Raw genomic sequence first — 144,179 nt, forward strand, 5'->3', positions numbered from 1 at the left:
AACCTCTTCTACTTTTGCCCTTTCTCAGCTGGTAACTCTGCCGCTTTTTGTACAGAGAAAACGAGAGCAATCTGAAGGTAATTTCCACATTCGCCGACCACTTGGATGCCTCTTCTTCCAGATATCCGTGTGGGTTTACGTGTCTGCTCAGCTGTCACCTTTCCAGAAGGGCCTTCCCTAGTTACTATAAAAAATGGCATTCCTGATTCCCTTATCCAGCTTTATTTTTCTTTGTAGCAGTCATTACGCCTGACATATATTGTCTTTTCCACAGCCCTCCACCCCATTACTCAAAACTGTAAGCTCTATGAAAGCGGGGATTTCAGGTTTTGTGCCTAGAACAAAGTCTGACAAGTATTAAGTGCCTACAAATATTTATTGAGTGAAAAACAAAATATCCAGACAAAAGATTTTTGTCTTTCTTAAGATAGAAACATGATACTTTTTGTTATAAAAATTACAGTATTTAGTTGTCCTTAAGAGTACTGTAGTTCTTCCTAGTGTTCAGTAAGATCCGCTCTTGCTGGAGGCAGCGTGGTGCAGAGACAAGTACAGTCCTGGGGGTGAGGGTGGGACGGGAGGAGGTGGTGGGTGGGGAGAACATCTGGCTTTTACTATTAGCTCTGTCATTCATTAGTAATGTCGTTTAGGGTGAGTCATTTCACCTCTCATTTCCATCAGGGAATGTGAGAGAGTACTTTCATTTTTATCTAAAGAAAAGAGAGCCACCAAACACAAAACCAGGAAAAAAATCACTCACTACACACACCAAGAACCTTTTTCCTTTCAAAGTTAATTGATGGGACTTTCATAGCTATAAAACAGAATTCCATTCCACAGTCTAACAGATCATTAATAGTTTTTATAGTAAATATGCTGTTAGCAAATAAGAGATTTTTTCATTAGAATAAAATCACTCTCAAAATTCAAGATGGTAATCTTAACAGTCAATTAAATAGAATAGTCACATATGTCATGAAAATTTTCTTGCTATGAATGTACAGAAAAAAAGGCCTAATTTTAACTGAGAAAGACAAATTAAGATTATACCTAGTCAACACTCATATGTATTTTAAAAGTGACACTGGTTTTTTAGAATACAAACAGAATGAGGACTTGGTAATGTCCACAAACTAATAAAAACGAATGGATTCAAATGCTACTAAATTCAAGTAGTAAACTCAATATGTGAAAGTAACACCAACCCTCCCCACACAGAAAAAAACACCAAATATTGTCAAGCAAAATATTTTTAATTAGTAGGCTGATCATAAATAAATCCACATAAAAGATTTAACAGAATTACAAAGAGTTTTGTATTTCTTTTGTGGACTCAATTCATAATACGCATTAGTCAACCTCATTCTCTAACTGTGACAAAAAGAGTTGTCATCCAACAATGCAGCACAGTTTAAGCAATTCATATTTTGTAGTTACATTTTTACATTTTCTTTACAAATGTAACATTTATGTACATTATACATATATTTTTCTATAGTTCATGTACTGAAATGCTACTGTTTTTACAGGGAAAATATTGAATTCATGAATACAAATCATTCCTTGTTAAAAAGTAATTCATATAAACAAGTAACACGGTACCACTGCCTTTTGGCATCTCTTGTCAGAGTTCAAGTCCAGAAATGTTATATTAATTATCAGAAGAAGGGATTGATCTAATTTGACATTATGACGTATCATTCCACAGAGCTACATAAATGTGCTGGCTTGCAATGGACAGAGCACTGTACTGCTGCGCTACTGGAAATGTGTAGAAACCAACTCAAAACAGACTCGGTGAAACAGCATCATCATTACCATTAATTCAGGCTGAAGAAAATCTGTTAAGTTCTTTCTTCCCCTTTACCTTCTGCCAAAGCCTCAGGGTGCTATGCTATGCATTGTGTCTTGTAACAGCAAATGCCTTCATTTCAAATATCCTATGTGCTTCTCTGACAGATTATGCTTTACCTAGGCTATGGGTCTTTTTCTTCTTATTCAATTTTATTCTACTTCACTTACAAATTTGCTGCTGAATGTGAAGCAAAAATTCATAGTAAGAGAATGCGGCTTCTGTTCGGTCTTCAATCAAATGTTGAAAAAATTCCGTTTTGGCAGGACTCTCATCTCTGAAATAGAAAAAAAGAGAATTTATTTAAAAATGCATGTTATTATAAAGAGTAATTATACATTAAAAAAATCACTAATACATGGGGGCTTTAGGAAAATGGAACACAAGGGATATTAATCAATTAACAGCATTCTCCTATTAGAATACATTTTTATAATATTATTTAAAGTTTGCTCTGAAGACAAGCAACTTCACACAGACTGTGCAGGATAAAACAATTTCATAATTAAGTTACAGAAGTACTTACTTTACCACGTGAAGAATTGGGCTTAATGGTCTGTTGTCTCTAAGCCAAGATATAAAGGATCTCGCCCTTTCTGATGAAAGTGTATCTAGCTCTGGAAGATGTGTCTGGTAAAAGTAATATAATCCGGAAATTACTTCCTTACTCACAGACTGTAGCAATATTAGAACTAAATCATGATGCATTCCCGCTCAACCAACTGCCAGCACTCTATTCCCAGTCCTAAAGCAGCAACCAAATGGGTAAAATTTAAAGTGTTCACAAATCTGTTTATATTTTTCTGGATAAGTTAATAAAACATGTTTTAGTCATTCATTCATTCATTTTTAGAGAAAGAGTGTGTGTACTTGTGGAAGCAGGGGGATGGGGAGCAAAGTGGGGCAGAGGGAGAGGGAGAGAAAAAAATCTTTTTTTTAGAAGATTTTATTTATTTGACAGAGAGAGAGAGAGAGAGAGATCACAAGCAGTGGGGGAGGGACAGAGCTAGAGGGAGAAGCAGGCTTCCCGGCTGAGCAGGGAGCTCGATGCGGGGCTCAATCCCAGGACCCTGGGATCATGACCTGAGCCAAAGGCAGATGCTTAACCGACTGAGCCACCCAGGTGAATCTTAAGCAGGCTCCACACCTGGTGCGGAGCCCAAGGCAGGGTTTAATTTAAGATTTACTTATTATTATTATTATATTATATTAATTTGTTTGACAGGGAGAGACACAGCGAGAGAGGGAACACAAGCAGGGGGAGTGGGAGAGGGAGAAGCAGGCTTCCTGCCGAGCAGGGAGCCCGATGCGGGGCTTGATCCCAGGACCCTGAGATCATGACCCGAGCCAAAGGCAGACACTTGATGACTGAGCCACCCAGGCGCCCCCCAAGGTGGGTTCAATGTCACAACTCTGAGATCATGACCTGAGCCGAGATCAAGAGTCAGGTGCTTAACTGGCTGAGCCACCCAGGTGCCCCAACACGTTTAATGATAAGTATGTCACTGATACTATACCCGCATATTATATTTTTTCTGAGTAAATCAATAAAACATCCACAGTGAATAGTATATCACTGGTATTGTACTGTCCTTTTAATTTCATCTAAAGGAAACATGCAAATGAAGGGGGCTATCACTAACTTCTAAATTTACTCAACAGTTATAGATTCCATCCTCTTCTAATAACAGCCATTCTCACAGAATTGTGTGTTTCCTTTAGTCCCTAAAATTTAAGGGCAAGGGACATCCAGATGGCCAACAAGATGCATGAAAAGATGTTTAACATCACTTACTATCAGGGAAATGCAAATCAAAACTACAATGAGATATACAACAACAACAACAACAAACCCCTACAATGAGATGTCACCTCACACCTGTCAGAATGGCTGCAATCAACAACACAAGAAAAAACAGGTGTTGGCCAGGATGTGGAGAAAGGGGAGCCCTACTGCACTGCTGGAGGGAATGCAAACTGGTGCAGCCACTGCGGAAGGTTCCTCAAAAACTTAAAAACAGAACTACCCTACAACCCAGCAACTGCACTACTAGGTATTTACCCGAAGGACACAAAAACACTAATTCAAAGGGATGCAAGCATCCCTGTTTATAGCAGCGTTATCTACAACAGCCAAATTACAGAAACAGCCCAAGGGTCCTTTGACTGATGAATGGATAAAGACAATGTAGTACACGTACACACACATACACACACACACACACACACACACACACACACACACACACTCGAATATTACTCAGCCATCAAAAAGAATGAAATCTTGCCATTTCCAACAACATGGATGGAGCTAGAGAGTATAATGCTAAGCAAAATAATCAGAGAAAGACAAATACCACATGATTTCACTCTTCTGTGGAATTTAAGAAACAAAACAAGCAAAAGAGAGAAAGAGAGAGGGAAACCCAGAAACAGACTTTTAACTATAGAGAACTGATGATTACCAGCGGGGAGGGTGGAGGGAGGTTAAATAGGTGATGGGGGTTAAGGAGTGCACTTGTGATGAGCAGAGGGTGATATATGGAAGTGCTGAATCACTATACCGTACATCTGAAACTAATATAACACTGTACGTTAACTAACCGGAACCAAAATAAAAAATTAAAAATTTAAGGGCAAGGAATTTTAAAGAACAGTGTGGATGTATAAATAAATTTAAAAACTATATGAAAGATTATTTTTGAAAGAGTTAAAGAGTCTATTCTTGTATGTTTTTATAAATATAGTTTATAAATTTAATAAATAAATGTATATTACAAAATATAAATATATATTTTTGTATATGAATTTATATGAGGCTGTTTCCAAAGCCAAATTAATAGTAAACTAACTCAAGGTATAGTGTATGTAAAAAAAAAAAAAAAAATTAAATAGTAAAGCTTTATTTACTGTTATTTTGTTTTCATAACTATGAGTGAGGCTGAACATTGTTTCATATGGCTACTACTGTATTTCCTCCCTGGCTTGGAAATTGCCTATTCAAATCCTTTGCCCATTTTTCTTTTCCTTTTTTTTCTGAGGGGACCAGGGTGTCTTTCCTAAAGATTTGTAAGACAACTTTTTATACTAGAAAAATTAGCCTTTTTTCAGTCCTCAGCTACAGATAAACTTCTGATTTTGTTGTCTGTCTTTTGGTTTATTTATTTTACCACATAGAAATGTTTTATTTTTTAAGATTTATTAATCTTTTCCATCACTAACTTACAAAGGCCTTACCCATTTTAATATAATAAAAATTATTTTTCTAGTATTTTTTCTTTAACTACAATGTTTACCACATCCTATTTTTCATGAATTAGATCCATTTCTGACCTCCATTTTGTTCTGCTGATATGTTCATTATGCCAGTATCACAGTGTTTAAATAACTACAGCTTTAAAATAAAGTTTACTATTTTATTTAGAACTTCTTTTTCATAGCCTTTTCCCCTTTGCTGACTTTATTCCCTCTTTTCAAATTTTTCCTTATTAACTTCATTTGCTGAGTCTTAGAATTGAACTCTGGAATTAATGTGTCAAATAAAAAAAAACAAATCAAACAATAGCAGAATGTGATAAAAAGTACACTGACTTTAAATTAATTTCAGGAGAAAGGACATATTTACAATATCCAATGATAAAGTAGGTCTTTCCTATTATTTAAATATAGAGAACTGTTTTCAGAATCATATTTCTTTGGTATTGGTTAATATACATACAGTAAAGGCCCACTGCAAAAATTATGTTTATTATCACCAAAATAATTTAAATCAGAAGTTAAAGTTGTTGGAAAACAGTCTGGCAGTTCCTCAAAAAGTTAAACACAGAGCTTAACATATGACCCAGAAATTCTACTCCTAGGTATATACCCAAGAGAACTGAAAACAGTTCACACAAACACTTGCACATAAATTGTTCATACTAAACTACTCACAATAGCCCCAAAGTGAAAACAACCCAATGTCCATGAATGAATGACTCGATTTAAAAATGTAGCCTAACCATATAATTATTATTTAGTCATAAAAAAGAATAAAGTATTCATACATGCTACAATATGGTTGAACTTTGAAAACATTGTGAGAAGTGAAAAAACAAACACAAAAGGCCACATATTATGTGATTCCATATATACGAAATGGCAAATCCAGAGAGACAGAAGGTAAATTAGTGGTTGCTAGGGGAAAGCAGGAGGGGAGAATTTAGAATACAGGTTCTTTTTGGGGTGATAGAAATGCTTGAAATTAAGATACTGGTGATTGTTGTACCACATTAGATACTTTATGATAATTAAAATGGTGAACTATGTGTGAATTTTATCTTACTAAAAATTTTAAACAAACAAGCATACAAAACTTAAAACTGTAAAAGCCACTGACCATTTTCTGTGGTATTGATGCAAAATTAGGATACCCAAGTACATCCTCTATGAAGTTATTGTCACAGCTTTTTCCAATCCAAATGTAAAAAACCTAAAATGAAAAAAACAACAAAATATTAAAACTTCCTAATCTGAAACCTATTATAGATAATTTTCTCAAAATATCAAGCATAAAAGAGGTAAAGTATATGGTCTCAATTAAATAGGAACAAACATAAAAGTAAAAAGGAAACCTGTAATTGGTACATTTGGGATCTATATCCAGGAATTTAGAGTGGTTCACATCTTCTTAGCTTAAATTTCAAGAATTCCCATAAAATACATTTTACCATCTTCCTTACTTTTTTTCCCGTAAGAAGGTAGTGCTTTAGCCAGGATAACTGACTCATTGTATTTCTTACCCACTTTTTCAATTACTCTCTGAGTATTTTAACTAATGGGCTCTCCCTCATCCACCCTTTTCCTACTCAAAAGGTATCATTTATGAAGTCACCTCGACCATTCTGATACACTTCACCACCATCCTGCCCAGTGACTTCTCTTAAACTTCTAATCGTTAATGGCATTTCAGACAAAGGATAGAAGCTGAAACTGATAAGACTCCTGAGGTCCCTTTGAATTTTATGATTCTAGATGGTAAAATCCTTGAAGACAGAACTTATCTCTTTACATTTCTATCAAGTATACATAATCCATGACAATAAATAATCCATGATAATAAAATGATATCCAACTAGGAGAGTCTAAAGTAAATTGACCTCTTGTGCCAGGTACAAATTTATTTTATTGCCTCTCCATTCCTAATTTCACCTTTCACTGTCTGATCTATGGTCACAAAGCTGGACCCTGTACGTGTTTCTCCTTTTGCCAGCTGGAACAGTGTTACACTTTTATCAGTAGAGGGTGCTTACAGAGCCACAGTCCATAAGGAAAGCACCTTCTCTTGTCAGTTTTTCTGCAGACAATTTTTGAAGAGGTGGCTGAGGTACGACCCTGTCATTAACATGTACTGCACCCTGGAAAAAAAAAAAAAAAGAGATGGATTGAGCTTATATAGCTATCATCACAGTCTGGAGCATAATGGCTACTAGCTCTTTATGAAATACTGAAAAATGACACAAGAATTTTGTAAGTTGCAAAAAATTACTGATAATACATTACCACCTTGACTGTAGAATCAAGACACTCAAATGTATTCAAATTACAAAGATATAAACATGATGGAGCACCTGGGTGGCTCAGTCGGTTAAGCATCTGACTCTTGGTTTCAGCTTAAGTGGTGATCTCAGAGTCACGAGATCGGCCCTGTGTTGGGCTCTGCATCCGGCACAAGCTAAGCGCTGAGCCTGTTTGAGTTCTCTCCCTCTCCCTATCCCTCTGCCCCTCCCCCTGCTTGTGCACGCTCTCTCTCTCTCTCTCTCTAAAATAAATAAATAAAATCTTTAAAAAAGATAAAAACATGAATATGTAAAATGATCTGTCCATTTCCTTCCCTTCTGGGATCTGGATATGTCCACTTCCTTCCCTGCTGGGATCTGGATATGTTAAAAGTATCATTATTAAATCTGCTGCAAAGCAAGCTACTTTTTTACATTTCTCGAATAACAAAACACAGAAGATTCCAAAGAGTAGTTTTAACTCAAGGAAGAAAAGGCACTACATATTTGCATATTAAAAATAACTGTTGGGACACCAGATTTGGTTTATAATATAATCAAAATTGCACTTGGATCAGAGAGAACATACCTCAACATAATAAGGGCCATACATGAAAAACCCACAGCTAACATCATACTTAAGAGTGAAAAACTGAGACCTTTTCCCCTAAGATTAGGAACAGGACAAGCATGTCCACTCCTACCACTTTTACTCAACATAGTACTGGAAGTTCTACCCACAGCAATCAGATGGCAACAACAGAAATAAAAGGCACCCAAATCGGTAAGGAAGAAGTAAAACTTTCGCTACTTGCAGATGACACGATACTCTATACAGAAAACCCTGAAGACTCCACCAAAACATTCTAGAACTGATAAATGAATCCACTAAGGTCGCAGGACATAAAATCAATATAGAGAAATCCGTTGCATTTCTATACACTAATAATGAAGTAGCAGAAAGATAAATTAAGAAAACAATCCCATTTACAATTGCACCCAAAATAATAAAATACCTAGGAATAAATTAACCAAGGATGTGAAAGACCTGTACTCCGAAAACTCTTGAACACACTAGTGAAAGAAATTGAAGACGACACAAACAAATGGAAAGATAGTCCATGTTCATGGACTGGGAGAACAAATACTGTTAAAATGTCCATACTACCCAAAGCAATCTGCAGATTTAATATAATCCCTATCAAAACAGCAACAGTATTTTTCAGAGAAATAAAACAAATAATCCCAAAATGTGTATGGAACCACAGACAACCCCAAATAGCTAAAGCAATCTTGAAAAAACAATCCCAGATTTCAAGATATACTACAAAGCTACAGTAATCAAAACAGTATGGTACTGGCACAAAAACAGACACAAAGATCAATGGAATGGAACAGAGAGCCCAGAAATAAACTCATGATTATTTGGTCAATTAATCTTTGACAAAGGAGACAAGAATATGAAATGGGAAAGGACAGGCTCCTCAACAAATGGTGTTGAGAAAACTGGATAGCAACATTCAAAAGAATGAAATTTGATCACTTTCATACAATGTACACAAAAATAAACTCAGAATGGACTAAGAACCTAAATATGTGATCTGAAGCTGTAAAACTCCTAGAAGAGAGCACAGGCAATAATTTCTCTGACATTGTCCATAGCAACATCTTTCCAGAAGGTTTCCTAAGGTGAGGGAAATGAAAACAAAAATAAATCATTGGGACTACATCAAAATAAAAAGCTTCTGCATAGCAAAGGAAACAATCAACAAAACAAAAAGACAACCTACTGAATGGGAGAAGACATTTACAAATGATATATCCAATAAGGTTTAATACCCAAAATATATAAAGAACTTACACAATTCAACAACAAAAATACCCAAATAATCCAATTAAAAAATGGGCAGAAGACATGAACAGACATTTCTCTAAAGACATCCAGATGGCCAACTGACACATGAAAAGATGCTCAACATCACTCATCATCAGGGAAATGCAATTCGAAATCACAATGAGATATACCACCTCACACCTGTCAGAATGGCTAAAATAAACACAAGAAACAACAAATGTTGACAAGAATGTGGAGAAAAAAGGAACCCTCATGCACTACTGGTGGGAATGCAAACTAGTGCAGCCATTGTGGAAAACTATACGGAGGTTCCTCAAAAAATTAAAAACAGAATTACCATATGATCCATTAATTCCACTACTATGTATTTACTCAAAGAATACAAAAACACTAATTCAAAAAGATATATGCACCCCTGTGTTTACTGGAGCATTATTTACAATAGCCAAAGTATGGAGGTAATCCAAGTATCCCCAACAGATGAATGGATAAAGAAAAAGTGGTGTGTGCACACACACACATACAATGGAATGTTACTCAGTCATAAAAAGGAATGAAATCTTGCCACACCATGGATGGATGTAGATGGTATAATGCTAAGTGAAGTAAGTCAGAGAAAGACAAATACTGTATGATTTTACTCATATGTGGAATATAAGAAACAAAACAAACACACACACACACAGAGAAAAACCAAAAAAACCAGACTCCTAACTCCAGAGAACAAACTGGTGGTTACCAGAGGTGGGTGAGGGGTGGGTAAAAGGGATCAAGAATACATTGGTCATGATGAGCACTGAGTAATGTATAGAATTACTGAAGCACTATATTGTACACCTGAAACTAATATATAACACTATCCATTAACTATACTGGAGTTAAAAACAAAAATAGGACATCTGGATGGCTCAATCTTGTAAAGCCTTTGCCTTTGGCTCAGGTCATGATCCAGGAGTCCCAGGATGGAGCCCGGCATCAGGTTCCCTGCTTTTCCCTCTGCCCCTCCCCCCACTTGTGCACACTCCCTCTCTCTCTAATAAATAAATAAAATATTAAAAAAAAAACCCAACAAAAATAAAAATTGTACTCTGATCACAACAGGAACAGTCAGTATCTACAAAATATAAATGGAGATGTCCACTCTACAACTTAGCTTTGTAATAAATATTATAACCAAGCCTCAAGGTGAATAACTTTCCATATTTTTGAAAACTCCATAACCACAGATAGTATCTGATAGTCCTATTATTCAACCAAATTCATAGCTAGTGTCCTTATTTAATGTATTATTACTATCACAGGGAAAAAGCAGATGTAAAATATTGTTACGAATACATTAGCACCTTAGCTGTAGAATCAAGATACTCAAATATATTTAAATAAAAAAGTTTCAAATACACTAAAAAAATTATACCTCATCTGTCAATCTGTCTATCCTGTATAAGTTGGGATGAATCATTTTCATTAGATGAACAAGTGGCTGACACTTTATCTGACACATGGCATATACACGATCATCCAGGCGTGTGCTTGTACCGGTTCTAAATGCTTTCTACAAGAAAAAAAATTACATATTTTTCAAATAAAACATAAATACAGATACATATCAAAACAAATATATATACCATCACAGTCATGGAAAAAGCATGGCCTTCAAAACAGACTTGGATTAAATTCTCAGCTCTGACACTCAATAGGTAGATATGTGAGCTCGTTATTCAGCTTCTCAAAGTTATATTATCATGAGAAAAAAATAGCTCTCTAGCTGCTGAAAGGATTATATAATGATGCATATATAACAACTATTACAGTGCCTGAGACTTGGAAAGATGTTCAATGGACAGTAAATCCTTTCCTTAGAGTCTCTTTCCCGAAGCACATATATACTAAGAGTGCGCTATAAGCACACCATTATTCAAGCTGCTCCCACATATTAAAGAGAGCATATGGTTTCACTAGAGTCATCGTGTGTTTTTATATACTTTAATTTTCTACTGATCTATTGTTTTTCAAAACAGTGCTAAGCTGCAAAATTATCCAGTTAAATATTAACAACCCCAGAAAACCTGGATTTCATTTCTTCATCTATGTATTGAGAATGTATGAAAAGTATATGATACATATATGAAATGTAACAGTGTAGACAAGAGGGCTACCTGTTTGAGAAGGGCCAAAACATAGAGGGGAAAGAGCTTGAGGGAGCTGGGTGCTATCAGTGCAGAGTGCTGTAAATTGGAGACTGTTGAGCCATATGCAGACAACGAATCCACCACAGCATTCACTAAGGCATCTCTTGCATCCGATAGGCTTGATGAGATGGATCGATCAACAGCTATAAAGCAATCAAAATGAAAATGTATTTAACCACTAGATTCCAATGAATGCTGTAAGGGATAAAATTTAAACACGTTATTTAAGAAACCAACAAAAATTCTGTTTTTAGGATAGAAAATAACATTTCACTTGCCCCTTCATTTTGCAAGTGTCTGCTCATTACACAATTTTTGCAAAGTACATCTGCATAATTCTCACGAGCAGAACAGATCTAGATTGTTGTGGATCCTTTTGTCTTAGTCTCTTTACATCTAAAACCACTTAATTGCTAGTGATATTAGAGAATGTATATCAACCATTTACATCTGAGAAAGCTCTAGGGATGTTGCCATTCCTCCAGTAGAAGTCACAGGTAAAAAGTATCACTTTTTTTTCTGCAGAAACAATGTAAGTTCTACAATCTGAGTTATCCCGTGATCCTCTGAAATCCTGTCAAAGCATTCCCAAGTCAACAAAAAAAGGAGGGCAACTGAACATAGGTTCTCAGACACACTGAAGAGCCAGATAATCAGTGTGAAACTTATTTTCTTCTAAGTCCATATTTTATTAAGCTAGAGATAGCCTACAGATGTGCCCTAGTAAAAATAAAAGTATATTGAAGAACAATTATAACATACTGAATTTGAAATACTGATATAAAATAATTAAAAACTGGGATGCTTTAGTAAATGTTATTACGATTTTTTTCCCCAAAATGAGTACTAATGACTATTTTTCTCCAGGACTACATGAAAAATAAGGTTCATTTCATGCCCAAAAGGAAAATTCACTCAAAACAAAACTCAGTGTTATACTGATTCCCCAAAAGATTTTTTTTTTAACTTACACACAATAAAATGTACGTTTTTGGGTATAATTGTATGGTTATTATATGTCAAACACACAGCCATATAATCACTACCACAATCAAAATGCATAACAGTTCCATTACCCCAAAAATATCCACTGGTGTTGCTCCTTTGTGGTAAAATCTTCTATCTTTAACCCTGATAATCAATGATCTGTTTGTTCTTCATCCCTATAATTTTCCCTTTTCCAGAATGTCATATGAATGCATGTATGTAGTCTTTTTGAAGCTTAGCTCCTTTCATTTAGCATAATGACTGTGAGAATCATCCACGTCTGTTGGCATCAATAATTCATTTCTTTTTATTACTGAGTTGTCTTTCCGTTGTATGGATATACCATAGATTGTTCATACATTTACCAGTTGAAGGACATTTGGGTTGTTACCAGCTTCTAGTGATTATGAATCCCCCAGAAGATTTTTAAACTGAGGAATTAGTGAGAAATATAAGAACAGTCCAATTCATACTGCTGTAAATGAAAATGCAAAACATATATATATACTTTCTAAGTAAGGGATTTCTAGGGTAAAAAAAAATACCCAGGTTTCAGTTTTTAGGATAGAAAAATACACTTCACCTGTTCCTTCACATTTTTACTCACCCATGTTTGCCAGAAGGCAGATGGCAGCCTGTACATCCACTCCTGCATACACATCTGCTAGTGAGCTTACTACCGGCAAACAGAGCGTGTGTACTCTAATTCTCCGCTCACCTATATGAAATGATGAAGCAACGTCATTGCAAAAACACACTGGGCCAAGAGAGAAATAAAGCAAACAGGTCAAAACATTATTCAAATTACTATTTTGATTGGATTAAACTACCCACAGGATTCTGAAATGTAAAAACAAAAGTTTTACAAGTAACATGTTTTAAAGAAAATCAAAACGCTCTCCAAATCTGTAGACTATGAACATATACTATTTTGTATATAGCTGAAAATTAGGTTCTGGTTTTTATTTTAATATCAATCACTCTAAATTATATCCAACAGAGTAAAATGACAGAAAACGTGACTGTCAAATAACTAAAGTGGGCCTTATGCGCTATGTGGAATTTTTTATTTTATGGGGCAAAAAATAATGCTAAGGATGACGTAGCTGGATTTAGCATGAGTTTACCAGACACATACGATCCTGAGAATACATGACTTCCACGAGTCAAAAAAGATATTAAAGATTCAAATGAGTTAAAAAAAACAAAAAAACCCAAAAACGTATATTTGATTAACTAACGCAAATTCCATTTATCTCCCACTGTATGTTCGTTCATTCTTTCTCCCCATTTCCCCTAGCATGTAAAAGGAGGGGAAAACTACTGCTGATTGTATTTCATATCTGTTAACATTACCTTTGCTTGATGTATATAATAGGGCTGTCTGAAAGCACACTAAGGAAGTATCTGTCAAATTTTCTTCGATTGACAGTTGTACTGCAAATCCAGCATCAGGATTGATGTTGGCAAGGGATAACAGATCAGTGGAACGGACAAAGAAGTTTCCGTGAAAAGTGTGCATTGAAAGACCTAGGGGAGAGAAAACCTGTTATAAAAGATGAAGTAAAAGAAGTATCTTTACCTCAGGCTAAAGCTACTTTGTGAAGTAATACCGGCCTCTGATACTGAATCAAAAGGATAACTCAGTAGGACTAGGGTGTCAGCAGAGGTTCTAAAACACCAGTTCAGAAAGAACAATGCAGCTTATATAAAAGGGAGAGTAGACATTTAACTTGTATTGATAACTGATCTTAAATTTTCCCATATGTGATCTGAAGTCAAACGAAGATCTAATACACAAAATGAAACAAATGATGATTACTGTACAACTCATTTAAGAATTAAAATTAGAGAGGAGATTCTCTCCAGCAAACACTCACGTAAAACTGAGGTAAACTGAAGACAAATTGAATGATTATGAAGGCAAAGATCATTCATCGTACAATTTTCATTTACAACCTTCCCTACTCCTCTACTTCTCCTTCTAAAATCACCTCCAATATGGCTTTCTATTAACGTTCTTCCTAATAAAGCAAACATTATTTTTGCTTATTTATTCAAATTACTTAAAAAACTGGGCAATGATTATTCAATAACTACATATATTTAAAACAGCTTACAGCTAACTGGATCAGGCAGGAAGTCCTTCATGATGAAGGATCATTACAGGTGGTCAGGGGTAATTAATTTTGACAAAAGTATGTAATATAAAGCCTAATTTTTATAATTTCATACCTTTTGTACATCTTATTCTCATAACCGCTTCAAATCCAATTTTTCTTGTGAGATACCGTTTTAAGTCTTTTTGTAACTTTTCTGCTTGTGAAGGATTGTGAGTATAATGGAAAGATGGGTAATAATAGATGCACCCTGCAGAGTACTTGGACATGCAAGCTTCAGAGAGAAACAGAAAAGGTATTAGCTACAGAAACAAGAATATCCTCTAATAATATCCAGTAATATCTTACTTGTCCAACAATAGAAGAGATTCTATGTCATGAACAAAATCTGTCATAATGAGAAAACCTAAGCGGTCAAAATAAGTATAATATATAAATCTGAGAAAACACAAATATTTGTAAAGTATGTGATAAGGTTTATTATTAAGCAAAATGGTAAAGGAACTGGATTTTAAAAACAAATAGTAATGGCATTTTAGATATGTATAGTGCTTTACAGTTTACTGGTAATTTTCATAGATGGTATCTATCCAATTCACATGCTTTTTACCCCCAAATGTTGAGAACTCTTAATAAAGAGTTTAGATTTGACTATATGCTAAAAATGTTTATATAAACAGATGAACATGATGATATCTCCTTACCTAGAGAAGCAAGATCAGAATACTGTGAACTTAAAAGGAACAGATCCACTGCAGTCTGCTGCCCTGAGCAATCTAAAGCCAGTTTCTTATAAAAATCAGTTGCAGGGCCAAGATGTTGTACAACCTAAGTCAACAGGTCATAAAGTAAGAGCTAGAAACCTTGCACTATGCACATATTTCTATGTCTCTCCTGCAATAATGAAGAGGATATAGGGATTTCTAGGGTATTTTGTCCTTCTATCAAACTAAGGAAGTTTTTTAAATGTCTAGGTAGTTGTCACAGATTCTTTAAGAATAATAATTGCTAACATTTATAAAGCACTTAAAAAGCACTGTTCAAGATGTTTTATATAAATTAAAGTGACCTACATTTTACAGACGAGGAAACTGAGGCAAAAAATAGATTAAGTAATGACCAATTACATAGTTATTGAGTGGCGGATGCTGGAATATAAACCCGCCAAATCTGGCTCCAGAGTGAGTGCTGTTAACCCTTACTGTATACTGTTCGTAACAACGTGAAAGAGTCCTAGATTAAAGAAGGCTTTTCCTAACTGGTATAAGGACACCTGAGCTGAGAAGGTGGCACCAGAGAGGAGTTAAAAATGCAAGAGCCAGGCTCCAAGTTCTTAATCACTATGCTGTATTACAAAACAAAATGTTTCAATCTTCTTAATTATAGTATATGGTTACTATATAAGACTTTACTCAGATATGAAGAAACATGTGAACTAGCACAGGCATTTAAGCTTTTGAGTCCCAGGCAGATAAAGAAAGAATACTTCTAAAAGTCAAATGAGAAAAACAAAACAAAACTGCACTGAAGACTTCAGTAACACATAACTACCTTCCTATGTTCAAAACCCCTCAATATTCTATAACGGACTGCTTTGGATCAGTGAACTGCATGCTAGCTCTACTTGATGAGTTTAAAAAATATATTTGCCCCAATTTATTTTAAAATTAGATTTTCTTCCTGAAAAGTAACTTAAAAATGCAGTTTCTATTAAAAGTGAAATATGGCACTTTCTCTAGCAAACTGGTGAAGAAAAAAGCAAAAATACTTAATGATGGCTAGAAGATTTGAGAGTCCTTAAGAGTACAGTTGGTAAAAAAAAAAAAAAAATCCAAGTAAAACACATTAATAACTTAAATAAAGCTTATATACTCTTTGACTGAATAATTTCACTTTTAGGAATTTTTCCTAAGGAAAAACCAAATTGTGGCTAAATATTTATGGCACTATTAAAACAGTTTAATTCATACTCATAATTAGTTGTAATATTTCCTTGAGGTCAGACAAAACTTATACACAGCACAAAAATGATTCTAGTTCATTTATTATTTGAAATAAGGGATTCAAACACTCTGACAAAATCTTCATATAAAACCCAAGTAGTATTCAGCCTCATCGTCTTTTTTTTCTTTTATAGTGAAACTACTGGAGACAACTATTTAGTAGCTAGGAGGGAACTAATTAAATCAAATACATTCATATTTACTAAAAAATATTTATTTTTTTTATTTTTGCAAGTTTATTATTTTTTTAGTAATCTTTATCCTCAAAGAGGGGCTTGCGCTCACAACCCTGAGATTGAGTTGCATGCTCTTCCAACTCAGCCAGCCAGGTACCTCTAAAAGTATTTTTTAAAGATAATTTTCAGGGTCCTCAGAAAATGCTCACAATATACTCTTTCAATGAAAAAAAAGCCAGTTAAAAAATATCCTGTATACGTATGATGCCCAATTATGCTTATCTGTATGTGTTTATATAACTACACGCTACTGTCTTTTTTTTTTTTTTTAAAGATTTTATTTTTAAGTAATCTCTATACCCAATGTGGGGCTCAAATTCACGACATTGAGATCAAGAGCCTCACGCTCTGGGGCGCCTGGGTGGCTCAGTCGTTAAGTGTCTGCCTTCGGCTCAGGTCATGATCCTAGGGTTCTGGGATCGAGCCCCGCATCGGGCTCCCTGCTCCACGGGAAGCCTGCTTCTCCCTCTCCCACTCCACCTGCTTGTGCTCCCTCTCTCGCTGTGTCTGTCTGTCAAATAAACAAAATCTTTAAAAAAAATAAAAATAAAAAAAGAGTCTCAAGCTCTACCAACGGAGCCAGCCAGGCGCCCATAAACGCTATTATCTTGATAGTAAAGATTACTGATGGCTTAATTTGTTAGGCAATGATTTGTATTACCTTTGTAATTAAAATGTTTATTAGTACGAGCATGTTAAATTATAATATCTCAGATTTAGTAAGTATTATTCCTTGTATAACAGAAAAGAGCACTGCAGCCAGAAAATCAAGTCACACCTTTACCATTAGTTATTTAACCTTTGGCAAGTTTAATCTGTTTTCCTCATCTGTAAAATGAAAGGATTAGAGTAAGTGATTCCTAAATTTCTATGACTTGCAAACCAAGAAATAAAACAACACAAAACGATAATTTGATTAAACCTTCTCAGCAGAGTTTTTACTATTCATGAAGTAGAAAAGTAGAAGAATGAACACATAATCACAAAGTCTACGGAGGTACAAAACACCATCTTAAATATGACCAAGAAACCAAATATACAATACCTTTGTGCTTGATCTCTGATTAGGGTCTTCTCTGGACTGCAGAAGTCCTGCACCCAAGGAAGGTAACTGTGTCTGAAATACAGACACACGGCCACCTGTTGGAGACATTAATTTAAAGGCAGCCTGAAGCGCAGGACCAAGGGCACTGTGTGTTTCTCTTGTATTGGTGAACATATTTGGTAATGCATTCAAAAGGTCTTTTATAAGCTGGGAAAACAAAGATTAAAAGTTGAATTACTGAGAGGGCAAGGCAATTTTCTTCTTTAAAACATTCTGCAGTATAATATATACCACTCTATCATGGGGACCGTAACCTGAGGGGGGTCAATAGATACGCTACCTACATTGTCTATGTGGTATTCATATACCAAGTAAATAAATGTTAAAGATTTTAGTAAATAGTTGAAATAACAGAAATGTTTTCATACTTTAAGAAAAAAAAATCTATCTCACCTCTTTACTTTCATATAGATTCACAAGTAAGCTATCCGGTGTAGGTAGAAAAACATCTAAGGGGGAAAACATATATTTTAATCAACAGATAAATCAAGTCAAAAGAATATCATCAATTTAAAAATCTTAGTTTTTATCAGGCCATATATAATGGGTACCACAATACTGCTTTCTTATACACACACACACACACACCCTGTGTACATTTTACACATGTGTCTGCACACTTGTATTAAGTACGTACACAGGCATAGAAAACTTAGAATGAAGTATTTTTCAGGAAACAAAAAAATTTTTTTTTTCCAGGAAACTATTTTGAAACAAATATCAAAGTACACCAAATTATCCTTACAGCATTATGACAGGATGTACTGTCAAACAAAGTAGCCTCCATTTTAAAAGCTACAGTTAGAAAAGACTTATTCATTGCTTACCGTCTATGTCCGAGACAATCAACATTTGAGGCTGTGATAATCCTTCTTGTAAATTGTAGAAATGAATAGTGCTATCAAAGGTCATGAATCCTATTCTTGTTCGTGAATCTCCAGGAAGCCTAAGGATAAAAATGACAATTTTAAATTCAAAGTTTTCAGTTACATATTTTATTTTAAAAAGTAATAAAATAGTGAACTAAGTCCAAAAATAATTACATGTGCTTTTTCACAGAGGACAGAAAGTTATTCCTCCCTAAACCAACATACATCAGAGAAGACCAAGGATGAACCATCCCATTTTCAGATGAAACCAACATGTTTACAGTTACTATTTCAGAAAACTGAACCATGTTCAAATCTAAACCCAAACTAAAAATGATATGATTAAATAATCAAAGATTTCTGGTGTGCCTGAGTAGCTCAGTTAGGTGCCCGACTCTTGACTTTGGGTCAGGTGAATGATCTTAGGGTTGTGAGATCAAGCCCTGAGTTGGGCTCCATGCCGGGTATGTGGAGCCTGCTTGGGGTTCTCTCTCTCCCCCCGCCTCTCTACCCCCGCCCCCCCTCATGCACACACTCTCTCTCCAAACAAAAAATCCCCCAAAGATTTCTTGCTAACTTTCCTTTAAAACACACTCCTTTAAAAATTTACTCATATTTTCCAGTTCCAATACCACAAAAATAATGTATCTAGTTTAAATAGTTTAAGGGCAGAATGACAAATGAGTACTTTCCAAGAAAAGACAATGTAATGTAAAGATTTTAATGTAGAAATTTTAAATAAAAACCACATTTAAGAACATCAAAACATTTTATCTATCATCAACCTTTTAGTTTTCTGCTGGAACTCTGTATTCAAAAGTCAATGCCCTGGCACAAAAGAATAAATCACTTCATTATTCGTTGGGTTCTCCTTATTGATAAAGTGGATGCCTCATCTTACAAAAGTATGTTTCTATGTACCACCAACCATATTAACTGCTGTTATATAATTTTATATATAATAGTTATATTATTTACCAATGTTCTAAAAATATTTTTAAATATTATAGGATGCCAAAACAGTGTGCATCAAAAAAGAAACATTATTACTATTATGCATGACTGATCAGGCTAGTCAGATGGTCTGCAAACAAGGTCAAAAAGCACTTCAGAGAACAGAATGCACCAAGTTACGTGGTGTTTAGCTTACCAATATTGGTTAAGATTTATGATGTTTCTACAGACAAATTCTTTGCTCCTTTGAAATTTCTAAGGTCAATGAGTGTTAGGGTCGTTTGTTACCAGTTAAAAAGGAGACTACTTAGCCACAGTACTCCAAGCTCAAAATTCAGAGTTGAGCTACAATTGCTCCACATCAAATTCTTTTTTCTCAATGATCTATCAATAGCCCTTTCCAAAAACATGTTACCTTTTTATTTTCCTAATACTTCTACTTTCTGCTTAATTAAATATACATGTTTTAAATGATTTTCCATTCCCGATTTTATTTAACTCACAAATAGTTACTCATTGGTCTGGCTCCTATTTCTAGAGTTATATATGCTCATACTTTCTCAGCAAGCTGACTCTTCAGTTTTAAAACTCTCTCTTTGCAGAGTCTTCCATTGCCACTCACTGCTAAAGCTGAATCTGAATTAAGCACCTCTGACTAAAAACAGGGCAAATGCTTCAATAAGGATAAAAATATGAGAACTCTTAAGTTATTAACAGAAAATAAAAGCAAATCATTTAATATCTCTGGATATTTTTATCTCAATGTTATCCACTTATCATAGGCCCAGATCAGTGCCATGCAGACTACTGTGATAAAAGCTAACACTTATTAGAGGAAGGACTCTCAGGCTCAAATGGAAGATGGGAGAAACTTTTTGGAATCACCAAGAGTACTTCTGACAAAGTATTTATATGTGCAACCATCCCAACTCCTCTATACATGTCAAGAACCAATGCAGGTGTGAACCACTCTTACTAATAACCTTAAGTCAAATCTCTGTGGGTGTTGGGAGTAAAAAAAAGAAATGTACAAACTATTTTGTTTTCCAGAGATTTGGAAGGGTCATTTTTAAAGCTAGTTGAGGGTCTCCTTCATGACTAATACAAGGCAGGAATTAGAGCCAAGTATAAGCAATCTATCCTATACCCTCTTTCTACTTTCACAATACAGCTCGTTATCAATGTGCCAAAATGAAGAGTTCAGTTTCTGGCTTCCTGAAATATTCAGTACAAAATCAATTCCTCCCTTCCCTTTATCTGGCTCATTTTCTCATTAGGACATTTAAAACTAATACGAAAAACTCCTTGCTCAGGCATAAATTTCAGCTAGATTTCTCTCATCCAGGTCCTTGATACCCTGGCCAGTGCTCAGATCTGCTAAGTCAGAGGAACAGTTAGATGAAATCTAAATTCCTCGGCAAGTATTAAACATTTACAATTCTGTGATTCAGATACCAAGTCATAAATTGTAGTAATCGAAGTAGCAGGACCCTTAGTCTGAGGTGGACAAAGAAGTACTCTTGCAGTAAGAGATAAACAAAGTCAAACTGTAATTAAAAACCAACCCCATAAATTGCTAATAAACATTTCACATTTATATATATTTGTACACACACATTATGAGTAAAAAAAAATCTTACTTGTCTAGATTTTCTAACAATGACTGGCACAAAATTGTCAAATATCCAGCTTCCACTGCATTATGAGATACATCTAAAACAAATAAGTAAACTGCAGGTTGAGGAGGACGAAGCTGAAAGGAATGAAAATAATGTAATTTATTTCGTAGGCACAATTTATTCTTTTTATAACACTTTCACTACTGGGTATTTACTGAGTAAATGACACACAAAAAATATACAAATAGGAGGATCGACATTTTATAAGATTTTACGTACTAATGAAAATGACATTCCTTTAGCTTTTTTCCTTATAAAGTTGGTTATGGATTAAGCATAATAAGGCAGTTGTTAGGTGTGCCTGGGTGGCTCAGTCGGTTAGGCGTCCAACTCTTGATTTCAGCTCAGGTCATGATTTCGGGGTTGTGAGATCCAGCCCCGCATCAGGCTCCGTGCTGGGCATGGAGCCTGCTTAAGATTCTCTCTCTCCCTCTCCCTCTGACCTTCACATCCCCAACCCCCCTGGCTCTTGTGTTCTCTTAAAAAAAAAAAAAAAAAGGAGTTGTTACAGTAATGTTTAAGTAGATGGGCTAAATGTTTCCCTGATAAGAGTGTTGATTGAGGTATCTTTCAAAGAAAAAAATGAGCTTATTTTTTAATATGAACATCTATATCCCTTCCCTACTCCAGAAAAATACTGTTTTTTATATTTGTTTTTTAAAATCTGACAACTAATAGTACTAGCCATTAGTACTAGCTCTTAGGTTACCTGGTGGTGGCTAAATCCCAAGGGTCAAGTGCCGAGTATAAAGGAAGTCCTTGTGATGGTATTCTAAGTATGTTAAGTCATTATCTGCTAGAGATGTATACTGAAGTATTTATAGGTTAAATGATATGATGCTGGGATCACCATTTAATAAACTCCAGGGTGGGTGAGGGGAGGGGGCACTGGGGTGGACTGGGGATAGATGAAATACATTTAGAAAAATGCTGACAACTGTTGAAGCTCGGTGATGGGTAAGTAATAGTTCACTATATTATTATCTCTTTTTTGAAATATGCTTAAAAACTGCTGTTATAGAAAGTTGAAAGGATACGTAGAATCTTTTTTTTTCTTAATAGGCCAACCAAGGATCACATGGGTCATATGGCAAAAATTAAAGATTAACTTCTTGCTTCACCACTTCAATTAGATTAAGATCCTAAGGAGTCAGAACAGAGTTGGGAATGTAAGTTGTAAAGAAGGTAAGAAGCTGAGAGTAAAAGTTTACTATAGTTAATATGGAAACGGACAAGGAAACAGTAGTTAAGTGGGCATATGCTAAAGTGGACACAAAGGACCATAAAAATTACAAAAACAAAGAAAGAAATGGGTCAAACAGGAATTTAATACACATTAGCTCTCTCTGTTTACCTTTCCCCACTAGCAACATCTTCCATTTTTGCAGACAACAAAGATTAGTAATAAGGGTACTGAAGAAATGTAAGTTATTATAAATACATTTAAAATGAGTAGATACGGGGGCGCCTGGGCGGCTCAGATGGTTAAGCATCTGCCTTCGGCTCAGGTCATGATCCCAGGGTCCTGGAATTGAGCCCCACATCGGGCTCCTGGCTCAACGGGGAGCCTGCTTCTCCCTCTCCCTCTGCCTCTCTCCCTGCTCATGCTTTCTCTCTCTCTGTATCTCTGTGTCTCAAATGAATAAAATCTTTTAAAAAAAAATGAGTAGATACGATAAAGAAGATGAGAACTTAAGCCAAGGATTCATTTTTATAAATGGAAAAGAAGAATGAGATCTTATAGTATAATTAAAGAAAAGGTAGAATTTGATGATGAACTGGAAAGAGAAAAATTAAAGTCAAGTCACTATCCATTTATCTTGACAGCTGTACTGGGTGAACCAGTAAGATGATGGTATCTTTAAGAGCTTGAAAACTGAGTTTTTCTGTTTGAAGGTCTTAAATATTACATGGCAAAAGAATATTTATATTCATTTCATGTGAGCAATCAAATCAAAATGGCAACAAATTGTAAATAGTGCTTATCATAAAAAACTACTAATGTTTCTTAGTGACATAACTGCATCTTCTAGGACATCAAGTAACCTTTACAAAGAGTTTTCTATTTGTGAAGTATAAACTTTCAGCATTATTTAAAAAAAATTCATACTGGGGACAATTCAAAATTTTGCAAGAATTCACTTAACAGCAAATTATAAATGACCAATACAGTTATATCCCAGGACTAATTTTTACATTGAATAATTACCATGTAATCTGAAGAAGCAATGAACTCCACAGTTGAATTCTGAACTTCTGGTCGTTTATGAGGCTCTCCATAAGATCGAGTAAGGGGATTATACATAAATTCTTCAGGAACTAGGTAATAATTAGAAATCCAGTACAAATTTAGTAATACAATTTGCAACTAAATAAGACATATGCAGAACAAGAAATAAACACCTTTATCATTAATATTTATATAAGGTTTACAATGGTTTTGTGAATATCTAATGATAAAAATGCTCTTTAAAAAATATATGAAGATAAAAAAAAACTTATATTGTGAAATCAAGTGAGGAAACCAGGACAGGTAACCTTATGTCCTATTTATTATAGCATATGACATGGAAAAAAAATCAGACAGAAACACAAATTTGAAAGCAATTATACTAAGAGGACCTAAGAAATGACTAAAGGGGATGACAGACATGGCACAATTAGTCCACGTGAACTTCACTGCTTGTTTTGTGAATATTTTTTTTACTTTGCCTTTACTGTCACTCTCCTCATTACCCATCATCCCCTGGCCCGCCAAGACGAAGTGTCTCTAGCCTATATTCTCTCCATTAAAAGTGGCATGAAAGTTTTCAAAGCAATGAAGAGACCAGATGACAAAAATGTCGACATGTTTAAAATAATATTAAACACACTTATTTTAAGAATCCGAAACTCACCGTCATTAACTCTATAGCACAAATTGCATTTCCATCTACGCTGATCGATGAAGGATACAAAAGGGTTGATATATGTTCGACAAGATCGGCACCTCACAATGGTATTTGATGTTATCACTGGTAATTGCTAGGAAGTAAAATAAAGATGCTGTAGCAGAAAAAGCACCTCAGGGGAGAAAAATGGAACGCATACTGCTCTGCTCCACAGACAGAACAGAAACCATAACCGTGTTTTGAAACGGAAGCATTTTCATAAAATCCAGTGATGTGCTTAGCAACACAAGCAGCCATCACGTTTTTTCCCTCTTTGTCACAAACCGTAAGATAACACCAAAACAAAGGCAATAAAAGTTACTGGCTGATAAGAAAAGCCTGTTTGGCCAAGAAAATAATTTAACTCGAAGCTCATCAGCTAGACTCCAGAAACCCCAGTGAGAAAGAACCAGACACCACGTAGAAATGTCTTTATGTTTGCTGCCTGACAGCATCTGGTACCAGAGTATAAGGCTCTGCGCATTAGAGAGCCGCCACAGTCCTCGCAGGAACAGAGGCCACACAAACCAAGCATGAAGTGCCTTTTAAAGACCTACATGAAAAAAAAAATGTGTGCGTGTGATAGTTTCAGATGACGAAAGGCAGAAGTCCTACCTAATTTTGCATGGGTTATTTTTTAAAGAGGGTGAGAAAGGTTATGGTGCTAAACTTAACAAAAAAGAGATCACTGAAATGCTGGTAATTTTAGCGACCTTTTCAAAAGTGTTGAGGAGACAAAGATTACAAATTAATCTATAAATCTGTTTCTGACTGCTTCAGAAAAAGGAAAAGGAAAGAAAAGGTTTGGGAAAGGAACTTTATATTCAATTTAAGAAATTTAGAAAATATGAAAAAACACTAAGAAATCACATATTATTCTATCTCCCTGAATTAATCCCTGATAACATTTTAGTGTATTTTCTTCTGGCTTTTTTTTTCTAACTCTACATAAATATTTATATGTTTGTATTTAATTTCTTTCACATACACAGTTTTTATTACACAAGTAATGACAATACTTATGAAAAAATCAGGAAATACAATTAACTGAAAATGAGAAAATAAAGACTTGCCCAGAATTCCACAGCACAGAGGAAGCCACTGTTGCTAATTTAGTGTATATACTTCCAGAAGGTATCATATATGGCATCTGTGTTTAGACAAAAATTCTCATCTATGTACATGGGAAATTAACTATCTTGGTTTAGAGATAATGGCTGAAATAGTATTACAGGTGATCAAACAGTATCTACTGAGTGAATACATTCAAGGTATTTACTGCACATTTATTTTATTTTCTATTCACTCTGCTCCTTTCTATGTATCCTAACTAGTACAAAAGTTAGCTCCACAAGGAAGCTTATTAACCTTTGTATCCTCAGCATCTAGCATAATGGGTAGTTAATACACATTTTTTTCCAGGAGAGCAAAAGAAACTCGGTAGCAATAAGAGAGGTTGAAAACCACAGGAGTAAAAAAAAGTGAGGGAAAAATGCACCTTATAGAGTATAAATAAAATGTATCTGGAGAAACTTAATTTCTGAAGTTTAGAAATTTTAAAGACAACATATCTGCATAAAATACCAGAACTGTATGTAAAAATCCAAATCCAGCAAGCTTAGTATTAAACCAATAGACTGTGGAAACTTAAGTAATGTTTTCATTCAGTAGACCAGAAGCATTTGGATTTATTATTACAAGGATTATTTGTTTCATACAATTAGGAACCAGCATACAGCTCTTCCCATCCCCAACTGGACATCACTGTTGGTGCTACCTTTATGTTTAATAAAGATTCCCAAAGTTTATCTGTTATGGCCTTTTCAACTTCCAGAACTACTAATCTTTCGAAGTCTAGCTCAGACCTCATCACTCATAGCAAACCTCTGCTCCTGCACCCAGAGGGAATCACTTCCCATACTGTACTCAGGGCCTAAGTACCTTGAGAATTTGGTTAGGTACATATATTAGTTACCCTGCACCATGGTTACTTGTTTTTACATCTTTGTCCCCTGTTAAATATAAATTTCTTAGGGGCAAGGTCAATGACTTCGTTATCTCTGTATTTACCAGTGCTTAGTTAAGGCCTGTGACAAAGCAGAAAGTCAGAAAATGTTTGCTGAGATGAATCTGACAAAAATGATTATTTCTAACTTAAAAGATAAAAGATAAAAAAATTTCCAAGAAAATATACAATCAAAATACGCTGCACATAAACACACGTCAGTACCCGTAAGTATTTTAAAATGTGTTACTTTACCGTCAAGTCCCTGAAGGGATGTAACAACAATCCTAAAGGAAGCTTAGCTTTATTCAGTAAAGCCTGTGTCTGCGGAATATTTGTCAAAGTACACCGAAACGAACTGCAAAAAATATAGACAACATGGACTCTATTAGCTATCAAAAAATATTTGTACTATAGATAGTTGTAGATAATCAAGAGAATTTAAGGGCATAAATGAAAATTGTCTGGGAATGTTATATAACTATAACTAGAAAGATCTGTATTACACTAAGCAGGCATATATGCAATATAGGACAAAAAAAACCTAAATTAAGGACTCAACAGTTTCATGGTGGAAAAGTACAACACATTTGGGAAAAAAACATCACTAGCGTGTAGAACACGAATAGGAGGGAGTGAACAGGAAACCTCTGTATCTTTAATAATGCTGTTCCTGCTTTACTGCCCATTTTCACCTGTTGAAACGCCTTTCATGAGTCTTATTATGAGACACATCAAAATTATCACTTCTGAAATCTCCCTTCCCTCCAATCACAAGTCAGAAGAAACGATGTCTTCCTCTGTGCTCTGAGATCAGTTTATGCTTCTATGGTACCATTAGTCTGCTTTGCTTTAGTAGTCTGCTTTGCTTTAGTTGGTTGTGTACCCTGTCTTTTCCACTTGAGATCAGTGATCATTTTGTCCTGTCACCCTAGCACTATTCCTTTCTTAGAGAAAGTGTTTATAACTTACTAAGTACTCACTTATAACTTACTGTTTATAACGTACTAAGTTATAAGTTAAGGTCAGTAGACACAGAATCAATAAAGGAGCAATCAAAGGGGTAAGAAGCAGAAGTACGGGAAACCAGGAAAGGAATTTTAAGAGCAGCTCATAGTACGTACAGATACTCAGATTTATTTTGACTCCAGGCTGCTGTTGTTCCTTGAACACTAAGGTGATCCCTGCTTTAAGACTTCTGCATTTGCTGTTCATGTAGCTTGGCACACTTGCTTCCCAGATCACGTGGTTTGCTCTCACACTTCATTCAGATCTCCACTCAAGTGTTAACTCTCTGGGAAAACCTGTCCTGACTCCTCAGTTGAAAACAGCCAACCTCCACCCTCACTACCCCTACTTCATAGTAATATTCTGACATTACATTATACAGATGGTCCCCAACTTATGATGGTTAACCTATGACTTTTTGACTGTTCATAGTGTGTCTTCCTTAACAGGATAAAGGTTGCAAGAGACTGGGAACTCTATTCGTTTACTGCTTCATTTCCAGCATCTAGAAACAGTACCTGGCCCTTAACCTAGAAGGCATTCAGTAAATATTTATTGAATGAATGACTTACCTTTATATGTAGGAACAATTATTATTCCTGTTTTATAATTGACAATATTGAAAAATTTTAAAGAAATTTGCAGTCTTATGGCTACTTATTAGTGGAACTATGGTAAGAACCTGAGTCTATCCAACTGTGAAGTCTATACTCGTAAATACTCTGCATTGCTGTCTTGGTAAGAGAAAGATTTTCACAGAAAACACATAACTGAGTAGAAACATATACCATCCGCTACCTATGACATATATATACACTATATTCACCTACTTAGGGAATGCTTAATCTTTCAAAATAGAGGGCCAAAATCCACATACTCATAGACCTGATAGCAACTTATATTCACAGGAAAGGGCAGCTGTTTTCCTCTTTTTGTACATCAATGATTGTACATTTTCACAGCAATGATCTTGACACTGCCTTAGGCACTGATGGGGGTTGGTGGTAGTGTGTGGCAGAAGAGGGGGAATCCTTGGAGCAACTCCATTTTCTGTTTTCTGTATTGGAAATCTCCATAAGATTTTGACTGAAAAAAGAGAAGCTTACGTTTGTTTTTTTTTTTTAACAAGCCAGAAAACTACTACTTTAAAGGAAAATACTGGCTGTAAAGAGGAACACTAATTCTCCTAATGCAAGGAAGAAGACTCTGAAAGTGTAGTGAAGTGAAGTACTGAGAGCAAACAACAAAGGAGAACTCTTGGTTTTGAAGGTACTGTGAGGTGCATGACAGAGCTAGTTCACCCACCCAGAGGAAACACCAGGGTTTGGTGGCCACCGGATGCAAACTATCAGCTACACTTCTCCATGAGGTGAGGAAATATTCAATAAAGGAAATCCAAATTTAAATCCAGGCTGAATAAATAAGCCTGGGGGTACTGGTCTTCGCATTCTATGCTGCGTGGGAAAAGAAAACCCAGAGACAAACCATTTAAACCTGTTCTTGGGATTATGTAAGTGAAGTCAGTGTCCTTTTCAAGCAAAGACTGAAGAGTATACATTTTTAAAGATTCCACCTTATTTAAAAGACATCAGAAGTTATTACTGCTGAAAAGTAAGGAAAAAGAAATTTAAGAAAAATACAGTTAGATCTGGGTTCCTGAAATCCTTCACTCAAATAAAAAAAACATTTCCCTTGCATTCGATGATAGGGACTGACGGAGACAGAGATGGAGGCAGGAACAGGATCTAAAATGAATTTTACAGCTAGAATTTCTGTACAAAGTAAAATGGAAAAGTCCCCATTAACAAAACTTCCAATCAAGGAATTAATATCATAGCACTTGTACTAGTTTTAAAAGTCAAACATTTCAGGGGCGCCTGGGTGGCTCAGTTGTTAAGCGGCTGCCTTCGGCTCAGGTCATGACCCCAGGGTCCTGGGATCAAGCCCCGCATCGGACTCCCTGCTCAGCCGGAAGCCTGCTTCTCCCTCTCTCTGCCTGCTTCTCTGCCTACTTGTGCTCTCTCTCTATCTCTCTGTCAAATAAATAAATAAAATCTTAAAAAAAAAAAAAAAAAAAGAAAGTCAAACATTTCTAACAAAGTCTATTACCTACTAAAGATCATAAAATAAATACTTACTCTGGGCTACAGTTTAATTTTTTGAGGTCTAAGTTCAAGTTAGGTACAGGAGCCCAAACAGGAGTCATGGGTAAAATATTCCTCTCCTGGGTGAGGTTTACAGGTCTCAGACTTTCCGGTTGTGGAGAACTCTGAAGACTCAGTCCTCCCAGACTGGAGGACAGCTGGTTCATACCAGGATACTGCTGAAAAAGCAATTCAAAACAAAACAAACAAAAGGACAAGAAGCATGAATACAATGTACTATGCTATATATAGGATTTTAACATACAGAATAAATAAGATACAAAAATTTAAACCTGGCTTGGAAACAGAATGATTTTATTTTTTTTTAAATTTTTTTTACATTTTATTTTATCATGTTATGTTAGTCAACATACATCATTAGTTTCTGATGTCGTGTTCCATGATTCTTTACGTATAACACCCAGTCTCCATTCAGTACATGCCCTCCTTAATACCCATCACCAGGCTAACCCATTGCCCCCACCCCCTCCCCTCTAGAACCCTCAGTTTGTTTCTCAGAGTCCATGGTCTCTCATGGTTCGTCTCCCCCTCTGATTTCCCCCCCTTCATTTTTCCCTTCCTGCTTTTTTTTTTTTTAACATATAATGTATTATTTGTTTCAGAGGTAGAGGTTGTGATTCATCAGTCTTATACAATTCACAGTGCTCACCATAGCACATACCGTCCCCAATGTCTATCACCCAGCCACCCCATCCCTCCCACCCCACCACTCAGCAATCCTCAGTTTGTCTCCTGAGATTAAGAATTCCTATCAGTGAGAGCATATGATACTTGTCTTTCTCTGACTGACTTATTTCACTTAGCATAATACCCTCTAGGATTCCATCCACGTCATTGCACATGGCAAGATTTCGGTCTTTTTGATGGCTGCATAATATGCCATTGTGTATATATACCACTTCTTTATCCATTCATCTGTTGATGGACATCCTGGCTCTTTCCATAGTTTGGCTATTGTGGACGTTGCTACTATAAACATTGGGGTGCACGTACCCCTCTGGATCACTATTTTTGTATCTTTGGGGTAAATACCCAGTAGTGCAATTGCTGGGTCGTAGGGTAGCTCTATTCTCAACTTTCTAAGGAACCTCCATACTGTTTTCCGGAGTGGCTGCACCAGCTTGCATTCCCACCAACAGTACAGGAGGGTTCCCCTTTCTCCACATCCCCGCCAACATCTGTTGTTTCCTTTGTCAATTTTAGCCATTCTGACTGCTGTGAGGTGGTATCTCACTGAGGTTTTTGATCTGGATTTCCCTGATTGGATACTAGCCCTTTATCTGATATGTCATTTGCAAATATCTTCTCCCATTCTGTCGGTTGTCTTTTGGTTTTGTGGACTGTTTCCTTTGCTGTGCAAAGCTTTTTATCTTGATGAAGTCCCAATAGTTCATTTTTGCCCTTGCTTCCCTTGCCTTTGGCGATGTTCTAGGAAAAAGCTGCAGCTGAGGTCGAAGAGGTTGTTGCCTGTGTTCTCCTCTAGGATTTTGATGGATTCCTGTCTCACGTTTAGGTCTTTCATTCTTTTTGAGTCTCTTTTTGTGTGTGGTGTAAGGAAATGGTCCAGTTTCATTCTTCTGCATGTGGCTGACCAATTTTCCCAACACCCTTTGTTGAAGAGACTGTCTTCTTTCCATTGGACATTCTTTCCTGCTTTGTCGAAGATTAGTTGACCCTAGAGTTGAGGGTCCATTTCTGGGCTCTCTATTCTGTTCCACTGATCTATGTCTGTTTTTGTGCCAGTACCATACTGTCTTGATGATGACAGCTTTGTAACAGAGCTTGAAGTCTGGAATTGTGATGCCACCAGCTTTGCTTTTCTTTCTCAACATTCCTCTGGCTATTCGGGGTCTCTTCTGGTTCCATACAAATTTTAGGATTATTTGTTCCATTTCTTTGAAAAAAGTTGATGGTATTTTGATAGGGATTGCATTAAATGTGTATATTGCGCTAGGTAGCATTGACATTTTCACAATATTTGTTCTTCCAATCCATGACCATGGAACGTTTTTCCATTTCTTTGTGTCTTCCTCAATTTTGGAAATAGAATGATTTTTTTTAAATAACTTTTTATTGTTATGTTAATCACCATACATTACATCATTAGTGTTCCATGATTCATTGTTTGTGCATAACACCCAGTGCTCCATGCAGAATGTGCCCTCTTTAATACCCATCACCAGGCTAACCCACCCCCCCCACCCCTCTCCCCTCTAGAACCCTCAGTTTGTTTTTCAGAGTCCATCGTCTCTCATGGTTCGTCTCCCCGTCTGACTTACTCCCCTTCATTCTTCCCTCCTGCTATCTTCTTCTTTTGGAAATAGAATGATTTTAATAAGATAGTTCAATTTAAAGCATTCTTGGAAAAAACTCAAAGCAAAATAATGAATTTAAATCTTAGCACAGTTAAACCTCACAACAAATTTCAGCAGCAATGTTTTTCAGCATCAAGAATTTAGATTCTGTGAATACAGTTCATACTGGAAAAGCAGGATAAATGCTTTTGTTTCCAAGTTTTTTCAATGATCAATTTTCAGAATAATGAGTTGATGCCATAAAAATGTACAATGATGTTCAATGAGTTTTGCTTTGCTTATTTTTTCTGTGTTACATTTGTTATAATTTAGTATTATTATGAATTCACAGCTTTCTATGAACTCAAAGTGACTTAATGAATAACTGGCCAGTGAAAAAAACAGATTATTTCATAAATGATAATGAACTTAGAGCTAACTTTTTTGGGGAAAATGAGTTTATTTACATTATGAGCCAAAATAAAACCTTAAATAGATTAACAACGCAAAACTGAAATCACCTAAGAACTAAAAAAATTTATAGCTGGAAGGTTGAAAGGATCTTTTAAAGGATACAAACAAAAGTAACAACAAAAGAAATCATTATATGGGGGCGCCTAGGTGGCTCAGTTGGTTAAGCATTTGCCTTCAGCTAGGTCCTGAGACCTAGCCTTTTGTCAGGCTCTCTGCTCAGTGGGGAGCTTGCTTCTCCCTTTCCCTCTGCTGCCACTCCCTCTGCTTGTGCTCGCTCTCTCTGTCAAATAAATATATAAAATCTTTAAAAATAAAATAAAAATAATAATACAACTACATAAAATTTAGATATTCCTTCAATGTCAAAAAAATACCATTAAAATTAAAAACAAATGTCAAGGTGGAGGAAAAAAATTGCAATATATATTAGACAAAAGGTTAATATACTTATTATAGATGGCTTTTATAAACCAGAGGACCTGAATAATGATGGAAGAATATGAACTGGGACTTCAGTAAAGAAACATAAATGACTAATAATTATAAAAAGATGTTTGCTTATAAAAAATAATTCTTGGTGGACTTGGTAAGACAGATGAACAGGCATTCATATACACTTTTACGGCCTGCTAGATAGCTCCATGTAAATCTATTAGGCATTTTAACTTAACATGGCCAACTCAATTGCCACTCTTAGACCTATCTGTCTCCCTTCACCTTCAAAGTAAATGAACTACCCTCTACCCAATCGCTCTGCCAAAAACCTAACATTTATCTTTTCACCTTCCTTTCTCTCAACTACCATAACAAATCCATCAATAAGTCAAAAGATAGATATTATCCATCCACTTTTCATTACCTTCACCAATACCACCTTAGAACAAAGCACAATCATACATTTCTGGAATAATGGCAAAGGTTCCATTTGTCTCCCTGTTTCCATTTTTGTCTTTTCAAATACTTCCATTCCTAACCTGTTCTTCACACAGCAGCCAAAATGATTCTCTAAATAATGTAAATCAGATATATCACTCCATTACATAAAATCTCCCATGTTTCCCCTTTGCACTTGGGATAAAATCTAAGCTTTGGACTATGGTCCCTCACTACCTCTGATCTTATTCCTATTACTCTTTTATTTTTTTAATTCTCCCTCCCCAAATTTGTCAGAGTTCTCGGTCAGACTTGAAAACACTTCAAAACAAGTCCTTGGCAACCTCCAAATTATTCTTGGTGACCCTGATAGCCCTCTTGGCCATAATTGTGGGACCAGAAGGGCATAAAAAAAAGTCACCTTTAAATAGCTTCTTTTAAAATTAGCTTGCTAATATTAATCTTAGATTAAAATCTATCATCTTTTTTTAGTAGATAGGTAAGAATTTAAATGTACAGCCTAGCTATTATGTTTAAATCATTATTGTTCAATGACCCTGAAACTAATGTCCAAAAAACTATTTTAAATTCAGATTAAACAAAAACAAATTGCTGCTTTGTAATCTTCCTTAGATACATATATCAAATATGACTTTGGTTTTCTTCTGCACAAGTCCCTACCCGTTAAAGAGAGGAAAAAAAGTGCTTAATTCTGAACTGTAAAGACTTGTATTCTCAGAACTAAGCCTGGTCTTGGACAGATGATTTCACTTATCTGAGTCTCAATTTCTTCAATTAAATAATCAAAGGAAGGTAACTGCTATAAAAAAGTCAAAATTCCAAGTGTTGACAAGGATGTGCAGTAACTGGAACTCTCACACACTGCTAATGGAGGTATAAAATGGAACATCTGCTTTGGAAAACTGTCTGGCATTAACTGCTGAAAGTATGGATACTCCAGGACCCAGCAATTCCACTCCTTGATACATACATTCATTTAAAAGACATGAACAGAAATATTCACAATAGCACTATTCATAATAGCCCCACACTGGAAACTTACCCTAACACCCATCAACAATAGAACAAATAAATAAACTAGTATATTCACATAACGGAGTACATACAACCATGAAAATGAACGAACTACAAGCACACAGTAAGCATAACGTTGAGCCAAAGAGCCTAGGCAAGAATATACACAGCTATTATTAAAAACAGGCAAAATTAGTGTGTGGTATTAGAAGTCAAGACAGTTGCTAACTCTCGTTTGGGGATGACTGGAAAAGGCATGAGAAAGGGTTCTGGCTGTTGGTTACATGTGTTCAATTTGTAGAAAGGTATCGAACAGTATGATGTTAATTTATATAATTGTACATAAATATAATACAGATTATATTTCAATAAAAAGTTATAAAAAAGGAAAGGTGGAAGTGAATGATCTCTAACAGTATAAAGTCTAAAGCTTTTGCTTTATGATGTTTACTTCTCCCATGATTAAGAATCAGTTACTTTTCAGTCTGCCTCTGTCTCCTTCATTCAAATTCCTGTGATCTTTGCACCGGAGCTGGGGTATAAAAAGGACGGAGATTACAGAAGAACAGAATGAAATTATTTTTAAAATCTAGCATAATAAATATTAATTTTTATTTTTATTCCAAGGACAACCTCTTAACTTTTCTAAAATAACCTTCCAAATAAAATGGAACAAGAACAATACTTTTGGGGTGCCTGGGTGGCTCAGCTGGTTAGGCATCTGCCTTTGGTTCGGGTCATGATCTCAGGGTCCTGGGATCGAGGCCCACATAGGGCTGTCTGCCCAGTGGGGAGTCTGCTTCTCTCTTTCCCTCTGTACTCTCCCTCTCTCTCAAATAAATAAATAAAATCTTAACAACAACAACAACAAAAAAACAAAAACAAAAAACACCCCACAATACTTTCCATTCTACTATTTCAAGGGTCAGCAAACTTTCTCTGTAGAGGGTCAGGTAGTAAATATTTTAAAGCTTTAAGAGCCACACATCTCTTCTGCAGCTACTCAATTCTACCACCGTGGTGCAAAAGTTGTCACAGATAATATATAAAAGAATGCACGAGGCTCTATTCCAATAAAAGTTTATTTGCAGAAATGGGCAGCAGGCCAGATCTGGTCCAAGAACCTTTTCCTCTGTCCTTGTGGAATACCGTTACAATTTTTTCCTTGCCCAAAACTTCCTCCAAGAACCAGATCCTTTCTTTGAACTTGGTTTTCTTCTCATTAAAATGTAGGAATACGTTATATATTACAACCCCCAAAAACCATTTCCCTAAAGCACAAGAGTCAGAAAATAATGACTTACAAAATTGTTTCATCTGGATCCAATAAAGTCATAAAGAAACTAACAAAATGGAAGGCAGAAAAATCTGTTCTAACCAATCATATTTCTCCAGTGCCTCTCCCAGTTTCCTTCTTCCTTCTGTGCCTTAATTCTAAGATTAAATTCCAGACCCATGATTTTCCTATGTCCCTCTAATCTTCATTAGTGTCCTGTAAGATGAAATTTCTATAAGGTTAGTCTACTAAGAATGCTTTTTCATTTTAAGTAAAATGCTTTACCATTTCAATTGTTTCCTTATATTTTACATTCTTAATAAAAATAAATGTAAGATACTTACTATTCTGTATTATTAGGCATTTAAAAGGTGACTTCAAAAAAGGTCATATCAGAATGGGTCACAGCAGTAGTTACTAATAAACATAACTACTGATTAGCATTTATGTTTGTGGAGACTGTTACCAATTTCAGTTATACATCATATCCTGAAGACTTCTTCGATCTAAGAGTTGAAACCAAAATCCTAAACCACATTTATAACATGTTATTTTTTTTTTTTGAGGAAAAAGTCAGCTTAGTAATACAGACTTTTAAAAAAACTTAACATTTAATTTCCTGATTATAAAATTAATACCTGCAAGACTCTAAAAATAAAAGTACAACAAAGGACAGAAAAATCACAGCTAATATCTTGATCCAGATTTAACCTCTTTAAAGATTTGTTATTTATATTTCTTTTTATCTCTATCTATGTACACACACACACACACACACACACACACACACACACACACACACACACAACTGGAACCAAAATGTATGTATGTTTGATCTAGGCTTATCTGTATTTGCACCTATAATCCATTTGAATCACCAGGGATTTGTGAGAACTGATAATAGTTACAAATTTTGGAAATGCAATGTCTTTACACATACTTGAGCATACGGCTGGAACCCAGAATACCCTGGGCTACTGGGCGGTACTGCAGAGTTAAGTGGTGCTGTAGCATTCTGATAACCAGGCTGAAGAGCTGGATAACCATACCCAAATGGCTTAGCCATTTTTGAAGGCTGAGGAGCAGAAGGAGCTGGAGCCGGAGCAGGGTCAGGTTCAGGAGCGGGATCAGGAGCGGGACTGCTTGCTGATGAGGAAAGCATATCTAACAAAGGGAAAAACATGGTGTTACTGCTGAAAATCAAGACTCTATAAAGACTTGGCTCCTGGGCAAGCCATAATTGGCATTTTCCTTTTTTAAACTTTTTATTATGAGAAATTGCAAACATCCACAGAAGTAGTGAGAATAGAATCATGAGCCCTTTGCCCCCTTCAGTCAGCTAGAAGTCTGTATTATTTGCAGAGGCAAAATTGTGAGAATATAAAAGACAGTGTATAGTGTCCAGCTTCTAAAACAATGTCTGGTATGTAATAGATGCCAAATAAAATTTAATGAATAAATGTTTTTCCTTTATTTATATTTAAATTTAAAACAAAAAACTAGGGGCACCTGGGTGGCTCAGTCGGTTAAGCGTCTGCCTTCAGCTCAGGTCATGATCCCAGGGTCCTGGGATGGAGCCTCACAGTGGACTCCCTGCTCAGTGGGGAGTCTGCTTCTCCCTCTCCCTTTGCCTGCCACTCCCCCTGCTTGTGCAGTCTCTCTCAAATAAATAAATAAAATCTTAAAAAAACAAAACAAAACTAAAATTTGATTAAAACTGAGAAAAAAGTGTAGAAAAGTTAATCATCAAGCACAAATATCAGAAGAAACCCTAAAAATTACTCTACTACACATACCATTATTAACATGTTACAATGTTAGTCTTATTTTTAAAAATGTCAGGTCTATATAATATATATGAATTTCAATCTACTTTTCATATAAAAATTATATTCTTCACCAGCAACCAGATACTGCAAAAAATATGCTCTTAAAAGCATGTGACTTAATAAAATGTATTTTTTAAAGATTCTTCAACAATCATATCTTTCTACAGACAATATCTATTGGCTCTCATTTTGAAGATATGTTCCCAGACATTCTTCTATCATCTTGTGCTTATTAGGCAAGGGCTGGCTTACTGGCTTTCTGGTAACCTCCCAGATTTCTTAATAGGACAAGAGGTTCAATGTACTGTCATGCCCTGCTTATTCTTCCTCACAGTGATGGGAATGTAAGTAGAAAGGTCTCTTAACATGGTAATAGCCATCAGCACAAGATATAAATAGCTGGAGTCAAACGTGGAGGTCTAACACTTCTCCCCTTCCTTAGGAAAGGGATGATATACCATACATACATTTCTATAGTCCTGAATTCTGTCCTAGCACCTGACACAGTATTTTCAATTCATTTAATCTTACTGCTATAGATGTTCGTATCTTTAATTTTGGTGTAGTTATAAATAGCTAGAAAACTTGCCCAAGGTCACTCAATGTCAGCACAGTTCATAGTAAGATTACGATTTGTTGATGAAATGAATATGGACAGACAAAGCAAGGTTGAACTCCAAAGCCATGATCTTTTAACTACCACATTCAGCATTTCACTTCAGGTTAATTTTCTTTTTGTTTCTGTTAGGTTAATTTGAAGCTCACGAAATACTATACAGTTATAGTAAATTCATCTTTTTAAAAAAATTTAGTTAAAAAAATTTTTTTTAAATTCCAGTATAGTTAACATACAGTGTTATATTAGTTTCAGGTTCATAATATACTGATTCCACATGTAGTATTCACCTTTTAGTCCACGAATTCTAGAATATTTTGATAATGGTGACTGCTTTTGGAATGATCCACAATTTCTTACACAAACACACATCCCTAGGAAAAAAATCCTTAACCACAAAAGAGTGAGTAGCTTGTTGAAGTATTCTTGAAATATTAAAAGGGAACTCTACTAAGCTGAGAAGATGAAAGTTTTCTACCGATTCGTAGGATAGTGATAGCAAGATGGTATGTTAAGTCCAGCATATGCCAACTTCAATTAAGCTCCATCCTGGATTATTACCAAAGTGGTAAGAAATAAAGAGAAGGGCAAAATTACTTGTTCTGTTAGTCCTAAAGTTTCGAATCACTAGAAAAAGTGAGAAGAGAGCAGTCAGATGTGGTTGTCAGGTTATCTGTGATAAGAGACAGACTAAAAAGGAAGATCACAGTTTAAGATATTATAATGAAATGACTACTAATTCTAAAACTTAAGTTTGTATTTTTTTCTAATACTATCCACCACTCCTATTCCTATATAATGGCCAAAGTTATTTCCAGATAAGGTTAAAAGTAATGCCTCCAAGATCTACCCCCAAGTTGGTTAGTCTGTTTACCTGGTGAGGCAGCCAGGAGCCATAGGGGGAGTAAAGAGTCAAAGACTATTTATATTCAGAGGTTAGCTGGAAGGAATTCAAGGACCTAAGCATGAGAACAGAAATATAAAATTTACTTAAGGAGTTACCAGTATAAGAAAGGAGGGAAAGAGGAGAATTATTTAGTATTAAAAGTCTTTTAGAAAGAGGAAAAAGATAAAGAGCATGATAACAAAAATAAAATAATAGATTTCCTTAGGCCTCTCAGAAATAACATTTGTAGTTGTTATATGACAATTAAACTACTAATTTAAGGCTGAGAAATACCAGAAAATGTCCCTTTTTTCTGTTAAAAATACAGCCTGCTAATTATATATATGTTGATGTTTGGAAAAAACTGATGGTCAGTAATTTTTCAAGTAAGCATCAAAGAAGCACAAAACCAATTACCTGGGTAGCTGCCTCCTTCCAAGGCATCGTAACTGTTGGGCACTGGAGAAGCACTGCTTGTGGTAGAAGAGCTATCAACACCTAAAAGGAAAAATGGAAATATGCACTAAGTTTAAAAATGACAGTGTATCATAGAGCAGCCTCTGGCAATTTGGAAAAAGATGTTTTGCTGAACTAGGAAAATTCTTGACTCTAAACTCAAAGTGACTGATGTTTAACGACCTTTAAAAACCATATATAAATTTCTGTTAATAAGAGTGGGGAGAATATGGAGCTGGCAAGTGGAACACAATTTAATCAAATGCATGTGAAGGTGTGTCTTAGAGAAGAACAGGTATCAAACTTTTAAAATTAGTAGAACACACAAATATAAATGTTAGATTGACGGAAATGTTACCAGAATAACACCTCCAAGATCACATCTACCAAATCTCAAGCTATTAAATACATTTTATCAGTACTAGCATATTTTAAGATAATGAAATTTTAGTGACTTTTATAAGGCAGCACAGCCGTATGAAACCTTCTTAAAAGAGGAGTCTCCGGCTTGGGCTGCTACCTAGCCTGCTACTCCGCATTTCTATGCCTCAGTCAGAATGGCTAGCTAGTATCAAAAAGACAAGAAATAACAAGCTTTGGTCAGGATGTAAAGGAAAGGGAACCCTCATACACTGTTGGTGGGAATGTAAACTGCTGCAGCCACAATGGAAAACAGTATGGAGGTTCCTCAAAACAAACAAACAAACAAACAAAACCAAAAAACCATACAATCCAGTAATTCCACTACTGGGTATCTACCCCCCAAAACCAAAACACTAATTTGAAAAGATATATGTACCCCTCTGTTCACTGCAGCATAATTTATAATAGCCAAGGTATAGAAGCAACCCAAATGTCCACCGATAGATGAATGGGTAAAGATCACACACACACACACACACACACACACACACACAGAGAGAGAGAGAGAGAGAGAGAGAGAGAGAGAGAGAAATATTACTCAGCCATAAAAAAGAATGACATCTTGCCATGTGCTACAACAGATGGATCTAGAGGGTATTATGCTAGGCAAAATAAGTCAGAGAAAGATAAATACCATATGATTTCACTTATATGTAGAATCTAAAAAACAAAACAAATGAACAAATAAACAACAAAACAGACTCAACTATAGAGAACAAACTGGTGGTTGCCAGAGGGGAGGCGGGTAAGGGGATGGGTAAAACAGGTGATGGGGAATAAGAGGTACAAACTCCCAGTTATCAAATAAATCAGTCATGGAGATGAAAGTACGGCACAGGGAATAGAGTTGAAAATGTTCTAATGACACCAAATGGTAACCCATGGTGACTACACTTAGTGTGCTGAGCCCTGAGTAATGTATAGAATTATCAAATCACTACGCTGCATACCTGAATCTAACACTGTATATTAACTGTACTTCAATTATTAAAATAAAATCTTTGTTTAGTTAAGTCTCTCCCCAAAATATACCAAAACTTAAATATTCATCAATAGATGAATGGATAAACAAAATATGGCATATCTATATAATGGGATATTATTCAGCTATCCACAGGAATGGAGTACTGATACATGCTACAATGTGAATGATCCTTGAAAACATGCTAAACAAAAGAAGCCAGACACAAAAGGTCACAATTATGATTCTATTTATATGAAATACCCGGAATGGGGTAAGTCTACAGAGATAGAAAGTAGATTGGTGGTTGCTTGGGGCTGAGAGGAGGAGAAAATGGGAAGTTAATGAAAATGCGAGTTTCCTTTTGGATGATGAAAATGTTCAGTTCTACCTAGTTCAGTACTTTCTCAAAGTTAGAACTAGATAGAAGTGATGACTGTACAACAACCAAAATGATAGAACCAGACAGAGGTGGTGGTTGTACTATTAGATGACACTGAATTATACACTTTAAAATGGTTAATTTCATGTTATGAGAATTTCACCTCAAAACCATATGTTAAGACAACATGAATGGGGAAAGAATATTCTTTTCAACAAGACAGCCATGTGAAGTAGAATAAAGTTAGACCCCTTCCTTACACCCTACAATAAAATTAACTGAAAATGGGTCACAGACCTAAACGTAAGCACCAAAAATCTGAGAATATAGGAGTAAATCTTTGTGACCGTGGACTGGCAAAGGATTCTTAAATATGACATCAAAGGCACAAGCAACAAGAAGAGTAAATTGGATCTTAGGAAAATTCAAAACTTTTATGCTCCAAACAATACCATCAAGAAAGAAGAGACATGGGAAAATATATTTGCAAATTATACATCCGATAAGGGTCCAGTATGCAGAATAAAAAGAATTCTTACAACTCAACCATAAAAAGACAAATAACCAAATTAAAAATGGGTAAAGGACTTAAACAGACACTTCTCCAAAGAAGATAAACAAATAGCCAATAAGTACATGAAATGATGCTCAACATCATTAGCCACTAAGGAAATGAGAATTACAACCACAATGAGATGCGACTTCACATCCACCAGGGTGGTTATAACTGAAAAGACAGATAATACCAAGTTTTAGCAAGAATACAGAGCAGTTGGAAACTTCATGAGACTGTAAAAGGGTGCAGTCATGTTGGAAAACGTTCTAGTGGTTTCTCAAAAGGTTAAACACAGAGTTACCTAATGACCTGGCAATTTGCTCAAAAGAAATAAAAACACACACCTCCACAAAGCGCTGTACATGAATGTTAACAGCAGCAATACTCCTGTGGCCAAAGAGTGGAAACAACCCAAATGTCCATCAACTTATGAATGGATAAATAAAATGTGATATATCTACATAACTATTATTCAGCAACAAAAAGGAATGAAGTATTTTTTTTTTAGATTTTATTTATTTGAGAGAGAGAGCATGAAAAGGGGGGGGGACCAGGGTCAGAGGGAGAAGCAGACTCCCCGCCGCCTGCCAAACAGGGAGCCCAATGTGGGACTCGATCCTGGGACTCCAGGATCATGACATGAGCTGAAGGCAGTCACTTAACCAACTGAGCCACCCAGGCGCCCAAAAGAAATGAAGTATTGATATATGCCACAACATGGATGAACCTTGAAAACATTATGAGAAGAGAAAGAAGCCAGTCACAAAAAATCCACATATTATATGACCTATTTATATGAAATGCTCAGACAAATCTAGAGGCAAAAAGTAGATTAGTGGTTGTCTAGAGCTGTGTGTATGTATGTGTGGAGGAGGGTAAGAACAGGAAGTGACTGCTAAAAGGTATGAAGTTTCTACCTGGGGTGATAAAAGTTTTGGTATTACACAGTGATTGTTGCAGAACTTTGTTAATATGCTAAAAACTGCCAAACAGTACAATTTAAATGAGTAAATTTTACAGTATTTCAATAAAGCTATTATTTAAAAAAATACACAGCATTAACATAATAAAAAAAAGGAAAAAATAAAAAAATACATAGCATTCTCTCTGAATCTTGTGTTTCTGCTCTTGGCTCTCTCTGTCAAGTTAATAAATAAAATAACAAATAAAAAAATAATAAATAAAAAAAGATTTTATTTATTTATTTGATAGACACAGAGAAAGAGTGTACAAGCAGGGAGAGCAGCTGAGGGAGAGGGAGAAACAGGCTCTCCAATGAGCAGGGAGCCTGACGCGGGACTCGATCCCAGGAGATCATGCCCTGAGCTGAAGGCAGACTTTTAACTGACTGAGCCACCCAGGCATCCAAGAAAAACTTTTAAATGTAAATATCAAGAAATAATTATTCTTGAAAAAAAAATAAAGGTAAGACTGCTTACACATATCAAGTTATTTTAAAGATTTAAAGTATTAATTTTGTAGAAATATCCTGTTTTCAGGTGCCTGGGTGGCTCAGTAGGGTGAGCATTTAACTCTTGATTTTGGCTCAGATCATAATCTCAGGGTACTGGGATCGAACCCTACATCAGGCTCCACACTCAGTAGGGAGTCTGCTGGAAATTCTCTCTCTCTCCCTCTTCCTCTGCTGCTCCACCCCCCAACTCTCTCTTTCAAATGAATAAATTAAAAAAAATATTGTTTTATTAAATAATTTGAAACCTGCTAGCTTACTTTAAAATTCACTTTAGGAAGAAAAGCACCAATGCTAATCTCTATTTTCAACTTGTTAAAATAGCAAAACCATGATAAAAGTTTTAAATCCTGATGAACCACTGAACTAAACATCTCAAGCTTTGCTAAAACTTATTGTTTAATTCTAATCAGGTCACGACATCACTGCCAACACAAGTCAAAGTGGTATTTTCTTAAGAAGTGCATTATACAAGTTAATATTCTGAACAAGTCTAAAAAAACCTTCACGATTCCCCTACCATCTTACAGAATAAAGTCTAAATACCTTTGTGGTATCATAAGGAACTTCAAAATGTGGCATCCAATTGCCCTCTTCACCTCTATTTCTCTCCTATTCCCACACCATTTTCTCTCTTTTACCTTATGATGCAATCACACTGATCTTCTACTTCTGCACCCAACATACCATCTTTTCTTGCATTTATGCACTGCAGATATTGGTTCACGAGCCTAGATTCTCTTCTTCCACATGGCAAATTCCTACTTATCCTTCAAATTTCAAATCCTCCATTAAACCTTTCTGATATACCCATGGAAAATCATTTCCTTTCCTATGTCAGGACATTTTCTCACCCCTTAATTAATGTACTTATCAAGATATATTGTAATCATATATGCTTCCCTATCATATTATGAGTATATGGAGGAGGCTATGCTACTTTATTAATCTCTGGAAGCATGACACCAAGCAAAATACTTCTTTCTGTGTATAATCTGGCTTTAGTCAAATGAATAGCTTAGAGACTTGCCCTCATTCTTAAACCTTAGATAGGTCCAGTTTGCAGGTACTTATAAAACACATAAGCTGTATTACTGATTAAATACTATATACATTTGCCATGGCTGGAGAAAAAAAAAAAGAGAGCATTTTCAAATGTTTAGTATTTCAGTTAATTAGATTTGGGGCTAGCCTAGACATCTAATTACTACTTGAATACTATTTCTATTTGAAAGTACCTTTTGAATTCTAACTCTAGATGCTGGTACCAAATCTCCTTCCACTGTAGCCCTAATACTCTGCCCCTTCTCAGTATACAGAAAGTTGGGAGTTTCCGGCTATAGTAATCATATACACATATGTATGGCATGTGTTTATAAGCTAAATATCAGGTAACAGGTACCATATTTTCTTTATAATGTAGATAAACACTGAAAACCCTCAAATACTTTTCTTGTGGCATGAATATCCTTTTATATCCTTCAGAGACCCAGGTTATGCGTTCAACTTATAAAATTTTAAAAATATATTACATATGTATTGAATTCAGCTGAAAGACATTTACCTGTTAAAATAATAAAATATCACATCAATTAAAGGGAAAGACAGATTTGAATCCTTCTAAGGATTCTCTTTTGGGGGGTAGGGGAAAGGGGGAGATATTGGTCAAAGAGTACAATCTTCTTGTTGTAAAATGAATAAGTCTGAGAAATCTAATATATAGCATAGTATTATAGTTAATTATACTGTATTATATACTTGAATTAAAAAAAAAAAAGAATTCTCTTTGGAAGTTAGACCTAAGCAGGCCAATATTGTCTTGTTATCTACAGGAGTCGACCTAACTTGTTCTGTGTCAGAATACAACATTACCTTTTAAAATACCCAAGGCAAACCATAAACATCATTATCTCTGACGCGGTACCTGGAACTGATTAATTACTATTAGTTTGTGTGAAAGTCAAACAAAAACTGACTATGACCTTAAAACTCCTTATGAAAAATCAAAAGTTTTATTCCACTAGCACTTACAAAATACAGCACCAAGCTGTCACATTCCCAGAGCCATGTGAGAAAGCTACCCGTTGTCCTCTCACCTCTTCCCAACCTGAAAATTACCTAGAGGAAAGGTGCTTGAGAGTCTGTATAGCAAGTAACAGAACATTACCTGATAGTGTTTTCCGGGAACAGGGCTGATAAAGTCTGAAATCTGAATTAGTCTTTGTGTTCTTTCCCCACTTTCACATCATTTCACTTCTCAATTTTTATTTCACTGCTTATTTCCTTTCACTCCCACTTTCAAGTATTTGTCTAAAACTGATGGTCCACTCACTAACAACAACTGAAGGAGTGAATACCCATGACTGAATAAACTTAAAGAGAAGGATTTAAGATACAATCATATGGGAACCTGATAGCTTGCTACTTGCTCAAGCTTCCTTTAAGTTTGTTCTCCAACAATTATGAACTTTTAGTAGCTTCTAACAAAATATAAGACTGTCCCTAGTACAAAATCTATACCATAATTATAAAGAATATTAATGATTTCTGAACCTGCTCTTAATATCTCATTATTTTTTCAAAAATGGAGAACAATTCCATATAAACTAAACACACAAAAGTCCCATGAATACAGGGTAATGCTTAAAAAGTAGAGCACTCTAAATCTCTATATAAATACTTATATATAGTCCCTACAATAATTTGAGCAACTTTCTGTAAACGCTTTACACATGAAAAAATTATTGTAACTGAGCAGGGTTTAAAAAAATAAAATAAAATTCATGTAAAAGCTACATTTTTTCCCCATTCAGAACATGTCTTTAATTTGCAATCAATATATGATTTTTTTTTAACAAACCATGAATTGAGAACACAGGATTCTAGTAAAAATGTCCATGATACAGTCTTACTGTTTCGCTGCATAATAAAGGCAGGAGGAAGACAATATGTGAGTAATACAGTAGTGATTACTGCCACATGCCCTTTAGTTTCCTCCTACTCCAGTGCTTTGTGTTCTCACTAGAAGACAGAGACTCCTTTTTTCACACCTTTGTGCAGACAAGAGAGACGTCGGTTTTAATCTCCACTCTGCTACTTAGTGGTTGTGAGGCCAGAGACAAATGGTACTCAGCTTGTTCAGATCACAGCCAACTCTGTAAAATGGAGCCAATTATCTCTGGTTTACAGGATTGTTGAGAAGAATAAATTGCAGTTAAGAACATAATCTCAATGTTAATGACTGTTAATCTTTTTCATTTGCCAGACACTGTTCTAAGCTCTTTACAAAGAATACCTTCAATCCTCAAAATAACCATATGTAATTGTTACTATTATGACTCCCATTTTACAGATGAGTAAACTGAGACTCAATGAATTTAAGAAACTTGTCACAAAGCTAATAAGTGTCAAAGTCAGGATCTGAATCTAGAAAAACTGACATAAAAACCCATTAGCTCTTTAGTGCTACAACTGGCACACAGTAAGTGCTCAAATAATAATAATACAAGGCCTGAGAACAACGACCCATTAGTAGCAATAACCACACACTACAATCAGATCTTAGTTTCTAAAATACCCTTCTTCACTAAAGGAAAAAGGACGCCTTGGAGAAATGGCTCAGTCCATCGTTGGAGCAGTATAAGATGAGCTAGGAATATCTTACCAAGGCCCCAACGTGCTTAAAGATTCATGGCAACGTGTTCAAAAGACAGTTTGAAGAAGCTGTCACTGACCACATCTAGGACTAGCTGCTATCAAAATAACTAATGATTGTGATGGGTTATTACTGAGTGAATAAAATAAGAATCCATGAGTCAATATGAACCCAAAGAAGTGAACAAGGGAGAAGAAAAAGCTCTCCTTTACACTGAAACCTTGACTCATAAATACAGAAGGAATGTTCGAATTAGAAAATCATTAATAAATGCTAAAACTGAGTGACAGTTTAATTAAGAACAGGACATTTACATGCTATCAAAAAATCTCCCCACAAATTATTATTAATTTCAATGGGAAAAAGTGGTAACTTGACAGTGGAGAAACTTGGCAGAGACACCATTATAATCAAGTGCTCAAAGTAAACATCATCAATATGGGAACAAATCAACATCATGTGCCTTGGACAGGATGCACTAAGAACACAATATTACTTCAGTGGTTATCCTGCCAAAAACACATGATTTGAATCTAATTACAAGGATACATCAGATAAACCCAAACTGAGGTGCATTCTAAAAAACAACTTGCCTGTATTCTTTAAAAATGTCAAGTCAAGAAAAAGAAAGAAAGGTTAAAGGATCGTCTTAGATAGAAGGAGTCTAAATAGAAATGGCAACAAAATTCAATGGATGACCCTGAATTGGATCCTGGGCCATGGAAACAGCTATAAAAGATCTTACTGAGACAACCGTTGAGATCTAACTATGGACTATGTACCAGATATTATTACATCAGTGTTTAATATCCTGAATACTGTATTGCATTTGTGTTACGTAAGACATTGTTCTTATAAGGAGGAAATACATACTAAAGTACGGAGGGGTAAAAGTCCATGGTAACTCCAACCTACTTTCAAATGATGCAGGAAAAAAATGTATAATAATAAAGCAAGTGGGGCAAAAATGGTTTATATAAGTGTACATGGGAGTTTCTTTTACTCTTCTTACAAGTTTTCTGTAAGACTGAAATTATATAAAATTTAAAAATTACAAAAAATCCAAAAAGATAGATGGGTATCTACATACTTAAAAAAATTACTCCCCATCTATAAACCTCTATTTTTACTCCTCTAATTGTGCACAAGGATTTGAATATTTCAAAAATGCATAAGAAACAAACTTGTGTTTAAACTTATTGTTTATAGAGCAAATCCTTCTACTCAGTAATAAAGATGACCAAAGGAGAATCATGGTCATATATAACTTGAAAGGTCAGCACTTACTGTTGTCTTAAACTATTAAAATTAATGAAGGAACTGAACTGCTTAGTGTTCTACCCAGCAAAGCCAGAAAAAGATATTAAACAGGCTTCAACATTTAACCACATACACAACTTCTTCACTAGCAAGATGTGAACTACTATTTCAAGAAGCAGGATAATAACTACAAATTTGGGCCTTTTAAATATATGACAAGAAGGGCCAAAAAGGACCTAAAAGAAAGACTGTCAATTTCTCTTTCACTATTATAAAATCCATATGGTTTATTTTGATTAAAGTGGCATGCAAAGCAGAAAATAATTAACATTATTCCTAAAAGGGTGCTAAAGCAATCACAGACCAAAAGCTTCAATTAGGGCTCATTCTTTGATATGTGACATGAGAGGAAATGCATTTCTGAAAGAAGAAAGCACTCTATCATCATGAAAGATGTATTGTCACTTACAAAATGGTAAAAGATGTCCAAAGGAGGAAAAATAAAGCAAACAAGCAAAACACCTCATTTCAAGTGACCCAACCTTCTATAACCCAAACCAAGCAAGTTCATGGAGCTAAATCTGCAGACACTTTTTTTTTTTTTTTTTAAAGGCTAACAGACTGTGGACATAAAAAGAAAATTTGAGTAGGAAAGATCAAGAACTGGCGTAAAGCTAAAGCAGACCTGCTTCCTCATCCTCCTCCTCCTCTTCCTCATCATCGGAAGCTGATGACAAGGGAGTTGGTGCGGAGCTAGCTTGATTATTAACATAGTCACCATACTGCATGCCTGTAAAGTGGAAAGCACAAACACAAGAGTCAAACCAACAGGAAAGAGGAGAAATAAAATTTTGACATTGCATTAAAAGTGAGAAAGAACTCTGCCATTCTAAAGAACATCCCAGCATGCATTTTAATGTTAGCAAATTTATTATCAAAACTGGAACCGTTAGAATAATTTCTGCAAAGCAGTTTAGTAAAAGCAGCTTTTACATGAACTGGTTTAAGTGTGAAAAAAGTACCACGTATTACACTGGTAATATTCAGGAAACTGCAATGATACTGTGAAAATTTTACTGAGCTCTATACATGTTTACCTTCTTTGACCTTGGGGCCCTTGTGGTATACTTCCTTTGGGACTGTGCATTCTTGCTGAGCAGTGATCATTTCTAGTGAAATGAATTTATACCGCATTCAACACACATCAAATACTTGATACCTTCCTTCTGCTAATGCCACTTTGATGGTAACTCAGTTCTCATAACCGAAGAAGAATGACGGTTAAAGAAAAGAACTGTATTCAGAATAGTTCTCTGCTCACAGACACTCAAAAAAAAAAAAAAAAAAAAAAGAGCTTATTAACTGTGGTCCTACAAGTGTGACAATTACAAAACAGTGAATTTTCTGAGATGGCCAATCATCTCAGCCTATTGCGAACACATCAGTCTGAAGCAGATGAATGAGACTGGTGCTCTATGTAAGACACAACAAGAAGGAAGATTGTGTGGAAAAGGTACAGCTGTTAACTACGTAACACTTCTTCAAAAAAAATGTGATTGGGTATTTTTATTATTTAATAAAACTGGTAAAATTAGGCTAAAAATTAACATTCACAAAATTTTACGAGGGAAAATAATCCCAATTAAAAATAAGAATATAAAAATGAATAAATATCCTTATAAAGAAAATCTTATAATTCAACTTGAAAAAAAAGATAAAAGAAAAAAACACAGAAACACAGTGTGGATTTTTAAGGACATTTCACAATATCGGAAGCACAATAAAGCCCTGCCTCACCAAAATCACATGGTAGTCCTCTGATGCTTTCTTTTTTTCTTTCAGGTGACCTTTTAAAATTAGCATGTTATGTTAATAAACATACTCATGTCTATCATAGGAAAAACGCTATTAAAGAGAAAAATTTGAGCTCAGAAAAGAGCAAAGGTTAAACTGTTGATGAGTGAAGCTTTGATCTTCTCACTAGGACCAAATAAGTCACAGAAAAATCTGCTGGCTTTGCTGAGACATCTTTTAAATATAAAATAAAATGGTGCCTGGGTGGCTCAGTTGGTTAAGCATCTGACTTCAGCTCAGCTCATGATCTAGGGGTCCTAGGATCAAGCCCCCTGGTGGCTCTGTGCTCAGCAGGGGGCCTGTTTCTCCCCCTCCCTCTGACCTCCCCTACCCCCCTTGCTCATGCTCTCTCTCTCTCTCTCATAAACAAAATCTTTCAAAAGTATATATAGGTAAAATAGTAGTTATCACAAACTCATCTGAGAAAGTAAAAATCAATGTGAACTAAAATAAATTCAGGCAATACAAGAAATCAATTTGATACTCTGAAAGACCAAATTCAGAGTGGCATGTTCCTCTAACAAAAGCCTATTTAAAATGAAAATTTGACTAATAATAGACCTTGCGTTAAACATACTAAACAGTGTGCAATTAAACACAAGTTAACTGTAAAAAGATTTTATTTTTTTATTTGACAGAGAGAGAGCACAAGCAGGGGGAGTGGCAGAGAGAGAGAGAAGGAGGCTCCCCGCTGAGCAAGGAGCCCATGGTGGGGCTCGATCCCAGGACCCCGGAATCATGACCTGAGCCGAAGGCAGATGCTTAACCGACTGAGCCCTCCAAGCACCCCTGTAAAAAGATTTTAGAAGAAAACAAATTCTTCAATTTAAGAACCTCTTTAAAATTAAGTACTTTCTCAAAATGCAATTAGTATTGCACTTTAAAAAGTACGAGTGTTTGTACACAATAAGAAGAAATGAGAAAGAAGAAATTCCATTTACTGCGCTAAGAGGGGCCACTAAGCAGGAAAAAAATCAGAAGAGAATCCATTCTTTTCATGACTGAATCAATATTCAGACTGATGACTCTGTAACTAATCAAAGAAGCCAAAGTACAGCACAAACCTGTATGTATGATAAAACATTTTCCTCTCTTTCTCCACATTTACTGAATTAAAAACAGATTCACTTATTATTGGAAAAATATCCAATGCTTAATTGGAAACAAATGAGATGGCTACACAATGATTAAAAAAAATCTAAAGAGCAACTACTTAATGCACTGGAACAAACCTATGAATAAAATAGAGTAACATTATTATATCATTTTATGTTATACTATGGATGTCAATGTACTATATTAACAGAATGTTGCACAGCATACTCAAATTTTTACTTTCCTGAAAAAAGATGCAATCCTTTTTGAGAAGTGCTAAAGATAAAAGTGTCAAGATTTAAGCCCTTCCCCAACTGTGACTCTTACTATGCTCAGAATTTAGCCTTTCTTTACTTGTCCAAGTAAACTTTGTTTGAAGCTTGAGAATATTAATGGCACAAGAATATGACATTTTTATTGGTGACTCCAGAATAACAATCAATCCTTATTTAAATGCCCTGCTTTAGGCTGGGTACAGTACATACAAACTGCAACAAATAGGGAGCCAAAAAGGAGTTGACAGCCAAGTCATCTACTCTAGGATATGTAAATGGTTATGCAAACTTCCTGAGTGCCTTTATTTAGACCTTCTTTAGGAGCCAGAACCTGTGTATGAGATACTCAGATTGCATATATGAGGTGGCAGAATACGCATCTTCTAGAGCTTGGCCTAAAAGCCACTGTAGAAATGTACATGGAGTACCTCCCACCCCACCCACTACCACCAAGTGGGGTGGCAATGCTGAATCCTAACTTACTCTGTTTTAATCAGAGCTTTTCAGTGTGAATCTAGTAAATCAAGAAGCAAGACATACTTCGTAGATAGAACCCAACATGATGAAGAGCTTTGTTATCAACTGGGCCCCAGTATTTTAAAAAGGACATTCGGTTTAAACTACCTCTCATATTAAAGCACCTTCAGGCAAAACTCAAAAGGAGACCATATTCTTGGAGCTGCTTAATAAAAGGCAACTTCACTGTTCCCTGGATACAGCTATACTGGGAATAAATAAAATTTGAAGAGTCTAAAGAGAACAAATCCCTTGTGGAAGTTCGCTTTTTTTAAATTTAAGAGTTCAGACTTTTGAGTGTTATCTTTTCTAAGCTGGTATTCAAACTAGGTACACATATTGTAAGACTTTCCATGTCTTTGCAAAATAATGGTTTTAACGGAATCAATTTTCCATAGTATTCTCTTTCTAAAACTTACCCACCTAAGAAAATGCCTATGTTAACAACAGCCATTCTCTCACTTTACAAAGAAAACACACTCTTAACTTATCCTAAATCTTACAATACATAGCCCTGACATATAAAAATATCTCTGGCACTAAAGGGAAAACTTCCTTCTTCCTTAAACGATTAATCAAGGCACCCTATATCTATAAACTTTCTTTTACCTTGCCATTCATGTTTCAGTTAAGACCAAATATGTTAGAAATAGCGTTGGTGTCACTGGAATATTTTTTTTTTAAGATTTTTAAAAATTTATTTGAGAGAGAGAGAGAGAGAGAGACACAGCAAGAGAGGGAACACAAGCAGGGGGAGTAGGAGAGGGAGAAGCAGGCTTCCCGCTGAGCAGGGAGCCCGATGTGGGGCTCGATCCGAGGACACTGAGATCATGACCTGAGCTGAAGGCAGACGCTTAACGACTGAGCCACCCAGGCGCCCCTCACTGGAATATTATTAATTCAGAAACACTGAAAAGTAGACTGGTGGGAGTGATGATGAATTTATTTAATAATCCTGTATACACACAGCTCAAAACTATTACTGTCAGAGAACCCACTGCTTTTGAAAGAGTCCCGTGAGAACAAAGCAGAAACAGTTAAGAAAGACTGACTAGACAAGCAGCAGGACGCTGTGAATAAAGATGGGGACTCTGGGTTTAATTCTAAGCTCTATCACTTACCAGCTATGTTTCCCTGGGCAAGTTACTGACCTCTCTAGTTTTCATTTACATCATCTGTAAAAAGGGGTAGTAACCACCTCAAATGGTTGTTGTGAGGATTAAATGAATTAATATATTTCAAAGCTTAAAATGTTGCCTGCAGGTGCCTGGGTGGCTCAGTTGGTTGAGTGACTGCCTTTGGCTCAGGTCATGATCCTGGAGTCCTGGGATCGATCCCAGCATCGGGCTCCCTGCTCGGCAGGGAGTCTGCTTCTCCCTCTGACCCTCCCCACTCTCATGCTCTCTCTCTCTCTAGTAAATAAGTAAAATCTAAAAAAAAAAAAAAAAAAGTTGCCTGGAATATACTAAATACTATTAATTAGCTACATTATTGAACTTTAAAAATTTTGTGTATAATTAAAAACACTTATTTTCAGCTATTCTTAATTCTTAACCCTATAGGGGATAGGGCAAGTCATTAAAAAAAGAACCTTCCACCAATCTGAGTAGCATTGTGTATAATTAAAAACACTTATTTTCAGCTATTCTTAATTCTTAACCCTATAGGGGATAGGGCAAGTCATTAAAAAAAGAACCTTCCACCAATCTGAGTAGCATTCTTAGCAATGTAAATTCTTTTAAAAACAAGTAAAATGTTTTCTAGGATAACCAATTTTTTTCAAGATACACTGGATAAAACTCATAGATAAAAATTCTACATGATTTCTTTCAGAGTCAATATGAGATGTTCAAAAAAGTATTGTACAACCTGTTTTACCATAAAATACTTATAATGTTTATAATCATTTCTCACCTCCTTTTATTTTATACAATATTTAACTTTTTCTGCCTCCTTTTAACAACACAAAAATATTCACTAACAGGGGAACCTGCTGTCACTTAGTGGTATATGTTTTTCATTTTTCAATTAATTACATGGGAACATTTTAATCATGATGTCTGATGAAATAAACAGTTATTTCTGATTTTTATACTTGATTCCTATTTAAATATTTTAAAAAAGTCAAATATCAGAGTTTGATACACACAATGCATATATTTACCACCAGAATACAATACTTTTCAAGACAATCCTCACTTCATAAATAGCGTAATATTAGGTACATGTTGCACTGCTTTATTTCAAATTTGGTAATGAAAACCAGCATACCGACTCATTGTCTAGTTTTTATAACCTACTATAATAAAGGATAAATTAATCACATTAGATCTTTGACATTTAAATTTGACTGTTTTTAGTAATTTGGCTTAGAAAATATATGCTATAATTTGTTTCTCAGTGGAGCTTATGATACTTTTTTGAAACTCCAGGAACACATTTCCTTAGATTAAAAAAATAAAATTAGATTTTCTGACAAAGAATAAAATTTGTCTCAATGGTTTGAAAATGAAGACTGCCTTAGCCAATTAGGTTATATGAGATACCACACATAAAACAAATGACCTCCATCACAGCTTGGAATCTTTGATAAAAATACATTTAAAGGATATGATATTGTACTGGCAATGGTACAATGAAATTCACACTATTTTGAATAACCGGTGATTCAGTTAAACAAGTATTAGGTTTGGAGGCAGAAGATCTATATTGATCTTGGCAACCCACCTAGGGAGTTTGTGTTTTTGGGTGAGACACCTAACCCCTCTAAACTTCAATTTCTTCTTCTATAAAAGGAGGATGAAATATGATATGCTTGCTTCACCTGATGATCAAGTGATAAGATACAAGTTAAAGGTACTTTAAAATTGTAAACTGCTACATGAAAGTAATAATGCTACTATCTGGAAAATAAAATCGAACAAACAATAAAAATTTCTGGTATGTAACTCAGGTTAAACACATTAAAAAACTCCAAAGAACAATACTGCTTTAATAAAAGCCTTTTAATACCATTCCTATCTACTTTACTTGAACAAAGTTTCTTAACAATTGTATGTGTGAAAATAAAAATTATGAATGAAATTTACCTAAAGCTTATCTTATTCTAGTAATGAGTCATGTGCAACTCAGGTACACAAAGCTATGGGGGAGATGGGGGAGAGCCATTCATCTCATTGAAAGATATATTTCCAGTCAAAATGTACTTTCCATAAAAAATATGCAAATTCACAATTCTTACATGTTGTTCTGACCAACTATATGCTAACAATAATTGTATTGACAGTTTAATCCAGAAGAAAAAGTGCTAACGCTTAGACACTAATGGTCATAGACAATAAAGGAAAACGTGAAATTTCACTTTATATAATATTACTATGGCAGAGAAGTATGAAAGAATGATAAAAGAGTTTCTAGCTTAAGAATATATTATATTGGGGCGCCTGGGTGGCTCAGTCATTAAGTGTCTGCCTTCGGCTCAGGTCATGATCCCAGGGTCCTGGGATCGAGCCCCACATTGGGCTCTCTGCTCAGCAGGAAGCCTGCTTCTCTCTCTCCCACTCCCCCTGCTTGTGTTCCGTCTCTTGCTGTGTCTCTCTCTGTTAAATAAATAAAATCTTAAACAAAAAAAAAATATATATTATATTACTATATTCAGGGGAAAAAGTATGACATTAAGGAGAAAAATGTTAAAGGCTCGTTTGGGCCTTTTTTAAAAGGATGATGGTAGGTTCATTCCAGTGGATACAAAGGATAATATAACGTCTTTATTTTAAAGTCAACATACGCATTATGTTGAAAAGTTATATACCTTCATCTATTTAGACTCCTGGTGAAAAATTTTAGATGTCAATCTAAAAAACGTTCAAGTAGTTTACAGAGTTTACCCAAAAACTTCCTAGGAGATATGTAAGCAAAACTTTGCAGCCTCCTGTCTTAAAACCAGGATAAGAATGCTGGGTCCTTCTGAGAATAACTATGAAAGGATGTCTTTGAAGCTGGGAGAAAAATATTAATCTCTTTTAAGCATTAATATTTTTAGTAGTCATATCAGAACCACAGCATAGCTTATACAGCTCACACACCACCCAACTACTATAGGCACCATTCACACAAACCACAATTTACACAACATACATGGTAGCCCTACCTCACCCAATTAGGTTGTACATCCAAATCTATCCAAAGGTAAAAAGGTCACTAAGATAAACCAATCTCTTACTTAAGAAAAAGGAACAATAAAAGCTACAATTCAAATGTTTCTAGTATTCTCTTTTCTGTTACTTATTCAAGGAGCTTCTCTTAGGTACATCAAAATTTTTAACAGCCAACTAAACAATTCAGCCTCATTTTATAGAAAGATAAAAAGGTTTGAGTTAAAAATCTTTCACTCTGTTACTTGGGCAGAGTAATTTATAATCTTGGGGAAATTACCTAATCTTTGTGCATCTCACTTTTCTCATCTGTAAAACAGGGATAATATTATAGAATTGCAGTCGGGGTTAAATGAGATAATAAATAATAAAGTATCTGGCACATTGTAAATGCCCAATAAATGGTAGCTCCTCTTTTCAAATCTATCTTTTTAAATCTATCTTATTAGTAAGAAAAAAAAAAGGAAACATGATTATTTTGTGGGACTGTGGTTTGCAAAATGACAAAGTGAAATGGTAAAATGGTACTTAAAGTAAAATGGTAAAAAAAAGAAAATATAATGGAAAAAGATATTAGGAGGGGAAATGTGAAGGGTCAAACGAGCATAATATTTAAGAAATGGAAGGCAGTCATCAATGTAGAGGAAAGATATCATTCATTTAGTTAGGGGTTCAACCTACCCTTAAGTTTTTTCTACTCATGATAAGCAAAATTTTCCTACCAGTCCTTCATTTTAAAAGCAAATGCTTATAAAAAACTAGAGTTTATTCCTAATATACCCACTGGCTTGTTGGGAATCCATGGACACTCCATGGTGCTGCAGTTGGTTTTCCTATAAAGCCAAATAAGAAAATTTATAATGTATAATCTGATCAAATGGCAGAAAGTACTCCTGACTACATACTTAACAGATAATAAGTAGTGAGATCAACCTAAAATGCTTTTTCTGAGTTTCAGAACATAAGAGAGAGAGAAAGAGAATTCTTCATATTCAAGGTGAGAAGCTGTTGTTACATAGTAAGTATAGTCCCTAAGATATTACTAATGGTTGCTCTGGAAATACAAACTTCCTAATAACATTTATCTCTCATGAAATGAAAAATACAGTATTTCAACCGGAAACACCAATAGATTTGGAATTTTAGCCAGAAAAAAAAAACCCCAAAATACTGCCAAAATAAAAGGCAAAGTAGGGAAATAGGGTGAAAACACATTTTAGTTACCTGTCACTTATTTAACACATGAAGAATATTAAACAAGCAAATGAATAAACTGTGTTGTTTGTGCATGCTGCAAAGATATGGCTTACAGTTTCATTTTCACCCTTCTCATTCCCAAAACTGGGTCAAAAGTTACTTTCATTAATAATAACAAGTAGAGAAATCATCAAATAGGATATGGAGATTCATTAAATAAAAAAATCTTGGATGCTTTATCCTAAAACTACAATAACCTTTAAAAAATACGAAACAAATGTTCCATGGCAGAGGGATGGATTGGTCAATCATAATACACTGAAACAATAAAGTATTAGCCATGAAAATGACTATAACGACTATATGGATATATGAAGAACTGTGTATAACTGAATAAATTTAACCACAATATACAAAATGGTATGTAAGCTATGATTGCAATTATGTAAAAGATAATCATAAACAGACTGGAAGTTAATATATAAAAAGGAAATAGTGTTTGAATTGAGATTATAAATGACATTTCCTCTTATTTTCTAAAAATTACGATTATACAGTTTGACTTTTTAAAAAATCAGCTATTTGAGGGGCACCTGGGTGACTTAGTCAGAAGAACATATGACTCTTGATTTGACGGGCATGAGTTCAAGCCCCACACAGGGTACAGAGATTATAAATAAATAAACTTTAAAAAAATTTTTTTAAATACCTTTCTGTTTTAACAGCTCTGATGGCTGTGTAACTGAGGCTACCGGCTCAACTGGGCGGTTTGCAGCTGGAGGTGTTCGTGTCGATGAGGCTCCTGGTAAAACAGTGGGTACGACTGGGCTGGACTTGAGAGGCTGAACATTTTGCATAACAGGACAAGATAAAGAATCTGCAACTGAAGACAAAAAACTATTTCATCTACAGCAATCAACTTGAAAATATTAAAATACCAACAAAATACGGTTTATCTGAAGTTCTTGTAGCATCACATTTATCTAGTATTATATAGAGAAAATAAGAAGGTCCAAAGAAATGATTTCCAGATAAACTGAAAACTTATCAAATGTTTTAATAATCTTTAACAGCAACTTTCCTAAAACATGTCATAAGCCTCCTTACCTTTTTAAACAAAATGAACCCCAATTTTTCTCTACTAATGAGCACTACTATTAATTCATTATTGTACTACATAATGGTACCTAAGATGAATACAGGTTATTTGCTTCTGCAGTAATGTAGTCCATGAATTCTACTAGAAACAACTACATGTTTCTAGTATCAGCTCAGATCCCCTTTTGTATTATAAAGTGTCACATCTTATTTACTGCTACTAATCAGAGGCTGTATTTCAAATGTAACTAAGTAAGGACTCAATGGTAACACTAGGTTGGACCTCTGGAATAAAGTACAGGTGATTCATAGTGGGCCTTGGTGATAGCTCAAACTGCCCAACTATAATCTTCAGCCAACCAAGAGCTCATTGAAAAACCCATGGCAACAGCCTAAGTGTCCACTGATGGATGAATGGATAAAACACACACACACACACACACACACACACACACACACACACACACACGAATATTATTCAACCACAAAAAAGGAAATCCTGTCACTTGCAACAAAATGGAAGGACCTTGAAGATACTAAGTAAAACAAGTCAGAGAAAGACAAACAGTACACGATCTGACTTACACGTAGAAAAAGTTTAACTGATAGAAACAGAGTGGAATGTGGAATGGTAGTTTCCAGGGCCTGGCATGGAAAGGGTATAAACTATAATTTTTTTTATTGAAGTATACCCACTGGCATATAAGATTATATTAGTTTCAGTTGTACAACATAGTGATTTGATAATTACATAATGCTCACCACAATAAGCAGACTTACCATGTCAACATAAATTTTCAGGGTTTTTTTTTTTAATAGATTTTATTTATTTATTTGAGAGAGAGAAAGAGTGAGAGAGAGTGCACAAGAAGGGGAAAGGTCAGAGGAAGAAGCAGACTCCCCATTGAGCAGGGAGCTGGAGACATGGGGCTCGATCCTGGAAATCCTGGACCTCTGGGATCAAGACCCGAGCTGAAGGTAGTAGCTTAACTGACTGAGCCATGGAGGCATCCCTGTAAGTTTTCAGTTTTAAGATGAGTAAGTTCTGGGGATCTAATGTACAGCATGGTGACTACTGTTAACAATACTGTTTTATAAACTTGAAAGCTGCTAAGACAGTAAATCTTAAATGTTCTCACCACACACACACAGAAAAGGTAATTATGTGAGATGATGGATATATTAACTAACCCTACTGTGGTAATTTTCTAATACATATGTGTGTCATATATCAATCATCACACTGTATCTCTTAAACTTACACATCATAGTATGTCAATTATATCTCAAAGGGAAAAAAAAAACCTATGGTGGGGCGCCTGGGTGGCTCAGTTTTTAAGCGTCTGCCTTCGGCTCGGGTCATGATCCCGGGGTCCTGGAATCAAGCCCTGCATCAGGTTCTCTGCTGTGCGGGAAGCCTGCTTCTCCCTCTCCCCCTGCTGTGTTCCCTCTCTCGGTGTGTGTGTCTCTGTCAAATAAATTTTAAAAATCTTTAAAACAAAAAACCTATGGCAAAAAAACTAGTGAGCAGTGAAAATATACTGAACATATGCATATATGAATGTGCATACATGTATGCTTAAACATGCATGATGTGTGTGTGCATAGAGACAAACTTAGAAGTGCTAAGACTAAAACAAATGTAGGAATGTGGTGACAGAACAAAACATGTTATGTGTTGGGGCGCCGGGCTGGCTCAATAGGAAGAGCATGCTACTCTTCATCTCGGGGTTGTGAGTTCAAGCCCCACATTAGGGATAAGAGACTACTTAAAATAAATAAATAAAAACTAAGTAAAAAAAACATGTTATATGTCCCAGTTTACAAATGATATAAATATAGGTAACGGGAAAGAAGGTGGAAGGAGTCTAAACATGCTATTCATCGTTTTTAGGGAGGACAAACATCATTGTGGGAAACTGAAAACATGGTCACGGTAGTTTGCAATTCTTCTCATTAAGAAGTGGAGTCTATTTTCCCTCCCTCTGAATTAGGGCTAACCTTGTGACTGGCTTTAATTAACAGAATGTGGCAGAGGTAATGGTATGCATATCCCAGAACTCAAATCTCAGGACATCTTGTAGCTATGCCCTTCTGCTCTTGAAATGCTGTCCTGAGACTATCATGTAAAGGAAGTTAGTTAAGTGTCAAAAAACCTAGGTACCCCAGTAAACTATCTGCACCAACTGCTGGACACCTAAGTGAAGTTCTAGGATCTTCCAACCCAGCTAAATGAAGTCTCCGGCTAAATGAAGACACATGGGTGAGTCCAAGAAAAACCATCAGAGGAACTGTCCAACCAACCCACAGAACTATGAAAAATAATAAGTCATTTTTGTTTTAAACCAGAATTAGATAACTGACAGAATCATTAAAATGTAACAGAGTGATAAGTATATTTAACAGTACAAAGTGAAAACTAAGAAAGATAAAATCATCTAACATTGGGTGATGGAGAAAAGGGAAGGGTGGTAGAAGACACAGTAAAGATGGGTGAGGTAAAGACCAAACCTCCCATTAAAGGTAACTTTAAAAACTATTTTTTTAAAGATTTTACTTATTTATTTGAGAGAGCGAGCACGAGCGGGAGGAGGGGCAGAGAGAGAAGCAGACTCCCCACTGAGCAGGGAGCCTGATGCGGGACTGCATCCTGGGACTCCAGATCATGACCTGAGCCGAAGGCAGTCACTTAACCGACTGAGCCACCCAGGCTCCCTAAAAACTATTTTAAAAAATACTTTCCTAAAATCATCAAAGACCTAACACGCTATTAATGAATTTCTGGGCCAAAATCTGTACAAAATTGAAAACTCAGAGAAACAGCCAACACTCAAAGCTGCTTTCACTTTCTGCTGCAAAGCTGATCTGCTGTTTTCTCTGGCCCTGCAGGGCATGGGAAACAGAAGACACATGCCAGGGCACACTGGACTTCCACTTTGAAGAGAGTGCTCTGAAGGGTTATAACCTCAGGATAAGGACAAACCAGGAAACCAGACCTTTCAAACACCAACGGCTTTGGATGGGAACATTCAGAGTCCAGGAAGTCTAGAGTTCTGCACTCGAATTAGTGCAATGAGCAGGTAGTACCTAGAGGCACTTGGCAGAAGAAAACAAAAAGCCTCTATCAAGAACAACTCCATCGTCCTAGGCCTCAAACTATTCCCACAATTAATTTTTCAGAAGCAATTCCAAGCACAAAGTCAAAGATAAGTAGTTTAAACAGGGCCCCTCTCCGTTCCAGAACGCTACAGCCAGTCTCCAACATGCATACTATAATCCTTCAAAATTCTGCCAGAGCTTCAGGGTGGAGACAAAACATCTTATCCTCAAAACTTCCTAACATGGTTAATGAGGCCTGGAATGATCCTAAGTCCCTAGCCTCATCCTGGCCGGAGTTCTCCACCAGCTTCACTGGTCGTCTTCCAGTCGCTTGAACTTGTCATGCTCTCTCCCCATAAAGAGGAATTACACGGACTCCCCGCTGTGATGTCACAAACTTCTTTCATAAAATAATTGTTATAGCTGAGTTTATGTGATACATATATGCATATGTACACATATACACACATAAAACCCTAATAAAATACCCACAAACTCAGCAACCAGTTGTGAAAATAAAACATTTCCAAAACTGCTGATGCTGTCAGCATATTCCTCACAGAAGACCTCCCTCCCGAATTGTTTACTCCCTTGCTTTTGTGTTTAAATAGTTTACCACACAGACAAGTGTTCCTGAACATTATTTCTGCTTGGTTTTTTTTTTTTTTTTTTTACTTGGTAATGGTATCATACTACATGTATTCTTCCATGGCTTCCTATGTTACATTTCTGGGATTCACTCATGTTAATGAGCGCAGCCCTATATCCCATTTTCACTTCTGTTCAGCAGTCCATTGGAAGGATATAATTTATTTATCCGTTCCACTATAATGATTTTTGGGTTTCTACTTTTTTGTTTTCACAAACGGTGCTGCCATAAATATTCTTGAACATGTCCCTGGTGCAGATACGCATGTTGCTCTAGGGCAGAGCTTCTCAAGGTGTGTGCCACAGCTCCACGTGGGTGGAAGGTGTGCAGCCAAGGGCTCAGAACCCCCTCAGCCTGGGGGCAGCCTGTGGGAATGAGGTCTTTTGGCCCAGAGAGCAGACTGGTCCTTTTAGCCCGGGAGCCCTGACAAATGTCAGCATTTCCTGTAAGTGCTACACATCTACAACAGGACACAGTGCTCCAGAGCCTTCCTATTTCAAGTATGGTCACTAGGTAGCAACACCCCTTGCAGACACTTGATGGAAATGTAGAATCTCAGGCCAGGCCATACTCGACTTGGTGAGTAAGCACCAGCATTTTAACAAGAGCCTGGGTGACTCATGCACCAAATTTTAGAAGTGGAACAGCTGCATTTTAGGGTATGGCTATCTTCAATTCCACTAATGCCAAAATTTCCTAAAATATTGAACCCATAGATCTTCCTATCAACAACAGTCTGAGAGTTCTGTTATTCCACATCCTTGCCAATGGTATGGTCAGGTTCTCAAATTTTTTACCTTTCTGCTGCTAGGTATAAACAGATATCCCACTCTAGTTTTAACTTTCTTTTCCTGATTATTAATGAGGTTGAGTATGTTTTCATCTCATCTTCTGTTTTTTTCCCCTTGGGTTGTTGCTCTCTTCCTTATTAATTTCTATGTGTTATTTGTGTATTCTGGATAAATACTCGAAGTATTTTTTTCTCCCAGTTTATGGCTTGTCTTTTTGTTTTCTTCATGTCTTTCAGTGAAGAAAAGTTCTTAATTCGAAATTAGTCAAGTTGAGCATGCTTACTCTTTATACCTATAATTTATTATATTGTATTGTGAGTGTTCCCTACTCCAAGTTTCTAGAGGTAGTCTTCCATACTTTCTCTAAAAAGTTTCTACATTTTGCCTTTTACATTTAAATACTTATTTTGCCTGCAATTTACTTTACACATGAAGAATTCATTCTTCAGACTGCAGCTCAAGTATCAGGGAAAACTGAGAATTTATTTTGCTTTTCCTCAGGCACATCAGCACCCCAAGATGACAGATATATTAACTTATCAGTAACTAGATATTGATGTCATGTATATTGTGGATTTTTATACAGGATTATATAAATGTTTATTATTATTTTTATATAAGTAGTTTTTTTTTTTTTAAAGATTTTATTTATTTATTTGACAGAGAAAGAGAGAGACAGTGAGAGAGGGAACACAAGCAGGGGGAGTGAGAGAGGGGAAAGCAGGCTTCCCGCGGAGCAGGGAGCTCGATGCAAGGCTCGATCCCAGTACCCTGGGATCATGACCTGAGCTGAAGGCAGACACTTAGCGACTGAGCCACCCAGGCGCCCCAATATATAAGTAATTTTTTACATATGCTTTTTGTTTTATAAAATTGCACAGAGTAAAACACCATTAATTAGACAGTACTATTTCATAATATGCTATTAATATGATTCTCTTTAAGCAAAAAAAGTAAAAATAATTTTAATGAAAATATATCTTCTGGCAAAACTCTACTTCTTAGCCAAGATTTATCTTGCTAATTTTTAAAATTACTTTTCAAAACAAAGGGATAGGGCGCCTGGGTGGTTCAGTTGGTTAAGTGACTGCCTTCGGCTCAGGTCTCTCAAATAAATAAAGAAAATCTTTTAAAAAAAAAAAGGGATAGTAAAAAAACTTAAGAAAATGATTTTAGCTTTTTATTTTTTAAAGATTTTATTTATTTATTTAAGAGAGAGAATGAGAGAGAAAGAGAGAGATCATGAGAGGGGGGAAGGGTCAGAGGGAGAAGCAGACTCCCTGCTGAGCAGGGAGCCTGACTCAGGACTTGATCCCGGGACTCGATCATGACCTGAGCTGAAGGCAGTCATTTAACCAACTAAGCCACCCAGGTGCCCTAAGAAAATGATTTTATTTTATTTTATTTGTTTTAAATTTTTTTAACACTGGTATACAAATGTTTTTTTTTTTTAAAGATTTTATTTATTTATTTGAGAGAGAGAGAATGAGAGATAGAGAGCACGAGAGGGAAGAGGGTCAGAGGGAGAAGCAGACTCCCTGCTGAGCAGGGAGCCCGATGCGGGACTCGATCCCGGGACTCCAGGATCATGACCTGAGCTGAAGGCAGTCACTTAACCAACTGAGCCACCTAGGCGCCCCAGAAAATGATTTTAAATGATGTTTCAATACTCATCTTGCTATCAAAGATGGTTATCTTTATATCCCAAAGTCACACACTCAACTAACTTCATCTCAAACCAGAAAAAAACCTTCTAAAACTTCAGAGATTTATCTACAGTAACAGTCCTAATGAAATGACACTCTTTACACACCAGCCAAAATTTCACCCTAAGTTAACAATTAAACATAGCACCCCAGACATACATACTTGGGATAGACCTTTTAATTAAAAAAAAAAAAAAATCTGAAGTTCTAGTGCTGAATTATACTGACATGTTCTTATAAAATAAAGAGGCGAGATAACATTTGAAGTTCTCTTATTCCAATGTTTCTGAAAATGAACTCAATGACTGCTTAAAAATAACAGCATGTATGCAGCAACATGTTTTTGGTAATCACTGAACTCAGGTTCATGCTTTTGGATGCCAACACTTTATGAACTGTTTAAGAACTTTTGTGACACCTGAAAATGAAACTAGTATAATCAAGTAATAAAAAAGTGAAATCATTTTTGTTAATTACTCGATGGTTCAATTTCACCCAAAACCATGTTTAATACCTAAGATCATTATTCTAACATGACAATATTTAAGGGCATCCAAAGCAATTAAAAGTTGTCTTTCTAGAAAATTTAAATCAATATTCCCATGTTACCAAACCTTGTATCTAGGCACCCAAGTCACCCTGGCAAAAATTCACAGGGTTCCAAAGGATGTTTTATTTTTTTTTAATGAATTCAGTTTACTACATTCCAATATAATACATTTATGCACTAAGTTAATTTAGTAAAATTAACGTAAATTAACCAAAAAATTACAAATTTCAATAGTTTCATGTTATTTAGTGTTATCATACAAAATAGTTCCCCGCTATTTAATGATTAACTTAAGTGTGTATGTGTGTGCTTATGATACCTCTAATAGAGAACACTTGTATATGTGTAGAGAATTTTGGGAAGGATACACAAAAAATTGCTAACTGTGATTATCTCTGAAAATTAGTGGCCAAAATGTCTAGTGGTAGGAAACTTTTACTTTCCATTTTATCTATTTCTTTGAACTCTATGTAATATTTGTTATTTTTTATTATAAAAAACTACCAAGGGATGTTTTAAATTTCTAAGAAAAAACACTGATATCTGTCAAATACCTTACGAGCTATTACTACTAAGTAGCACGGGGCACCATGAAAAATAATATTGATACACATCAATTCAACTGAGAAAATTTGGGAACTTCTGTAATATTTCATTTTAAAGTAGGTTTTAAAAGTAACCTCTTTATTTCTTTTGAAATAGTGAAAAACAAGTGTCAGATTAACCTGAGATATATCTGTCAATCTCCGAACTATAATTAAAAAGTAACTTACCAATCTAAAGGCAAACCCTCCCCATTTAACATGAGTTAATTTCTAAAATTATACTTATTATGGCTTTCACAGTATAGTACTAGGATTAAAAGAATGGAAGTATACTCCATCTCTCTATATAAAGAACTAATTACTAGTTATTCAAAAAGAAGGTAATTTTGTAATTATTTGTATTCTTTATTCAATATTTTTTTTCAGGGATAGCACTTCCCAATTAGGTATTCTGTTCATTAGCCAAGTGGCCCCTTATTTCCCTGATCCTACATCTCAGTATAATTGGTTCCATCCAGGATCCCATTCCCATCTCAGAAATAAGATAGGAATTACCTGCATTTCTTTTTTTTTTTTTTTTGTCCTGAAAGTCACAAAATCCTTAAGTCAGAGGGACCTTAGGATAAGTTGATCTGTAAAAAGACTGCTTGAAAGAAGAAAGCAAGAAAACAGAATTTCTAGGGGACAGAAAGTCCTGATTCTGAGAAGGGAAGGCTGAGAGTCAAAGAAACTGAGCTCCAGGACAAACTTGGTTTGTAACATTAATGACCACAATCAGGCAACCCAACTTGGATAGCTTTCCTCATCTGTATAACAAAAAGAAACAGAATTTGAATTTTTACTAGGCATCATAAGATCAAGTCAGAAATACAGATTCCCAAGACTAGCCTGGAGATTTTATTCTAGCTCAGCAAGTAAAGTTGAAGATTACAATCTGTGCATGTGATTCTGGTGCACAGCCAGATTTGGGAACTGTGACAGATGCTTCAAGTTGATCCACCCAAGACCCAGGCAATGCCAACCCCTTTCGTTCTTGCCTGCCTCTGCCACGAAGGCTATAAAGCTAAGTATTCATTTTCTAACCTTCCCTAAAATAAGGGATTGTCCTTTAAAATAGCTATGGCAAATGATAGGTTATGGCAAAAATCTGTCAGTGCCACCACCCCATTTTTCCTTTCCCTTCTTCCCGTTTTTAACTCGGATTTGATGTCTACAGGCACAGAAGTTCTCCTGTTTCTAGAAACCAACACGCTAAGGATGGTATGCTAGGGAGAGAAAAGACACTGAGGACATCTGGATCCACTACATCTACCTAAACTTCTTGTTATGTGAAAAAAATACCACCTTTTTGGTTTAAACCACTATTAGTTGCTTGCAGCCAAAAGGGTTTCTAAATAACTGCAGTGAAAGAACAGATGATCTCAAATATACAGTTCAGATATAATTTTAAATAATTTTAATTTTAAATAATCTAACTGTCCAGGAAAGGATACTTTTCTATGGCATCCTTGACTTATGGCTATTTGGATTCTGATATATAATTTGAAGACATCACTCAGAAAACTACCACAGATTCACCAGTTCCCATTCTTTACATACGTTTTCATGCAGTTCAAGAGCGTGTTTGTTGAAGTTCAAGCTTACGAGCTGAATTAAAATGAGTATATGATATGGAAACCCCACACTAAAATGACTACGTAACTTACATAATTTTTAAACTAATAAATTTAACTACATCTTGGTTTAGGAAGGTCAGAAAGACTAACTACAAGACTATTCTTCATGCATCTTTCTTCATCTTCCCCAGCCTTCATCCTAATTTACCAATTTGGGAAGAGAAAACATAAGCTTTAGTATGTATTCCTACATATTATATACACATATATTATCTTCTGAGAGCATCACTAACAGGGGCTCACTTAGAGAAACCAGTGTGGCATTCTATAGTGAGTAGGGCTCTGGCTGGAACAGGAACTGTCCCAAGGTTGAAAAAGAAAGTATATGCTAACAAAGCATATACCCAAATGGACCCTCCTATTTTGCCCTTGAGATACTCATACTAAAGACAACTACTGCAGAGGCATAAAATATATCAATAAATATTGACTGAGATCCCCATCATGACAAGGAACACACTATGCAAGACAGATGGTTGGGTGGCTAACTGAATAGGTGAAGGGGAAGGGCTCAGGGAGATGTTGCAAAATACCACAATAAAAAAAGCAAATAAACTGCAAAGGTGAGCTAATTTCCAATTTTTCTATTAGGCAATATCATCTTAAACCTTCACGCAAATAAAAACCTGATTGGAAATGCACTGATTTTCAGCCATGCTCTGGTGAACTTTCCATTCAACCTACCAGTATTTGTTGGGTTGCTGCCAGCTGTAGCCAGGGTGCCAGTGTGGTTTCGGACGACATTATCTTGGGTTGACGGAAGGCCTGAAGTTGACCACGAGAGAGTGCTGCATCCTGAAAGACTCTGCTGCTGGTGGTACTGGTGTGACGGAGGAGGTGGAAGCGGTGACGGATGACCGATGGCGGTACTGTGACCAGAAAACGAATTATCTCTGACCGGCCTGACAGTCGGAGCATTCTGTGAGGTAAACATTTGTTGCCCATACGGATCACCAGCAGGCAGAGAGGGATACGAAACACTAGGGTACGCAGCATTAGAAACAGTTGACATAGCATAGTGTCCACAAGTCGACGGAAATCCCTGAGAAGCAACAGAAGAGTTGGCAGAGTACATGGTTGGACTACTATAGTGATTCACAAAAGGGGAGTACGGCTGGGAGGCACTCGTATGCAAATGGGATGTTGATGATGCGGCACCCTGGAAAGATCCTGGAGTGGATCCCACAATATGAGGGGCAGGAAGACCCCTGCCATACACATGCTGTGCTCCTGGTTGTTGGTTTGCTGTATTAGAAGTCACCACATTTTGTGTCGGTACCGTATAGAGACCAGAGTAGTAATCACCACATTGGCTATCCAATGGCAATGAGGTCATTTTCCCAGGTCCTTGAGGATAATGTCCTGAGGGAGGAATATAGTTTTGAGGATGCACTCCATACCCTGATGGAACCTGCATTTGACTCTGTGCTGGACCTGAAAAAGAAGAGCAAACACTTATCGAGATTGGCAAGGAGGTAACTAATTTTTAAGCAAAGTTCCCCATCAAATGTTGCCCTAATTAATTTACTTCTCCAAAATCCCAAATTGTCACAAAAGATATATACTGTTATAGACCCACTGTGGTAGCTAGCCTCCAAGATGGCCCCAGTGATCCCTACTTCCTGATATTCATACCCTTGTGTATGAATTCACACCCTCCCACAATATACCAAGACTGATTTGTATGACCAATAGCATGCCAGAGAGGTAATGATGTATCACTTTCAAGATTAGCCTAATCTTGGGTGCTGGCTTCCCTCTCTTAGATCACTCAGTATGAACAAAGCTGCCAAGTTGTGAAGAGCCCTAAGGAAAAATCCATGAGGTAAGGAACTGAACTCTGTGGCCAAGAGCCAAAGAGAAACTGAGGGCTGCCAAGAACCACATCAGTGAGGTTGGAAGCATACCCAGGAGAGTCTTGAGAAAACTACAGCCCCAGCTGACAGCTTGACTACAATCTCATGACATCCAAAGTCAGAACCACCCAGCGAGGCTGCTCCCAAGTTCATGTCCCTCAGAAACTATGAGATTAAATATTTGTTGTTTAAGCCGCTAAATTTGGGGGTATTTCATTATGCAACAATAGATAACTACTATACCCAGTACAAAGTGCAAACCTTTTTTATTAGCTTTTTTTAAACTATAAAAGTAACAATATACCTGTTGTAAAAAAAAAAAAAATCAAACAATGAAGAATATAAAGTAAAAAGTACAATTCCTCCTTTTTTCCTGGTAGCTGACAGACTTCTTCCCACATGTAGCTATTACTTAATGGCTTTTTGTGTATCCTTCATGACACAGTTCAGCAGCCTGCTTTTCTTTTACTTAATGTGTCCTGAATAACCTTCTGTTAGCATATATAAATCTTCACTATTCTTCTAAAAATCTGCATAGTATTTCATTAGAGATATAACATTATTTACTAAATCTCCTTGATGATTATTTCAGGGAGTGAACTAATTTATATTTATGAGGTCAACCTCTGTGATGAATCTGTAGGATAAGTTCCTAGAAGTGAAATTGGGAGTTCAAAGGGTTTGTGCTTTTAAAATTGATAATTACTGCCAAATACCTCTTCAAAAGTCTATCAATTCATACCTCCTATGAATAATGCTTAGGAATGCCTCATCTTCCCAACATTGAGTAACATTTCAATCTTTGCCAATCTGATAGGGAGAAACATTTCAGGTTGTAGTACTGGGAGTAACGCTGAGAATTTTTCCAAATATTTCTTAGCTACTTAAGTGTCTTGCCCTTTTCCCACAGGGTTGTGCTTTCCATAACGACTTATAAATGTTCTTGTGTATTAAGAAATTTAACCTTATGTTATTACTATGTACTACACGTATTTTCCCTCGGGTTACTATTTTTTGACCTTGTTCATTTTTAAATCATAAAGAGCCTTCCCTATTCTAATATTATATAAATATATACTGTTTTCCTCTAATGCTTTTAAAACTTCCATTGACATATATTCCTTTCTTCAATCGCCACAGAATGTATTTTTTATCAATACCATTCAAATTAACATTAATCTTAGTATTACTTTTGTTAATATTATAAATATCATTTAACATATTATATTATGTACCACTCATTGTCCCTTGAAGTAAATGGTATCATTATACCCACTTTACAAATTAGGTAAATAAGGCACAGAAGTCCTTTAATACAGTCACATGCTTAGAAGTAATAGGACTAAGATAAATCAAGTAACTTGGCTCAAATCCATGCTTTTACTTTATTTATTTTTAAAGATTTTATTTATTTTTCTGACACACAGAGATAGCAAGAGAGAGAGAGAGAGAGAGGGAGAGAGGGAGAGAGGGAGAGAGGGAGAGAGCACAAGCAGGGGGAGCAGCAGGCAGAGGGAGAAGCAGGCTTCCTGCATGAGCAGGGAGCCCGATGTGGGGCTCGATCCCAGGACCCTGGGATTATGACCTGAACTGAAGGCAGCGGTTTAACCAACTGAGCCACCCAGGCGCCCCAAATCCATGCTTTTAAACAATGATCTGCCACCCATACTATACTAAAGTCTGGCTGGCTTTCCTTAGCCCAGAAAATGGTCAACCGTTCCAAACAATGGAATTCCAGTCTTGTTCCCAACTAAGGGCAATCTTTATCCTAGAATCTAATTTTCCTATGTTGTGGAAGGAAATCGTTATCTGTGCCATACCACAAATGAAAGGATAACAAAAAAAATATTCACAAGCTTTTTCAAGTTCACTGATACAAAGGAAGTGCCACTGTATTCCTTGCTATAATAATGTATAAAAATAGAAAACATAAAAATATAAAAATACTTGTTATAAAAGATCTATGAATAGAGCTTATCTTTCCTTATTCTGTTTTCAATTTCTACTCAATAATGTAGTGGCATCTCAATTTTGGTCACATAAATACATATTCTATGGCAGAAAAAAGAAAACTTATATAATCAAACTGTTAGGAAAAAATAACATCCATACTTTTATAATTCCAAGAAGTATACAAAGAACCCAAACTCGGTAACACTGTTTTACTGGGTGTATAATTTACTTTTCTTACAGGATATTTTATATGGTCATAGTTCACCTGAAAGAATTTATTTACTTAAAAGGGAAAGAGTAGATAGGAATCTTTCATTAACATGTCAAAAAAAAAAAAAGGGAAATGTTCTCCCCCACTTCCTTCCTTAAATATACAAAAATGGTTTGCTACTCTTCAGTCTCAGAAAACTCTACACTGGTAAGACTTTATCAGTGAAGAGAAGAGTCAAGTCAGAATTAGATAAATCTATTTAAATATCTATCCACTTAATAATGTGGCTCATCCATGCTACATGATCTGAAAACAGGGAAATAATTATCAGTATGTCCAAGCTACCCAAATGTCATTCTTCTAAAACTAACAGGAACGTTGTATCTAGACGCTAAAATTTATCAGAAGTGAACTACCCACCAGAGGAACCTTTTTACTTCTCAGTCCATCAAAGAAGGTACTTACTTTGGGGGAATGTGAAGGTGTGCATAGCTAATTATAGGTCGATGCTCACCATTCCTTATTCTATATCAAGATCTAAATGTTCTAAGTGTATGAAAAGTATATGAAAATAACTTGGTCAAAATGATAAATGAATCAAGACTCCTTTGGAAGAAAAATATTTCCTTTCAAATATTTTAAATCAATTTTCAAAAGCCTCTACTTAAAAAAAAAATAAACATAAGAATCAGCTTAAATGAAAAGAAAATGCTATCTAGGACAAGTAAAATATTTTTAAAAATTTTGCCTTACTGTGACCTAACAAGAAACACATATTCTTCAACTTGAAAATGTATTAGATAACCCTCCTAACTTTATTATGGTATAATACCAAAACTAATATTAAAGTTTTATTTCTTTTGCATATACTAAAACCGAGCCTGGCAAATATTACAAATACATTAAGTTACATAAACCTAAGCTCTTTTATTTTTAAAACAATCTGTAAATTACGGACATTTTGTTAGTATTAGCAGTTTCATTTGCCTGTATTTCCTCTAATTCCCTCAGTAACTGTGGCAGTTTTAAAACATGGTCCCCAAATTCTTTGATACTGTGTTATTAAAGGGTGAAATCTGTCTACTTCCCTTGAATTTGAGCAGCCTTATAACAGCTTCCACCAAAAAAGACTGGCAGAAGCGAAGCTATGTGACTTCCCTGCTTGGTCAGAGACAACTCAGTTTCTATGTTGTTTGATGGAACATTTGCATGTGGATCCCTGAGCAGCTAGATATGTAGGAAGTCCAATTATTCCACAGCTACCACCATCTGGGGAAGTCAAACCACGTGGAGAGTTCACCTTTAGGCACTCAGGTTTGAAGTTCGAGTTTTTGAGTCATTCTAGCCCAGGTGCCAGACATGTGAATAAATGAGCCTTCCAGATCCCAAACTCCAGCCATCAAAACACTTTTTGAGTCTTCCAAGCTGAGGTCCTAGACATCACAGAACAGAGAAAAGCCATCTTGGTTCTGCCCTGTGCAAATTCCTGATCAACAGAATCTGTGAGCATAATAAAACGGTTGTTTTCAACCATTAAGTTTTGGAATAATTTGTTTTCCAGCAACAGTAACTGAAAGCAACAACTAATTACTAATTTTAAAAGTTCAGAATCCAGGGATGCCTGGGTGGCTCAGTTGGTTAAGTGTCTGCGTTAGGCTCAAGTCATGATCCCAGGGTCCTGGAATCGAGCCCCACATCCAGCTCCTTGCTCAGCAGGGAGCCTGCTTCTCCCTCTGCCTGCCACTCCCCCTGCTTGTGTGCTCTCTCTCACTCTCTGACAAATAAATAAATAAAATCTTTAAAAAAAAAAGAAGGTTCAGATTCGAGATTCTAAAACTGAAAAATATCCATCTTTACCTAACATAAAAATGCATTATATTCTTAAAAGTCCAGATCTCATAGTTTTAATAAGTCTTACAAAAGAAAATGTTATCTTCAAATAAGTTAAATATAATATGTGTATATATGCACTCAGTGCAGTAAGTTGTCCTATTCTATTAGAAAAAGTTCCTTCCTAGAATATATTATTTGAGAGCTGTAAAGCTTAAGTAAAATATAGAAAAAAACTGAATCAGATACACTAGGAAAGAATGAAAGAAAAAAAAACAACTAAGGGCTGAAAACTGGATCTACCACGAGAGGTAAAAACACCTGGAATCACATACATGTGCTATAGACCTGCACTATCCAATATGGCAGCCACTAGTGACACGTGGCTACTGCGTACTGGAATAGAGCTAATCTGAATTGAGAAGTGCTTTAAGTATAAATACACACTGGATTTTAAAGAATAATATGAAAAAAGTAAGATATCTCAGTAATTTTTATAAATATTGAATACATGTTAAAATGATGTTTTATATATTGTGATAACTGGATAAATTGAAATTGATTTTACTTCTTTTTGCTATTTAAAATTACATGTGCAGCTTACACTAAATTCCTATTGAATACAACTATAAGACAGAAAAATACAAACACAGAAAGGAGAATATTGGTATATAAGAAATGCTTTCAAGCTAGGCCTAAACATTTAAGTTGGACATTAGTAGAAACATTAATTATAAAAGCATTTTGAGGTACTACCAAATTTCATTAATGCTGATTTTTTTTTATTATTATGTTCAGTTAGCCACTGTATAAGTACCTCATTAGTTTTTGATGTAGTGTTCAATGATTCATTAGTTAATGCTGATTTCTTAAAAAACAAAGAAAAGAAAAGAAAAATAACTGGCCTTCTGGGGTAATTTAGATGTGTATCTTTTTTTGGATTCAAAATGGCTCTTAGTATTAGCAGTTTCATTTGCCTGTATTTCCTCTAATTCCCTCAGTAACTGTGGCAGTTTTAAAACATGGTCCCCAAATTCTTTGATACTGTGTTATTAAAGGGTGAAATCTGTCTACTTCCCTTGAATTTGACTGGGTGGCTCAGTCAGTTAAGCGTCGGCCTTTGGCTCAGGTCATGATCCCAGGATCCTCGGATCGACTCCTACATCGGGCTCCCTGATCTGCAGGGAGTCTGCTTTTCCCTCTATCCTTCCCCCGACTCATTCTCTCAATCTCCCTCTCTCTCTCTCACTCTCTCTCTCAAATAAATAAAATCTTAAAAAAAAAAAAAGCAAAATGGCTCTGCAGCATATAAGACCACTGGTATTTTAATACTTCTAAAATAGAGAGAGACAAAGGCTGTGCAGGAAAGGATAAACTAGTTACATATGTGGATGGTCAAATTTTTGAAAAATAACTCTAGAAGTGTTTCTCTTATTACAAATGTTACATACATACAGTCACTGCAAAAAGAGGTACAGGAAATTATCAAATAAAAATCATCCATAATCTTATTAACTGAGAAAACTGCTATCAATATTCTGATGCATAGCTACCCAGTAATTTCTTCTTGGATTTATCTAACTAATTTAAACAAAAGTAGAATTATAAGGTGCATTTTTTAATGATTTGCTTATGTAACCTGATTTGAATATCTTTCCATCATGATTTTTAAATGTCTGAATAATATCCATTATACAGATTTACCATATTTTAATCACTTTTCTATTTACCGCCATTTAGGTTGTTTTCCATTTTTTTCAAAAACATTAAACCACACGATGATAAACATATTTGTAGGTAAGTCTGTCTGTTCATTCATTTTACTTTCCTGAAAGTTATTTCCTGTCAGTTACAATTTTTGGGTCAAGTCCTTAACTGGCAGCTTACCTGTACAGACAAAGGAGAGACACTGAGATGCTCAGTAAAAAAAAAGCAGGCAGAGACCAGATTCAAAGTGGTCCCAAAAGTTGAATTTAGCAGACAAAGCCTTCAAAGCAGCTATTATAAATATGTTCAAAATTAGAAAATATATTTAAAGAATTGAAAAAAAAAACATCAGTAAACGAACAGATACACCAAAACAGAAATGAAAACGATTTTGAAGATGAAAATATTCAAAATAAAGCTGAAATAAATATGTTAGATGGCTTCAACAGTATGGCAGAAGAAAGAATTAATGAACCTGAAGACTAACCAATAAAATGATCTAACTTTGGGGCACCTGGCTGGCTCAGTCGGTAGAGCATGCGACTCTTGATCTTGGGGTTATGAGTTCAAGCACCATGTTGGGTGTAGAGCTTACTTAAAAATTAATAATAAGTAAGTAAAATGATCCAATTAAAAAAAGCAGAGAAGACTGAAGAAAAATAAAATTTAAGAAACCTGCAGAACAATATGAAGCAGTCTAACATTTATGTAACTAATAAGGGTAGTAGGTTGAACGGTGGCCTCCCAAAAGATACATCCACATCCTAATCCCCAGAACGTGTAAGAATGATTTTATATGGAAAAGGATGAGTATTATCTTTTATGACAGAAGACATGACTAAGTTAAGGATCTTGAGATTATCTGAGTGCGTCCTAAAGGTCATCACAAGTATCTTTATAAGATGCACATAAAGAGAAGACATACACATTGAAGAAAAGGCAATGAGAGGATAAAGCAGAGTGATGCAGCCAAAATACAGGGAATGTCAACAGCCAACCAAAAGCTGGAAGAGGCAAGGAAAAGATTCTCCCTTACAGAGAGAATAGGCCCTGCCAAACACCTTAATGTCACACTTCTAGTCTTCAGAACCGGAGGAGAATACATTTCTGTTGTTTTAGGCTACCAGTTTGTAGTACGTTGTTACAGCCAGCCTAGGAAACTCATACAGTACGGATACAGAGAAGCAATTCTCAAAGTGTAGTACATAGAACCCTGGTTAATACTGGAGACTCCTGGGGGATCCACAGGTAAAAACTACTTTCATAGTGTATGAAAATATCTGCCTTCTTTACTGTGTTGACATTTGTACTAATGACACAATAGCAATGACGGGTAACATGCTGGTCCTGTGGCATAAACGGAAGCAATGACACCAAGCAACACTAGTAACTACCATATTCTTCACTACCATGCACTCACAGTAAAAAAAAAAAAATAAAAGCCATTCCCCTATTCAACAATGTTCAGGATTTACTAGCTACTTTAGTAAGGCAAGAAAAAGAAATAAACGGCATCCAGATTGGAAAAGAAGAAATAAAACGATATTTACAGAATGACAGGATTAAGAAAATAAAGAAAGAAAAAGAAAAAGCCCGGAACTAATAATAAGTGAGTTTATCAAAGTCACAAGATAGAAGGCCAGTATGTAAGAGTCAAATGCACTTCTCAAACTCAATAATGAACAAACAGGATTTACAATTTTTTAAAAAAACAATACTATTTATAATATCACCAAAAAGTACTTAAAATATAAATAAATCTAATGAAATATGTGAAGGATCCGTATGCTGAAAACTACAAAACCATGATGAAAGAAATCAAGGATTTCCTTAAATAAATGGAATGATACACCATATTTGTGGACTGAAAGATTTGGTATTAAGATATAAATTATCTCGGGGTGCCTGGGTGGCTCAGTCATTAAGCGTCTGCCTTCCGCTCAGGTCATGATCCCAGGGTCCTGGGATCGAGCCCCGCATCGGGCTCCCTGCTCCGCGGGAAGCCTGCTTCTCCCTCTCCCACTCCCTCTGCTTGTGTTCCCTCTCTTACTGTGTCTCTCTCTGTCAAATAAATAAACAAAATCTGTAAAAACAAGATAAATTATCTCAGTTTTGATCTGTAAGTTTGATGCAATCCCGATACAAATACCAATAGGCTCTTTTATAGATATCAACAAGCTGATTCTAAAATTTCTATGGAAAGGCAAAGGTACTAAAATCTCAAACAAAAACAAAAACTCTGAAAAAGCACAGTGGGAGGACTCCTGTTGCCTAATTACAAGGCTTGCTTTATCTGCTACAATAATCAAAAAAGTATGGTACCAGTGAAAGGACAGACATGTAGAACATAATAAAAAGTCTGGAAATAGAGCCACAAAAATACAGTCAACTGATTTTTGACAAAGATGTCAAGCCAATTCAATGAAGAAAAGATAATATTTTCAACAAATGCGACTGCCATAGTCCATATTCAAGAAATGAACCTCAACACATGTCTCAGGTCTTAAGCAAAATTTAAGTCAAAATGAATCACAGATCTAAAAGTAAAATTTAAAAACTCCTAGGAGAAAATAAAGAATATGTAGGCATGATTAAGAACAGAAAATACTGAGAAAAGTGACTTTATCAAATTAAAAACTTTTGCTCCAGAAAAACCACCAAGAGAACTATAAGACAAGCTACAGACAAGGAGATAATATTTGCAAATCACATGCCCAATCATTTGTATCCAAAATTTATTAAGAACTCTTAAAATTCAGCAGTTAGAAAAATAGACAACCCAACCAAAAAATTGGTAAAAGGTCTGAAAATAGAATCACCAAAGAAGATACAGGGATGGCAATAAACATATACAAATCAGTCTAGCTGTATTACATGTATGATAACCTCACTGAAGGATGTTTAGGCAATATATATATACACAGATAGATGCAGATATAATTACAGAGATGTTTACATACACAATTTAGTAGATACATATGTATCTCCTAACTCTGTCTATTGGGAAAGCCTAGCAGCAGTGATACGCCTGTAGCTACGACCACATCCAGGGCCCAATTCTCAGTTTCTAAATACCATGCCCCAACAAAAGGAACCAGGGCTTCTCGGACAAAGGACTGATTCTAGTGCTGGGATAGGGCAAGGACAAAATTGGAGTATCTTGTAGCGTCAGAAAGTAGGGAAGCAGTTGAAAAAAAGGGTGGTGCCAGAGAGACACAGGAGACAACCTGAAAGAGATGCCAATGGCCAAAACTGTAACAATCTGAGCAACAAATATAAATGATAGTACTAGATTATAATATTCATGAGCCCACAATATAAATGACTGAAAACACTTTAAAATGGAAAAAAAGGGGCAAGTCTTCCTTATGGAAAAATTCCAAATGATATATGTAGAGTAAATGAGGGAAAGAGAAAATTACCATTAGAATTCCACAGTAAAAATCACTGCAGGTGCAAGCCACTGAGGAATGCTAAAATTAGCGGATGAAATTTTAAAAAGCAACAGGATAGTAAAGTATCTCCCCAAGAATATTTATAAATTACTGTGATGATTTTAGAATACACCTACAAATTATTTGATACACCTTACTGTAGAAGGTGGAGCTTAATTTATTTTTTTAAAGATATTTATTTGAGAGAGAGAGAGAGCACGAGAAGGGTGAGGGTCAGAGGGAGAAGCAGACTCCCCGCTGAGCAGGGAGCCCAATGCGGGACTCGATCCTGGGACTCCAGGATCATGACCCAAGCCAAAGGCAGTCGCTTAACCAACCTGAGCCACCCAGGCACCCGAAGGTGGAGCTTAATTCTTAAATTCCCTTCCTGTTGAATGTGGGGGAAAAAAATATTAATTTTGCAGTGGAGGAACTTGGCAGCCCCTATTTATAGACTGAATATGTCCTCCCAAATTCGTATGTTGAAGCTGTATCCCCCAATTTGATAGTTTTAAGGTGGGGCCTTCAGGAAGTAATTAGGTTTAGATTAGGTCACAAGGGTGGGCCCCTCATGATGGAATTAGTATCCTCATAAGAAGGAGAAGAGATCACTCTCTCCTCATGCATGCAAAAAAGCCGTGCAAGCACACAACAAGAAGGTGGTCATCTGCAAGCCAGGGACAGGGTCTTCATCAGAACCCAACCATGACGTCTCTCAGATCTCAGACTCTCTCGGATCTCAGACTTCTCATCTCGAAAACTGAGAAAATATATGTCTATGGTTTAAGCTACCCAGTCAATGGCATTTTGTCATAGAGGCCTGAGCTAAGACATTCCCTCAATCGAGTGTTCAAGAGATTAACATGACGAGTAATAAAACAAGTTGATACATATAATCCCTGATATGATAAGAAGGGCACTTCACCTCTGTGGTATTCTTCCTAAAAATTCATAAATTCATAAAAATTCCTAAATTCTTAAGACTCCACCTCAGCCTAATCATGGGAAAGCATCAGTACAGTGAAGAACTGTCTACAAAATAACTAACCAGTCCTGTCAAGCCCTAAAAAACAAAAAGACTAAGAAACTGTCACAGATCAGAGGAAACTAAGGAGACATGACAACTAAATGCAACAGGATATCCTGGATTGTATCCAGGAACAGAAAAAAAATGGTGGAAATGGTATAGTTTAGCTAATGGTATTTCAGCAATGTTAATTTCCTAGTTTTGATAAATGTACCATGATTTTGTAATATGGTAAGACATAAGAAGATGTAATACTTTAGAGGAAGCTGAGTGAACAACGCACTTTCTGTACTATCTTTGCATCACTTCTGCAAATCTAAAATTATTGCAAAATAAGTTTTAAAAAACATCAATGGAAAAAAGTGCTGGCAATGACTTACTAAATTGTACGACACAATTTTTTAAAAGATTTTATTTATTTATTTGAGAGAGAGTGCACGTGCACAAGCGAGGACGGGGGGGGGGCGGCGGGTGAGTGTGAAGAGGGAGGTAGACTACTCACTGAGCAGGGAGTCCAGTGATGCGGGGCTCGACCCAGGACCCTGAGATCATGACCTGAGCCGAAGGCAGACACTTAACCAAGTGAGCCACCCAGGCGCCCCTGTATGACACTATATTTTAGACAAATGACTGCACCACACATAACCAGAGTGATTTCCCTAAAAAGCAAATCTGGTTATGTTATTTCTTTGTTTAAAGCTTTCTAATGGTTTTTCTTGCCATCAAGAAAAAATCCAAATTCTTTAACATAGTCTGTAAGGCAATGGGAGCCACGATAATCCCTCCCCCCAACTAAATGTCCATGTCCTAATCAACAGAACATGTGAATATGATACGTTACATGGCAAAGGGAGTTGAGGTTGCAGCTTGTACTAGGACTGCCATCAATCAGCTGACCTTAAAATCAGGAGAAAAGCCTCGATTATCCAGGTGAGCTCAATGTAATCACAAGAGTCCTTTTTAAGGTAGAAGAGGAAGGCAGAAGAGAGTCAGGGAGACGTGACTACAGAAGATCCTCAGAGATGAAGCCAGAGGTTGCTGGCTTTGAAGACAGAAAGAGGTGACCATGAATCAAGGAATGTGGGCAGCCTCTAGAAGTGGGAAAAGGCAAAGACATGGATACTCTCCCCCAGCCTCTAGGAGAGAATTCAGCCCTACTGACACCTTGATTTCTGCCCTGTCAGACTTCTAACCTACAGATGATGAATTCATGTTATTTTAAGCCACCAATCTGTGGTAAATTTGTTACAGCAGCAAAGAGAAAACGAACGCAAAGGCCCTTCATGATCTGACTCCTGCTTACCTCTTCTACTTTACTGCTCACCACTCCTCACAATGATTTTCAACAGATGCGCCTTAACATACGGCTACGCCACAAGTCATTCACATGGGTCTACCGAAGTTCAATCAGTATATAAAATGTAATTGTGCTAAACTAAAGGTGCCTATCGTTAGGTCAAAGTGACACACAATGATGACCTAGTAGGAAGGGAGCAAAGAAGCCACAGCACATCAGGAAGGAGTATATGCTAGAGCTTTACCTCAAAAGGCCATCAAAGCGGTTGGTGAGTGCAGAATACAGCTGAGTTGCCTTGTAAAGGCTTCTGAAGGGGATCAAATAAACATGTGCTATTTTTCTGAAATTTGCTTTTTTAAAATACAGGTGTTTAAAAAGTTTAATTCCTTCAAGAATGCCACCAACTAAAATTTTAGCACTAAGGTAGCCATGAGTATGAAGAGACTGAGAATCAGTGTTCCACACACATTCCGACCATACTAAATTTTTCTCAAGCCATGTTTGTTCACCCCTGACCCTTCACACAGGCTCTTCCCTCTACCTAGAATCTTCAAAAATTCCCTCCTCCCCCTTCATCTGATCAACTCTTACTCACTCTTCAGATCTCAGTTCAGCTCTTCTAGAAAACATCTGCTAACCCTACAAGTGAATGCCTACTTAATGTTGCATCTACTGTATCTTGGACCACAATTATAGCACTTTTCACATGGTACTTTAATTGTCTGACTGCAAACTCTGTAAGTGAAGAGCCAGTCTAATTTGCTCTCAGCTCTATCATATTCCTAAAGCTTAGCTTAGTGCCTGGTTCATGGAAAACATCCCTATATTTTGAGGGGGGAAAAAAGAAGCCTAGTAAATAATCACCAAATATTTCTGAATCAGGCATTTCCCTCATCATGATGTCTCAACAAGGATGACATGATAAGTAAAATGAAAGAACACAAACCTTTAAGAGCTTCCAGTACTTAAAGCAATTTATACTCTAGTACAAGAATATACAGATCTGAATTTTTTTACTGCGGCATTTTACACATTTTACTCTACATTAATTCAAGTATAGTAACATCATTTGAAACAAAAGGAAAGTAACAATATACTGTTTTTCATTACATCTAAGGTGTTCTGATGCTGCTGCTTTTTTAAACCTACCAGGTATATTAGCTCTTGCTACTATAACAAATTACCACAAACTCAGTGGCCTAAAACAACACAAATTTATTATTTTACAGTTCTGGAGGTCAGAAGCCCAGAATCAGTTCATTGGGCTAAGGTCAGTGTCATGGGCAGAGATGGTTCCTTCTGAGGCTCTAAGAAGAAAATCCATTTCCTTGCTTTTTTCAGCTTCTGGTGGCCACCTGTATTCCTTGGCTTATGGCCCTTTCCTCCATCTTCAAAGCACATTACTCCCACCTCTGCTTCTCTGGTCAGTAACTTTCTCTGCTGGCTGTCTCCTCCTGATTCCCTCTAATCAGGTCTGCTGTGATTATATCAGGCCCACCCAGACCCAGGATAATATCCCTAATTCTTAATCGTAGCTGCAGAGGTTTCAAAGATTAAGATGGAAACATATTAGGGGGCCGTTGTACTCAGCTCACCACATCAGCTGTCAGTCGCAGGTTTTCATGTAAGTATACCATAACTTCTACAGTTTCAGTAAAATCAATTTTAAAATTTCACCAATTCTAAGATGCCCCCCAAATTCAGAGCTAAAAATGTGAAAAAAAAGTGTCTTAGAATCAATGAAGTAATATAATTACTGCATCCACCAAAGGGCTGAACTCAGTGACTCATAAAAAGAGCATCAAGAAATTATTGAAAAACAGAAAAACTCAGGTTATATACAATCTCCGAAAAGTTTCTACATTCAGGGACATAATCTCCTTCCAGAGACTAGATTCCCACCAGAGGAAAATTTAATCTATTCTTGCTGTAAACAAGCCAGACATGAAAATTCGAATTTACAAGGTATTTTGTGGAATGTCTAGTCACTATACATTTATAAAAAAAAATTAATCATAAGCTCTCTTTAAATAAATGAGTTTCCTCATCCTCTCCCCTGACAGAGAAGTAACATTTTTAATATTAAGAATATTTCCTTCATTAGTCTTTTCCTGAATCACATTTCAATATTTTTTAAAAGTCAGATTAAAGGTTTTTTTTCATTATCTTAAAAAGAATATCAAGGTCAGCAAAGTACAAGCTCCTCTATCCTACAGGGACACATTCATACTAACGTGGAGAGGCAGTATCAGATATAAGAACGTAATTTATTCATCACTGAACTACCAAGAAATAGGTCAATATTCAGCCACTATGCATTTTAGCAATCGTTCTTGTTAAAGAATGACACCAGTAAATAGTCACACAGCCCTGACCCTGCTTCCCTGTTATACCCCACAATGCTGGTTCCTTGCCCCAGACCTCCAAGACCTCCTCATGATCCAGCAACTAAAAGACTAATGGCACATTACAGGCTTACTGAATCCTGCTCTGGTGGGATTAATGCTGGTATCCATCCAGTCATCAGTATACATAGTACTGATTTCTGAATATTTTGGATATAGGACTCCTGACAACAAAGTATCAATAATGTTGCTAAAATAAAAATTTTTTACAAGCATAAAAAATATATGACCACCACAGCCCTAAAGAAACCTGTAATTAGAAGCCCTCGTGATTTTAAAAATGAGGAATTCCTAGGGCACCTGGGTGGCTCGGTCGGTTGAGCGTCCAACTCTTGATTTCAGCTCAGGTCATGATCTCAGGGTCATGGGATGGAGCCCCCACATCAGGCTCTGTGCTCAGGGGGGAGTCATCTTGAGGATTCTCTCTCTCCCTGTCCCTTGGCCCCTCCCCCCCCAACTTGCATGCGCTCTCTCTCTAAAATAAATAAATCTTAAAAAAAAGGGGGGGAATTCCAGTCACATCTGGATACGCCGGATTATTCTTTTCTACTGGAAGACTAATAGCTACAAAAGTAACTGTCCCAGTCACTGCTGGCAGACAGAGCCTACAGACAGACACAGCCTATGCGGCCATTTGGGTGAAATCTCACTGCATTAAGCCCATCAGTTCTCCTCTTTGGCTGCCATAATAATGAGTGTTAAGAGTAAAGGGACCAAAAGAAAACCGATACCGGTTGAGAACCTACTACATGCCAGGTACTTTGCTTTCCTCTACATAATCTTACATAATTCTCACAATATCCTGTGAAGTATCACTATCATCGTTTTACAGACAAATGGGGGCATGCAAGGTCACTAATTTATACAGCTTCAAATAGCTGGTAAGTAGTGAAGAAGCCAGGCATTGCAAGTCCCAAAGCTCATTTCACAATACCGGTTTCTCAGAAATACTAGGAAAAACAAGCAAGTTAAGACTTGGCCATTGGCTTAGGCGAGGCATCTTACTACTCCCTCTCACCTCCTACTTCATCCTGCTTTTCCTTGGTTCCTATTACAAGCAGCTTCCAGCATACAATTTTAGAAAACTTGAAACCAATTAAATCCACCTTCCCAGAAGCCAGCTAGCTGAGGTAGATGGGCTATTACAGGCAACCTTCCAAGAGTAGATCTGTTGGAGGGAGGAAGGGCTGGCAGTGGAAGAAAATAATAAAAAGACGGAAACAGTGATTGAGCCTTAAATACAGGAAAGGATAGGGAGAGCTGGCCATACACAGATCCTTTCAAGGGCCAGTCTTCAAAAACAATAGTGAATATGAAGCCAAGTTCACTTACTTTGTTGAATGCCTCCTGCCTGCTGCCCCTGGGAATATGATGAGGAAAACTGAGATAGTCTCTGCCACCTAAAGAATTTATATCCAGGTGTTCTGCAGGAGATGGAATGTAGGGGACTCTCATTTGCTAAGTATCTCACTTTGCTAAGCACCAGGTACTTTAAAAATAACTCATTTAATATAATTCTCTCAACTCTAGAAGGAAGGTATTATTCTCCCCTTAAGCTCAGAGATGTTGAGTAATTACCTCGACAAAACCTGGAGCTTTATCAAAGCCGACAACCTTTTCACTAGCCCACACCTTCTGACAATTCTGAATAGAACATGATCTGCTGTCACATGCAGGGCTGACTGTGGAGATGCTCTCGTTTCTCAGAAAGTCCACTGAAGACCGGCTCAAAAATCTGGTCTATTTCAATGTCTTTAGGCATCTAGCACTTCAGGGTTTAACAGATCATTAGAGAAATGGAAGTGAGATGAAATCCTCTAATCAGTGGCAATGAATGGGGTTTGCAAAAATTATCCCAGATATAATCTCAGACACCAGGGGGAAGGAGTCGAGCGGGAGGAGGACACTGCAAATAACTAATGCAATACACACAGCAACAAAAAATAAAATTTAAACCCAGATAAGAGACACTTGTTTATATGAGGCATGATTTTTAAGATTCTCAAAATATTAATCAGCTTAGAAGGAAATGATGTATGCAGACGGTTACATTACACCATGGCAGTATCTTCACCAGAGGGCCTGATGCTTCTGCTCAGGTATAAAGGAGACTAGGAACCTGAGACACAGACGCTGCTCTGATCAAAAGGAACTTACTCAGACACACGGGGGCAATTTTTATCCTTTTAAATTTTGCATGTGCTCTCAAAGCTGAAGGGTTTCCTATAACTGACCAGATAGTACTACTGAGTGAATGGTATGTTTACATCTTCCATAATGGATCCCCAAAATTCCCATTACTAACTCATCTTTCTCACGTTATTGACGATTGAAATGATAGAACTGCCAGTAGAATCATTTCTGGAGAAGGCACATGGAAGAAAGAAAACACATTTCATTTGAAAATGAGCACCATTTGCTTCCTAAAAGTAGAATTAAGCAGCAGTGGTTTACTGTTAAATCCGAGCGCCCTCCCTCCAAAAAAACTTTTTAAAATATCTTTCAAATTAAGTCAACTGGGAAAAATTTTGAAATTACACCATCATATTACCAGGATATTATTTCACCCAATCTTCCCTTCTTTGAGGACTGGGCTTTGGAGAGACTCTCAAAAGGCAGAGTAAAAGTGAAGAATATTCAACTAACACTTCACATGGAAATACAAATAATTCTAAAAGCCCATATGCTGCTCAGTGAAAAACTGAAGTACAGAAATACAAGTACACAAAAGGAAGTTTAAGAGAAGTATGTCACAGACTCAAGTCAAATTGTATCTTCAAGTGAGTGGGGTAAAGCATGTGAGCAGTTAAACCTGGAAAACAAAAGTGATAATGAAGTCTCAGTTTTCTGCCTATTCCCTACCCTTTGCAAAAAAATGTCAAAGTCTCTAAAAAGACTTTCTACAGTCTCTTAATAGAGAACTGGACCTGGAATTAGGAAGACTGAATTGGACTTGGTGTAACAAATGTTTAATGAGTACCTGAACATACAGTGGTGACAAGAGAGACAAAACTGCTACCGTCACAAAGTTTACAGAGGAATTGGTGAAAAACATACCCACCTAACCTTTCTGGATCTTGACTTCATCTATAAAATTGGAGGAGTAGACCAGGTGTTTTTCAGACTGCACTCCAAAAACACCCGAACCTCTACCTCTATTTAACCATAACAGCTCTGCTTTTTTCTGATTTCTCCATCAAGTGCTCTATCCACTATTCTTTTGGAAAAATAAATGTTTTTTAAAATGTTGGATAACCCCTAAAATAAGCGATCTCTAGTTATCATTCCAGTTTAACAATTCTGTTTCCCATAATGTCTCATACGCACACTTCTGACCTGTTTCTTTTCACCATGTCTGGAATTCCATAGAGACACATTAAAAGGCAAACTATTTCATGTACGGCTAAAGAATAAACCAAAAACCCAAAGGACGGTTTAATCTTTATCTATAAATGCCAACACAATGTAGCAAAAATTATTTTTTCTAAGATTAGCAAAATAAAAACAAAACCAGATTTGATCTTGTTACTTCTCTACTTAAGCTATTTCCTTCTACAAAAACAACAAAAAAATTGACCCTACTTCATCCTTTTTCTTAATTGAGGTATAACTGACATACGCTCCATTAGTTTTCAGTATACATGATTCAATATTTGAATAAATTACAAAAATGATCACTAGAATAGTAAGTGTAGTTGTCTGTCACCATACATAGTTATAGATTTTTTTTTCTTGTGATGAGAACTGGTAAAATTTACTCTCTTAGCCTCGTTCTTTCTATTAATTTCCAGATTCCTTGGCAATGACATTTAAGGCCTTTCTGCAACCTGACCCCTTTTTAAGCATTCCCTTCAGCTTCAATGCCTTGGGTTCTCCCTATTACCCAGCACACTTCTTGCCTCTTGACAGCTTAGTTTCTAAACATGCGTTGCACTTTGACAATTTGAGACTTTTGTTCATGCTGTAACCCTGCCTCAAGACAGTCTTGCCCTCCTATCCCGACCCATGAAATCCCTCAAGGTCAGAACGAACTCGCATGTCAACAAAATAAAGGTGAATTTAGGAGGAAGGCAGGGATTCTGCTTTCTACTAGGCTAATCTTAGGTACCCAATTGGTAAACACGCAAAAAATGCTGAAATGAACTATGTTAAAGTAATGATTACAAACAGTAGAAACAAAGCACCATCCCCGATATTTGGCTTCTAACATTCTTACGGATTTAATATCCTCATTGTAATATCTTGGCATTTCTTGAGCCTTCACAAAATTTGTAAGGCTAAGAGCAATATTTGCCACTTTAAAAATCATGCACTAACAAAATAATGTATACCCAGAAAATCAAGAAAAGACAATCCTTGGATCTCTGTTAAAACATGGGTTTACAATATTCCAAAAGACTTGGAAACTTTTCTTAAATAAACATGTGCTAGTTCCTTCACACACAAAACTGTTTAAAAACAAAACAAAAACAACAATTTGTATCAAGTTTACAAGGATAAAAACTGCTCAGAAATGCCCTTATGTATGTTCAGGACAGGAACACCAAACCTGCAATACTGTTCACATTGCACGCTAGTAAACACCAACCACTGGAAGTAAAGCATGTAATAATGACAAGGATGGCTGATCCAAAGGATATTAAGCCTAAGACATCACTTTTACGAAAAAAATTCAACTTCTGAGTCTCAGGATAAAGGATACTCATGTTTGAAAAGCATCAGCTGAAAAACTACATACTGGCTGAACTCATTTATACAGCCCATGAATTTTCATTAACAAACTGGATAAAACAGGCCAGTCCAACAACTGTTTGAAAAGTACCAGTGTAGTTTGGTTCTCTTACAAAATACAGGGCATTTTTCTCAAGTAATTACTTTCGAGGGTTCTCCTCTAAACTACTATCAAGTTTATAACGCGAGTTCCCCCTTCTCCGGCCCCATCCACAAACATTCAGAGCCCAATGCTCAGGAAATAAATATCCTAGAAACGATCATTTTTCACTTGAACCTCCTGCATACTAAAAGCCTACGACCTCAGCATGAAAGCCGCTTTCAAGCTGCACCAGCTGCTGCCTGTATGAAGGCCTTTCTTCTGTCAAAGCGGGGCCAACTCTGGCACGCTTCTGTGTTTCTGAAAGTGAAGCTGGGGCAAAAGCCACCCGGATCTAAAGGTATTCGTTTAAATCCGTCTAACACCTACTCCCTTTCCAAGACGACAAGCAAACTCCAAACGCTAGCGGAGCCGCCGCCGCAGCCAAGGGCAGACCTCGCGGCCGAAGTGGGTCAGCGTTACGGTTACACTTGTGTTGCACATTTACACCCTTTTGTCTACAAACTTGAGCGCTAACTTAAGTTCCCTTGAAGGCAGCGTGCTCGCTGGGCCGCAGAAATCAAAGCAATTTTCCCGAGACGGGAAGGGCACAAACCGTGCAGCTCCATGGCTACACCAGGCTTCCCCAGACCACGCACGCTGCGGCCTCGGCTTTTCGCCGGCCAAAGGGTCGCTCGGGGCAACTCGCCTGCGCTCAGGCGGGCTAGGAGGGTTTTTAAAGCGGACCTGGGCCCCTCCTTTTCTACCTCCCGTACTAATCCCGGGCGCTTTCGGGCCTAGGGTCACATTACGTAAACAGCCCCGGCCCCAGCTTTCCCAGGTCGGCCCCCGCCCCCGCGCCAGGGCGCCCCTCCCCCCCGGCCCCGCACCCCGCGCCCACCCCACACACAGTCCGGCCCCTGCGCGGCCACCGCCCCGCGCCCCTACCGCCCGCAGCCCCCCGCCCCATCACCCCGTCCGGCCCGGCCGGGTCCGGTCGGCCCTGAGCGGCCGCGCAGGCTGCCCCGCCGGCGCTAGGCCGCGCGCTGCGCTGGGGCCGCCCGCCTCACCGTTTTGCTGGTGCGGCGCCGGGCCCGGGCCTGCGGACGCGGCGGCTCCTGAGGCGGTGGCTCCGCCAAGCTTGGGCGGGATTCGGGCGCTGGCGGCCGGATGAGGGGACTCGGCGGGGGCCGACATGACGGCGCGGCTGGCGGCGGCGGCTGCGCTTCGGGGAGGTGGGCGGAGGGATGGGAAGGCGGGGCCCGAGAGGCGAAAGGAAGAGGAAGGAACGCGCCCGGCGTCACCGAGGGAGTCGCCCGGGACCGCGGCCGGGCTGCCGGCGCTGCGCACCGCGGAGCCTAGCGCGGGTGCCGCGACCCTGCCTCGTGGCCCGCCCCGCTCGGCCGTGCTGCGCGCCCCAAACCCTGAGTGCGGAGTTCCAGCCTCGGGTCGGTCCTCGCACCGCGGGCCTTGGGCCGCCGCCGCAACGCCCCCTGCAGGCCAAAGCCCGGCGCTTTCAGGCCCGAGGCGGGGCCCGGGGCCGCGGCCTCACCGCCAGCCTTGCGACGGCGGGTCCGGTCCAGGCGTAGCCACGGTCGCTGTGAGGCGGGAGGGATGGACCCCGGTAGGAGAAGGAAACCTGGGCCCGATCCCACCGGTGCGGAGGCTGGGCGCGCGGCGAGCCTGGCCGGGCGGTGCTGGGAGGGGGATCCGAGAGCCGCGGGGTGACATCCGGAGCCCGGGGCCACGCTGCCCCGGACTGACCCCACCCACCCTTCCTCCCTTCCTCCGAAAGAGAACCCTAGGTTCGGTTTTGGTTCTTAATCTTGAATTTTCCCCTCTTAATGTTAATTCTAAAAGAAATATGGCATTCAGGGTACCTGAATTCCCAGGGAATTCTAATCCTCGGCAAAGGAGTTGGAAACATTTCTCTTTGATAAACCCAAGAATCGAAATAAGAATGGCATTATTCTGAACTTTTCCCACTGACTTAAATCTAGGGAAGAGGAAGGAGAAAATAGAGTAAAAGAAACTGGAAGACAAATTTTATCTTCTTCATGATTTTTGCCAAGGGTTGCTTCATTCTGTTGATGTTTAGAAAAGAAGCTATAGCATCCAAAGCAAAAATTCAGTTTGCTTTCTCTACATTGAAATCTTTGAATCCCTGATCTGTCCCAGCATGCTAACTGTAAAGCAAGTCTTGGACTACGTTAGCCAAGTAGTCTTGCCATCTTGGAATTCTGAGAACGCTACCATCGTTCTGTATGAGGAATGAAATTGCTCAGAAACATCATAGAACTCGAAATGGGATCTAGCAAGATATTTCTGGAGTGATAAGTCTAATTTACTGAATAATTATGGAACTCATGTAGTGTGTTCTGGAATAATGCAAAGCTTGCCCCTCGTTTTTGCCATAAATTAACGGTACTTGGTGCTTTAATGCACCACGAATATGATTTCAGTGGTTGGATTTGTACTTTTGAGTTTTAGGATTTTCAAGGATACATCATACTCCACATAGACAAAAGGGGGAAACTCTTTTCCACAGCATTCGAACCTTTTGCACAGAAACCTAAACCCTAACATGAGCAGAAGATCACACTCTGCTTTATTAAGGAGATTACATGGTTATGGGTTCCAACACTTCCCAGGAGTTCTTTGAAAAAAGGCTTAGAAGAAAAAGCCCTGGATTAAGGGCTACCATTATGAGCGTAAGGGAACAGCTAGGCAATTGGCATTCTGCCCCTGAATGTATTTTCCTGGGTATAAGGAGACCATTTTAATCAGAGGTATGTGGAATGAAGGTGAGCCCTATTACTTTAGGGGAGACTTCTAAAGAGATGGACTGGGACCATAGGTTTCAGCAGATCTTCCCCATAGTCTTTATGACCTAAGCTGCTTCCCCTTGTCCACTAATTCACCGTAGTATTTTCTAGAATGGTTATAAAAATCTTTTGCATGTCAGGTCCTACAACCTTTATGAAAATATGTTATTTCACTCCATTACTTTAAGTTCCATGACTGCCATCAGTGAAGAAAAGGAGGGAAAGGATGAAGGATTGAATGAATACTTAACCATGTATCAGGCACTATACTAGTTACTTGATACATTTAGTCCTCACAGTTTTTCTTATCTCCATTTTACCAGAGGAAACCAAGACTTTAATAGAGTTCAAGTCATCTTAGTAAAAATCATGAGCCTATAAATAGCAGAACCATAGATCAAACCAAGGTCTATTTAGCTCCAAAATCTTTGCTCTATTCACTACAGACTATGCTGGGTTCCTTTACATTTTTCTTCACAAACCTATGCTAATGATGATGTACTGTTTTGCTTGTCAAAGGATTTTCAGTTTTACATATTTAAAATTTGTTCCAGTATTCTTGAGAATGGTGGATCTCAAAATGTTTGAAATGCAATTTATTAGGTCCCACCCAGGACCTACTGAACTCTGGACAGGGCACCCAACAGCAATCATTCCTGGTGATTCTGACACACAGGAAAAATAGGAGAAACACTGCTTTTGAATAGCAAAGTTAAGCTGAAATGGTTCGTTGTTTGTTTTACATTAGGAGGTGATGCTCCTTTTCTTCAGGACATCTCTTCATTTTTTTTTTTTTTTTTTTTTGCCAATCATTAAAAGTCATAGTTTTTAAATGTGTGAATGCAGTGCCAGAAATGCCAAATGTGGTAGTGCCTGTGTCAATTCTGACTGATGGGCAGGGTGGAGGCAAATGCTGACTCCAAGTCTGAGTTCAGTGGGAGAGTGGTATAATTGAAATGAAGCCCTTCTGCAGGTACAGGGACATTTTTTGCCAAGTGTAAAGTTCTGACACACGTGCCACTATTTGTCACCCCCCAGCTTATGACTCCTATTCTCTACAACAGAGGTTGCAGGAGATTTTGCAACTAAAGACCTGTGTGTATCTCAAAAGATGATAGTCCAGTTCTTTCTTTATTGTAGCCTGGCTTCTCATCTTCCTCAGACAGTTTGTTTTTATTCTCTAGCTTTTAAATCCTGTTTGATCTTAGTGGAACACCTTTTCTCTTTTAGAAGCATTCCCTATTAAGGTGTCCCTCTCCCAAAATGAAAAACAATTTTCTTCTTTCTCTTCCTTTATCTGGTCTATTTACACATTTACTGCATTTTTAGTAGGCCCATGCTTTGAGTAGCAAGGTTATGTTATGTGGTTGTTTATGTTTATGTCATTTAACTATCACTTAAGTCTCGAACATCTAAGACACAGCTAAATCCTAAAAGGAAAAAAATGGGATTGTTAGGCAAATAATTACCACATAGTCAACCTGTGCACAAAAGTGCATGCAGGAAATTCTCTCAGCTTCTTATTTAGAATATTTGGCTATTATTTTAGATATACAGTACTGTCATTTCTGTACTTATCCAGCCTATACCCAGTTAGAAACAACAAATCACAAGGCAGGGGAGGAGGTGCTATTGATAGAGGCACATTGAAAGCAGCAATTACTGTTGGCAGAATAAATACAGGAAAGACAAGAAAATTGGTAAAATGGGAGAACTGAAAATGCACAGCAGTCTGAAGCAATTAAATTGAACAACCTTATATATTCCACTGGGAACATGATAAACATAGCCCACAAGTCTTCCATCTGAGAATTTCTAACCTGGTATTCTAAAGGGAATTGAATGAATGGAATTCTCATTTACTGAGCACCTACTATATAACTTGAAATCTCTTTAGGACATCTCTCTCTCTACACATATACACACACAGAGATGTTCGGGAGACAGCAGGGATATACAACCTATTTTAGAACCTTAGAAACTCTTTTATGTGTGACCAGGTTAGGTTCCTAAAGCCCCATCGTTCCTAAGTCCCAATATTTGTAAGTCCAGAGTAAGTAGAAATGTTTACCCTCCTAGGCCACGTATACATGTCCACCAAACAGAAAGGTGGGCCAGCCAGCTCTTTGAAGCTTTAGAAACAAGCTTACTCTTCTCTTTTTTTGCCTGTAGCAAATTATAAAGTGGTGCCTATCAAACTTTAATGTGTATATGAATCACTTGAGGAAATTGTTAAAAGGAAGTTTCTGATTTGGGGATGTCCTGAGATTCTTTTATTCTTTCTTTCTTTCTTTTTCTTTCTTTCTTTCTTTCTTTTTTCTTTCTTTCTTTCTTTCTTTCTTTCTTTCTTTCTTTCTTTCTCTCTCTCTCTCTCTCTTTCTTTCTCTCTCTCTCTTTCTTTCTTTCTTCTTTCTTTCTTTCTTTTGATTGTATTTATTTATTTGACACACAGAGGGAGAGAGAGAGAGAGAGAGCACGTGAGTGCACAAACAGAGGGAGCGGCAGGCAGAAGGAGGAGGAGAAGCAGGCTCTCTGCTGAGCCTGATGCGGGGCTTGATCCCAGGACCCTGGGATCATGACCTGAGCCGAAGGCAGACGCTTAACCTAACCGACTGAGCCACCCGGGCGCCCTGAGATTTTGCATTTCTAATGAATGAGCTCCCAGGCAATGCTGATGCTGCTGGTCCTGGCATTTCCCTGACTTTCTACAGCAGCAGTACTTTCTTCGGCCTTTAAGATACTGAACCAGCTCCTAATGGGTTAACGGCCGCCCAATGGTGACACTGATCATCTTGCCACACATTCAACAGTGTTTGCATTTTGGCAATTATCTTTCCTCTTGCTGATCATTGTCTGTTGTAGGAAAAATGGTGCATTAGCTCAGGCTGCCATAACAAAATATCATAGACTGGGTGACTTTAAATAATAGAAATTTATTTTCTCACAGCTCTGGAGGCTGGAAATCCAAGCTCAGGGTGCCAGCATGGTAAAGCTCTGCTGAGAGCTCTCTTCCTGGCTTGCAGAACCTGGCCTTCTCATTATGTCCTCACATGACAGAAAGAGTGTCTCTGGTGTCTCTTCGCTTAAGGACACCAGTTCTATCAGATCAGATCTCTGTCCTTATGATCTCATTTAACCTTAATCGCCTCCTTAAAGATCTAGCTCCACTACAGTCACGTGGGGTTTAATGCTTCAACATATAAATTTGAAATGGGGGCACAATTCAGTCCATAACAATGGCATGATTCACTGTTTGCCCTTCAGAATTATCCCAACTTTCAAATGGTTTGTCCCAATTCACTGTATATTTAATTATTATGAGTTTTCATTCCTAAATCCCTTTATCTTCAAATGCTTACTCTAAATACCTTCAAAATTCTCACTGCTCCCTCACTGACTTTAACGTTGGGATTAATATTTATAAAATACATTTTAAAAATGGAAACTCAGAGGCACCTGGGTGGCTCAGTCAGTTAAGCGTCTGCCTTTGGCTCAGGTCATGATCTCAGGGTCCTGAAATCAAGCCCCGCATTGGGCTCTAAGCTCAGCAGGGAGTCTGCTTCTCCCTCTCACACTCCCTCTGTGCTCTCTGTCTCTCAAATAAATAAAATTTTTTTAAAAAAATATATAAACTCATTATAGGTTCCAAACTAATAAGAAGATGACCTAGATCAGAACTTCCCAACTGAAAAGCTAAGGCACACTCTGGGCCACAGTACATTGAAAAATGTGGCAAATATCAATCCTCCTCAGACAGTGGGACAACTGAGGGGGCTTGTGGGTGATCCCCGGCCTAGTCTCCTTTGGCTGCAACATCCTTGTGTGTTTGCCCCACAGAAACACTCTTATTTTCTAGCTGGGCTAGGCCATGAAGGGGCTAGGAAGGGCTACCTGCCACTAAAATTACTGTGCACAATCTTTAGTGCCATCTGCTGGAAGCAGGCAAAACTGACATACTGTTGCTCCAGGAGGTAGATTTTTATTTATGAAGTGATGTAAGCTAAAACATCCTAAGAAGGGGTGTTTCGATATTACAGATTTAGTTCATTTTTTTTTTACTAGTTGAAAGGATAAGCTTCAATTACATAAAAAAGTCAACTGTGTGAAACACAGTTCTCTTCAAAACATGCCAGATTAAATATGTCAAACACACCAATTCAGTTAGGACACACATTTTCAAAATCACTACAATGATAAGGTTTTTAAGAAACTTGACATATAGAGGCACCTGGGTGGCTCAGTTGGTTAATGTCCGACTCGTGAGTTCAGCTCAGGTCATGATCTCATGGGTCATGGGATCAGGCTTGCGTAGGGTTCTGAGCTTGAAGGGGGGGTGGGCGGGGAGGTCGGCTTGAGATTCTCTCTTTCCCTCACCCTCTGTTCCTCCCCCCCACTCACGCATTCTCTCAAATAAATAAATAAATCTTTAAAAAAAAAGAAGCTTGACATATAAAAAATGTGCAAGAATTTGTGCATGGGTGGCGGGGGAGGGCTAGACTAGAGAAGATGAGTCTAACTTCCTAAAATATTAGAAAGCTTTCTTCCAAAGAGTGATAAGTCTGTTGTTTCAGGTGTCAGAACAAGGACAAATGAGTTGAATTTTGATACATGAGCTACATTCGATCAGAATTCTGGGAGTTCTGAAAAAGGAATCCTCACAATGGGAGAGAAGTTCAACTACATGTGCTCCACACTTGCTCCCAATTCCAGCTTCTGTAACCTGTCATTCTATTTGCTACTTGGATTTCATTTAGTTTGACATTTTCAATAATTACAAAAATGCTTATTAATATCTTTAAAGTCTTTAAAAGCATATCCAACTAAAATTCCAACAAAATTTAAATCTCTGTTGTGGGCTGAATTGTGTCCTCATAATTTGTATACTGGAGAGCAAGAATTTCTGTCCCCTTCAAAGTCCTCGCTGGACTAAAAATCAGATTGACATGAAGCAAATTCACAGGAGAAAATAAAATTTAATAGCATGTGTACAGGGAATCCACACAGGCATGGAAATTCCAAAGACCGCAAAATGAGATATACTTGTCATTCTGGACTAAGAAGGGGGGTAGGGGCTTGGGACTTCAGAGAAAAAGGAATGTAATTCACAGGAAGATAAGAAGAGCAGATGTTTGGTAATTAGATGTTTGCCCTGCCACATAGATGGGTCACTCAGATAAAATTTATCTTTGCTAGTACCCTTATTCTGGAATGACTTTCCAATTTAGATTCTTCTATGTAGTTAAGGGAGGGGCAAAAGTTTCTCCTGGGCTTGCAGGTTCTCCATTGACTACAGCTCAAAATAATCTGCATGCCAAAGAGACACATTCTCAAGGGGCCTGTCAGAACCCCTTCAAACCCTATCACTAATAACTCAGAATGTGACTGTATTTGGAGATAGAACCTTTAAAGAGGTAATTAAGGTAAAATGAGGTCATATGGATTGGCCCTAATCAATTTGACTGGTGTCTTTATAAGAAGGGATTAGGAAACAGATTTGTGTGCCCAGAGGAAAGACCATGTGAGGACACAGCAAGAAGGCCACCATCTGCAAGCCAAAGAGAGTCCTCAGCAAAACCAAACCTGCTGAATCCTTGATCTTGGACTTCAAGCCTTCAGAAGTATGAGAAAAGAAATTTCTGTAGTTTTTTTTTGTTAAGATTATTTATTTGAGAGAGAGAGCACAAGTGGTGGGGAAGAGGGAGAGGGAGAGAGAATCTCAAGCAGACTGAGTTGAGTGCAGAGCCCGACACGGGGCTCCATCTCACCACCCTGAGATCACCACCTGAACCAAAACCAGGAGCTGGACGCCCAACAGACTGCACCACCCAGGCGCCCCAAGAAATTTCTATTGTTTAAGCCACCCAGTCTGTGGTATTTTGTTATGGTGGCCCTAGCAATCTAACACAATGTTCTTCCTGTGGGGTCTTTTTTCCCACTATATTTTGTTCAAGGATTGAAGTAGATTTTCTTTATTTTCTTGGCTCATGATTTCTTTCTTTCTTTTTTAAAAATATTTTATTTATTTATTTGACAAAGAGAGACACAGCAAGAGAGGGAACACAAGCAGGGGGAGTGGCAGAGGGAGAAGCAGGCTTCCCGCAGAGCAGGGAGCCCGATGCGGGGCTCAATCCCAGGACCCTGGGACCATGACCTGAGCCGAAGGCAGACGCTTAACGACTGAGCCACCCAGGCGCCCCTCATAATTTCTTTCAAAAAGGATTTTTTTTCTTATAACAACTTTCTTCTTCACTAACGAAAAGTAGAAATCAAGTAGATTCCTATACACAGTTGCTGTGTAATAGACTAAAGTCCTTATCACATTCTAGCAAATTTATTTAATATTATGGGGGTTGAGCTATAGGAAAGTTGGTATGGGAGAGGGTTACTTTAAACAGGAATTTCTCCCATGAGATTTTCTCCTTTTAAATATAACAACATGGGTAATATTATTCCCCAGAAATTCTCCAAGAACATTTCTCTTGGGGAAAAAAAAAAAAATCCAGGAAGAGAGAAATATACATTCTAAGGGATGCTACATACTTCTCACAAAGAAGAGAACAGAGAGGCCTCTCCCTGTCCTCTGTGTGGCTGGCGTGTAGCTATACAAGACTGATGGCTTCTCACTTTTATACCATGTGGGAAGAAGGTAGTGAGCCAAGTAGAAGCAAAACCGAGAGAACAGCATGGAGGGATTGAGGAGTTGAAAGAAGAGGAGAATTTTAACTGTCATGAGTAGTGAGGAAATATACATAGAGGTGTTGTAGGAAGCTTTACTTGTTTTTTTTTTTTTCTGTGAAAGATTTCTGTATTACATCTTTAAGTAAACCTACTAAAGATCTTTATTGTTTATCAAAATTAGTCTTGGGGCGCCTGGGTGGCTCAGTCGTTAAGCGTCTGCCTTCGGCTCAGGTCATGATCCCAGGGTCCTGGGATCAAACCCCACATCGGGCTCCCTGCTCAACGGGAAACCTGCTTCTCCCTCTCCCACTCCCCCTGCTTGTGTTCCTTCTCTCGCTGTGTCTCTTTTTGTCAAATAAATAAAATCGTTAAAAAAAATTAGTCTTATTATCTTTGAGTGAGATTCCCCACCGAAATTGGATGGATGGTGCCCAGTTGTAGACTGCAAAAACTTCATCCAAAAGGTATCTCTAAGGCCTAGCTGTTCTTATTTCCTGGATCTGGGAGATTTCTGATCTATGAGTGAAGTGGGGATTTCCTGTCTACTTTCGAAGACAAAGAGTTCTTAACCTTGTTCTCCATGGAACTCCAGTAGAGCTATATAAGCTGTATAGCTGAAACCAGGTCATATAATCCATGTACCTTCTCTATAACCAAGGCAGAGAAAGTCAGTGGGTCTGGTATCTATTAGTTTTCTCCCTAGCTTAAGTTTGGAAAATATGTGCTTTGAGACACACTCCAGGCTTAGGTAACATTTCTTCCCTGTGTATGTGTGTGTGTGCTTGCGCTGTGTATTATGTTGTTACTGTAATCAGCCAATGAAGAAAAAGTAACAAAAAATTATAATGGCTGCAAATACACAAGTTTGTGTATTATGTTGTTACTGTAATCAGCCAACCAAGATAAAGTAACAAAAATTATAATGGCTGCAAATACACGAGTTTCTCATAGATACAAATGTAGTCATTTTGATAGTTAATCTGCATGTACATAAACAAAAGGCATAGTCATAATTTTGTCCCATGATCATTAGGCATAAATGACAAGAACTGTATATAAATCACTATGGTTAGTAAGCCACATGTACACTTTCAAAATAAGGGAAAAGTTGGATTAAAAATAATAATTGTTGCCATTTTGGGGCACTTACTATGTGCTAGGCATTGCTTTAGGTATGCTAGTATATTAAGTCCACAAAATAGTAGACATTTAAAGAATAATTCTTTTTTTTAAAAGATTTATTTATTTATTTTGAGAGAGTGAGAATGAGAGAGAAAGAGAGAGTACATGGGGGGGGTCAGAGGGAGAAGCAGGCTCCCCACTGAGCAGGGAGCCCGATGTGGGACTCGATCCTGAGACTCCAGGATCACGACCCGAGCCCAAGGCAGTCGCCCAACCAACTGAGCCACCCAGGCGCCCTAAAAAATAATTCTATAGGAATGCCTGGGTGGCTCAGTCGGTGAAGTGCCCGCCTTCGGCTCAGGTCATGATCCTATGGTGCTGGGATCGAGTCCCGCATCGGGCTCCCTGCTCATCGGGGAGCCTGCTTCTCCGTCTGCCTGCCACTCCCCCTGCTTGTGTTCTCTCTCCCTCGGACAAATAAATAAATAAAATCTTTAAAAAATAATAATTCTATAAATAAGAAATCTGAAACTCAAAGAGATTAAGAAACTCACCCCAAGATCACAATTATCTCAATAATTCAGTGAGTGGGATAGGAGATGGGAGAAGTCACAAAGAAAGGAGGGAGGGTTGCCTGAAAGACTCCAGAATCCAAAGTACAAAGGTAGTTGATCCAGGCTCCGGTAGCTAATGATATCCATTGCCAAGATTTTCTCTTGTATGCTATAGCTGAGTACGAAAAAGTATTTCAGGCATATTGAGGAATGCCAGTTTTAATTCCTCCCCAGCCAAGAAGTTTCAATAAGCAGATTGCTGAGAACTTAAAAAAAATATGTTAGCAAACTACCCAAGCAGTGGTGTTCCGTACCATTTTGTTTCATGAAAAAAATCCCAGAAAATGTAAGCTAGTTAGCTCACTAAAAACATTCTGTCGTTAGCATGTCTTTCTAAATTTTTTAAAATTGGGCTTTTTAAAAAGCCCAATATTTGAGGCTGTAAGATGCAATAGCCCTCTTCCATTTAACAATTAAGTTTAAAAACAAATTAGAAAGTTCCACCGCTGTCTTTGGGTTTATCTAATTTTTCTCCGCTTTGGGGTATAAAGTGTCGGTGGGCTTCCATCGCCATCTGGTGGACAATGTATAGATGTGCTTTGACTTGAGAAGATCCTGGACGTGAAGAGGAGTCGGATTAATGAGAAGAGTTTTATAATGCAATGAATATGAAGAGAATGCATGGGAATATAAACACAAAATGGATAAAAAATAGTTTATTTCCTGGTAATTATAAAGGGGAATCACTTTTTAAGTGTTGGATCACAAAGTAGGATGATACGGAACCGAAGTAATGAAAATATTCAACTAATTTTGCTAGAATTAGAGTCCTTCAACTCCACGCTCCATAGTATATATCACTCCATAAACAATCCCAGCACCATGGACCAACTTAAATAAGATGTTTATCCAGTGGCCTTGTTTGAGAGGACAGGAAGTTCTGTTTCTATATCCATTTTTATTTCTATAATCCCAAGCTCTTACTCCTAAAATCTCAACATAAAGGATCAACACTTTTTTTGGTAAGATTGCCCTATTTCCTTTAATTTTAAAATACAGATAAGCCTTAAAGTGTTAGGGTGGAGATGTGGGTGACAGAGGGACAGCAGTATGAAGTGCTGGGTACTGAGTTGTTTCAAAACCCTGCCTTTCAGCACAATGACCTTGGTGGTCAGATGGGCCGTGGAACACTTTCTGGTCAATAAGTTACGAATTAAGAGTTTAAAAGTCCATATGATTCTAGGAAAGTACTTAACAGTTGACAACAGACAGCAGAGTAGATGGAAAACTCAAGTTTTAAAAAAAATTAATTTCCTTTGTTATTTTTCCATTAATGAAACAAATGAGACAGATCTACAGCTGGCTCAATGTTACCTTCTCCCATAATAAATATAGGACAAATGGTATGAAATGTGATAAAATATAATAAAATTGTTTTTTTTCCCAGTCTCACTTAAACATATTTAGCTATATAAATACATGCTGCCTTTCAAAACCTGTCACTGTAGGCAATGATACGTTGCTAGCATGCAAATACAGTAGAAATCATAAACCTCTATTTGTGTCCAGCTCAGTGCCTTCGACTGGGGGCCACACTTCACCCACTGGTGAGCCCCTACTGAGCAAGATGGGGGCTGCCAAAAAGGCCTCAGCCCCATAAATGGTCATATCTGATGTGACTACGGGCAAGTTTTAGGCCCATTTGAGTCCCACAAGTCACATTCAACCTGACCCTCTCCTCCCTACATTATATTTCTGACTATTCAATTTAGGGCCAGCCCTGTCAGTCACGTAGAATCCCTCCTCCCACTCTGACATGGTTTCCTCCTTTTAAACTCTGAGTGGCTTGGGGTGGTGGATAATGTGTTAAGTTCCTTCTGTCTAGTTCCCTTTAGTTTCCTTTCCTTCTTAACCTCTCACCTCTGCTCTGCCAGGCCCCATAGTCACAGGTGTAGCCCATAGCCAGGCTTTCACCACATGACCCTACAGTTGACTGAACCAGGAGTAGGCACTGGACACAAATGGAGTAAATCAGTGTCCCTCCACTTGCAACCTGGGACTGACTAAAATAACCTAATCTCGGTTATCTCAGTTTGGAATATGTCTCATGGAGGAGCTATAGATTCTGGAGCTGTGGGAGGCCATTCTCAACCATAGGGAATGCTTATCGACAGCATTTCCCTCCTGTGCCTTGTAATTTCATCAGTTAGAGGGAAGAAAGGAAAGGAGGAAAAGCATGCAGTAAAGAACGAAAGATCCGCTGTAAGTGGGGGACAAAGCCAAGAGGACACACAGAGAGGGCAGTGCTGGTGATGAAGGGCTCCGTTCCAGCCCATTCCAGAGTTTCTTTCTTTCTTTCTTTCTTTCTTTCTTTCTTTCTTTCTTTCTTTCTTTCTTTCTTTCTTTCTTTCTTTTTCTTTCTTTCTTTCTTTCTTTCTTTCTTTCTTTCTTTCTTTCTTTGTGCTGGTGATGAAGGGCTCCGTTCCAGCCCATTCCAGAGTTTCTTTCTTTTTTTCTTTCTTTCTTTCTTTCTTTCTTTCTTTCTTTCTTTCTTTCTTTCTTTCTTTCTTTCTTTCCTTTCTTTCTTTTCTTTCTCTTTCTTTCTTTCTTTCTTTCTTTCTTTCTTTCTTTCAGAGTTTATTTATTTATTTACTTGACAGAGAGAGAGATAGCAAGAGAAGGAACACAAGCAGGAGGGAGTTGGAGAGGGAGAAGCAGGCTGCCCGCTGAGGAGGGCTCCATCCCAGGACCCTGGGATCATGACCTGAGCCCAAGGCTGACGCTTAACGACTGAGCCACCCAGGCGCCTCCCATTCCAGAGTTTCAACCACAGTCCTCATAGAAAAACCTCCCCTCAACAAAACAAAACAAAACAACAAAACAAAACACTCCCTTCCTTCCTATTTAAGCTCTTTTGTTTCGGGCAGCCAAATGAGTTTAAACCAATACCTCCGAAGTTATATGATATATTTATAAAAGGAAATGTCTTCACAAGCCAATCACAAATCAGTTTTACTACAACAACAACAAACCCCACAGAAAGCACAAACTTTTATACAGAATATAATAAAGTATCTCAAAAATAAGATTGCATGAGTCTGCTTGGGCCACCATAACAAAATACCACCGACTGGGTGGATTAAACAATAGAAATTTCTTTTCTCTCAGTTTTGGAGACTAGAATTCCAAGATCCAGGTGTCAGCAGGTCTGATTTCTTCTGAGGTCTCTCTCGTTGGTTTGCAGATGGTGTCTCCTCGGTGTCCTCATGCAGTCTTTCCTCCGCGGGTATACGTCTGTGTGCACATCTCCTCTTCTTAGACAATTGAGACACTTGCAGATGGTTTGATTGGCCAGAGCATTCTCTCTATTGCAACAGTCCCTCTCCTCTGATTGCAATAATCCTTTTAAATATACTCTCTCCCGACCTATGTCCAGATTTGTTTCCTTTGGACATTTCTTTCCTGCCTACTGTGTGTTCAGCAGTGGGACAATCTAGTAGGAATTATGCAAATAGACAATTACAAGTTAAGAAGGAATGTAGTATGTAGGGCTTGCTACATAATTTTTGGGTCCATTGCAAATGAAAATGCTGGATGCCTTATTCAAATGAGCAGGGAAGAAGTACCATTAAAGAGACTAATATATGTTTTGTCTTTTCTTCAATGGTCTGTCTCAACTCATTGTGATGTCTTTTGAGTGTTATTTCATGTCATTTTAAGTAAAGAAAAAATAAAATTTTTAATTATTGGCATGAATTTTGCCATTCAACAATATTGTACAATACCAGTTTATTTTTTTAAGGATTTTATTTATTTATTTTGACACAGAAAGAGAGAGAGAGAGAGGGCACAAGCCGGGGGAGGAGCAGACACAGAGGGAGAAGCAGGCTCCCCGCTGAGCAAGGAGCCCAATGCGGGGCTCGATCCCAAGACCCTGAGATCATGACCCGAGCTGAAGGCAGACACTTAACCAACTGAGCCATTCAGGTGTCCCAAGTAAAATACCAGTTTAAATGCAAATATAGGAGCATTTAACTTGTAAAATCACCAAAATTACACAATTTTTACTTTTTAGTTTGTACATGCATATGCATTTTGTTCTTACTAGAAGAGTGGAAATGTGGCATAAAACTAACTCTTTTTTTAAAGTTTAAATTCAATTAATTAACAAATAGTGTATTATTAGTTTCAGAGGTAGAGTTTAGTGATTCATCAGTTGCATATAACATCCAGTGCTCATTACATCAAGTGACTTCCTTAATGTCCATCACCCAGTTACCTAACCCCCACCCCCAGCAACCCTCAGTTTGTTTCCTATAGATTAGAGTCTCTTCTGGTTTGTCTCCCTCTCTGATTTGTCTTATTTTATTTTTCCCTCCCTTCCCCTATGATCCTCTGTTTTGTTTCTTAAATTCCACATATGAGTGAAATCATATGATAATTGTCTTTCTCTGATAGATTTACTTCACTTAGCTTAATACCCTCCAGTTCCACCCATGCCATTGCAAATGGTGAGATTTCATTTTTTTGATGGCTGAGTAATATTCCATTATATATATATACCACCTCTTCTTTACCCATTCATCTGTCAATGGACATCTGGGCTCTTTCCATAGTTTGGCTATTGTGGACTTTATTGCTATAAACATTGGGGTGCAGGTGCCCCTTTGAATCACTATGTTTGTATCGTTTGGGTAAATACCTAGTGGTGCAATTGCTGGGTCCTAGGGTAGCTCTATTTTTAGCTTTTTGAGGAACCTCCATACTGTTCTCCAGAGTGGCTGCACCAGCTTGCATTCCCACCAACAATGTAAGAGGGTTCCCCTTTCTCTGCTTTCTTGCCAACACCTGTTGTTTCCTGACTTGTTAATTTTAGCCATTCTGACTGGTGCGAGGTGGTATCTCATTGTGGTTTTGATTTGTATTTCCCTGATGCCGAGTGATGTTGAGCATTTTTCATGTGTCTGTTGGCCATTTGGATGTCTTCTTTGGAAAAATGTCTGTTCATGTCTTCTGCCCATTTCTTGACTGGATTATTTGTTTTTTGGGTGTTGGTAACTCTTTTTTGCACTTATTTATGTGCATGGCCTACCAATATTCTCTAGAACATTCCAGCTTCCTGATGAATAAGGAAAAACTAAAGGGAAAAGGGACTATGGGTTTGCTTATATTTCCCTCTCCTTCTGTGTCATCATCTTGGGGCATAAGTTGTTGGTTTATATCAGGCGTCATGTGAATAAGAAAAGACATGGTAGTGTTCCTTGGTTGTTTGTGTTGCCTAGAATGCCATTGCTGTCTTTCTGCATTTTGCTTTCAAACAAGTTCTTGTTTGAGAAGTGTGGCTTCTTGGGATTGTTAACACCACCGACCCTCCCACCCCACCCTCTCATAGACCCAACATGCTCACCTTGTCCCGGTCCTGAGTCTGGATGAAATTCCATCTCCTCCACCACCCGCCCAGGTGCAAGCTATGGTCTTCTCTCATTTGGACTGAAATAATCTACTAACTAGTCTGTCTGTATCCATTCCTGTTCCTGTAATCCATTTTACACACTGCAGCCAGAGCGATCTTCTCAACACCAAATCTGATCATGTTATCCGCCATAAAAAAATCTTTTAATGCCTTGAGAGTAAAGACATATATGACCTATAGACTCCTGCAAATTTTGCTCTTACATTTTTTTCCCAGTTTCAGTCTGCAGCATGCTCCCTACGAATGCTCCATTCCTGACCACTGGACTTGCAGCGCTTTGATCAGTCCATTTCTTTTGATCTTTTCCTAGAGAACTCTTCCCTCTCTGCATCCCGGTCCCTCCTTCACCTAATTAAACTCCACTCATCCTTCAAATTAAAGTTCAAATGTCCCCTCTTCAAGGAAGCTTCTGACAAATTCTAATCTTGTAATCGTTCTTTCTTAGAACCCCCTGCTTCTCCTTTGCAGCACTCATACAGTTGCAATTTTATATTTGTTTCTGTGGTTATTTGATTACTGTTTATCTTTTCTAGTGTATAAATGAAGAGAAGGAACCCCTTTTCTGCATATGTTTTGGTTTGTTTTCATAACAGTGATTGTGGGTGGTGATTATTTACTTGTGAGATGACCAGAATAACGTGTCTTCCGTACAGACATTATGGTTTACTGTTATTCTGCCCACCCCGCCTGCACCCAGAAGATTTTCTGATACATAGTAAGGAGGTTAACAATTAATCATTGAATGAACAATAGCAAAATTGATCAGACTTTCCCTTTGAAATTCTAGAGAATTGTTGATTTCAGTGAGTGCTTAAATAGGATTGCGAATAATCGTACTGTCCTGACGTACTATCCTGACGTCTGAGTGTCTGAACACTCCCACTTTTTCCCTCTGCTTGCAATCTTACTTTCGTCTCTGTCAAAATCTCAGCTGCAGAACAGGTGCAATCCTCTGGTCCTTTGAGGTGAGGAGTTTGAAGGATTCACTGTATCTTTTTTTGTCATGTTTATCAGCTTATCTGTCTTCTTGTCCACTCACCTGGGGGCCCCTTCCTTTCGTGTCCGTCGCTGATAGGGTCTCTGCTGGTATCCCCTCCTTTTTTCCTTTCTTTGGCCAGTCTCATAGCGTTCCCAACATCTGTTATGGTTTAGGGGGACGCTTGCCTGGAAATAGCAGTTCTTTCCAGGTCCTGATATAAATTGCTAGTAAAAGCAAATGAATGAATATATAGCAAGAAACAACATTTCACAAGAAAGTTGCTCTGGCAGTGGGCTGTTGGAGTAAAAAGAGGCATTTGCCTGTTACTTGGTCCCTGTAGCCTGATCACTCCTACCCGATTGGGATTTTGCATCGCATCCCACAGTTTGCTGCTCCCTCCTCGGCAGACTGTGGATTACAGTATGTACATTGGCACTTGTTAACGAGCAAGTGCAAACACCTGGGTTTCTTGCTGTTCAGGCAGTGCCAAGATAGGATTCCTCATAAGACCTTTTAACTGCTTTTGCAGTGAGTAACACCAGGGACTGGGAAATCAAACATTTTATCTAGTGGTTTGTTAACTTACTGCTATTTTCCAGATGTTTTCTAGAGCTGTTCTTCAGATGTTGATTTGTGGTGGCGTTGATATTTTCTTTCTGTAGCATTTTATTATTTTTGAACAGTGATATTAAATTTAGTTAGGGGAAATGTCTTTTCCAAACTCTTTGTTTCTGATGACACACAGTTATTTGGTGCCTCCTGTTAATCCCACAAACTAGAGGACTTGGCCCGATCATAGACATGACCAGACAATAGAAGTTTTAGAAGAACTGCTGCACCAGACTTTTCCTTCTGTAAAGGCTACCAGATACAATGATAGATTATAGGCCTAGGGGATTTTAGGGCCAGGGGGCTGATTTACTCAGATTCCCTCTTGATTTCACAAAATGTTATTGGAACTAATGCTAAGGGATTGTAGCCTGGGCCACACAGCTAGGAGTAAAATCAGAACTAGAATCCAGGTCTCCTAAATACAGGGGAGAGGAAACTTCTTCTTATGCTTCACACCTGGAGGCATGGATGTGGATTTGTGTGCCCGGTTCAGTGGCCCAAGGAGGCACTCATTGGCAGAGAGGTCTCTTGACGACATTTTGAAGGGGCGGGGCAAACTCCCGCTGTGGGTCCGCAGGAACCATTCCTTTTCCCCATTGGCACATGACTGGCTCTCTCTTCTTACAGACTTGCAGTCAGGTATCAGGTATCGGATGGAGTCACTTCCGTGCAAAGCCATTTTCCTAGGAATTGTTTCTATGCCTCGACTCCAGTCCCTCCTTTCTCTCCCCAAACTCTCTCCCACCACACAAACCCACCAAGGGCCTCTTAAAGCTCGGTGATCATCTGTTTCTCCATCCATAGTGAGAGAGGGAGGGAGAAGAATCAGTTCAGTATGCTGTGAGGCAGAAACGTTTTGAGAGTTTGACAGCAGTTTATAAATAACTCAGGGTAGTGGTTGCAGACAATGGGAAGTAGATATGGGAAACGCCATCATAAAAAAAAAAAAAGTATTTGTTGAAAACGAAGGATGACAGCATACATTCCAAACCCCCAAAAGCTTAACAGAGATTCTCATAAAACTGTAGGTAGGCTGACATTATATTACACAAGTTTTAAACTCTGGATCTGGGCCGAAAACATCACCTGCTTTAGGTCTTCAAATAGACACTTGAGCTACAGAATAATACAGTTGACCAGCAAACCACTTTCAGATTTGGTTGTAATCTATAGACTGTCAACTTGGGGGTAACTGGTAAAATAATTTTTGGTCTCTTTTTGTCTGTTTTAATACGTGATATTTCTCTGCAGCTAGCTTTACAGGAGAAATTGAAACACAGCTGCTGCCCTGTAAATCCACAAAGTGAAATAAGCAGTGTCCGGTGAAGAATGAGGCTCCCAGAATAGCTCCTCTAACAATCAGGCTTGCTTCCTTTACTGGAATCCTTCCTTGTGGGCTCAACGATGATTCATGCGTGGAAGGCAGTGGGACTTGATTCAAACACACCATAGGGCAGAAGGGAAGCCAGAACTTGCTGTTGGGAAGTGGACGAGATGGGTCAGCAAGGACAAAGAAGTTCTGGAATACCAGCTTCAAAATCTGAGTCCAAACTTACCCCCTGTGAGAACATACCTGGTGACTCTGATTTGATTATGTCCACTACTACTATTTGTTGTTCTTTCAGCATGTAAGCATTTAGATTTGTTAGTGCCATTGTCTTGTGACATTGACCAATCCAGAACACATATCTGGTCAGCAGACTGGGGCTGTCCAGTCTGGCATCCCCTCTCCCCCCAGCAGGCCAGATTTCACTGTGCTGCTGTACAAGGACGTCCTGTCCCAAATACCTGACCCACCAGCTCCAGCCCCTTCACATTCTTTCACTCTTTTGGCTTTCAATTGATGCCTCTCTGGGGTTTGGGTCCTCACTCCAATCTTTCAGCTCAATGCTTAAATAGCCTCTCTTGGCTTTTGAGTTTGTTTTTCCCCTCAGCCACATTTTCATCTCTCCTCTCTGTCTTGAAGCGTTCACGGACAGTGTCAGGGTAACAATGCCCTTCCATGCTTGGCTTCATTCTCAAGATTTAACAAACCATATCCTGCCCTTTGGGACATTCTCATTCCAGTGAGATCCATGTATGTTAAAGAAGTGGTAGTATATTTTTAAAGAGATAGATAGTCTATTTTATTTTTTTCAAGATTTCATTTATTTATTTGACAGAGAGAGACACAGCGAGAGAGGGAACACAAGCAGGGGGAGTGGGAGAGGGAGAAGCAGGCTTCCTGCCGAGCAGGGAGCCTGATGCGGGGCTCGATCCCGGGACCCTGAGATCATGACCTGAGCCAAAGGCAGACACTTAACCGACTGAGCCACCCAGGTGCCTCACAAAATGATAGTATATTTTAAAAGAACTTTTCTATTCAAGGGGGTTGAAATGAAGAGCTATGTAAAAGTAGATATGCAAAAAGATATGTAAAAGGAGAATGAGAGGGTGAGTAAACTTACCTGTTCATATTACTTAGCTAGTAAAAAAATTCATTCCTCAAGTGTTCCAAAGGAATATGATTTGATGGTACTAACATGTAGTTATTTTAAAATGTTCTGTATTCATTTGATATGTGTATTTGATTTGGTATGTATATTTGATTTATTTGATGTACACTTGATTTATTTGATTCATTTGTATGTATATTAAAGTCTCTGCTTCTTAAGCACAGAGACTGAATTTTCATTTCTCTTATTTCCCTTGCTGAATAGACACTCAATTTTTTAAGTGACAAACTGACAGATTCATTAAACCAAGGCCTGTATGTCAGGAAGTATAAGCCATTGATCTGTGTACAGATGTCATCACCCTTTTAGAAGACAATTCCTGAGGGTTATAGACCTGGTAAACCACACTGTGTGAGTATTCTTCCCTCTGCCTCCCCCCGCAACCCCTAAATGTTGACATTTTTATTCAGACGAAATTCCATTAAAATAAATATCAAGGAATGACTTTATCAAGAGAACAAAAATGGGGACCTTTAGTCAGTAAAACCGGTGGGGTGTGTGTGTGGGGGGCATGAGGCCCAGAAAAAATTGGAGTGCCAATGTCATGAAAAGGGGCAATATTTAGCCTGAGGGGGCCTGTGGGAGCTAGGTGGGGGGGTTGTCGTTGCCAGACCACTCACCCCCTCCCTCTTGGATTGCTTTGTGACTTTGGGAGGGATGCAGGTAGAGACCTTACCAATACTCTGCACATCTCTCTCTCTCTGCACCACTCTGTTCTCCCTTCTCCTGCCTATATCAGATTGTTACCATCTTGCATCTGGAGTATTGTTAATAGTCTCCTAATTTATTTTTCTGCTTCTAAATCTCCTTCTAATCTATCCAGTGTATCCTGATCAGGTTAATGTCCCCAGAACATCGGGCTGATTGGGCCAATTGTTTAGTCATAAATGTTCAGGCACATTGATTTCAATGACCCTTCTCCCCTTGGTTTAGCATTCCACGACATCCACAGTCCCCCACTAACCTAGTGTCCGTCAGATCTCCCAGATTCTTCCTGTGTGTTCTTTCTATGAAATGAGACTCACTGTTCCCCCAACACCCCCAAGGCTTCTACCTCTAAATTGTCCCCTACCTGGTTGTCCTTTACTACTGTATTCTATAACTCGATCTTTCCCATATTTCACGACCTAGTTTAAAAGCTGCCTTGTCGGGCGCCTGGGTGGCTCAGTCAGTTATGCGTCTGCCTTGGGCTCAGGTCATGATCCCAAGGTCCTGGGATCAAGCCCCATGTCAGGCTCCTTGCTCAGCAGGGAGCCTGCTTCTCCCTCTCCCTCTGCCTGCCCCTCCCCCTGCTTGTGCTCTCCCTCTCTGTCAAATAAATAAATAAAAATCTTTTAAAAAAAGTTGCCTTGTCCATGAAATGTTCCCTGAACATCCCTCTAGAAGTCTTATCTGCCACCTTTGCTTTTCCACTGCATGCTGTGTTTTTATGTTTCTTGAGATTCCTACCACTTTCTACCTTTTGGCATTCTTATTTGTGTGCCTGAACTGAGCGGTTAAGTGCTCTGGGTCAGACAGCCTAGATTTTAATTCCAGGTCTCGTCACTTATGTGATCCTGGTTATTAACCTTTTTAAGTCTTGCATTCTTCATTGGGAAATTGATAATCATAATTATTTCATAGGTTTTTTTTGATGAGGATTAAATGAGGTAATGAATGTAGTACACTTAACTCAGTGCTTGATGCATAGTAAGTGGACAGAAATTATGTTATTTTGTTTATTATTGTTGTTTTAATTTCCTTTCTAGACTCTAACTTTACTGAGGTTTAACTCTCTCTGTGTAGCAAAGATCAGCAAACTTTTCCTGTAAAAGACTAGATAGTCAATATTTAGGCTTTGCAGGCTAAATATTTCTTTGTCACATACTGTGAAATAATAGAAAAAACATATATTGGTCTCTGCCCCTGGTTCCTGGCACAGACAACTGAAACCCTTGAGGTTTCCTAAGTGATAAGAGCCCTAGGAACATCTTTTGTTCTGACACTTGGTCTTTGATCTCAGTTCCTGACACAGGACTCCTGAAACCCTTGTAATTTTCTGGGTGATGTGAGTGTGTTTTGTTCTAATGGGGCAACTTTGGGTGGTCTCCTGGTTGGGGACTGGTCACCAAAAGAACCAAGCCATGATTAGAAGCTTGGAGTTTTCAACTCAACCCTCTCTTCTCCAGAGAGGGGAGAGGAGCTGAAAATGAAGTTAATACTTGATCATGCCTATGATAGGAAGTCTCCATAAAATCCTAATATTATGGGGCTTAGAATTTGCTTTCAGGTTGGTGAACATATCCATATACCCCAAATACACAGAAACAGAAACTCCTGTGCTGAGGATCTTCCCAGACCTCGCCCTGTGTATCTCTTCATCTGGCTGCTCATTTGTATCCTTTATCATATCCTTTAATAAACCAGTAAATGTGTTTCCCTGAGTTCTGTGAACTGCTCTAATATAGTCATTGAACCCAACGAGGAGGTTGTGGTTTGGCTCCAATTTGTGGGGACCTACTACTTGCAAATGGCATCTCAAGTCAGGGGCAGTCTCATGGGCCATTAACCTGTGGGATGTGAGGCTATCTCCAAGTAAACAGGGTCAGACTTGAATGAGATCAAAGGACACCCAGCTGGTATCAGAGGCTTGTTGGGTGGGGAACTCCCCCTACTTCCATATCTGGCTGTGAATATGGTCATAGTGTAAGAGCAAAGGAGACTTATAGGAGGAAAAAACTGAGTTTTTCCCAATGCACATATTCTTTTTTAAGTAGGGTCCACGCCCAGTGTGGAGCCCAACATGCAGCTTGAACCCACAACCCTGAGATCGAGACCTGGGCTGAGAACAAGCGTCAGATGCTTAACCCACTGAGCCACTCTGTGCCCCTCTTTTTTTTTTAAATCTTTTTTTAAAAGATTTTATTTATTTATTTGACAGAGAGATAGAGCGAGAGCACAAGTAGGCAGAGCGGCAGGCAGGAGAGAGGGAAGCAGGCCCTCCGTGGAGCAGGGAGCCCGAAGCAAGGCTCAATCTCAGGACCCCGGGACCTGAGCCGAAGGCAGATGCTCAACCGACTGAGCCACCCAGGCTCCCCAACTTTTTAAAAAAATCTTTGAGGGGCAACTGGATGGCTCAGTTGGTTGAGTTTCTGACTCTTGGTTTTGGCTCAGGTCATGATCTCAGGGCCTTGGGATGGAGTCCCCCATCCCTGCTGGGCTCCTCGCTCAGCAGGGAAATCTGCTCTCTCTCCTTCTCCCTCTGTCCCTCCCCCTGTTAGAGTTCTCATTCTTTCTCTCTAAGATCAATCAATCTTAAAAAAAAAAAGTCTTTGAAAATACAAAATTCATCCCTAGGTCACAGGCCATACAAAAACATAATTCGCTGATACCTGCTAAGTAGTCCAGGTGCCCAGATCAGTGCTTTGTGCCCCTAAAAGTTAACTGAAGAATGTTGTCTCATTGACTGAGTGGTGACATGGTTGAGCTCTATAGGAGTGCCTCTGTTCTTTTTTACCTCTTGCAAATGACTCCATTTTGCTCCCTTCCCCACCCCCCCACCATTTGAAGTCCTGACTCTTTTCATGTGTTGGATCCTAGCAACAAGTTGGATGAAGCCCCCAACACATGGAGGCAGGGGTGAGTTGCTTCTCCTACACAGCTGTGCCTCTCTGGGTCTCTAATCCAATCCAGCAGGGGAGCTGTACACATGAAGTTAAATTATTCTGGGGAGAAACGTAGTAAGAGTATCAGAACAACGTTCAATACTGTATTATTGCATTTTGATGGCAGCTATTTGTGTTTCTTCATGAATGTGCAAAATCTTCGCTCCCACACTGGTTTTAATTGAATATCTGACAAGTCCAACCTTACTGCGACAAAAGAAAATGAGAATGTTGTTATTAGCATAGCTTTTTTCCCTTTTTAACTGCATTTACATATCAACACCCGGGATAACATATATTATTTTCTCCCTTGTGCCTTGGGTTTACCACAACAGCTTTAATTGTCTCTATTGAGCATCTTTCCATGGATATCCAGGAATGTGGGTGAGAGTGAATGGCTTAACTGAGAATTTTTATTACTGGCAATTTGGGCATTGGCTGTTTTCCTTACAAAATCTATTTTAGAAAATAAATATGACATTAAATTTGAAGCAAAAACTCTATGTGTATCTTCACACATTTGAAATACTTCTCTCTTTAAATTTGTGAGGCTGGTTATCATTCTTTGTACTAGGTGAACTTTATAGTTTGCAAATACTATTTTTGCGCACCAGAGCAATATTAAGAAATATAACCATCAGTAATATCTGTACAGATTGCCTTCCTTAGCCAATTTCCTATTTCGAAAAGTAATGAAATGATTCTTCTCCGCATACAAAAATGTCCACTAGGGGCTGCTCCTGGACACGGAATTAGCTAAAAGAGCCTAAAGAAATACAAAATAGTAACAATTCTACCCACGAATTCCTTATCGTAATTGTTTACACAATCATTATTGGAAAGGCAATAAGAAAATAAGTGGTACATAACTTATTTCTGTATAACTTTGAAGACTGCCATTTGCAACTTGTGTTTCATAGATGGAAAGAAAAATGTCTTAGGAGAAAAGCTAAAAAAAAGTCAATACTGATTTTCATTTTTTAATTAAACAACAAAAGGAATATATAAAAATAGGAATTTTAGAGAACATACAAAAAATCAGAGATAAAGTATATACATAGACTTGAGTCAATGCTATGCTTTTAATAATATTGAAACACTATGCTTTTAATAATATTGAAACACTTGGTTACTGTAACAATTATTAATCTGGCAATTTGATAAAATTCTGTAGCAATCAAGCTAAGTCTTGAAAGAGAAGACCTTAATTTTGATTCTAGTTCAAATTCAGTCCTTTTTCATTTCATTTCCAGGCTCCGAGAGAAGGGAAACTTGCCCAAATCTCAAGCATACACTGTAAATTTTAGGCACCATGCTTTCATTTACCTTTTAGGACTGAGATGTTGAAAGTTCTATGGCGGTGTTGGTTATGGGAACACCCATGACGAGTTCAAGAAGGCTAGGAGGCAATAAGAACTTGCCTTCTATGATAATCACTGGTATACTCACTGTAGCTCTTATGGAGAGGTAACGTTGAAACAACATGGACTATTTCTCTTTTAACATTAGTTTCCATTTTATGCAGCCTATGGGGAAGGAGAGTTATCCAAACTGCAGACTGTGCGCCTTTTCCCCCCTGAGCAGCGAGGCCCACAGTGAGAGTATTACTGCTCTGGTACTTTCCTCTTATGGAACAAATTTGCAAGGTCTGTGGCAGTGATTCATCGTGCAGGAAAGACACACCTTCCAGAAGCAAAGATGAAGAAAGAAGGATATTATATGTTTAGTCTTTACTATTTTTACCCTTCTGGTTTTCAGTTAAATTGTGACTTATAATCGTTTGGTTATAGTGACCCATTAATTCACCAAACAGAAGGTCCATTTCAGTCAATGACTTCTTTTTTCAGACTTAAAAGAGAATGAATCTGTATGTTATGTTTTCCCTGTAGTGTGTTCTGTAATTTTGCTCAGAATCTATCCAGTCGGCCTACACTCATCTTGAACAAAAATTCGAGTTTCACATGAATAGATGAATAGTGGTTAGTATTTAATTAAAAACAGAGGGACATAAAGACCAAATCAGTTTTTGTCCTGGTCCTTGTTTATTAATTTATTTTTATTTTTTAAAAGATTTTATTTATCTATTTGACAGAGACACAGCGAGAGAGGGAACAAAAGCAGGGGGAGTGGGAGAGGGAGAAGCAGGCTTCCCACTGAGCAGGGAGCCCGATGTGGGGCTTGATCCCAGGACCCCGGGATCATGACCTGAGTCGGAGGCAGACGCTTAATGACTGAGCCACCCAGGCGCCCCTGTCCTGGTCCTTGTTTATAACATGCACTAAAAATGACTGTTGTACTTAGGAAGTATTTTTTTTAAAGATTTTATTTATTTATTTGACAGAGAGAGACACAGCGAGAGAGGGAACACAAGCAGGGGGAGTGGGAGAGGGAGAAGCAGGCTTCCCTCTGAGCAGGGAGCCCAATGCAGGGCTTGATCCCAGGACCCTGAGATCATGACCTGAGCCGAAGGCAGACGCTTAACGACTGAGCCACCCAGGCGCCCCTACTTAGGAAGTATTTTTAAGATCGAAGCAGACCTTATTGATAATGAAATACTTGAACCTTATAGTTGTGTCATATGGCAGGGAACTTGTGCCTTATAAAAAATATCACTTTATATTTTAATCACACATAATTTCTTATTTCTTTAACATCTGCCTCTTCCAATGGACTATAAGCACCCTCAGGACTATTTTGTATAACAAACTATAGAAATGATCCCTGTAAGTATAATATTTGGACTGTTTTGTATAAACAGTGTCTATCCAGATAGGTGTTTAAAATTTTTTATAGGATGAAAAAAATTTTTTTTCGTAGAATGAACTAACAAATGAATAAATACATATTGCTGAATTAAACAAATGGAATATTAACCAAGGAGGGTTCAGTTCCAGACCACTGCAATAAAGCAAATATCTCGATAAAGGCAGTCAAATGAATTTTTTTGGTTTCCCAGTGTATAAAAAAGTTATTTTTATACTACACTGTAGCCTATTAAGTGTGCAATAGAATTGTGTCAGAAAAACAATGTACATACCTTAATTTAAAAATATTTTACTGCTAAAAAATGGTAACCATCACCTTATCTTTCAGCAAGTCGTAATCTTTTTTGCTGGTGGAGGTTCTTGCCTTGATGCTGATGGCTGCTGATGGATCAGGGAGCTGCTGAGGATTGGGGTGGCTGTGGCAATTTCTTGTAATAAAACAGTGAAGTTTGCCGCTTTGATGGACTTTTCCTTTCACAAATGATTTCTCTGAACATGTGATGCTATTTGACAGCAATCATGCCCACAGTAGAGCTTCTTTCAAAATTGGAGTCAATCCTCTCAAACCCTGCCACTGCTTTATCAACTAAGTTTATGCAATATTCTAAATCCTTTGTTGTCATTTCAACGATCATTCGCAGCATCTTCACCAGGAGTAGATTCCATGTCAAGAAACCACTTGCTTTGTTCATCCCTAAGTAGCAGCTCCTCATCTGTTCAAGTTTTGTCATGAAGTTGCAGCAATTCAATCCCATCTTCAGGGTCCACTTCTCATTCTAGTTCTCTTGCTGTTTCCACCACATCTGCCCTTACTTCCTTCACTGAGGTCTCACAAACTCCTCAAAGTCATCCATGAGGGTTGGAGTCACCTTCTTCCAAAGTCCTGTGAGTGTTGATATTTTGACCTCTTCCCATGAATCACAGATGTTTTTAATGGCATCTAGATTTTAAATTAAAAAAAATTTTTAAAAATGGGCTCCATGCCCAATGGGGGGCTTGAACTCACAACCCTGAGATCGAGAGTCACATACTCTACTGACTAGCCAGCCAGGCACCCCCTTAGTGGCATCTAGAATGGTGAGCCTTTTCCAGAAAGTTTTCAATTTACTTTGCCCAGGTCAATCAGAAGAACCACTATCTATGGCAGCTAGAGCCTTATGAAATGTATTTCTTAAACTTGAAAGTCAAAATTACTCCTTGATCCATAGCTGCAGAATGGATGTTATGTTAGCAGGCATAAAAACAACATTAATCTCACTGCCCATCTCCATCAGAAATCTTGAGTGACCAGGTGCATCGTCAATGAGCAGTCATATTTTGAAAGGCATCTTTTTTTCTGGGCAATTGGTCTCAATAGTGAACCTAAAATATTCAGCAAACCATGTTGTAAACAGATGTGCTGTCCTCTGGGCTTTGTTGTTCCATTTACAGAGCATAGGCAGAGTAGATTTAGTATAGTTCTGAAGAGCCCTAGGATTTTCAGGATGGCAGATGAATATTGGCTTCAACTTAAAGTCACCAGCTGCATTAGTCCCCAACAAGAGAGTCAGCCTGTCCTTTAAAGCTTTAAGGCCGGGCATTGACTTCGCCTCTCTAGCTATGAAGTCCTAGAAGGCATCTTCTTCCAATGCAAGGGAGTTTCATCTACACTGAACATCTGTTGTTTTGTGTAGCCATCCTCGTTAACTACCTAGCTTGATCTTCTGGAGGACTTGCTGCAGCTTCTACATCGGCACTTGCTGCTTCATATTGCTCTTTTATGTTACGGAGATAGCTTATTTTATTCAAACCCATGAACCAACCCTTGCTAGCTTCCAGCTTTTCTTCTGCAGCTTTCTTACCTCTCTCAGTCTTCATAGAATTGAAGAGAGTTAAGGCCTTGCTCTGGATCAGGCTTTGGCTTAAGGAAATGTTGTAGATGGTTTGTTCTTTTATTTAGACCACTGCAATAGACTTTCACTTTCTTATCATTCAGTGTTCACTGGAATAGCACTTTTAATTTTCTTTAAGAACTTCTCCTTTGCCTTCACAGGTTGGCAAGCTGTTTGGCGCAAGAGGCTTTCAGCCTGTCTCAGCTTCCAACATATCTTCCTCACTAAGCTTAATCATTTCTAGTTTTTGAGTTAAAGTGAGAGACATGTTTTGATCTCATGGTGGTGGGATCAAGCCCCATGTTGGACTCCGAGCTCAGCGTGGAGTCTGCTTGAGATTCTCTCACCCTCTGCTTCTGCCCCTCCCCCTGCTTGCATGCTCTCTCTCTCAAAATAAATAAATAAAATATTAAAATTAAAAAAAAGTGAGAGACATGTGACTCTTCCTTTCATTTGAACGCTTACAGGCATTGTAGGGTTAATACTTGGCATAATTTCAAGATTGTTGTGTCTCTGAGAATAAGGATGCCTGAGGGGACAGGGAACTGCTACTCTGTGGAGTAGTTGGAACAAACACAAAATTTATCAAGTTCACTGTCTTATATGGGTGTGATTTGTGATGCCCCAAAGCAATTACAATAGTAACATGAAAGATCGCTCAGGGCGCCTGGGTGGCTCAGTTGGTTAAGCATCTGCCTTTGGCTCAGGTCATGATCCCAGGGTGTTGGGATCGAGCCCTACGTCTGGCTCCGTGCTCAGCAGAAAGACTGCTTCTCCCTCACCCTCTGCCGCAACCCCCTGCCACGCACCGACTCCTGCTCTCTCTCTTTCCCGTGTGCGTGCTCTATCTCAAATAAATAAATAAAATCTTAAAAAAGAAAGATCACTGATCACAGATCATCACAACAAATGTGATAATAATGAACAAGTATGAACTATTTTGAGAATTAGCAAAGTGTGACACAGAGACACAAGTGAGCAAATGATGTTGGAAAAATGGCACCAATAGACTTGCTCAATGTAAGGTTGCCACAAACCTTCAATTTGTAAAAAAACTCAATTATCTGTGGAGTGCAGTAAAGCAAGGCACAATAAAATGAGGCATCCTATACAGTTTTCAGCACCTTGTTTCCTGACTCTGCTCTTTCATAATGATTAGCCTAACACTCAGATAATAGACAGCTGCATAATACTTTTCTGGTTTCATCCCTGGCCTCCGCTAATGCTAGATATGTCAAGTCCGTGAAAACACCAAGTGATTTAACTAATGCAAGTATCTATTGCACACTTTCTTGTGCTTGGCTCCGTGCTACATTCTATCCACACCATGTTTATTCCTTTGTACCACTGTTAATGGTGATCTTTCTACCTTGAATGCTTTTCCCTTTCTTCTTCATTTGTTTAACTACCACTTATTCCTTAAGAATTATCTTAGGCATCACTGATGCCATAATATGGCCAAGGTCCCAGAAGATCCTATACTATTATAGAACTTAGTACATTGTATTTTAGTACATTAAACATTATCTATATATCCACATCCCCTACCAGACTATGGTTCTCCTCAGAGTAAAGCAATCAGAAGCAATCTGAAGAGAACTAACACTTATTTCTATTATCAAATATACAACTTACCTGTATCTGCACCCACTCTGTCTTACTTCCTAGTACAATGGATGGGCTTCCATTGATTCATCTAAGGCCACAATCTACTTGGGCATTTCCAGTGCACTTGATTTATAGCTTGTCTAGGCACAGAATTCTAGTTTAGAAATAAATTTCTTTTAGAATTTTGAAAGCATCCCTTCATTGTCTTTTTTGTTTCCAGAGTTGCTGAGAAATCCAAACCATTCCTACCATTCCTTTAAATATCTACAAAGAAGAGTAATATAACGATTCCCCCATACCTACGACCCTACTCCCACAATTATCAATTTCCTAGCCAATAATGTTGCATCTATAGCTCACTTCCCACTTCCTACTCAACTTTCAACTATTTTAAATCAAAATCCAGACATCATACTGTTTCACTTGTCAATATCCAGTGATTTTCCCTAAAAGAGATAAAGGATCATATTTCTGATCCTTGATATGTAATTTGTTTCATTCTCACTGAAAGTTTTTAGGAAATTACTTTTCTTCACATAGTTCTGAAATTTTACAGTGATGTGCCTGTTTCTGTGGGCCCTTTCTATCAGTAATTTCATGGTCTTCAGTTCCACGAAATGTTCTTAAATTGTTTCATTGAGGATTTCTTTCCCTCATTACTCAGATGTTAGCCCCCCGGAATGGTGCTGTAACTTTCTTTTTTTCTGTTCTTCATTTCTTTGACTTTTTGTTCTACTTTCTGAGAGATTTTCTCAACTTTATCTTTCTACCCATCTATCAACATTTTCATTTCTGCTGTTGTACTTTTAATGTCTTAAGGCTCTTTTCTGTGTTTTCTTTCTCTTTCTTTCTTTCTTTCTTTCTTTCTTTCTTTCTTTCTTTCTTTCTTTCTTTCTTTCTTTCTTTCTTTCTTTCTTTTCTTCCTTCCTTCTTTCCTTCCTTCCTTCCTTCCTTGCATCTTATTTTTGTTTCATGGATACAAAACATTCTCTCCCTCTTTTTCTTTTAAATAACTTAATGGGGCGCCTAGGTGGCTCAGTTGGTTAAGTGTCTGCCTTTGGCTCATGTCATGATCCCTGAGTCCCGGATTGAGTCCCGTGTCCCGGGCTCCCTGCTCAGTGGGGAGCCTGCTTCTCCCTCTGCCCCTCCCCACCACTTGTGGTCTCTCTCTCCCTCCCTGTCTCTCTCTCTCAAAAATAATTAAAAAAAAAATAAATAATTTAATGGTGTATTTTTCTAAGTTTTTCTTTCCTCCATGTTGCTTTCTGTTTTCCCTACTGTTCGCTTATCTTGATTTCCTCTTTCTGTGGTAGAGGCTTTCTTCCCTAGGTTTGTAATTCCCTGGCTCTCTGCTCATGATCAAGAAAGTGTGAGCCTGAAAAGCTGATTCACACACTGAGCCTGTGGGAAAAACTTTGCAACTTTGAATTTCACTGACTCAGAGTTTGGGTGGGCCATTTACAGGGGAACTTCTGGGGTCAATGTCTTAAGGTCTCGCTCTTAGGAAGGTCAGATTCTGTGGAAAAGAGTTTTCCAGTTTCTTTTCAGCATGTTGGGAGTTGTGTTGGGGAAGAAGGCTAGCGGTGTCTGCATTCAGGAATTCACTAGACAGATGGTCTCATGGCATCCCTTCTCTGTTTTTTCTGGGTTGCAGTAAGAGACCTGGGATCTTACTGTTTCTCAAACAGCTTTTACTCACACCTCCTGTACCATTCCAGTGTTACTATATGTGTTACCAAAGGAAGCACTACCCACATAGGAACTCTCACACTCTGTTTCAGATTTTTCTGGTGTTGCCAATCTCTCATCCATCTGAGACTGTGGTACAAACTATCTTGATTTTGAACCTTTGTTGCTGCCAGCTTGGGATTTGGGTTCCTTGGGGATGCTAAAGCAGTTTTCACACATCACCTATTTTCCAACTTCTAAAATGTTTTCCCCACACTTGTAGGATTGGCTATTACACAAAACTCATTTACTATAATTTTGTGGAGTTTTGGGAGGGAGACAAGTAGATGTATGTATTCACATCATCTTAACCTACAAGAGTCCTCCAGCTCCTTTTTTTAAACCTTAAAATCCTACAACCATTGTCTTGTATAAAAGTGAAAGCTGTTCCTGTGGTGGGCTTATCAGTAGTATTTCTGGCAGCTGGAGTATGCAGCAGAGCCTCTGAGCTGCTTGGATTTGCAGTGACTGGGCTCAGCTACCAGCAAGGTCTGATCATACTAGATAAGGATGTCTTTGATCTCTTTCTTGAAGCCTCATCCACATATTTCTTGGAATGGGCCACCTGGGCTTTGGAGTTGTGCTAGGGGATTGCATAAACCTGGACCAGGTGACCCATAATTTAAATGGATAAGTTGTATGATATATAAGTTTGATCTCCATAAATCTACTTTTTAAAAATAGTTCAATGAACTCGCAATTATCCTTTACTCAGTTTCACCAGTTATTTATATTTTGCTCCATTTACTTTGTCATATTCTCTCTCTCTCTAAATATACATATATATGTATATACCTTTTCTGAAAATCATTTGGGATGATTGTGGAATACTACTCAGCAAGAAAAGAATGAACTATTTGTATACACAATATGAATGAATCTCATAATAATTATGCAGAGCAAAAGAAACCAGACCAAAATAAAAGAGTATATATATTGTGTGTTTCCATTTATATAAAATGATGGAAAATGCAAACCAATCAATAGTGACACAACACAGAACTGCTGTTGTCTGGGAGATGAGGTAGGAGGCTGGAAGGGGCAAGAGAAAAGGGTTACAAATGGGGCACAAGAAAGCTTTCTTCTGGGGGTGAGGAAAATGCTCTTCTTCTTCTTCTTCTTCTTTTTTTTAGTAGGCTTCATACCCAGCATGAAGCCCAATGCAGAGCTTGAACTCACAACCCTGAGATCAAGACCTGAGCTGAGATCAATATTTGGAAGCTCAACCCACTGAGCTACCCAGGCATCCCAAGAATATGTTCTTTATTTTGATTATGGTGACAATTTTATGAATGTATACATAGGTGAAAATTTACCAACCTGTATACTTTAAATATATACTATGTATTGCAGGTCGATTGTTCCTCAAGTAAAGGTATTAAAAGCTTTTCGAGTTGTGCACTTTAATGATAAGCAATATAGGGCGCCTGGGTGGCTCAGATGGTTAAGCGTCTGCCTTCGGCTCAGGTCATGATCCCAGGGTCCTGGGATCGAGTCCCACATCGGGCTCCCTGCTCCTTGGGAGCCTGCTTCTCCTTCTGCTTCTCTCTCTCTCTCTCCCTCTGTCTCTCATGAATAAATAAATAAAATCTTTAAAAAAAATGATAAGCAATATATTGTATATCAATTGTATCTCAGTAAAGCTGTTAAAAGAGTCAGAAGACAAATAAAAACTGAAAAAAATACTTTTAAATCATAAGAGAAGGGCTAATTTTATTTTTTAAAAATTTTTTATTATTATGTTAATCACCATACATTACATCATTAGTTTTTTTAAAAATTTTTTTTATTGTTATGTTAATCACCATATATTACATAATTTGTTTTGGTGTACTGTTCCATGATTCATTGTTTGTTCATAACACCCAGTGCTCCATGCAGAATGTGCCCTCTTTAATACCCATCACCAGGCTAACCCATCCCCCCACCCTCCTCCCCTCCAGAACCCTCAGTTTGTTTTTCAGAGTCCATCGTCTCTCATGGTTCGTCTCCCCCTCTGACTTACTCCCCTTCATTCTTCCTCTCCTGCTATCTTCTTCTTTTTCTTTTTTCTTAAAATATGTTGCGTTATTTGTTTCAGAAGTACAGATCTGTGATTTAACAGTCTTACACAATTCACAACGCTCACTATAGCACATATCTTCCCCAATGTCCATCACCCAGCCACCCCATCCCTCCCACCCCCAACCACTCCAGCAACCCTCAGTTTGTTCCTGAGATTAAGAATTCCTCATATCAGTGAGGTCATATGATACATGTCTTTCTCTGATTGACTTATTTCACTCAGCATAACACCCTCCAGTTCCATCCACGTCGTTGGAAATGGCAAGATCTCATTCCTTTTGATGGCTGCATAATATTCCATTGTGTATATATACCACATCTTCTTTATCCATTCATCTGTCGATGGACATCTTGGCTCTTTCCACAGTTTGGCTATTGTGGACATTGCTGCTATAAACATCGGGGTGCACGTACCCCTTCGGGTCCCTACATTTGTATCTTTGGGGTAAATACCCAGTAGTGCAATTGCTGGATCGAATGGTAGCTCTAATTTCAACTGTTTGAGGAACCTCCATACTGTTTTCCAGAGGGGTTGTACCAGCTTGCATTCCCACCAACAGTGTAGGAGGGTTCCCCTTTCTCCACATCCCCGCCAACATCTGTCGTTCCCTGACTTGTTAATTTTAGCCATTCTGACGGATGTGAGGTGGTATCTCATTGAGGTTTTGATTTGGATTTCCCTGATGCCGAGCGATGTTGAGCACTTTTTCATGTGCCTGTTGGCCATTTGGATGTCTTCTTTGGAAAAATGTCTGTTCATGTCTTCTGCCCATTTCTTGATTGGATTATTTGTTCTTTGGGTGTTGAGTTTGATAAGTTCTTTATAGATTTTGGATACTAGCCCTTTATCTGAGATGTCATTTGCAAATATTTTCTCCCATTCTGTCGGTTGTCTTTTGGTTTTGTGGACTGTTTCTTTTGCTGTGCAAAAGCTTTTTATCTTGATGAAATCCCAATAGTTCATTTTTGCCCTGGCTTCCTGTGCCTTTGGTGATGTTTCTAGGAAGAAGTTGCTGTGGCTGAGGTCGAAGAGGTTGCTACCTGTGTTCTCCTTTAGGATTTGGATGGACTCCTGTCTCACGTTTAGGTCTTTCAACCATTTGGAGTCTATTTTTGTGTGTGGTGTAAGGAAATGGTCCAGTTTCATTCTTCTGCATGTGGCTGTCCAATTTTCCCAACACCATTTGTTGAAGAGACTGTCTTTTTTCCACTGGACATTCTTTCCTGCTTTGTCAAAGATAAGTTGACCATAGAGTTGAGGGTCCATTTCTGGGCTCTCTATTCTGTTCCATTGATCTATGTGTCTATTTTTGTGCCAGTACCATACTGTCTTGATGATGACAGCTTTGTAATAGAGCTGGAAGTCCGGAATTGTGATGCCACCAGCTTTGCTTTTCTTTTTCAATATTCCTCTGGCTATTCGGGGTCTCTTCTGGTTCCATACAAATTTTAGGATTATTTGTTCCATTTCTTTGAAAAAAGTTGATGGTATTTTGATGGGGATTGCATTGAATGTGTAGATTGCTCTAGGTAGCATTGACATCTTCACAATATTTGTTCTTCCAATCCATGAGCATGGAACGTTTTTTCATTTCTTTGTGTCTTCTTCAATTTCTTTCCTGAGTATTTTATAGTTTTCTGAGTACAGATCCTTTGCCTCTTTGGTTAAATTTATTCCTAGGTATCTTATGGTTTTGGGTGCAATTGTGAATGGGATCGACTCCTTGATTTGTCTCTCTTCTGTCTTGTTGTTGGTGTATAGGAATGCCACTGATTTCTGTGCATTGATTTTATAGCCTGCTACTTGACTGAATTCCTGTATGAGTTCTAGCAGTTTTGGGGTGGAGTCTTTTGGGTTTTCCACATAAAGTATCATATCATCTGCAAAGAGTGAGAGTTTGACTTCCTCTTTGCCGATTTGGCTGCCTTTGATTTCTTTTTGTTGTCTGATTGCTGTGGCTAGGACTTCTAATACTATGTTGAATAGCAGTGGTGAGAGTGGACATCCCTGCCGCGTTCCTGACCTTAGGGGAAAAGCTCTCAGCTTTTCCCCATTGAGAATGATATTCGCTGTAGGTTTTTCATAGATGGCTTTTATGATATTGAGGTATGTACCCTCTATCCCTATACTCTGAAGAGTTTTGATCAAGAAAGGATGCTGTACTTTGTCAAATGCTTTTTCTGCATCTATTGAGAGGATCATATGATTCTTGTTCTTTCTTTTGTTAATGTATTGTATCACGTTGATTGATTTGTGGATGTTGAACCAGGCTTGCAGCCCAGGGATAAATCCCACTTGGTCGTGGTGAATAATCCTTTTAATGTACTGTTGGATCCTATTGGCTAGGATTTTGGTGAGAATTTTTGCATCCATGTTCATCAAGGATATTGGTCTGTAATTCTCCTTTTTGATGGGATCTTTGTCTGGTTTTGGGATCAAGGTAATGGTGGCCTCATAAAATGAATTTGGAAGTTTTCCTTCCATTTCTATTTTTTGGAACAGTTTCAGGAGAATAGGTATTAATTCTTCTTTAAATGTCTGATAGAATTCCCCTGGGAAGCCATCTGGCCCTGGGCTTTTGTTTCTTGGGAGATTTTTGATGACTGCTTCAATTTCCTTAGTGGTTATAGGTCTGTTCAGGTTTTCTATTTCTTCCTGGTTCAGTTTTGGTAGTTGATACATCTCTAGGAATGCACCCATTTCTTCCAGGTTATCTAATTTGCTGGCATAGATTGCTCATAATATGTTCTTAGAATTGTTTGTATATCTTTGGTGTTGGTTGTGATCTCTCCTCTTTCATTCATGATTTTGTTGATTTGGGTCATTTCTCTTTTCTTTTTGATCAGTCTGGCCAGGGGTTTATCAATCTTGTTAATTCTTTCAAAGAACCAGCTCCTAGTTTCGTTGATCTGTTCTACTGTTCTTTTGGTTTCTATTTCATTGATTTCTGCTCTGATCTTTATGATTTCTCTTCTCCTGCTGGGTTTAGGCTTTATTTGCTGTTCTTTCTCCAGCTCCTTTAGGTGTAGGGTTAGATTGTGTATTTGAGACCTTGCTTGTTTCTTGAGAAAGGCTTGTATTGCTATATACCTTCCTCTCAGGACTGCCTTTGCTGTATCCCAAAGATTTTGGACAGTTGTGTTTTCATTTTCATTGGTTTCCATGAATTTTTTAAATTCTTCTTTAATTTCCTGGTTGACCCATTCATTCTTTAGTAGGATGCTCTTTAGCCTCCATGTATTTGAGTTCTTTCCGACTTTCCTCTTGTGATTGAGTTCTAGTTTCAAAGCATTGTGGTCTGAAAATATGCAGGGAATGATCCCAATCTTTTGGTACCGGTTGAGACCTGATTTGTGACCTAGGATGTGATCAATTCTGGAGAATGTTCCATGGGCACTAGAGAAGAATGTGTATTCCGTTGCTTTGGGATGGAATGTTCTGAATATGTCTGTGAAGTCCATTTGGTCCAGTGTGTCATTTAAAGTCTTTATTTCCTTGTTGATCTTTTGCTTAGATGATCTGTCCATTTCAGTCAGGGGGGTGTTAAAGTCCCCCACTATTATTGTATTGTTGTCAATGTGTTTCTTTGCTTTGTTATTAATTGCCTTATATAATTGGCTGCTCCCATGTTCGGGGCATAGATATTTACAATTGTTAGATCTTCTTGTTGGGTAGACCCTTTAAGTAGGATATAGTGTCCTTCCTCATCTCTTATTACAGTCTTTGTTTTAAAATCTAGTTTGTCTGATATAAGGATTGCCACCCCAGCTTTCTTTTGGTGTCCATTAGCATGGTAAATGGTTTTCCACCCCCTCACTTTCAATGTGGGGGTGTCTTTGGGTCTAAAATGAGTCTCTTGCAGACAGCATATCGATGGGTCTTGTTTTTTAATCCAATCTGATAGCCTGTGTCTTTTGATTGGGGCATTGAGCCCATTTACATTCAGGGTAACTATTGAAAGGTATGAATTTAGTGCCATTGTATTGCCTGTAGGGTGACTGTTACTGTATGTTGTCTGTGTTCCTTTCTGATCTTTGCTGCTTTTAGGCTCTCTCTTTGCTTAGAGGACCCCTTTCAATATTTCTTGGAGGGCTGGTTTCATGTTTGCAAATTCCTTTAGTTTTTGTTTGTCCTGGAAGCTTTTTATCTCTCCTTCTATTTTCAATGACAGCCTAGCTGGATATAGTATTCTTGGCTGCATATTTTTCTCGTTTAGTGCTCTGAAGATATCTTGCCAGTCTTTTCTGGCCTGCCAGGTCTCTGTGGATAGGTCTGTTGCCAATCTAATATTTTTACCATTGTAGGTTACATATCTCTTCTCCCGAGCTGCTTTCAGGATTTTCTCTTTGTCTCTGAGACTCGTAAGTTTTACTATTAGATGTCGGGGTGTTGACCTATTTTTATTGATTTTGAGAGGGGTTCTCTGTGCCTCCTGGATTTTGATGCCTGTTTCCTTCCTCACATTAGGGAAGTTCTCTGCTATTATTTGCTCCAATATACCTTCTGCCCCTCTCTCTCTTTCTTCTTCTTCTGGGATCCCAATTATTCTAATGTTGTTTCGTCTTATCGAATCACTTATCTCTCGAATTCTGCCCTCGTGATCCTGTAGTTGTTTCTCCCTCTTTTTCTCAGCCTCTTTACTTTCCATCATTTGGTCTTCTATATCACTGATTCTCTCTTCTGCCTCATTTATCCTAGCAGTTAGTGCCCCCATTTTTGATTGCACCTCATCAATAGCCTTTTTGATTTTGACTTGGTTAGATTTTAGTTCTTTTATTTCTCCAGAAAGGGTTTCTCTAATAACTTCCACGCTTTTTTCAAGCCCAGCTAGTATCTTTAAAGTCATGATTCTGAACTCTAGGTCCGACATCGTACTAATGTCCGTGTTGAGTAGGTCCCTGGCTGATGGTACTACCTCTTGTTCTTTTTGCTGAGGTGATTTTTTTCGTCTTGTCATTTTGTCCAGAGGAGAATAGATGAACGAGAGAACAAAATGCTAACAGGTTTACAATGTCCCCAGCAAATATGCTGTATACAAATCAGAAAAGACCTGAAACCAGGGGAAAAGAAAGGGAAAGAAAGAAAAAAGAAAGAGGAAAAAAAAAAGAAAAAAAAGATAAAAACAAAAACAGAACAATACAAAAAAAGCAGAATGTGATCAAATATGATCAGGCTAGTGCATAGATCAGTGCCACACACTAGATTTTGGGCGTATTTTGGTCTGTTAGAAAAAAGTGCCTCCTAAAATTTTAAAGGAAGAAAGACATATATGTACAAAATAAGGGTTGATACAATGAAGGGATAGAAGATGACTGTAGAGATGAAAATTATAAAAGATTTTATAAAAGGACTTGATAAGATAAGAAGTTGTTTGAAAAAAGAAAGAAGATTTAAAAAAAAAAAAGAAAAAAGGGAGAGAATGTGATCAGGCAGGAGACTAGAACAGAACCATACACTAGTGATGTAGGGTATATTTTTATCTGTTAGAAGAAACTGTATCTCAAAATTTTAAAGAGAGAACAACTTATATATATATGCCAAAAATAAGGGTAACTACTATGAAGGGATAAAATATGACTCTAAAAATGAAAAATAAAAAATGTTTTTTTTTTAAAAGAGATTGATAAGATGTTGGTTGAAAAAGGGAAAAAGAAAAAGAAAAAAAAAACAGTTAACAAAAAATTAACTTTGATGAACTAATGAATCATGGTAAAAAAAAGCCATGAATTTTATGTGCAGTATTCCCCTAGCGCTGGAGTTCTCCCGTTCTCCTTGATCGGTAAACTTGGTCTTGGCTTGCTGGCTGTTCGTGCTGATCTTCTGGGGGAGGGGCCTGTTGCTGTGGTTTCCAAATGTCTTTGCGGGAGGCTTAATTGCCCCGCCCTTGTCGGTCCGGGCTAAGCAAGCTGCTCGGGTTTGATCTCAGGAGCTTTTGTTCCCTGCAAGCTCTCAGTACAGCTTTGGAGGACCAGAATGAAAATGGTGGCCTCCCAATCTCCACCCGGAGGAGCTGAGAACTCGGGGCCCGCTCCTCAGTGTGCCCCCAGAGAAAAGCAGTCACTCCCTTGTCCCTGGTCTCCAGCCGCACTCCGTGCTCACCCGGCCTGTGACCGAGCGTTTGTATGTCTGGCACCCGACCCTGTGTGGAGTCTCCAAACCCAGCAGATCCCTGCGGTGCGTTCCCGCGCCGCTCCTCCCGGGGGAGGAAGGGGAGTCTCCCCGGATCTGCCGCCTGTTGGGTCCCTGCTGCAGGAGCAGTGGCCCGACTGGGCTGCGGATCACAGTTTATGGCAACCCCAAGCTGAGAGCCCGCGACTCTGCTCCGTCTCTGCAGCTGGCTTCCCCAATCCGATACCTGGGAGCTCTGGCGCACTCAGGCTCCCCTGGTCTTTCTGTGACCCCAAGGGTCCTGAGACCCCACTGTCCCGCGAGGGTTCCACCCCCCGCTTAGCCACTGGAGCCACGTCCCTCAGTGGAGCCGACTTCTAAAAGGTCCGATTTTGTGCTCCGCGGCTCTATCACTTGCCAGAAGCGGCCGACGGAGGCCCCCTCCCCCGCCGTCTATCCTCCTGAATATCGCCTCGGATTCACTTCTCCGCACGTCCTACCTTCCAGTAAGTGGTCGCTTCTCTGTTCAGAGAGTTGTTGCTACTCTCCTCTTTGATCTCCTGTTGAGTTCGTAGGTGTTCAGAATGGTTTGATCCCTATTCAGCTGAATTCCTGAGACCAGACGAAATCTAGGTCTCCTACTCCTCCGCCATCTTGCTCTACATCATTAGTTTTTGATGTAGTGTTCCATGATTCATTGTTTGTGTATAACACCCAGTGCTCCATGCAGAACATGCCCTCTTTAGGGCTAATTTTCTTAATATAAAATCTCTTACAAATCAATAAAAAAAACCTAAAAACAACTGAAGATGAATGAAAGATATGACAGTTCATGAAAAAGCAAAATAATTGGCCCTTAAACATAAGAAAAGATAGTTGACCTCATTTGTGAAAAGAAAAATTCAAATTAAAGCTCCACTGACACTGTTTTTCTGCTCTTAGATGGGCAAATATCCAAAAAGTTCATAAAACTCAATATTGGCATGAGTCTGGGGAAAGAGTTGCCCTTCCACATAGATGTAAGTGTATGGACTGGTGCAACAGGTAAGAAGGATGATTTAATAATACATATCTATCTATCTAATGGCTGTATCTTTTACATCTTTCCACTTCTTGGAATTTTTTTCTATGGACATACCTGTGTAAGTGCTAAGTGACCTTTGTTCAATGTTACTCATTGAAGTTTTATTGTAATAGTTAAAGAATGGCAACAATCTAAACGCCTGTGCATTGGAGATTGGTTAAATATAGTTAAGCCATTAAATGGAGTATTGTGCATTGGTTAAAAAGAACAAAAATGCTCTTTATAAGTAGGAATGAAATAATCTCATCTTAAGTGAAAAAAGCAAGGTACAGAACAGTGTGTATATTGTGCTACCATATGGATTAAAAATAAGTCTACAGGGGCGCCTGGGTGGCTCAGTCCGTTAAGAGTCTGCCTTTGGCTTAGGTCATGATCCCAGGGTCCTGGGATGGAAACTGCGTCAGGCTTCCTGCTCAGTGAGGAGTCTGCTTCTGCCTCTCTCCCCACCCCCTGCTCATGCTCTGTCTCCCAAATAAATAAATAAAATCTTAAAAAAAAGTAAGTCTACAGATGCATGTGTACCACAATAAACATAAGACTGTGGAAAGGCACGCAAACAGCTGGTTAACAATGGTTACCTCTAGGGAGTGGTTTGAGGAAAAGTTTTGTTTTCCTTTTAAGATTTTTATTTATTTATTTATTTGACAGAGAGACAGTGAGAGCAGGAACACAAGCAGGGGGAGTGGGAGAGGGAGAAGCAGGCTTCCTGCTGAGCAGGGAGCCCGATGCAGGGCTTAATCCCAGGACCCTGGGATCATGACTTGAGCTGAAGGCAGACGCTTAAGGGCTCAGGCACCCAGGCGCCTCAGGTAAGGTTTTGAATAAGTGTTTTTCCACCTCTTTTTTTTTAAATAAGAGTCAAATCTTGAATCATTTGAATACATTTTCTATGTTTAAAAAAAGCCCCTTGATTACTGATACTAATGAACCCCTCTGGGGCTGTGGAAATTTTAGCTCATAAATGAATTTGTTTTGTTTTACAGTTCTCCCTCATCTTTCCCTCTCCCTCTCCTCATTCTTTCCACCAGCATTTAAAAAAATAAGTTTATTTTTAATCCAACATTCCTGGGTGTTTTGCAGCAGAAAAATAATTTGTATTTTCAGGTTACGTAGTTCATCATATTTCTAGATTGAAGTCCTCATTATGTCTTAACATACTTTTGGAGGTGGAAGCTGGGTGAAAAAGTCTAAACTTTTTTTTTTTTAAACAAAAGATCTCACATATTTATTACTGAACCAACCTACTGGGGCAGAAGCAAAATAACAGGGAAAAATCATTTCCCTGATAAAACATGTCCATTGTTCAGGTAGTAGTGATGTTTAAGAGTGACAGGATACTGGCACGTGACCTTCATGCAGTGTAAATTTGTGTGCTATTTCATGCGCGATCCCTTATAGAGCCGGCTTGGTTCTTCTCCAACGCTTCTTCTTGGAGTTGTACCTGATTTTATTACCAGTTTTCATCCAAATCAACTGGGGAGTGGGATGATTCTGCTTTTGTTTCTTGGCCAGGAATTGCTTGACCTTGAAAGTCTTGTAAGAAGACATGGCGGGGAACAGTTACCTGCACGGACCAAGATGGCCGAGAAAAGGAGGCAAGTCTAAACATTTTTTAACACTTTGGAAGCATATTGCCAAATTGCTCCTTGAAAGATAATACTAATTTAAATTCTCACTTGCAGTTAGTGGAAGTGCCCCTTTTCTTGAACTCTCATTGGTATTTATGCTATCATTTTTTAAATTCCAATTTGATGGGCTAAATTCCTATCTCATTATTTTAACTTGCATGTTCTAAATTGTAATGAGTTTAATCATTTTTTCAAAGTTATATTGGTCATTTGAGTTCTTTTTTAATCTTTTTTAAAAATTATGTGATACATGGATTGCGTTTTTCTGATATATGATACAAACTATATTGAAATATGCAAATATGTTAATATATGGCATTACATTAGGAATCTAACTGTATTTTTCCAGAGTTAACAAATTTTTAGAGCAACCATTATTAGAAATCTACTCTTTCTCTGTTGATTACAAAAGTGCTTCACTAATTCTCAGTCCTTATGTATTCTTGGATGCATCACAGAATTTAGAATCTTGTTCATTGACCTTTGTGTCTAGTATCATGGCAGAACTGCATTGTTTAATTATTTTTGCTTAAAAGTTTTAATTCTACTCTTTATTCTTTTGTTATAGAACTTTAGAATTGGAATTTTAAGTGGAATTACATTAAATTTATAAATCATATTTAGGAGATTTGAAATTTTACAACATGACTTTATATCAGGGTTTTTAAGACCACTTTTATATTCCCCAGTGAAATTTTGTATTTTTTTTTTTAATGTCGGCACTGCATATTTCTTGTTGAGTTTACTCCGAGGTGTTGGAGTTTATAACTCCTTCCCCAGTGACTGGGTTACTTTATCGTGTCCTTTCGACTTTGTGTCATAGTCTATCACTCAGCATCTCTGCGGCTCCTGGTAGTAACCCCCACTGTCAGAGCAGTTGACAGGAGCTTTGAATGCCATGGGTCAGAGGGATATTATTTATTCTTCTTGCCCACCTCTTGGTCTCCTTTTATGGCCTGGAGAGAGTTTATAGTGACCCACTGCTGGATCAGGAACCAGAATCTGTATGTAGTAGCTCTCCTTCATTTACATAAACAGCTAACTGGTTGGCTGCCAGCTTGTTTAGTGCTACCCCACAGAGAGTGCACCACTTGTGCTTCTGATCCCTGCTTGGATATCTGATTCCAGGCACTTCCTTCCTCTCAAGGCTTATCCCCACCCAGGGCCCCCTGAACAACCCTACAAAATGTCAATTGCTTGTTTCCATTTGAACCCAGAGAATTGCTCCAATGTTTATTAAATATCTATACAAGATTACAGAATATGTAAAAGAGCCTCGTCTTGAATCAGAAAATTTTAGAAGGAAAGAGAAAATTTAATTGAAGCTCTCTATGCCATGTACTTTCTAAGTGTTCTTTTTTTAAGGTAAAATAGTCTTCTATTAAGAAAAATTCCTTTTCCATTTTTTTCATTTTTTTTATTGCGGTAAAATACACATAATTTACCATCTTAGACATTTTGAGGTGTACAGTTCAATAGTGTTTAGTAGATGCACATTGTTGTGCAGTTGATCTCCAGAATTTTTCGTCTTGCAAAATTGAAACTATACCCATTAAACAACAACTTCCCATTCCTCCCTCCCCCTAGTCCTTGGCAACCACCGTTCTACTTTGTTTCTATGGGTTTGACTACCCTTGATACCTTATGTAAGTGAAATCAGGCGTATTTATCTTTTTGTGACTGGCTTATTTCACTCAGCAGAATGTCCTCAAGGTTCATCTGTGTTTTAGCACGTGTCAGAATTTCCTTCCTTTTTAGGGTGCCTGGGTGGCTCAGTGGGTTAAATGTCCGATTCTTGATTTCAGCTCAGTTCATAATCTCAGGGTTGTGAGATGGAGCCCTGCGTAGGACTCTGTGCTGGGCATGGAGCCTGCTTAAGATTCTCTGTCCTCCTCTCCCTTTGCCCCTCCCCCCCCTCTGCGGCACACACTCGAGCTCTCTCTCTCTCTCTCTCTTAAAAAAATAAAAAAGAATTTCCTTCCTTTTTAAGACTGAACGATATTTTACGGTATATATATATATATATATATATATATATATACACACACTTATCCATTCTTCCATTGATGGACACTTAAATTACTTCTACCTTTTGGCTATTGGGAACAAGGCTACTATGACAATAGTATGTGAATATCTCTTTGAGACTCTGCTTTCAATTACTTTCTAAGTGCTTTACTGGATTTACCTCACTTTATCCTTAATACAGCTTTATGAATCAGATACTATTAATACCCCAGTGTTATAGATATGGAAACTGAGGCATATAGAGCTTAAGTAACTAACTGTGATTCCAGAACTCCCATGTTTAACTCAGTGCTATCCTATTTTCCAAAAGAGACATCTTGGTGTCCTGTACCAGGGGATGGAAAATAAAGAAGAGAAATAAAAATCATGCTGACAGAATGAATTATAAATTTGAGAGCTATCCAGATAATTCAGGAGAACGTCCTGCTTTTGAGTTGCCTTTAAAAAAAATTACTCAGATAATTGCTTTGATATGGGCAATCTAGACAATTCTGTATTTTCAAAATTCAACCAACTCTCAATTTCCTGTTTGTATAAACACAGCCATAAAAAGACAGATAAGATAAAAATTAAGAAAGAAAGAGGATGCCTGGTTTGTGAAAGTCTCATGAAAAAGAGCTCCTTGTTTGAGCTGTTCATATCCATAAGCATTACTTTAGGGTGTATCTTATATACATCCATGTAGTGATATGAAATATTACTCTAGGAAGGCTGAGAACAGCCTGAACAATAGACTCTTCAGAGTTAAGCAGCCAGGATGGGTCTGGAAAAACTGGTGATGGTGGTCATCCCATGATCTGCTTTGTTGTGCCATTGACTTGTCTGTGTCTTAACTTGCACCTACTCCGTATACGCTTTTACAATATAAATTCCAGAATCTCATGAGAAATGTGTGCTGAGGAATGTTTTTTAATGGGTTGTCTTTACAGTATGTGTGTGTGTATGTGTGCATGTAGTGTGTGGCATATATCTTGATATTTTTTCTTTTTCATTTTTTTTTCAACTTAGCTGCACATTAAAATCATCCATCTTCCTTAGGTCTCAAAACACTGCTGTGTTCTCAGGATCAGGAAATAAATATGTTTTTGTTTCCTGCCTCACAAAATAAATTATTTGAGTTGTTTTTCCAAGCTAAATTGTATTTCACTTTCTTTTAGAATTTTTTTTTTTTTTACCACCAGACATTTTTTCAGTTAATGTGCAATTTATACCTAGGAAACAGATCTTTTTTTTTTTTTTCAAAAAATGTAAATTCATTCTAGAGATAGAAGCCATGGAATTTTTTTTTTCACAAGATTATCCTCAAGATAGATGGAGAATGTTTTATGAAGTCTGATGAGTTTTGGTTGTACAAAGATATATACAACAGTGGATCAAGAAAGAAAATACTTGAGGAAATTTAAAAACGGCCCTAAATTAAAAGGAAATACAGAGGTCCCAGCTAAAGTTTCCATGGTTGTTACTCTACTTTGGTTACATTTATATGGTGGGGTTTTAGGGTGAAAGTATGGTATCTCCTCACAGGGATGTAGATGATGATATCTTAGTAAGTTTAATAGTCAGATTTCTTCTGCTTTTCAAAAGAGACATCTAAGTGTCTTGCACCATTAAGGAAGAGAAAGGAAAATCATATTGGCATTAGTTGTCTTTAAAGTAAGAGGCAGGCATTCATGTTTATCATTCACCATATTCAAAGAACAACATGACACACCAGTCAGAATGGCTAAAATTAACAAGTCAGGAAATGACAGATGTTGGTGAGGATGCAGAGAAAGGGGAACCCTCCTACACTGTTGGTAGGAATGCAAGCTGGTGCAGCCACTCTGGAAAACAGTATGGAGGTTCCCCAAAAAGTTGAAAATAGAGCTACCCTATGACCCAATAATTGCACTACTGGGCATTTACCCCAAAGATACAAATGTAGTGATCCGAAGGGGTATGTGCACCCCAATGTTTATAGCAGCAATGTCCACAATAGTCAAACTATGGAAAGAGCCAAGATGTCCATCGACAGATGAATGGATAAAGAAGATGTGGTGTGTGTGTGTGTGTGTGTGTGTGTATAAAATATGGAATATTATGCAGCCATCAAAAAACACGAAATCTTGCCATTTGCAATTACATGGATGGAACTGGAGGGTATTGAACTAAGTGAAATAAGTCAATCAGAGAAAGACAAGTATCATATGATCTCACTGATATGAGGAATTTGAGAAACAAGACAGAGGATCATAGGGGAAGGGAGGAAGACAATGAAAACAAGATGAAACCAGAGAGGGAGACAAACCATAAGAAACTCTTAATCTCAGGAAACAAACTGAGGGTTGCTGGAGTCGGGGGGATGGGAGGGATGGGGTGGCTGGGTGATGGACATTGGGGAGGGTATGTGCTATGGTGAGCGCTGTGGATTGTGTAAGACTGATGAATCACAGACCTGTAACTTTGAAACAAAGAATACATTATATGTTAAAAAAAAAAAAAGAAGATAGTAGGAAGGGAAAAATGAAGGGGGAGAATTGGAGGGGGAGATGAACCATGAGAGACTATGGACTCTGAGAAACAAACTGAGGGTTTTAGAGGGGAAAGGGTGGGGGGGATGGGTTAGCCTGGTGATGGGTATTAAAGAGGGCACGTACTGCATGGAGCACTGGGTATTATACACCAACAATGAATCATGGAACACTACATCAGAAACTAATGATGTAATGTGTGGTGACTAAGATAACATAATAAAATTAAATTAAAAAAACAAAAAAGCAAAGAACAACACGACAGAACTCATGTTCAATTCAACTGTGTTGAGCAATAAAGGTGATTTTAATTGCTCACTGAATCCTAGAAAAGGTTGAACGGACAAACCAGGGCCTGGGCCTCAAGAGCGGCTGGAGCTACTGTGTCCATTGCTGCAACTCTCTCCCCTTTTTCCCTGCAAGTATGCTTTCTGCTCTTTTGCTCTAGACCAGACTCTTCCACATGGCCGGAAGCACAGCTTACGGATAACTTTTTAAATTTTCACCAATAACCACTCTACTAGACACTGTTGCTGTCCTGGTCATGCCCCCGGCCCATCCGTGAGGTCACCTCTGTCTGAAGAGTTACTTCCCTCTCTGTCCCAGACTCCCTACCTTGAGCACCTGCATTTTTCTGTCTGAGGACACTGGCTGGAGGAATGGGTTGGGATGGCGGAGAGGGCAGGCCAACATGCCAGGTGGTTAGTATGCTCAGGAGTTAGCTTCAACCAGAGAGGGATGGGAGTAAGGACATAAACAACCCACTCTCCTCATTCTGCAGAGAGATAATTCTGAGTTTTGTATGATGGGCCTCTGAGATGTCCCCAGCAGGACTCAACATCTTCTGTTATTGCTTTCTTCTTTTCCTCATCTCATTTTTTCAGTCTCTTACCACACTTCCTGGGATCATCTCTCAAATAAACTATTTGTACCCAAATTCTTCTTTCAGAATCTTTTTTTTTGGAGGATCCAAACTGAGACAACGACATTTACGACCACAGCAAAACTCACAAATTCTTAGATTGGCCCATCTTGGCTCAAATGCTTACCCATGGTCCAATCGGTTATAGCCATGGGAACAGGAACATGGTAGCTATCATATGGGTAGAATAGTGGAAAAAGTGCTCAGAGTCAGGGCTAAAGGGAATGAAGAGAAGAAGCAGGTCTAAGACACTGAAGGATATTATTCACAGAAGATAGGATATGTGTTGAATGATGCGTTGGTTGAGTATACAAAACAATAGGTCTTTACCTATAAGGTAGTTAATAACATACTTTGTAAAATGTTTGTTCTGAGTCAATTTTTTCTAACTTTGTTTTAAAATAATTTCAAACTTACAAAAAAGCTACAAGAATAGGACAAGGAACTCTCATATACCTACTGCTCAGATTTAACAATTGTTTAGATTTGGTCCTATTTTTTTTTAAAGACTTATTTATTTATTTTAGAGGGAGAGAGAGCAAGGGAGGGCAGAGGGAAAGAGAGAGAGAAAATCCTCAGGCAGACTCCCTGCTGAGTGGGGAGCCTGACATGGGTTTGATACCAAGACCCTGAGAGTACGATGTGAGCCAAAATCAAGGGTTGGACGTTCAACCAACTGAGCCACCCAGGTGACCCTTGGTCCTATTTGTTTTTATAAAATTCTCTGAACCATCTGAGTGTGTTAGAGGTATCATACCCCTTTTACCCTTAAATACCTCAGTGTGTATTTGCTAAGCACAAGGAATTCTCTTACATAATTTACATGCAATCATGAACTCAGGAAATTTATTATTGATTTTATACTATTATCTAATCTATAGTTCATGCTCAAATTTTATCAATTATTTCAATATTATCCTTTAGAGCTAGTTTCTCCCTAGTCTAGGATTCAATCCGAGAGCATACATGGCATTTAATTGTCAAGTCCCCTTACTCTCCTATAATGTGCAATAGTTTCCTCAAACTTTTTGTGACCTTGGTATTTTTGAAGAGTATAAACTAGGTGTTATGGAATATCCTTTAATTACAAAACCAATATATTTTATATGTATTGGTAACCAGTACAAGCAATATATTTTAACTAGTGGGTATGCGGAAAGTGCAAAGAGAGGCAACAGGGGGTAAGGGCTCCAAAGATGGCCTTTACAGTCAGCTTGTTAACTTTGAAGGGGCTTCCATTCTACTTTATATTATATCTAGTCTTGGTAGACTAAAGCATGGGATAGAATGTTCATTGATATGTTAGACAATGCAGTGTTATTGGAGTATGTTTGAATATGTGAATACAATCAAAGTGTCAGTGATGAATTCTTCAAATCATTCTTCTTCTTCTTCTTTAAAAATACTATTCATGGGTGGTCTCTAATCGAAACTTTCATACAGTGAGTGGGTGTGTTGAATATATCATAGAAATTTATAGCTTAGTGGAGCTAGGTGTTATTTAGTGCATTTTGTAGAACAAGAACTTTACATTTACTGAGCTTAAGACATTTGGCTATGGTAGTCTGTGAAAAGCCGAGATTAGCTCCTACATAATCTTGATTCTTTGCGTGAGTGCTCTTTTCTATTTTGTCCAAGGAATCAAAACGATGCTACTCACTTTTGTTGTCAACTCAAATCCCATTTGTGATTTGGTGATCATTCAGTTTTTTAATGTATTTGATTCATCTCATTACTAAACAAAACAAATGAAGATTTACCAGGAAAATTCTTACTTTAAGGGCTACTATCTAAAATGTGTTACTAAAAGTAAGCACTAATTTGTGCCTCAAAACATTTATTCTGCCAACAGAAATGCCCCCATAGCTAAATGAACAACTGTTTTCATACACTAATTTCTGATGTTCAGAATTTTTTTTTAATGTTTTAGTTATTGTTTTGAAGTAGAAAAAGGAGTCTCCACTACTTGCTTTAAGAACAATGCACTCCAATGGACTAGAAACTCACTCCATTCAGTAACAAAACGACTTTTTCTACGGAGTTCTCCCCTCAGCAGGGAGAAGGAACTGAAAAGCAGTCTGGGATAGTGGGAAGAGCAGGGGCTTTAATTAGTCAAATGGAATTTCAAATTCTGTAGCGTCATCATATTAGCAGTGTAGCTTGGGCAAGGAAAGTAATCTTTCTGAGCTTCCTATTCCTGACTCGTGTAATGGTAGAAATGATATCAATGATTTAACTCTCTGGTACTGTAGGTACTTACTCTTCAAGATGCCAGAAAATGTATTTTTAAGTGTCGAAAGTGGTGGAAATACTCAATGGTGATTATTTTCAACAGGATAATTGCCCAAGTTCTGTGCTGTGAGTAGGTACTAAGGAGCATCATTATAGGGAGAGGAAGCTGATCCTACCAGCTGATGCTAAAAATAATTCAAGATGGTCATAAACAGTCCATACAATTATCCTTCAAACTTGCTTTGCCAGGTTTGGGGCTAGGTGTTAGCAACAGTTTTACTCTCCTCCATTCCACTTTTCTAGAGGTTAAGTTGCATTAAACAAACAAACAAACAAACAACTTCTTTCACTCTTCATAGTTGCCCCAGATTTTTATTTTCATCAGGATTCACCAGCATAAAAATGTTTTGGGATGGGGGTCAGTGTAGTAGGACTTGTTCTACTCTCCCCTTGGGAAGCCGTTGCTGTATTTATGTATTCCTTTCTTAATTAAAAATATGACCCGTGTCTGTAGCACATTAATGCAACCAGACATGGTAAAGAGATTTCTTGAAATTTAAATCATCTCCTGCTTGTTTTTTTCTCATTTCGAAAGCAAATTGATAAAATAAATTTCATAGTCTTTCATAGGAATATTTCTTCCCTGGTTGAAGTTGCTAATATCAAGTTAGATGTGAATTACAAAGTCTGAAAATGAGAGCCATAATAGAAACTACAACTCAACCATGTAATGGCAGTATTGCAAATGTGAAGCTGACGTAGACTCAGTCACTGCCTGAATGGATGTCTCTACTTTCAATGGAATGGAATCCCGTGGAATTGTTCCTCCTTACTCTTCTACTCTTCTTTTCCTGCTTGAACAGAAAAGATACCAAAAGTACTGGCAATTATCTGTATGAATCAGCTACTTTTGAGTTTGACAATTTTCTTGGAAAAATGTTTTAAAAGCAATTTGTCCAGCACATGAAGATCATAGAATTGCTAATTTAGGAGGAACAAGAGAGATCATGGGTCTAATCTCCCAGATGTGGCAGGCATACCCTCTACAGTCTCTCTAACAGATGGCCAACCATGCTCTTCATCATTCAGAATGACAAAATAAGCCATTCTAAGGAAAAAAGTGAATTTCTGTATTTTGGGCTCCATAATCCTCTACTTCATTCAAATCACCGACTTCCAGAAACAGGAAATCTAAAAGAAAATGAAAGCAAATTGTATTAAAAAAAAAATCTATACCTATAGAACTGAAAGAAGACATGGTATTTCTTTTTATTTTTTATTGCATTAATTTTTTCTTTATTCTAATGGCATACATTTGTGTAAATATATATACACACATATGCCAATATGTAACACGCATGCACCAACACACTCGTTTAAATGCCTTCTTTCAGGCCACCTCGAATTATTTTTGTAAAGAGCTTTTAAAATGTTAAATCAAAATGTGGTGGTGAGACTCCCGAGCCTGATAATGAGGAGAGGACATGTACAAATGGCAGGCCCTGCCAGACACAATAGTGTCTCAGTCTCCAGGTGGGATTTGAGTGTCCATGCAGGGAACTCTCAATCATGATCTGCACTGAGCTTCCCCCTCCTGGTGTCTCTACTTCAAAAAGAGACCAGCAGGTTAAGGGAAAGCTTTCACAGCTGAGAATAGAACCAAATATGATAAAAAGTACAAGAAGATTTTTGGTGGCGTTTGGGAAGCTTTGTGTCTTGGTAGTCTTGTGTATCAGAGCATTTTCTTTTCTGCCTGCTTTTTTATCTGTCCCTTTGATTGATCAGTCCTCGTCTGATATTGAGCCTTCCAGCCAAAGACTAGGGCTGGTGTGGGGCTGCAGTTTCGGCAAGGGCCTTATTTTACACAGGGATGGTGTGTGAGGTGGGGGAATGATGGCGGAGAGCCGGGAGGGAACAGCTGTCTGTCACACAGTAAACAGGGTTGGCCGCAGATGGAGGCCAAGCCGGAACACATGGCAGGCTTCAGGGACAGAGTCGAGCTGCTGAAAATTGAATCCTTCCTCCTAGCTCCCGACCCTGTCAAATCACAGAGCAGGAGTTACTCTTCTAGAGTTAGAGTTCCTAATTTTTGTTTTATTCTACACATTTGCTTTCGATTTTGCTCAGAGAAGGCCTGAAAAGCAAAGATGAATATTTCGGGAGTTTGAGTGGAAAAGTCTCCACTGAAACCTCATTTCTGCTAACTAATAGGCCTTCAGAGAATTCAGTTATATTTTCCACAACTTGAGTCTTTTAGTGCCTACCTTTGGAATGAATACTCTTATGCCATCTACTACTAAACATTGAGTCTACCTTATGATTACTGTTTATTATGTACCAGTGGGTCATAAAAATGAAAGATTTAGGTCACTATATGCTTACTTACTTTTGGAGATGACTTTAAAAAAACAAACACACTTGTTGCAGCAATGAAATATTTAGTCATTCCTGAGTACTGATGTGGCCAGAGCGGCCTGTTTTCCAGGTTTTAGACACTGACTACTTTCAAGACTGAAGACATTCTAGCTATTAATGCTTGCTTAGGGTATTTCGCTTATTTACAGGGAGATTTTATCCATCAGCCATGGTTTATTGACAATCCTTCATATGCCAAGCCCTCTACAAGGTACTTTGGAGAATTATGAAAGAAGCAGAAGATACACATTAAAGGCAAGCTCTTTTCTTTTTTTAAAAAAGATTTTATTTATTTATTTGAGAGAGAAAGAGAGCATGAGAGGGGGGAGGGTCAGAGGGAGAAGCAGACTCCCTGCCAAGCAGGGAGCCCTATGCGGGACTCGATCCTGGGACTCCAGGATCATGACCTGAGCCGAAGGCAGTCGCCCAACTAACTGGGGCACCCAGGTGCCCAAACGGTAAGCTCTTCAAGGGTATACAATTTAATGAGAGAACCAGAGAAAACCGAAGCAGATACCTGTAAATATAACAGATGAGACAAAACCCAACTCCATTCCCTACAATGTACTTGGTGCCCTTAGTAATAGATGTGTTACCCCTCTGTCAAGGGCACTAGTAATGCATACCACTGGGTGTTCAGGAAATAAAAGTATTAATATTTAGTATTTATTTTGTGTTTTTTTCTCTCTTATGCTAAGAGTGGTAAGTGCAGTACCGTAGTTCCACAGTTCCTAAAAAAATAGGCCACACGGCTTTGTCTGAGAAGTAGCAGTGATCTCAAGTATCAGAATTGATGCTTGAATTTGGCAAAGCAGCCAACATATTCTGTTTTGGAACTAAATGGCCAGAACAGCATGTGTGGGATTCTGAGGCTAGGTTTTGTGATGCCATGCATCCAAACTAGGCTTATCAATTTAGTTGATGCATTTAAGAAACATTTGAGTGCCAACTACCTGCCCAATGCTAATCTAGATGGTGGAGATTTAAGAATGAGTAACAACGAGGTCTTTCAACGACCTCACAGTGAGGGTGTATGTGGAGCGGGGGAGAGGTTTGGGTGGAGAGCAAGTAAGGAGAATGTTGCATTAGCAGATGGCAATTGCTGTCATGATTTTTATTTTCTAATTTGGATTTTGTAGTGGGGTACAGGCAATTGGTAGGTCAACTGTTACTAAAATTTCTGGAGGAGGGGGATGGTGAGGGCCAGAACTGTGGCTGGGCATGGGTGTGGAGGATCAGAAAATTAAGGAACAGGGGCACCTGGGTGGCTCAGTTCGTTAAGTGTCTGCCTTTGGCTCGGGTCCTGATCCCAGGGTCCTGGGATTGAGCCCCATGTCAGGCTCCCTGCTCAGTGGAGAGTCTGCTTCTCCCTCTCCCCCTGCTTTTTCTCTCTTTCTCTCACTCACTCACTCTCTCTCTGTCAAATAAATAAAAAAATCTTTAAAAAAAAAGAAAATTAAGGAACAAAATAGAGTTATGCTTACTGATGGAATTCTGATATTCTTAGGGCAGTGAAATCCTCGGGCATGACCATAAGGTGGAAGTCTGTCCCAGCCACTGACAGTTACTTCCTCACCTTACCATTGTAGTAACACTGCGGCTGAATTCTGACAACCTGAAAACTTTCTGCGGCCGTGTGGGCAGGCAGGATATATCAGAGAATTAAAGAGCATTAACCGCCCCCAGTCCCATCAATAGCTAGTGGGAGTAGGTGCAAAAATAGCCCAGGTCCTTCACTCCTCCCGTGGGATAACCCTGTGACTTCATTCACAGAGTTCTAGAGAGTGACTAATTGATGGAAGCTTTTAGGTGATCCTAGACAGTTGGCAAGGGTAATTGTATTAACGCTTCTGCATTCCCCAACACTCCCCAACCAATCCAATGTTTCTTTCCTATGGGGCTGGACCCAAACAGGGTAAGGGAGCTCCACAGGTAAATATCCATAGATGAATATTCATGTTCTGAGAACTCTGGCTGAGCAAAGTAGATCTTCAAATTTTTTACACGTAATTGATTGAGTTTTAACCAAGTAGCCTTGCCTTCTTGGTTACAAATATAGATATATCTGGAGTGGGCCACTCTATAAGTTGGCCTAAATGAGGTGTTCATTCATTCAAAAAATACTTATTGAGAATCCACAATGTGCCAACCACTATGCTAGGCATTTTGGGTATAACCATGAACAAGGAAGATCTAAATTCATCCTTTATTAGGCTTTGAAGGCAAGGCTCACAGAAATGGCAAGCAGGAAGTGGTGGCAAAAGCCAGGAGGTACACAATGGATGTATCACACAGAAATGCAGAAGCCGCAGGAGGGAGAGAGTTATCCATTTGGCAGTGGGAAGAGAAGTGAAGAGAGACACAGAGGCAGAGAGGAGGAATGACAGTCATGGTAACCGACTGGAACCACCCTGGAACCGACACCCCACATGCCTGCTGATGAGATGACTTCAGGGTAGCTGGTTTGTAAAAGCTAAACTGGATTCTGAAGGACCGCCCACTTCCCAAACTCCATTTGTGTCTGAAAGCTGGCTTTGTTGAGGGTCCTGTTTGTGGATGTCTTTGGGGTCTTAGGTCCTGGTTTCCTATTTCTCAGTGTATTCTTCTTCTTATTATCATTTTACAGCACACCTTCATTAATTAAGGAAACGTGCAATGAAGTCTTCTCATTTTAAAGCTAACAGAGAAATGTGAACATGGAATTAAATTGTCACTTTTGACAAATAAGGAACCTGAGGCCCAGTGAAGCAAAGTGATTTTTTTTGATGAGAGGAAAAAAAAAACACAAAACCCTGTCTCCAAATTTACAACATTTTAGATCTGTTAAGAACAAACACTAGTAGGGATGCCTGGGTGGCTCAGTCGGTTAGTGTCTGTCTTTGGCTCAGGTCATGATTCCAGGGCCCTGGGATTGAGCCCTGCATCGGGCTCCCTGCTCATTGGGGAGCCTGCTTCTCCCCCTGCCTGCCACTCCCCCCTGCTTGTGTTCTCTCTCTGTCTGAAAAATAAATAAATTTTAAAAATCTTAAAAAAAAACAAAAGAACAAACACTAGTAACCTAAATTACTGTGAGGAGACCTAGAAACAAAGAAATCTGGAGTTGCCAGCATCCTAAACTGGCCTTCTATATAGTTTTCAAGCATATTAGACTCATCAA

General features: G+C 38.0%; 1 protein-coding gene across 4 annotated transcripts; it reads right to left on the reverse strand.

The window, feature by feature from the left end:
* Positions 1 to 1,232: 1,232 nt before the first annotated feature.
* Positions 1,233 to 88,905, reverse strand: SEC24B (SEC24 homolog B, COPII component). Of its 4 annotated transcripts, none has more exons than XM_028121284.2 (24): positions 88,747 to 88,905; positions 67,831 to 68,580; positions 57,742 to 57,915; positions 48,627 to 48,731; positions 39,195 to 39,275; positions 36,387 to 36,610; positions 29,468 to 29,649; positions 26,577 to 26,679; positions 24,284 to 24,410; positions 23,596 to 23,705; positions 21,348 to 21,460; positions 18,712 to 18,830; positions 18,278 to 18,333; positions 17,825 to 18,031; positions 15,245 to 15,368; positions 14,656 to 14,814; positions 13,777 to 13,950; positions 13,028 to 13,138; positions 11,401 to 11,576; positions 10,659 to 10,796; positions 7,144 to 7,248; positions 6,231 to 6,323; positions 2,379 to 2,482; positions 1,233 to 2,129 (listed from the first exon to the last, which is right to left on the reverse strand). In XM_028121284.2, exons 1-24 carry the CDS (start codon positions 88,871 to 88,873, stop codon positions 2,015 to 2,017), a joined length of 3,777 nt encoding a protein of 1,258 aa, XP_027977085.1. In that variant the 5' UTR covers positions 88,874 to 88,905; the 3' UTR covers positions 1,233 to 2,014. The 4 variants fall into 4 exon arrangements, with proteins under 4 accessions (XP_027977085.1, XP_027977084.1, XP_027977087.1 ...); XM_028121283.2 differs by having other exon boundaries at positions 29,468 to 29,652; XM_028121286.2 differs by lacking the exon at positions 48,627 to 48,731.
* Positions 88,906 to 144,179: the final 55,274 nt, after the last annotated feature.

The sequence above is a fragment of the Eumetopias jubatus genome, unplaced genomic scaffold, assembly GCF_037043125.1.
Source record: "Eumetopias jubatus isolate StellerSeaLion01/CBP00866 unplaced genomic scaffold, mEumJub1_p1.0 scaffold_2, whole genome shotgun sequence".
Taxonomy (NCBI): Eukaryota; Metazoa; Chordata; class Mammalia; order Carnivora; family Otariidae; genus Eumetopias; species Eumetopias jubatus.

Coding starts and splice junctions, on each gene's coding strand:
- SEC24B (XM_028121283.2), bottom strand. CDS start 88,873: ATGTCGGCCCCCGCCGAGTCCCCTCATCCGGCCGCCAGCGCCCGAATC. Junction 18,831..21,347: donor TTGTTAGAAAATCTAGACAA/GTAAGATTTTTT, acceptor TTTTATCCTTAG/GCTTCCTGGAGATTCACGAA. Junction 15,369..17,824: donor ATCAGAGATCAAGCACAAAG/GTATTGTATATT, acceptor CTGTTGACTTAG/GTTGTACAACATCTTGGCCC.